At 39.2% G+C, this 144,179-nt stretch overlaps 2 protein-coding genes across 3 annotated transcripts; both read right to left on the bottom strand.

Moving 5' to 3' along the window:
* Positions 1-29,550: 29,550 nt before the first annotated feature.
* inka2 (inka box actin regulator 2) lies at positions 29,551-41,296 on the bottom strand. Its single transcript, XM_054783520.1, has 2 exons — positions 40,887-41,296; positions 29,551-32,121 (listed from the first exon to the last, which is right to left on the bottom strand). Exons 1-2 carry the CDS (start codon positions 40,950-40,952, stop codon positions 30,925-30,927), a joined length of 1,263 nt encoding a protein of 420 aa, XP_054639495.1. The 5' UTR covers positions 40,953-41,296; the 3' UTR covers positions 29,551-30,924.
* Positions 41,297-45,712: 4,416 nt separating this feature from the next.
* Positions 45,713-134,782, bottom strand: LOC129185894 (potassium voltage-gated channel subfamily D member 3-like). Of its 2 annotated transcripts, none has more exons than XM_054783518.1 (7): positions 134,462-134,782; positions 132,635-133,805; positions 64,714-64,876; positions 54,517-54,618; positions 49,194-49,286; positions 48,803-49,071; positions 45,713-46,742 (listed from the first exon to the last, which is right to left on the bottom strand). In XM_054783518.1, exons 2-7 carry the CDS (start codon positions 133,735-133,737, stop codon positions 46,508-46,510), a joined length of 1,965 nt encoding a protein of 654 aa, XP_054639493.1. In that variant the 5' UTR covers positions 133,738-133,805; positions 134,462-134,782; the 3' UTR covers positions 45,713-46,507. The 2 variants fall into 2 exon arrangements, with proteins under 2 accessions (XP_054639493.1, XP_054639494.1); XM_054783519.1 differs by having other exon boundaries at positions 48,803-49,053.
* Positions 134,783-144,179: the final 9,397 nt, after the last annotated feature.

Here is a 144,179-nt window from a genome sequence, read left to right as displayed (position 1 = left end):
CGGGAAGTACTGTAATGCATTGGATGGAGGAGTGTCCCTGCCATTGATTACATACAGTATGCATGCATTCATCCCGCTTACGTATTCCTCCCAGTCAGCGTTATACTGGCTGTCTTTCCACGCTTCCATCCATATTGCCTCCCAGCACACACACACACCAATCATCTAGATGTGGAGGGGCGATCTCTCCTTTGTAAGATGACAATTTGACATTTAATGTGTTTGTGTGTGTGTGTGTATGTGTGCGTCTGTGTGTGAAGCTTCATCCATGACAGGCTGCGGTGTCTCCATAATACAAGTAGTAAGTCATGTGATCCTATGGGCTCCTTTGTCAGCCTTTTAAATCAATGCACTGCTGCTGTAACGTCAGTTCCAAGCCAGTATGAGGACAAGCATTCATTCGTATTTACCCATCCTTCCATCCATCGTCCTGAGGAATCACAGGACACAGGACATACATATACAAACAAGCATTCACGCCACGCCTGTGCACAATTGAAAGTCTCCAATTAACCTACCGTGCATGTTTTTGGAATGTGGGAAAGTGTTGTATTAAAAATTAGGGCTGTCAAAGTTAACGTCTTAATGAGTTTCATCTTTAACGGCGCTATTTTTTCATGCGCGATTAACGTGCGCACGTCCTGTCTGACCCTCAGCCCGCACTGTAGTTTGAGACAACGCAGCGGTGTTGCAGTTGATGTTGAGCCACAAGCGGGAACAAATATTGAGCAAAAATGGACAAAGAAAGGGTGTTTTGAATAGTAAGTTTAGCTTCACAGCCTTGGCAGATGTCTCACTCGACAAGACCAAGGCTATTTGCGTCTACTGTCGCTGTGAGTTTAGTTGTCACGGAGTACATCAATTCCAAATGAAACTTGCTAGACTCAGCTGAAGAAACTGGAGAAGCTAAAGAAGTTGCTGGAGCACTGCAGGTATTTTTTATTGTCATTTATACAGTGGTACCTTGGCATATAGCAAGCTAAAATTTGGGTGAGGAGCTGCGAGTTACCAGCAGGCATAACTGAAGACAGCTATTTGGAGGGCTGTGTCGCCTTAGTATGTGGGGACAAAGGCGGAAGTGAGCAAGCACACGGCGCTCAATGAGATGGCAGTAAAGGCTTGTGAGGGAATTTATTAGCGTTATTATTTATCGTGCTTCAACTGCTGTGTTTGTCAAAAGGACGGAATAAAACTTGCATGTTGCAAGACCCACGGTGTCATACTTCCACATTGTTGAAGTCGCCTGACTAAAAAAAGTGTGATAAAGTGTGTGTAAAAGAGTGTTTGTGTGTGTATGTCTCTGTAAAAGAGTGTTTGGAAGTGAAGTATAAGCTATGGCCTGACTGTTGCCACGTTTTGGGGTTGGCGATGACCCCAAGATACAGAGACGGGAACCAGCGCAGGTAAAAGTCTTTCATTTTACTCAAAAGCAGAGCAGACAAAAGAAAACTGACAAAAGGCTACGTGCCACAAACCATGTAACTAATTTACAGCAAGCGCAAAAAACGTTCAATGCTCCAACAAAGGGAGACACCACCATGTATGTTGGCCAACACAGCACCAGTCTGGAGATCGGGAAGACGTGGGTTTGATTCTCCCTTGGGCATTTCTGTGTGGAGTTTGCATGTTCTCCCCGTGCGTGTGGGGGTTTTCTCTGGGTACTCTGGCTTCCTCTCACATTCCGAAAAACATGCATGTTAGCTTAATTTGTGACTCTAAATTGTCCATAGGTATGAATGTGAGTGTGAATGGTTGGTTGTCTATATGTGCCCTGCGATTGGCTGGCGACCAGTCCAGGGTGTACCCCGCCTGTCGCCCGAAGTCAGCTGGGATAGGCTCCAGCATACCCCGCGACCCTAATGCGGAGAAGCGGTATAAAAAATGGATGGATGGATGGATGGATGGATGGATGGTGTACAGAAGCTAAACTATTTCAATTGATTGACAGCCCTACTAAAAATGCATGATTGCATCTTATGGAGTTCATAAAAAAATACATCAATGTTTTTTGACACTGCACTAATTACCTTATTTGATTTTGTAGACCACACACCCAGCAGCTTTTGGAGACTCTGCCGTTAATTGAATAGAGACGAATTTACAATAAAAGCAATTATAACTAAACCAGACCTAGATGCATATTATGCATAATTTATTTTCTAAAGCCCTATCAATGCACGGCTGTAGAAGTAAAAGAGTGAGTAGTATACTGTATGGGCTGATTGTAGCATGAATCACAACGACATGCAGTGACCTGCTGCCGCTACTTCATCACTCTGAGGGCAAGGACAAGGTTGCATTAGAGGCCTTGGAGGAAATTGATGGTGAAATAGCACCTCTTGCAGTCGTGTCCTCTGCAAGGATGAGACAAGAACATGCGAAAAGAAAGGGGACGAGAATAGATTCCTGTGGAGCACATGCTGCAGCAGCAGCAGACTGCACGTCTGTCGGCGTGTAAACAACGACACGCAGGCTGTGTCAACAAAGACAAAAGCTTCGCCTGTCGTTTCTTCAACAAAGGAGAAGGAAGCTCATGTGCAATGTAATACGCTAATGTACTGTAGTGTGTGTGGGGGGGAGGGTGCTAAATACTGTATTGTGCACATTCTAAAATATGAATATAAATATGTGTAAATTTACTGATCAGAAAGCAAAATATTATATTTTATATATAATATAAATGAAACACAACAGTATGTTTGAAGGAATAATACTGAATAATATATATTTGTACTATTTCATTTTAAAATGACATTTTTATGATCATTATTTTATCATCTATGATGCATTATTTTCACTTTTCCTGAGGCACGCTTCACTTCCATAATAATAATAATAATAATAATAATAATAACACTTTGGTTTGGTTTGGTTTGGTTTAGTTTATTTGAACATGAAGGTTACAATGGAATACATCTCATGAATCATTCTTTGACAGTTCCACATGTCCAAAAGGAGTAGGAAGAAGCAAAGCTTATTTAATCCTACCCCCTTCCAATCTACATCTTGTACAGTACATGTAGTTCACTTCCTGCATTCCATGTCATGTTTTCAGTGATAGTCAGGATAACACATAATAGATAACGGTAAGACAGCCCCCCCCCCCCAAAAAAAATTAAATATATATATACATATACATTAATAATAATAATAATAATAATAATAATAATAATAATAAATAAATAAAGAACTTTTTTTATAAACAAAAAAACAAAAACATAACAAACCTGACAGAACAATCAGGACTCTTCTGCCTTGTATTTAGCAAACATCAACTGCTTGTATTGTTTTTTGAATTTGCTCATCTCTGTACATTGTTTGAGTTCTTTACTCAATCCGTTCCATAATTTAATTCCACACACGGAAATGCTGTGGGTTTTCAGCGTAGTTCTCGCGTATAAATGTTTTAAGTTTAATTTTCCTCTAAGGTCATATTTCTCCTCTCTGATTGAGAAATACTTTATTAGGTTTTTGGGTAACGAGTTGTTATTAACTTTAAACATTATTCTAGCAATTTGAAGGTGTACTAAATCTGCAAATTTTAATATCTGCGATTTTAAAAATAGAGGGTTTGTATGTTCTCTATACTTGGCATTATGAATTATCCTCACAGATCTTTTTTGCAGTACAGTGAGTGAGTGAAGATTGCTTTTGTAATTATTTCCCCATATCTCCACACAATACATTAAATATGGTAATACTAAGGAACAGTACAGAGTGTGGAGTGATTTTTGGTCAAGAACATATTTTGCTTTATTCAATATAGAGATATTTCTCGCCACCTTTTGCTGTATATATTTAATATGAGATTTCCAACTCATTTTTTCATCTATTACAACCCCAAGGAATTTATATTCTTCCACTTTTTCAATACCCGCTCCATTAATTTGTATTTGGTCGTACATATCCTTGCTGCTATTACCAAATAGCATTATTTTAGTTTTACTTAAATTCAGAGATAATCTGTTCCTATCAAACCATGATTTTAATATGACCATTTCATCCTTGACCTTTTTAATGAGTTCTTGTGTGCTTTCCCCAGAACAGAAAGCGGTGGTATCATCCGCGAATAATACCAATTTTAAGTCCTTTGTTACTTTACAAATGTCGTTGATGTACAAATTAAACAGTTTTGGTCATAATGATAATGCTAATAATTTTGTAAAGACAAACATAACATGATAAAATAAAATACCAACACTTTTTTTGTGTTATATTTCTTACAAATATGTGTTATTATTAGAATATAATATATCGTTTTATAAAGAAAACGTATAACATTTATATTTTTTGTGGTTGTTTTATTTGATGTTTTATTTGGTATGTATTAGAAATATGCGTTTTATTATGCGACTGTAGTAAATAATTGGAATACAGTTTTTCTCCATTGGTTGGGCTCATTTCTTGAAACAAAAATGACCTTCTCAAGACGCTAAGATCCTTTGGCCAAACAGTTTTACATTTCACATTTCATTTCACATTTCACAGTGCACAACACTAAAGCTCGCTTGCAAAAGCTTATATCTCTCCCTAAATTGTTCACTCATGCTTCAAAGCTAATTCCTTTCCCATATACTATAAGTAGTCAGTGCCACCAAAATGCAAAGATCCTTCTCAATTTCTTTCTCTCATTTCCTGAAACAGACCAGACTTTCTCAACACGCTTGGCTCTTTTTGCAAAATACATTTGGATGGTTCAGCACCACACCACGGCTCACCTGCAAAAACACATATCTGTCCCAAAACACTTCACTTATCTGTCAAAACTAAATTCCTTTTCCATATAAATTGCCAGTGCCCCTAAAATGCGTCATCCCTTTGGCAATGTGTAAACACTGCAAGTGAAAATGTTTCAGTGTTTTGTCGCTATGAGAGAGGAACATTGAAATATCCCTCATGTCCACCTCTCAGTCATAGCGACTGTATACGCCCAGTTCTTCATTGGCAATGGTTACTCTACTTGTTTTTTTTGTCTAGCTAATATAATACAATTGTGTATAAAACTGGAAAAAAAGCGGATTTTAGAATTTACGGTAACAATAGCATCCGAGGTTTGACATCACACATTGCAATCATACTGCCAAGCAAATTATAACAATTATTCACAAAAATAAAATAACTTCCAAGTCCTAAGAAAATGTGTTAAACATAACATTGTAATATAAACACATTCATCCGTTTTCTGTGCCACTTAATCCTCATTAGGGTTGCAGGTGTATGTTGGAGCCTATCCCAGCTGACACTTTGGGCACCCTGGACTGGTCGCCAGCCAATCGCAGGGCACATATAGACAAACAACCATTCACCCTCACATTCATACCTATGGACAATTTAGAGTCATTAATTAACCTAACATGCATGTTTTTGGAATGTGGGAGGAAACCGAGAAACCGAGTACCCGGAGAAAACCCACCCACGCACGGGGAGAACATGCAAACTCCAAACAAAGATGCCCAACACAGATTCAAACCCAGATCTTCCACCGTGCGGCCAAAATAAACACAAAAATGTAGGAAAATTATTTGTCACCTAAAGTGCTATGGCTATGGGTTGCCCCAAGGCTCTATTTTAGGTCCTGTCTTGTTTTTATTGTACTTGTTGCCACTGGGTTCAATTTTTAAAAAACACAACATTTCCTTTCACTGTTTCGCTGTTTCCAAATATATCTACCCCTGCAATCCAAAACAAATTCTTTATAAAAAAAAAACTGCCTCCACGTTGTAAAAACCTGGCTGTCAACTACTTTTCTGAACTTAAATGAAAATAAAACCGAGGCTGTGGTTTTTGGGCACACAGCCCTCCCCAGTGCCTTAGGCCCCCTTTCGTCCGATTGCCGCCCCTGTGTAAAAAACCTTGGTGTTTTTATTGACGGCTCTTTTAATCTTGACAACCAAATCAGTTCAGTGACTAAAGCAAGTTTCTTTCAGCTTGGGACTCTTGCTAAAGTGAAGCCATATCTTCCCATAAAACAATTTGAAAGGGTCTTCCATGTGCTCATTTCCTCACATCTGGACTATTGTAACTCCCTCTACTCCGGCCTTGCCCAGTCTTCCATGCATAGACTTCAACTTGTCCAGGCCTGCTCACAGGGATTGAACGTTACCAACACATTGCCCCTGTGCCTGCTTCACTCCACTGGCTACCCGTTACTTTTAGCATTCATTTTAAGATTTTATTGCTTGTTTTTAGATGTCTAAATGGCCTAGACAGTTATTGTATTCAATGTTTTAAACACTTCTTTCCTGGTCGCTGTCCTCACCCTCCTGGGCGTCCTCACACTGCTGTCTGTTTGGTCACAGAATCTCATCCACATCACAGCGCAAGTACGAGTTCCACCTGACGGTCAAATAATCCATTTATCCACCGTTCCAAGAGATTCCTATATGGTATGTGTGGTATTACAGTATATCACAGACTAATTTGTACCATTGAACAGACTATTGTGCATGTGATGACTTATAAAATGAAATGGTGCCGACGTGTTTGGAGAGAACCATTAAACCTGAGAATTGACAACCAGTTTAGACCAACAAGAGCTGTTCAACTGGAAATTGTGCTAAATGTAGGCTAACTGTGCTAACTGTAGCTACCTGCAATTAATCATACAGTAGGTTAATTAGGGACTTGTCCATAGGTATGAATGTGAGTGTGAATGGTTGTTTGTCTATATGTGCCCTGCGATTGGCTGGCGAGTAGTCCAGGGTGTACCCCGCCTCTCAGCTGGGATAGGCTCTAAGCATGCCCCCGTGACCCTAGTGAGGACAAGCGGCATAGAAAATGGATGGATGGATGCCCACACACTGAGACATGTACTAAGACATTTGCAATTTGATGAAATGAATAGAAAACTCAATTCTGTTGTAAACAATGGCCGGGTGGTGTGGAGGTTTGTCCGTGTCATTTTGAGAATATCATTTCTGTTCCAAGAAATGAGCCAAACCAATGGAAAAAAAAACTGTAAGAAAATATAAAAACACAACATTAATTATATTTGTTTTAGTTTATTTTTAGCTTCATTTTTACCTATTTACATGTATTGTCTTTTAATATTCATGTATTTTTATAATAGCAAAAAATTATACAAATGAACACAAATACTATTTGGTTGATGTTTTGTCTTTAGCACAAATATATCTGTGTACAATGGATATGAATATTTTCCTTATTTAAATATGTATTATACTTCATACAAACTGAATGTTTATTGCACACATTGTGAAAACAGGAGTGGACAGAAAGTTGAACACAAACAGACAACAACATTCATCACCGTCTCAGTTCCTTAACACAACACACACACACACACACACACACACACACACACACACACTTGATAAGCAGTGATGTCTGAGCAGAGCTGCTTATTGGAGCATGATGTCACACTGTTCAAAACTATGAGCTGTGATGACTTCCTCGCTATAATAGCTCATCTAGCACTCCAGCATGCTTGAACACGTCTTCCATTGTCATTGAGTTATAACAAAGCTATTCCAAAAGTATTACACATCATACAGTACTTGTATGTGTCCTCTTGATTTGTGCTTAAACCTGATGCTGTTCCACTCCAGTCCTGGGGGTGGCGGTAATGAGTGTAACACAAGCTCGGGCTGCTAAAACAATAAAGGAAGAGAAAAGATGCGGACTTTTCTTGTATGTGTAACACATATTAATTCCTTACTCTTTTTGTGTTAAAAAAGTCTTAGTTCGGAGGTAGTTTTACATTTTTTTGACATGTTAGTAGCACATATACCGTAAACCACAAACATGAAGGCCTTTTTTCGATTAACAGCCAAATGTTTTGCTAAAATTTGCTCGTTTAGCGCCCAAAATACTGTCCGGTTTGTTTACGTCGTCATCTTGGTTTGAAATCTTGCGATACTTACATGAGCAACGGTGTTTGTTTTTATCAGATTGGCTGTGCTAGAGAGAGATACACGACGTCATAAAATACATGGACCACACCGAGACAAAGAGTGCAAGATCTCTGAATTTTAAGGCTTAAAGAGAAGACCGTTGTCATTTCATCATCAGCTATGATGCACACATCTCCAGTTCCCGCGTAAACAGTCTATCAACTCGGTGGCGCATCAAGGGTCAGTCTCTGTGTTTCATTGTACATCCATAACACTCATTTCTGGTTCCAACGACAAAACATGAGCATTCGACTTGCATGTTCACAGCAGAGGATCAAACGCAGCACACGTATCCTCGCCGGCGCACGTCCGCCACGTCACTGCAGCGGTTGTTGTTCTTTTTTTCCGTTTTCTACATTAAACGGCAACGTACATGTTTATTTGTTCAAGAACCTTGCTATTTAGCTTTTACATTTTATGTACATTTTATATTTTTTACATTTTTGCAAATTGTGGTTGCAGCAGATGAATGTGCTTATTTCATTAATTGACGGTGACCAGGTAAAAGTGACGTTAAATGTTCAGTTGTCCATTCATTTCTCATTTGTAATTATTTTTGCAGCATTTTCTGCATGTAAAACTACAACTACATTTATAATTACAATTACAATATTATTAATTGGGTTGTTTGGAACGGATGAATTGGATTTACATTATTTTCTATGGGAAAATTTGCTTTGGTAAGAGTCCGTTTTGGTTTGAGTCGGACCTTCTGGAACGGATTAATGACGTTCCCCAAGGCACCACTGTATGCCCATAAAGCGAAACAAGAATCCACAATCCAGGCTTCAGCAGTACTCATCAAAGGTAAGCTTTTTTTTGTTTTTAGGCCCTTTTTTTTAGCACTGACATGACAATGAACTAAGCTATTATGTTTTACAAAACAGTCTTCTAATTACATTAGAGCAGGGGTCCAACCACCAGTCCGTGGCCCAGTACCAACCCGGCTACCAAAAACAATACACACTTTTCCAATTTTATTGGATTATTTTCTGATTTTTGTCAATAAGTATATTAAATGACATGTAAATGTATATCCATTTTGGAAAAGAATGTGGTTTCTTTTATTTATTTGATAATAATATACCATCCATTTATTTTACTCTGACATGAGTGTGTCCCAGAAGAGACAAGCTTTCTCACCGGGGCTTTTCCCAGGCCAAAGATGATAATAGAGAGACAAGACAGCAAAATTTAACCCAAATTATGACAGCAGCTACTTCAAATATGATTTTTTGTCCCTTAAAGCACCAAATCCCTTGCGTGTTGTGTGCAGGGAGAAGTTCGTTGTTCCATCATTTTGGATTAACGTTAAGAGGAACTATCCAGAATTTTCCACAAGGACACTGAATGCAAAAATAGCATTCAGTGTTGATATGCAATGCAGGTGAAAGTAACACTAATCTTCCAGTGTTACATGAAGATCAGCTACAGGCAAGACACGTCACCTCATCTGCTTGCTTGGTGAGTGGACTGGTCGTACATGCAACTGTCCTACAATGACCATGGAACATTATTACAATTATTTTTAAGCCTTTTGTGGCCTAGTTATCTTTCATCTGCTAAAGTCATGACAGCGTGGTTAAAACGCTGTCGGGCCGAGCAGCGCCACAACACACCACGTCTGCATGAATGACCGCTTTTGTTGTTGGCCCATTTGCCTTGTTAGACGGGGAAAACACGGTTAAAGGCAGAAGACAGGCGCCTGGTCATCTTCTCCGCAGGGGCCTTCTTCGCGCTGATGCTTCGGTCTAATTCACGTTTGGGCTACTTTTTTTTTTCTTTTTACTGCAGTTGTGTGTTATTAAGTGTTATTTCCTAGCTACAAAACCCCAACAGTAAGTGAAAATAAATGACAAAATATGGAGTTCTCTCTCATTTTGCAGCTATTTAAGGGCTTTCTTCCATCTGGGAAGACTTTCTACGAGATTTTGTGAGGTCAAAGGTCACTCTTGTGGGACCTGCTGCCTCATCATCTCTGTTGTAGGTGTTTGAAGCTATTCCACACCAAACTTGCCCAAGCATGCCTTTATGCACCTTGCTTTGAGGTTGTTGTTTTTCAAACCTTACAAACAACACACATTTACATTAAAAAAGCTAAATGTATTGTGAATATTAATGATAATAAAAAAAAAAAGTATGATGTTAGCGCCTAAACATGTTTTCCATGCTCTAACTACAAAAATATTTTACTTTTAAATAAAGAGTTCTACTTCACGGAAATTCACTTATCATGGTCACTTATCATCAGTTCTTCCGCAACAAATGTATCCACGCACGCTTTTATAGGACCCTAAAGTTTAGTTCTGCAGGCGAAATTGAACTCAACCATTGAGAAAGAAGAAAGTCTTTGACTGACTCTCGTTATAAGATAGCGCAGACGTACCTAATAACGGGGCTGGAGGCTGACACATTGATTGGTCCCACTTGGAAAGCGGGTGAAAGTGAAGTCAACCACATAATAAATGTGAATCATGTCGTGACTGTACTATCGGGGTCATTGAGTGTCTTCCAGTGCCAACAAAGAGCCACAGTGCGACGCTGCGTCTGCTGCAGACTACTACTGTCTTTTCATGAGGCCCTCAGGAGCAACTGGTCAGTAAAACCTGTTCGACACAGCCCCCCTGGGGGTCCCACTGACTACACACACACCCTCATAGGAATGTGTTTGTAGATGCACAATCATTGGAACACACACAGCCATTAGCCCACACACACACAGACAACGCTATCAATATACCTGCACAGTATCTTACTTATAACCTCTCCGTCACTTATTGTTGCTACTTTTAGCTCACATGGCATCTGGGATTAGTTAAAGTTAGTCAGGTTTGCAATTTTCCCAAACAAAGTCATTTCAGTGAGTAAATTAGCATTATACTTAAATATAAACTTTATTTTATTTTGTACAGTGGAACACCTTAATGTCACATGGCCGTTCCACTTTGAATCGAACCAAAATTTGCATTAAAATATAAAAGATTGATAATTAGCATTAAACAAATAGCATGGCTCATGATTATGGGATTTGAGGGTCACTGTTTGCACTGGGAAGAAAAACAAAGTGATTTAAGTACAGTGGAACCTTGGCTCACATCATGAATTAGTTCTAGAAGGTCTGACTCTAACCGAATCAAACGTTAATAATGCATTTTTCCCATAACAAATAATATACATGCAATTAATCTTCTCCAGAAAGCCAAAAATGTTAACTCAAAACACGTTTTCATTGATAGTGTTATATGCAGAAAACAATTCAAAATGCAAATAAATACATATTAATTATGAATGAAAGGGATAAATGATCATTTAAGGTTACTCGTACCGTCATTGAAATTGTGATTCTTGATGGGACTGCAAACAGGAAGTGTGGTGTGGTTGATCTCGATGCCACATCGTGTCTTTGAACAGTCACGTCTTCACTGAAGGTAAAAGTAACCTTAAATGTTCATTTATCTGTGTCATTCGTCATTTATATGCATTTATAATAGTTTTATGCATGTAAAACTATAATTGTAAAACTATGAAAACGTGTTTTGTCTGAACATTTGTGTTCACATCATGCCATTTTCTTTAGCTAGCTAATATGATGCTAACAAGGAAGGACCATCACTGCGCAATACCTACCCGGAATGCAATCGGTTCAATTGGGTTCTACGCATGTGCAACGTGTCTACATCCGGTCGGGGTATTTTTCGGCAGTCACATGTTAGGCTTAAGTAATCTGCTCCATTTGTCGATCAATTTTACGGCAGCAAGCAATATACGTCCCCCCTCTACTCCCAAAAACGTTATTAAGATAGAAATTTGAGAAATAACATAATCAATCTTTTTTTGTTATATCATATCCATGGTGCAAGTGGACAATTTATACACCCTCTTTTCTTTGTTCAATAAATTATTTTACTGTACATTTTCTTTCGCCACTGAAAAAAATACAAAAACATTTGCGAGGATGTTATGTTTGATGGATGGTATTTCCCCATTTAGAAAAAAACTAGCTCAATCCTCGAGACGAATCCATCATTTTCTCTGCTTAGTTGTTTACGTTGAACTATAACTGAATTTTGTGTGTTTCATTCTATTTATTTATGTATGTCACACATTAACCGGATATGATGTTTACGTCTGCGCTCTGTGCATTTCACAAATTTTTACGCAGCTCAGTCTTGGTGGATGTCATAAGACAATAGAACCATCCCCATGCTAACACCGTCTTTTAACAAGAATCACTCTTAAAATAACCTCCTAATATATTACATGTATTAAGTATGGAAATTGACCATTTATGTTCATACATTAAAAAAATGAAGCGCCGTCTTAAAAAATAGCTAAAGGAGGAAGTGACCTACTCCTTGCGCATGGGCGGGACCGATTGCAGTCCGGGTACGTATTGCGCAGTGACAGTCACTACACAATACGTACCAAAATGCAATTGGTTCTGTGCATGTGCGAGACCTACGTCACCTACGTCACTTCCTTTCACGACAGCACTTCTGCGATGTCACGTGCTGTGGTAGTTGTTATTTTTTAAATGTATGAACATAAATGGTCAATAACCATACTTCATGTACAGTCATGGAAGAAATGATTAGACCAGCCTTGTTTCTTCGTTTTCTTGTTCATTTTAATGCCTGATACAACTAAAGGTACTTTTGTTTGGACAAATATAACAATGACAACAAAAATAGCTCATAAGTTACATTTTTGGGCAGTACAATGCTATAGCTATTCATGTAAGAACTTAAGTGATTTTGGTTACTATTAAGAAAACCATGGATCAATAAACTGAAGAAACAAGAGCGGTCTAATCATTTTTTCCATGACTGTATATAATATATTGGAGGGTTATTTTATTAGTGACTCGTATGAAAGACTTTGTTAGCATGCTGATGTTTCTATCGTCTTATGACATCCACCGAGACGTAAAAACTTACGCATTGCACGTAGCCCAGATGTAAACGTCATATCCGGTTACGTGTAACATACATAAATACATACAATCAAACACATCAAATGCAGTGGTACTTGAGTGTAAACAACCATAAGCAGAGTGCAATGATGGATTAATCAACAGCATTCAGCTGGAGTTTTTTGTTTCGAAATGGAGAAATACCATCCATCCAAACATATCTTCCTAGTAAATGCCTTTGTCTCTATTTTTTCAGTGGCGAAAAAGACTTTAAATAATTTATGGAACCAAGAAAAGACTGCTTATAAATTCCACCATGGATATGTTATAAAAAAAAGGTTGATTATGTCGTATTTTCTCAAATATTAACAATGTTTTTGGGAGTGGGCGGGTGACTTATATTGCTGCCATAAAACAGATCGCCGGATGGCGTAGATTACACATGCCTAACATGTGACTGCGGAAAAATGGGGCGACCGGATGTAGACGCGTTCTGCACATGCTTAGTTTTGCGTAATGACAAGGATGTTTTGTGATACACGCTATTCGGGGAGGACGCTAACCGAGCTTCCACTGTATAATAATATTTTGTTATGCTGTACAGTAGAACACAAATGATTCTGAATCAGACCAAAATGTTAGATAATGTATGCTTTTAAAATCCCGCAAAAGATCACTGCTAGGTGGCTAAAGTTTGCTAAACCGCATTAAACAAAGGACAGTGCTCAGAATTATATGCTAGAATTCACACATTTCTGTTTGAAAGGTTTCTGTTTTGGAATACTGCAAATAGAATGCTGCTGAGGTTGTTCACCTATGAATGCGACCAATATTTAAAAATAAATACGCTAAAGTTGCTAGCATGCTAATGATAGCATTAAACAAAAAGCAGTGCTCAGGATTGTGGGATTAGTTTTTGGCCCTAAATGTAGATGTAGAAAGAATGGATGTAAATATATGAACATCCCAGAAAAGCATAAAAATAAGATTGATAATAGCAATACACATGTTTTCTGATCTCCTCCAAGCACCCTGAGGTGTTCACTTTCAGTTCTTCCTAATTTTAGTGATGTTGGTGCTTTAATCTGAAATGGCGTCTTTCTCTTTTTAACCCGTGGGCTCTTTTTACTCCACTTGCACAAAGCGCATGAGTCAGGAAATGTGTGCCAGCGCTTCCAGGCCAAATAAATTAATGATGTGACTGCCACCAACGATTCCTCCACGTGATTGCAAAGTCAGCACCGACATTCCAGAAGAAACATGAAGCTGCTCCCAATGCAGTTATAAAATACTAGCATGTTTGATTGACACCAAATCCGGTACGCATGTTCATCATGACAGGATGCACGATAATCAACAACAAACCTATGCTGTAAAACGCAAAGGTTGTTGGTCATTTTGGTTTGCAGGTGCAATTTTGGGGGAATTTGGGACATTTCCAGGGGGAGTTCCTCCTAGGGAATTCGCCTCATCTCCACCAAAATGTAAACTCTTGTACTAGACAGATGGGCGACGATAAATTGTAAAGATTTTTAGTTTTAACCACAGGGTGTGGGTGGAGCTTATATTAGTAATAATTAATAATATAATATTTTTGGCGCAGCTTAAATAAAACCACTGAGGTTAAAAAAAAAAAAACTGTCAGTGTAAATTAAACAGTGAAGCATTCAAGCTAGCAAGTTACACGCAGTAATGTTCTCTCCTGGGTACATTGTATCAACTATTGAAGAACATCTAAATGTGTGCAGACATGCAGAATGTTATGCAAGAACTTAACTATCGCCTCAACTTCTCATGGGATTCTATCATAAAACCAAAGAAAATGAGAAAAGATATACCACCCATTTTTTTTTTCACCAGCATCATCAGCGGTGAACCTCCAACGACCCACCTGCCATGACACAGAAGCAGAAGAGATGCTTGCCTAATGGGTTAGTGTGCCACTCGTGCGTGTGTGTGTGTGTGTGCAACATATCATGTGATGTACGAAGTATCACAAATGCCAGCTCTCAACTGGCTCTGCTGCACGGATTCTCATTGCATATTCATGTTCAAGAGGAAAAGGATTTTGTTGCTCCGGGAAACAAGTCAGACATTGAAAGTTTAATGGTTCTTTTAGGAGGAAAGCTGGTGAGATGAAATCAGTGAAGGCTACATGTTGACTCCCTTTCAGTGGATTATAAATCTATACTTCTAATCAAGCTGTACACGGACTACTCAAAACTTATTTTTATACATTATACGTGGTAATAAAAATGCTTGCTGGAAATGTGAAGGGTGTAATCATGTGCACATCGCAGGAAGACTACAGTGTAGGCAACGTCAATCATTCATTTTCTGTGCCGCTTATCCTCATTAGGGTCGTGGGGTTATGCTGGAGCCTATCCCAGCTGACTTTGGGCAAGAGGCGGGGTACACCCTGGACTGGTCGCCAGCCAATCGCAGGGCACATACAGTATAGACAAACAACCATTCACACTCACATTCATACCTATGGACAATTTAGAGTGGGCAGTTAACCCGACATGTGTATTTCTATCATTCACAAATGAAACATTGATGCTTAACAAGATCCACCATTTAAACTTACATATTACTGTGCAACCAACCTAGTCAAATTAGACAGCCATATCTAAGTATCTGGACCTGTGAAATGGAATTTTCCATGTGTAAATGTGCACTCCTAATCGGATCTAGATTAAACCTGCAGCTCCTAACCATGTATACACATAGCACATTTCGTTAAATACAAACGTATTAACAGTGTTTAATTTGGATTAGTGTTGTCCTTTTATGAATTTTTAAAATATGTTTCCTCATTATATGTTTATACATACATATATATATATTTAAAATTATATTTTAATAATTAATTCATCTTGTCTTTAAATAATATTTTTTCAGCATTTAAATTGGGTATCAAAACAAAATAGAATGAGAACAATCCTGGGATAAGTGCCGTCCTTTTATGAATGTTTAAATAATGTTTTACCATTTTAACTGGGCATCAAAACAAAATTCTTCAGATAAGTGCAGTCCTTTTTGAAATATGTTTCCCCATTCCAGTATATATATTTTTAAAATGATGTTCTTATTCTTTTTAAATAATGTTATTTCATCATTTTAATTGGTTTAATATAATGAGAGCAATGCTTGAATGAATACCTCCACACATTAGGAAGAAATGATGAAAGCACATCCTTGGCGGAGGTAAAAATATAATTCATAACTTACCAGATGCTTGATTAGATAGTCGCCAACCGAGAGAAGTGCAGCAATAAATGCGGAACATTTCAGAATGTGGTTTCTAGACAGCGATACAGTGGCTTTCTGTAATCATAAGGTATCCTGCATGACACCCAAATACACACAAGGGTGGGTCACAACAACCACAACTGTGCAGTGATATTTTGGGGGGGGCATGTAGGGATCAAACCGGAGAAGCCTTTCATTGCAAAGCCGCAAACAGCTGCAAATGCAACATGTTTGATTTTGGGACATGATTTGGGAGGGCGAATGGCAGAACAACGACTTTTATCGTGCATGCTTCATTGACCCCAGCTGCCTTTTTTGGAACTACAATATGACTATTTAGCTAATGCAAAGTGTGTTTGCGGAGCCATCGATGGGTTGTTGTGAAATCGCTTTGGAAGACATGCTACTATACATGTAATACTAACAAAGGAATTTTGCTTGATGACGGCCATGTTTTTCCAACCAATTTTGATCAAATTTGACACACCTGCTTGTCATTCTTCTAAAGGTGTGTGCCAAATTTTGTCATTTGGCTAAACGTCTTCAAATTACAGTGGGTGTTTTGTACAGCGCTTTTCCAATTTCACCTCAGTACCACTTACAGGGTTTAATAAGAGCACCAGCATCTGGTGTATTTGTCAGAGAAGTAAAAGCACAGGTAACACAGGTAAGGTTCATGTTTTGACGCATTTTCACCCTTTTGTGTGCAGCGGTTCAAGAGTAGAAGGGTTCATTTACAAACACATAAAGTGGTATGAAAAAGTGTTTGCCCCCTTCCTGATTTCTTACGGTTTTGCATGTTTGTCACACTTAAATGTTTTAGATCATCAAACAAATGTAACAATTAGTCAATGACAACACAACTGAACACAAAATGCAGTTTTTAAATGAAACTTTTTATTATTAAGCCAGAAACCTACATGGTCCTGTGTGAAAAGGTGATTGCCCCCTAAACCTAATAACTGGTTGACCCACCCCTAGCAGCAACAACTGCAATCAAGCATTTGTGATAACTTGCAATGAGTCTCTTACAGTGCTGTGGAGGAATTTTGGCCCACTCATCTTTGCAGAATTGTTGCAATTCAGCCACATTGGAGGGTTTTCTAGCATGAAGCACCTTTTTAAAGTCATGCCACAGCATCTCAATAGGATTCAGGTCAGAACTTTGACTAGGCCACTCGAAAGTCTTCATTTTGTTTTTTTTGAGCCATTCAGAGGTGGACTTGCTGGTGTGTTTTGGATCATTGTCCTGCTGCAAAACACAAGTTGGTCTCAGCTTGAGGTCACCAACAGATGGCCGGACATTCTCCTTCAGGATTTTTTGGTAGACAGCAGAATTCATGGTTCCTTTTATCATAGCAAGTCCTGAAACAGCATAACAGCTCCAGACCATCACACTACCACCACCGTATTTTACTGTTGGTATGATGTTTTTTTCTGCAATTGGCTGGCGACCAGTCCAGGGTGTACCCCACTTCTTGTCCAAAGTCAGCTGGGATAGGCTCCAGCATACGCCCGCGACCCTAATGAGGATAAGTGGCATAGAAAATGGATGGATGGATGATGTTCTTTTTCTGAAATGCGGCGTTACTTTTATGCCATATGTAATGGGACACACACCTTCCAAAAAGTTCAACTTTTGTCTCATCAAACCACAGAGTATTTTCCCGAAGGTCTTTGGGGTCATGAAGATGTTTTCCGGCAAAATTGGGACAAGCCTTAATGTTCTTTTTGTTCAGCAGTGGTTGTCGTCTTGGAACTCTACCATGTAGGTTGTTTTTACCCAGTGTCTTTCTTATGGTGGAGTCATGAACACTGACCTTAACTGAGGCAAGTGGGGCCATTTTTTTATGTTGTTGTGGGGTCTTTTGTGACCTCTTGGAAGAGTCGTTGCTGCGCTCTTTGTTTGGTTGGTCACTCCTGGGAAGGTCCACCACTGTTCCATGTTTTTGCCATTTGTGAATAATGGCTCTCACTGTGGTTCACTGGAGTCCCAAAGCTTTAGAAATGGCTTTATAATCTTTTCCAGACTGATAGATCTCAATCTATCTCAGTTAAGTTATGTTTGGATTTAGGTTTGTAGGTTTGGATTTTTTTTCTGCCTTAATAGTAAAAAGTTTCATTAAAAACTGCATTTTGTGGTCAGTTGTGTTGTCATTGACTAATATATAAATTTGTTTGATGCAAACACTTTGTCACACTACTGTGCATATAGTAGTAATAGTAATTGTGCATTCTTTATTTTTATTTTTTACTTGGGACTGCTGTATGGTATTTGCCCAAAAATCAAAATACGCCATTTTTTAAAATTGTGTATCTTTTGCCAATGTTCTTAAATGCAGTTCTTCTATGACACCACGTATGTATCTCCAGGACCTCATTTAGCTAGGATGACGCACATACACACACACACACACACACACACTGCTGTTCATCCTCAGGGGAAGTGCTGAATGTCTCATCTCATCCCATCACACTCCTCCTCCGCTTCTTCTTCCACTCTTCCCACTGCTGCTTCCTAAAAAGTGGAGCTCTTCCAGCTGTAGAGAAATGCTTTAAGAAAAACAAAGTGGGTCACCTAAACCGAGCACGGCTACATACATACTGTACTGTACTGCATTGAAGTGGAACTCTATTTATTTGTACACGAACAAAGTGGTACAAATCCAAAGGTCAAATCATTTTTACAGGTTCGGAGTCTTCTTACAAATTTTCTTCAAACTTTCAGGGCCTGATTTTATTTTTCAATGTCAAAGTAAAAGCCCTGTTTGTTTTAAATGACATACTGTAGGCTAGAGGGTCAGAGCAGGTGGAATTAATATTCAAGGACAAAAATGGGAGCCCAGTTGATTTTGAAGGTGCCAACAAGGTCACTGATGAAAAATCCGAACCGTCACAAGCCTCAAATGATTTCCTTCAAACCTTGTCATGTAATGTGCCAAAATGTAATAAATATGAAGTAAATTAAAAGGACAATTATATTATTTATGAATGAATTAAAATGTAAAATAATAAATACAAATTCTAAGTTGGTTTACAAAATACCATTAAGTAGATATAAATGTCATAAAATCGTTTAAAAGTCTGTCATCAAATAATTAGTAGTGTCATGAAAATATTGTGCAATGAATTAACAATTGAATACATGACTTGTCATTGTGGTGAAAATGTATTCATATTTTGATGATTTTTTTTATTTAATTGCCTTTGTGTTGTAACTCTATAAAAAAAACACTCCATATTTTATTCTTTAATAATAAACAAATATGAAGTGAATGAAATAGATAATTATAATATTTATAAATGAAAATGTAAAATAAGATATTCATATTATAAGTTAGTTTAAAAAATACTAGGGATGGACGATATATTTTTTCGAAGCCTACACCGATAACGTCCTGCTTCTCATGACCGACACGATAACTTTTTAGTGCTATTATTTTTCAAATTTTGATTTAACTGTAGTTTGTGCACACCCGGAACACAAAAACACCCTCCAAACTAAACAAAGTTATGCTTGAAAACAAAAACAGCGGTGAAGCTCAGCGAAAGTCCGGAGCCTTTTCAAAATGTGCAACTTAATAGAAGATGACGTGTGGAGTTGAAGATGACTTGCGTAGAGTAACATGATGTTAAATAACTCTGTGTGTGGGCGTGTGTGTGTGTGCGTGTGTGTCTGGGTGAGTTAGAAGTGGAGATTTGTTGTGTTAAATCTGGATTAATGATGGCCAGCAGCCCCCTGTTGGCGCACTGTTTAGCATTTAATGAAAACGGGGGAGAGGTTGGCACCCTGCGGTGAGGAGGAGTGTGGAGGAATGACAGGAATAGAAATGATGTATGTACTGTGTGTGTGTGTGTGTGTGTGTGTGTGTGTGTGTGTGTGGCTCTTTCATATACAGTATAAGAACTACAGCGATAACACCAAATCATTTACTGTTTGAAGCTTTAATCGTGGGTTTAAGGGGGCTTCATGACAACTGATGCTTTAAGTGCATGGGGGTTTAATGTTTAAACAACTGCTAACACATGGCGGGGGTGGGGGCATTTCCCATACATGTATATTAATGTGTAGCTAGTAGAAAATGTGTCATCTTGTAGGTGGATTGGTTGTGCAGGTGTACCTAATGAAGTGTCATATTTTTTCAGCAGACAATATTGTAGACAACATTTCTTCAAAGACTTGCACAGGCGGGGGCTTTGGGGGGTGTCTGGGTGGTGGCAGTGGCGTTTGAGGGGTGCATCATTGTGTGGAAACGTTCGTGTGCATTAGGCTCATCTGTCCAAACATCCCAACACATTCATCATGCCGGAAGAGGCTGAGGGTCTGTAGGGAACCTGAATGCTGGTGCTATGAGTCAGGTGGAAATAATCAGCATTTTTTTCTGCAAATCAACATTGTCTCAAGCATGGAGCACTGCTCACTCGCCATGTAGCATGCATAGCAAATAATATCAAGTCATTGAATTTCTTCCAGGCTGCATCATAAAACCTTTAACTGTGCACCATTCTTAACAAGTGCAAAAAGAAGTTAGGCGCTGGCGTCATGTAATCGTCGAGCATGGAAGGCGATAAAAGCAAAGGAAGTCTTTCTGACTGATAAATTGTGATTTAGCGTCACAATTTACAGTAGAAAGGATTGTACAAGCTGACAATTACTGTATACATTAACATTCATAAATGTATCATAAGCCATCATTTCAGCTCACTATCATCCTGCTTGGGATACACCAACATGATGACCTATTTAACATGGCGGGGGACAATCAGAGGCAACATCTGTGCTTCTTTCTAACACATTTTGTGTGGTATCTTTTGTCTCCCATTGCATCTGCTTACCTCCTGCATGAACTTCGCTTTGCATAATTTTGCTGCATGCAGCACGTTCAAATATAGAAACAGAAGAAGCCTGTCCAAGCATCATAAATTTTGCGTGTAGCTCACTGCGGCAACGTTAATAACGTTTCAAGCAGCATTTTCTAACGTGTGTGAAGTTCATCTCTGCACGCATCAGCAGAACAAGAGTGTGAGACTGGAGCGTAAGCGGCCAGATGTTCAATCCCCAATAATTCGCCCTAGTTTTAACTCTTTATCTGTCGGTCAAATCTGTCTTTGCGTTGTGGTTTTAAGGGGTGTACACTTGCAAGTGTGTGTGTTTGTGTGCGCAGGGTGTTTATGTGCAGCCATGCGGCTATTGAAGAGCTCTCATGTTTCCAGTGGGAACGTCTGGCCGAAAAAAAGAGCCACGCTGAGTGATGATTGTCGACTTCTCGGTGCTGACTGGTATAAAAAGTGAAACGTGAGCGCATTCCCTGCGTGAGGGTCAAGGTGGAGCTTGGTGTGGCTGCACAGCTGAAGGCTTACTGAAAGATGAGCACTCTGGTGAGGAAGTTACACCATTGAGAACTTACAAACATGCACTACAACTCTATACAAGGCATGCTTTTACCCCCGGTGACCCTGTACAATTGTAGCAAACAAGCCAAGAGTGTGTGATGGCTATTTACAAGCGAGTGGCTAAGTGCATAAAATACAACAATTACATGTGCATGGCAGGGGTGTCACAAGATCTCGACAAGATTAAAACCTGACAATATTTTATGTTTAGAGAAAATCTGTCTCACGGGAAGAGTGCAGCCAGAAGTCTAGCAGACTGTGAGCCATGGCATCGCTCCTGTGAATGATCATAAACGTAATGTTGCAGTGGCAGTGCACAAGGCAGGATTGGAACCGCACATTAAGTGCTTTATGTAAACCTTGCAATCCTACCTGCACCCGGTGTTTCCCAAATCACCTGCTCACAAAGTGTGACTGTTTTTTTTGTTGGAGTTGAATAGGTTCTGCTGTGTCAATATCCGAGCAGAAACAGTAATAATTTTACATTTGATCAAAGTTGCTTAAGATTGGTCAGATCAAAACACGATTGCTGCATATGACTTCGAAAAAACACGTGGACCTACTTCCTGGTACGGCGCTCTAAGCGTCATGGGAACTGTAGTTCTTTAATCGTAAACATATAACTTATCTATTGCAATCTACAATCTGTTTTACATTACATCACTACATATCAACATAAATGATTGGTCGTAGTGGCTACAACCGGCGTCACTACTTTAACTTTTAGCATTTTTAGTTTTTGGTTAAATTTGTGAAAAGTTCAACAGTTGCAAAGTTATAAAACATTTCAAAATGTACCTGCATTGTTTTGTGATTCAGTTAAATAAAAAAGTCTGTTTGTCCAGTTCTATATTTTGCCATTGTAGTTCTCTTAAAAGTACAGTTGTTCCTCGCTACATCGCGGTTTGAACATTGCACCCTAACTCTATCTTGGTCTTTCAAAAAATAATTAATAAATGACCGCTGTTTCGTGGTTCACTAGGGCCTATTATTAGTCAAAAATATGCATATTAAGCACATTTTATGTATTTGTGGTCTAAATTAAGCCTTTTCAAACATACAAATTTAGTAAATGAACTAAAACACAAATACAGTTTAAGGGATGAAAGGACGTTGATGAACTGTAGTTTACACTGACCACAAGGTGTCACTACTAACATGCACCAGACTTGATAGCCATCAACAACAATTATTGCAGGTTTGAATTATCTCACAACATGCACAATAATAATAACATGATAATCATGGTCATCATCATAATCTTAATCTTAATCATAATCTTAATAACAAAATGGGGTACTATGAAAATATTTGATTTATATATAAAGAAATTGTACTTTGTGGAAATTCATTTATCGCGGTTGGGTCTGGTACCAATTAACTGCGATAAACGGGGAATTACTGTAATGTTAAAATATCGTCTTGTGTCGTTCTCGTGAACCCAACATTGTGTGTTGCGACACCCCTAGTGCATGGTGATAAAATGTTACATTGTGCACGTTATTGTTTGTTTTGTTATGCGCTTTTGGCTAGGAAGAACAAGGCCCATCAATTGGTGTGGATGTGCATAGTGTTATGAAGTGATATCACCAACTAGTGGCCTGGCATGTACATGACAGCACTTGTCAAAAACGCAAAGAAACAGCGTCTCTGCTTTGACTAGATTATAAAGGGAGCTACGCTGTCACACTTGATATCTGTGTCGAAGGAAGGACAATTGAGGTGACTGTGTGAGAGCGACAGCTGACTTGTCGGAGCTGGAGGGGTAGAGGTAAGGGTTGGAGGAGCAGGGGGAAGAGGGGGATGTCCAGACAGTCCGCTGCTGGGATCCCGGGGGAAACTGAATTAGAGGAGACGGCAGTGCTGTTGCAGCTGTTGGTCTCTCCCACACATGCACACATGCTTCATAATAGTATGAACTGTAAGGGACAAGCATGCACACTAATGCTACATGTTGGTTTTTACTTTTATTGTTGTTAGTGAATAGCAACATCATTCTCAATCCAAGCAAAGAAATATCAAGACTGCATTTACACTGGAGGTCTGATTGTACAATTTCCCTTTACTGCGTTGTTTTTAGTTGATACTGTGCATGGCATGGTGCTTGCTGACAGCAATTACACAAAACGTGCAAAAGAAACATGTGAACGTCATGTCATCGTCAAAAGAAGATGAAGGGCCATTTTTGCAGTATTACGGTACATTGGAATTAGTCAGAAGCGAAAGAATAAGAAGATCTCAGCTCATGGTATGCTACTTACTGATTTGAATTAACCAAAATGCGCAAGTCTTTAGACGCTGGCGTCATGTAATCACAGAATACGGAAGGCTGTGAAAGCAAAAGAAGTTCAAGTTGGCTATTTTGTCAGTTTTAGAATGGAATTAGTCATTAAGTGACATGGTATGTTACTGACTGATAGCAAATATAAGGTAAGTTTGTTGGGATTTATTTAGATCCCAAATCTGCTGACAGGTCAGCTGCTGGTGTCAAATATGGAAAACAATGGAGGCGAAAGAATAAAAAAATAGTCACGACAGTGCATTATATGCTGTGTGCTAATTGCAGTTACCCAAAGAATCTGTGGACGCTGGTGTCACATAATCGTCGAGTATGGAAAGCGACAGAAGCAAAAGAAGGCAATTTTTTCAGTATTACATTGGAATTAGTCGAGACATGACATACAATGTTATTTGCTGATAGCAACTGGAAGATAAGAACAGATTGTTGACATTTATTTTTCATCCAATGGACCACTAGGCTGGCATCACGTGGTCATGAAGTGTAAAACACACTGGAAGCAAAAGAATAACAGGTCATTTCTGTAGGATTATGTTGAATTTAGTCTTGACAGTTTAAACCATGCTGCTTGCTGATGGCAATTACCCAAAATGTGACAAAATCTGTGGACAAATAGAAGCGCTATGCTGCTGTGATGTGATTGTCTTGTGTGAAATATGATGGAAGCAGAAGAAGAACTTAAAGAACTTTTCTACAGTATTACATTGGAATTAGTCACAACAAGGCATGGTGTACTGCTCACTGGTAGTAACTGCAACATCAGGATCTATTAACAGGCTTTACCTTGACCAAAAATCTTCCTGAAGACGTACGTTTGCATCTAGTGTGAGGGACGATGGAAGCAAAAGATGAAGATGATTTATTAGTATTACATTGGAGTTAGTCATGACAGTGCATGGTATGTACATACTGATAGCAATTACGGTAAACAGTGCATGGTATGTATTCTCATAGCAATTAAAACATCAGGATATATTGTTGGAATCTATTGTTACCTGAGGACAAATATGAGCGTCATGTGTGGAAAACGACACAAGCAAATTGAGAAAATTTTTTACATTTTTGCTGATTTCTGCAATTCGATGAATTGGTCAGACTTCTTCTGACCCAAAATGTTCCAAAATCTGCAGACATACGGTTGTTTTGCCATTCTAACACTGCAACTGGTTGTGTTTAGTTGTTATTTTTATTCTAAAGTATTGTTTATTCTTTCACGAAAAAGCAGATTCTGACTCCTTCACAAACGTGCAAACAACATGAAAACATGAAAGAACGACTCTGCTGTTGCTTGACTACTTGGTCTTCAACAACCAATGCTTTGTTTCTATTCATCTTGACAATCTGACATCTTCAGACTGGAGCCTAGAGACAAGGCTGACAAAACCACCGGCATGTTCCTCCTGGAGGCACACAAAGTTGGTGTAGTTGGAAACGTGGCGTGCGTTCTTCATGTTTACTTATTGAGGACGCTGATGTGCCCGTGGTCCAGATTTAGAAATCAATTTAGAACGCAGCCTCCCAAGCTCAGCCTCCATGAACTTGTTAGTCAGGCAGCAGCTGCATGCCTTCGACATCACCATTAAGTTACTAGAATTGTATCAACATCTGCCTTTACAAAGATGATAATGCTAATCTATACATTAAACCATCATGTTTATTACTGTGGCTGAAACTAATACTTGGCTTACTGAGCTATATTTGGGGAGAGAAAAACATTAGTATGATATACATGAATATTGACAGATAAACTGCAGTTCTACACCCATTTTCGGGTCTTTGTATTGTGTTCTGGACTCCTATCAAGCAGTTACACACGATAACCCGCACAGAAAGCTTTCTAGATCTTCCAGACTCTGCACCTCTTCCTGCAGTGTTTCCTTGGGTTTCCTGCCTCCCGCCCAAACTGTCTGTGTACTGTACTCCACCCCAAGCCCTCCTCCAGGTACGCTTCTCGCAGAGCCCACTCCGCTGTAATTGGTCACACTCCCAAGCGCTTTCCCCCTTTTGTCCGATTACTTACACAAAATAAACTCAGTTAGGACACTGATAAATTGTTACTCACAGCTTGCTCTTCTGACTCTTCAACACGAGCAAGTAACGTTGGAAAGGTGTCAGACTTCAGCAACAGTTTGGCGGATAGTCCACCTTCGTTTTGGCCCATGTTCACAAAACAGTCCCGTGTGAAGTGCTGTTGACAGATGAGCATATTTTTCTTTTGCTGGCCGGGGATCAGCAACTCCAACCACTTCTGCCTGATGCTTGCCTCTTTAGGCACACCCGAACAAACATTTCCTGGGTGCCATTGCTCGACGTGCTAACACCGTGAACAGAGCGAAGCAGAGCAGGGGTGCTGGGCAGACCAATATAAGGAAGTCCGGGTTGCATTGACGTCAATGGAACTCATTGTTAAAAAAAACTCTGTAAAACACAGTGTGCAGAGCCGTCCAAAACTGCTTTCAGGTCTCCCTTCCAAATGCACAAACCTCATTATCTGACGTGTTGACATTGTTTAACACGAGAATACATCACTGTAAAAACATTTATTGGTCAGAAAAGAGGAAAAGCATAATAAAAATAATTCAGAATTCATAATAATTCATAATAAGCATAATAAATTAAATTCTAGGGCTGTCAAATGATTGAAAATTTTAATCAAGTTAATCACAGTTTTCCACTTTTTCCCACAATTTTTCATGATGAATCACCATTTGCAACTATGTGTGAAATATGCTCATTTTTACTGTACTTTATTAACAAAAACATAAATGATCAAAAAGATAAATGACAGGACACAATTACATATACATATGTAGGTATTAACAGCTCCAATTGAACTAAAAAATTAACTCAAGATAAAATATAGCACATATGTCTGAAAAGACCCCATTAGTCCCTTTAACAGTAGCACAATATTTGAATCACGCTGCAACCCTGTTATTATGATATATAATATATAATATATATATATATATATATATATATATATATATATATATATATATATATATAATGTTATTATTATATATAAAGAGTTGCGTTCAAAGACACCAATTAAGTTCACGTTTTGAGTGTAGATGTATTTTCTGGGATTTTCGAGCATACTTAAATGCATCAGATTGTACTTCCGCAGTAAGAGTTACATTGGTGAGTGATAAGAATAAACACTTATTGTTTTTGATTTAGACCACACGTACGCACATAATTAAGACATCTTTGTGATTTTCGCAGTGTCTATGAATGCATCTTGCGGCCGTCTCATGACAATGAGGAAGTGTCGTTCAGAGGAGTACTAGAGATGTGTTTGTGAGATACATGTATGGTGTTGGAATTGTACTGCTGTTGATATGTTCAGGTCAGAATAAGGTTATAAAAGAGCGTCAGACTGTGTGTGACTTTGTGGAAACACTACACGATGTTTCCGTGTGCCGTCATAACAGAGAGGTTTGGCTTGACATAATGCTCATGCGTTAATTACGCTACAGATTTTAACGTAATAAATGAAATAAATGAGTTAGCACTGTTAATGTGCTATTTTTGACAACCTTACTAAATACATTAAATTAATTTACATTCAATTACATTAGATTTAAAATTTACAGTGGCCGACAGGGGCAAACGTGCAGCAACGTCTAAACCAGGGGTGTCCAAACTTTTTCCACGGACGGCCGCATACTAAAAAATCAAAAGATGCGGGGGCCGCTTTCTTTTTTTTTTTTAAACCAACCCAAACAAAATATTTAATATAATATTTACACATATAAAATATATTTATTAATTTTATCAGTGACAAAGCGTATTATTATTAATATTATTATAAACAGTTTCTCCTTACATTACTTTTTGTCTGTTTTTTTTTTTTTTTTACAAATGTCAACGTTCTACTTGTAATTTTTTTTCCCTCATATTTCCTAATATGACTTATTCTCATAATATTTTGACTTTATCATAAAATTAGAGCATTTACCCAACCTAATTTTCCTAAAATTCCAAGTAAATTCTTTGTTTGGTTTGTTTCTTATATTACAACTTTTTTTCCTATAATATTTCAACTTGACGCTATCTTTTTCTGTTAATACAATGACTTTATTCCCTTAATATTTTGTCTTTATTCTTGTAAAATGACTGCGTTTTTCCACAATTTTTGCTGTTGTTTTTTAAATATTATTGTTTAATTGTATTTTTAGAATGTGCCGAGGCCCAAAAAACAGGCAGTCGCGGGCCATAAATGGCCCCCGGGCTGCACTTTGGACACCACTGGTCTAAATGCTCCAAACACAGAAATGAGCCAAAGCCAAAAACACACAAACGCCATAAAACATTTGCAACAGTAAAATGTGGGAAAGTGAATAATGCTGCAATCACATAAACGCTGCAGGGTCAAAAGCAAAGGCAAAAAAAACCCAAACACAAGCAAACCCCCTAAACAACTGCATGAGATCAATTCTGCAAGTTCATGGAACAAAATGGAAGTTATCAAAGCTACCATGAGGTTAGCTCGGCTACCACGAGAGTTAGACTTGAGAGATACTCTTCTTTACATGAGCGGAATACCCAGAAGAAGCAAAATGAAAGTGTAAGTGTTTTATTGTCTTTTTTAAAAATGGTGTTTTTCTATAATTCTGTTAATATTATGCCTTAATTCTTTAAATGCAGTTATCGCTCAGGTCTGGCATCCCTGGTGGACTGGCTAACTTGTTTTGTTCCATGAATTTGGAGCATTTTTCTCATGCAGTTGTTTTTGGGGTTTGTGTGTGTTTTTAGCATTTGCAGCTTTTCCTTTTGCATTTGTTTTTCATCCTGCAGCATTTGCGGGATTACAGCATGTTTTTGTCATTATTTCTGTGTTTGGAGCGTTTGAATGCTGTTGCGCATTTATTTCAATTTACATTTTATTATGACATACAGTACGTTTTTATTTCCCAATTTATGAATTCTATTTCTATATTTATAATTTTATTTTATAGTATTATTTTAATGATAAGATGATTGCTATTAGTAATTAATACAAATGTCTTAATGCAAATACACAGGGCTCCTTTTGCAACCTGAGAATTGAGTATAAATTATGCATGTGTGGCATTTTCATTAACTGTTGTAATAATTACAATTGCACAACATTCACACTAGCACCTGTTTAATACACTAAACAGCAGCCATGTTTCTGAAAGCAGATTTATTGTATACAAAGAGTTTACAAAACACATGACAGAATCACTGGTAACAATTTGCATAACTCTTATAAATAAAAAACAACACCAATAACCCCACGTGATGATGTAAAAACGAGCAAATCCATGAGACATCACCATTTTTTGTACGGCAAAGTGTGCCTTATGTAGAAAAGTGTATGTGATGGAGTGACCTGGATCCTGAGACTGAGCCACCATATGGATGAAGTGGCCAAGAGGCTGCAAAGAGCTGAGGCCTAATCCTTGATGGCTACTCTGATTGGTCAGTTTGAAAACGTGAATAATAATAACTTAGAATAAATGATAAGTGTGTCAGATTGTCCTTGCGTATACAGTGGTCCAAGTGTTGGCAGTGCTGAGAGAATAATGCTGAATTCTGTAGATTTTATACTGTTCAAAATATATGCTGTTAAGTGTCATGTGGAATAATTGCTGATGACAAATATGTACACAAAGCTTTTTAGGGTGAACTCTGCAGTCATGTTTTTTTACACAATGTCCTGTTAGCAGATGGCAGTCAATGGTCGGCTCTGCCATGTTCACCCCCCGCCTCCTCTGTGCCAACAGCCCATGTGGACAGACAGTTGATTCTGTGTGCGCCACACAGCACAGACATTAAGAATATGTAACACGACAGCAGGCTAACAAAAAAAAAAAACCCACACACACGCATACACAACAAATTTGACGTGCAGCTTCTGTTTGAAGTGATCTAGTCATGCACTCTGTTGCTGTCATGACCTGCTGGGCCAAAAGCAAGCTAGGAGGCAGCCTCCAAAGATATTAGCAATTAGCATTTTGGTCAAAGCAGCAGTTTTATCAGAACTGGACACCACATTCAACATTAACCATTGTTAATCTGGCCAGTCTAGCGTTTGGTAAGATTTTTGTTGACATCCCGTGAAGCTAGATTGCTACATGTAACTGTAGTATTTTTATAGTTTTGCAGTCTGAAGAATTTTAATATATCTTATATTGTATTTATACTGGATTCCACACATCATGAAAACATAGACCTTAGGGGGTCCAATCCGCAACGTACTCCAGGCAAAAGTAAACAAAAACATGGCTGATGATGTCGATAATGGTGTTATCTAACATCTTGAAAGCCACCATAGACCCACAGTAATCTTTGTTTTGGCAGATATGGAGTGGATATAGTGCCAATTTCCTTGCACAACAGGTGTTGATAGTAAATGGTGATATCTGTTATAAATCATTAAATATGGTTAATATAAACTTTTAATTGCCATTTTTGGCCACAGTTGTCGATTTCTACATCTCGATTTGCAAGTTTCCTTGTAGCAACTTTGACCTCGAGTGGTGTTCCTAAGCTCTTTTCACAGTCGGTCAGAAGTGTCAGATTTCCCAGTTTTCTGTATCACAGCATGACATGGAAAAGTAAACTCCCCTCTTTTACCTCGCAAACAATCTCCTGATATGATTACTCGGAAGGGATAGTATCAAAGCTACTTGTCAAGCTAGCACCTCGTGCACTTTAACTTGTTGATCTGATTGGATGGTAGTGGATGCGGTAGATACAACCCTCATCCAATCACCCTTAGGTTTAGCTTTTGAATGTATGCCCTTGTCTAAACAGTTTCTATCTGGTCGAGAACCATTGTTCGTTGCAGGAGCGTACAGTGACAGCATTTATAAAACAAGTCCGTTCAACCCAGGACTGTTTGTTAAGGGTGCAAGTCTTTAAAGTACCATCTGAAATATACCAGTCATAGATGTACATCAAGAAAATTTGGGTGGTACAAAATCTGCAGTGTGTATCATCTAAAATGTCTTTAACACTCACTGGTAAAAGAGGTTTGTGGTTTTAGGATTGTCAGACAAAAACGTTGCCCTGATCATCTGCAGGGACTACACGTTATGGCTGTGAAGTGAATTTTCGGACAGCAGTTCTTCATCTGGCCACCCAGCCCTGGCCCAGGCTGCCACTATCCCAGGTTGTCACACCCACACAGCTGTGTTGTAGTCAAACAATGGCTGCACTTTTCTCAAACTAGTCTCTGGCTGTCTCCGATCTAAATAAATCCCTGCAAATGGTTTCTCATGGACCTGGTGGAAGTGGGTTTGATTTGTTACTGTTTCAATCTGACCCGGTCGGCCTTTACCCTGCTGTCCGTTAGCCCAGAACGGTAAGTAGAAGCTGCCTTTTTGGACGCTTTTGGGAGCCATCTTTTTGGGCCGTTTGAAGAGGTCACCCTCTGGAAGCTCAGGCACCATCCAGCCGGGCCTCTCCTTGAGGAGCTTGTCCCTGTCCGGTCGAACGCTGCGGAGGAACTTCTTGAAGATGTTTGTGGTGAGCGAGAACTTCCTGCAGATCTCTTGAGAGCGGCTGAGGTGGAGCGGGTGAGCCGGGGTGTCCGGTCCGTCGGTGCTTCCATCTGCCATCCTCACCTCCCTCTTCTTCCTTGTCTCCTCTTCCTCCCTCTCATCTGTCTCCACCTCGGGCAAGTCCAGCCAGTTGCCTACGAGGTCGGCGAAGACGTTATCCCCAAGCACTAAGGGTTGGCGGTTGCGGCTGCGGCTCATGAGTGAGGAAGTCCAGTCGCTGGCATCGTCCATGCTGTCCTGTGAGTAATCGTTGTCTAATGATGGACCTTCTCTGGAGAGGCTGTGAAGGATGCCCGGCAGATCCACCACCTGTGAACGCTGGGGAGCCTGCGGCTGGATATAGGGGTCTGGTGGAGGGTTCCCCACTATTGGCCCATAGAAGTCCACCTGTGGCGCCATGTAGCCTGACCACCTCCTTGGTAACGCCTCTAGGTCTTTGCTTTGTGTCACTACTCCCTCGCGTCTCTCCATCTCCAGACTGGATCCAGAAGACAAAGTCTCTTCACTGCTGTATCTACTTTGTGACACGCTAGGTCCATCTCTGATAAATGTGGCCCCGAACTCCATGGAAGTCTCCGGACTCGGGCTGGGATCGTCAGACAACCTGTGATTCCTGTCTGAAGCACTTGTGGACGTTGTGTCAGAAGCCGGGGTGTCTTGGTGATGTGTCCATCCTCTTACGACTGGTCGAGCTGATAGGTTGAGGTTGTCAAGGGCGGTCTGGACCTGAAGGAGCTTGAGTTCCTGGAGGGCTCCCATCATTGAATTCATCTGAGCGTGGAGGCCATCTCCTGCTTCTTTCATGGACACCTAAAGAAAGAGCGATAGGGAAAAGAATCATATCCACTTCTTCTCAAAATCGTGCTTGTTCTCCCTTTTATCAAACCATCAACTGAAACAGCACAACAGTCCACAGGCAGTCTTGGCTCCTTGTTTAATTATGAGTCATGTGACCCAGTTTTGGATGAAAGTCCACACTGTCCCATATGGTTCATGTAAAAGAGAGAGGATCTAACCATGACAGCTGCAAAACAGACTAGCTTTCCCCTTTGCTGTCATATTGGATACAATCCATTATCACTACTGTACTAGCACTATCTCACTATTTTCTCTTTACTTCTAAAACGAACATTAGTAATGTATGATGCCCCCACAAATCACACACGTGCACGTTAAAATACACACATACATTGTTGCATTGCAACAGTTTTATTTGATCATTTAATATTATTTATGTGCTGATTTATCCTTACAATTCAAAAAAATTAAAACCCCAAATAAAACATGAATTAAATAAAATCAAGAAAATAAAGCACAACAAAATCAAAATTTAAATGTATTTTCATTACCTTTTATTAATTGCTATTATGTTTTTTTCTTCCATATTCCAAGTGCAGCAGTTGCTCTCCAATAAAGACTTTGGGATTATTATTATTATTATTATTATTATTATTATTATGTGATATTATTATTATTATGTGATATTTTGTATTATCACCAGTTACTCACTGGGCAATTGAGTGGCAAGTTTACTGCACAAAAGTCATCTATGTGAACTACTACATTACAGAGTTCATTATTACTATTATTATTATGAATGGCAATACTAGTACTTGCAGGCCCGTTGAAAATAAATACTGTTTATGCATATGTTGTTAACATATGCATGCATATGTTGTTGTTAACGTATACAGTGTTCTCTCGTTTATCGCAGGAGGATAGGTTCCCAAATAGGCTGCAATAAGTGAAACCCGCGAAGTAGCCAACTTCATTTTTTTTTTACATTTATTAAATATATGTTTAAAGGCTGTAAAACCCCTCACCCTACACTTTATACACTTTTCTCAGACAGGCAATAACATTTTCTCACATTTCTCTCTTGTTTAAACACTCTCAAAAATGTTCCAACCTTTGTTTGAATTTTAATGATCAAACTTAATGATCAACACAAGAAATCATTAAGTCACTCACGCATATTTCACTCCTGTGATCGTGCCTTTTTCGTCCTGGTGCTGTTTCGCTGTACTGTAGCGTTTTTGTATCATTGTTAAAAGATATTGCTGCAGACGAACTCAAGATTGATTTACAAGCTTTCAAGCAAGCAAGCTAGCGATGACACAGGAGACATGGCAGGATGGCACAAAGGAGATAGATTGACAATGGTCCGCAGCCAATCAGGACGCAGAAAACAATGTGTGGTGCAGATAGACGAGCGACACTCAACTTCCCACATTGCAATTCTTCTTAAAGGGCCAGGCTCAGCCTGTAACAGCGTTATAATAAAAAAAAAAATGAAGCACTAAAAAAATTCTGCGAAGCAGCGAATCTGCAAAAGGTGAACCGTGATAGAGCGAGGGAACACTGTACTGTACTAGAGCCGCACTATTACTATTAGTCAACATCCTCCATGTTTTATTTGTTTTACTTACTTCACTTATTCTAACTTATACAACAATCTATAAATGATCATTTCTCACATTTTATTCATTCCCTTTCCTTAATACTGCACAGTGTTTATAGGCTCATTATTTTAACTCCCGTGTGCTTCCTGATTTTTAAAAAATATCATCCTTTCATACAGGAAGTGGAAAAAAATTTAAATGGCAACATAGGCAAGTGACGGCAAGTAAAATACTGTAAGTGTCAACATGTAAATGTTGTGGTCTGAATGAATTGTCATGGGGAAGGGCTGGGATTAAATATAAGATCTGCTTCTTCCTACTTCTTTTCTTTTTAGCAAATGTAACCCACGTGATGTTCCTTACCGCAGCTTGTTAAGCATGTCCGAAATAAACCATGCTACTATTTTGAAGTTATTGATGTTAAAATCTGCCATTGCCAATTGGGGTAGTGTCCCAAGTATATACTGTATGTACAGTCAAAAGACAAAGAAATGACTTTCAGTATACCGACAATATTTACCTGATTTTACCTATTCTCGATTACCAATTATTGCACAAGTATTCAATTGATACTTCCATTGTTATCAGAGGGTTCCTTCCTGGTAAAAAGTGTATGAAGAGAACATTTATTATGATTTTCTATCAAAATAACACTAAGTTGACAACGTTGGTGAAGCCCTACAGTGCCTGCATGCCTTTTGTGTGCAGCAGCAGCAATGACACAATCATATTTCCCCCTCTTCCTCCTCCTGCTTCTCGCTTTCACCCCTCATCTGCTCAAGAGGCCGGGTCATGTGACCTAACCGTCTTCTCCTGCCTCCAGACGGACAGACTGGGTTGGTTCTGACGTGCAGGCCTGAATCATTTGCACTCCTTGACCCACATTGTGAATCACTTAGATATCAACGTCATTTTATGTCTTCATCTCACAACTATTTCACACGTAAAAACAGCAGCTTGCTTAATAAAAACTGATTGTTAGCCAACTGCTGAAACCAACAGCCTCCATAAGCCTCGTGTAAACGCAAACACATCTTCTTACATTTAACGACAACAGCATACAACTACTCTACTTGCTTACCTTCTATGAAGCCATCCACTGACACCATACAGATACATCCTGATTGACTCTATATATTTATATATGTAGCGCTCTCGCATACGCAGTGGGACAACCAATCAGAGCTGCCAGTTTAGACTAATCCCCTCAAAAAGGGGGGCTCGGGGGTCACTCGGGCGGAAATGAAGTGACAATGAGAAGAGAGACAGTCAGTGAGAGTCAGCCATGACAGGAGGGGCTTCTTGGCCATATGTTTAGATGTGGAGGACAGTTCAATTATAGCGGGACGACACCGGAGGGGGCCAGCATATGGGGGACGGATGGAGGGCCCCCCCCTTTCGCAATCACCACTGGGAATGTAACAGCGGTGTAGTACAAGTGAGTGAGGGGACAGTGTCTTCCTGTAAGCTCCGTGAGAGGGGGACATGTTGCAGCATGGAGGAAAAACTTCAATAAAAGAAAACAATAAATTGTAACCATGAGAAAAAGCCCAATAACCCCCAGATGGATTAAAGTGTGGATTAAAAATAAAATACAAATGATTATTATAACCACAAACCTACTGTATCCATACTAAAGATGTGATCTATTATTATCTCAGTTTTACAAAAATTACACAATAAAACACAAATGTAAAATCTGTAATGTAAATCATTGTTTAAAGAAAATACAAAACAAACTATGACAAATAAAAGAAATAAATGTTGGATTAAAAAATACACATTAAAAAAATTAAGCAAATAATTACAAAAATATAAAGATTTTTTTTTTTTATTCACTTTTATTTTTGTAACTGAAATAAAAAGCACAAACCATGTCTCATCCAGCTAACCGGTAGAAAAAAAGAAAAACAAAGAAAAAACAAAAGTTAGTTATAATCACAACTCTCTAATGCTCTCACACATGAGCACTTAGCCAATATCACGCGTCATTAAACCTTTGGGTTAAAACACTTTTAGCTAATCAGTCCATCCGAGCTCACACAGGGGAACAAACGCCTGCAACCCTGTCCACCTAATTACAACAGTCAGGTAGTGCCTTCCACATATGGACAACATCATTAGCGCTAATTGATGGTCTCCTGGGAAACAAAAAAAAGCATCATTTTGTATCATTGTGCTTTACTTTCCTGACAAATGCTGACTTTTGGTGGGGGGGTTTTCCAACACACTTGTTCCTGGAATCGCTATTCAGAGGCAGCATGAATAATTCATATTGCAGCAGCGGAACAACAGAGAAGCAAAGCCCCATTAGTCCACATGTTAGACTCAAATAAGTGTCCCAAATATGTCAGCCTTTAACCACCTGGTATTTTACTCCGCAGCCTAAAAAAGACTTTCAACTCTAGCAGATGTTAAGGCTCTTTGAAAATGTGCAAACTCACTGGGAAGCGTCTGTCCTGTCCACTTTCAATAAAATGTCAGATGAGACTGCAGGGCTGCAGGGAACGATATTACTGATTTACTGATTTACTTGCATCATTAATGTCTCATAGACTAGACCAGTGGTTCTCTATTATTTTCTGTCATGCCCCCACTGGGGGACACAAATGTTTTCAGCCCCGCCCCAGATTTTTCAAATAGTATTGAGAAATGATTAATTACTTTTGAGAGATAATATCTATTTATTTATCTGTCCTGTACAGATTGAACTAAAACCAGGAAAATGCAACAAAAAGGAGAGCTGTGAAGCATGTAAGCGTATTCAACCAGAACTTTGCCGTTTTGACCTGAAAACGTTTCTGTGTGGATAGCCTCTAACTTCTATCGCCGTAAAATGCTCAAAACAAAATGACGTAGTTAAAAATGTAATACAACAAAAAATAAACCAAAAAACAATACTTATACATGACAAATCTATATGAAAAGTACATCAGACAACAAAAAAAGAAAATAATAAAAATGAAAATTAGAACTTTATATAAGACTATTAATAATACATAAAGTAATATATATATATGGTGTATAGATACATATACATTTATTAATTTTATATTGAAATATTTCTGTACTATTAAAAACATTGTGTCAAGATCAACAGGCTCCATTTACAAAATGAAATTCATAAATTAATCAAAATAAAAAATCATACATAATATACATTTTAAAAAAATGAATGAATGAATGATACAAAATAGAAAAGGAAATTTATATATATACTAAACAAATGAGTAAATATTCCTGTAATTAATTCAGGGTCATTAAAAATTTTTAGGAATCAATTCATCACAAAATCTTAAAATAAAATAAAACCAAGAAATTATATGAATAAATGAAAAAGTAAATACAAAATCTTTTTTTTCAAATAGTACTGTATCAAAAACAAAATGAACATGTATCCTGAAATGATACATTTTCCTGCCCAGATACACGTGTTTCATTGGCTAAAATGACTTTTATCATCTTAAAAGGCGCGTAAAACCAGCTCTGGTGTCATGTTGTTTGTGTTAGCGTTGATGCTATATTAATAAATAACAAAAAGAAAGTCAGTGGCTGATGATTTGGGACACACTCTCACTACAGACATGTCCACACATGCCAGCCATCAATGGAGAGTCAGCTTGTCCTCATAAAGCACACTGCTTGCCGTCTCTCCTCTATAATTAGCTGACACATACAAACACACACTTTGTGAAATGAAAAACAAAGCTCCGCCTCTTCTCTGGCTCAAACATGCAAGGTTTGTTGATGGCTGCAAAGGAGGGGGAGACGCTGAGGCCAAGGTTATCAGCCCCCGAAAGGCCTTCCTGTTTGGAGGCGGCCTCTGGCTCCAGCAAGCCTCTAATTAAAAATGAATGGTGGTCTGTGCGGGTCAAGGACAGCAATGAGTAGTAGTGTAGGAGACACACAGAGAGGCTGTCTATGAGGACAGACTTTGGGGTTAACAGGCTAATAAAAGTGTGAAGCCAATAAATTGCTGCACTAACAGCAACAAGAGACGCTTATTTAAGGGCCACAGTGACGACCACTCGGGAAAAACATGTAAATATTTACTCTTACTATCAAAAACACTCATCCTACTTCAAAACAACTTTGGCGACAGAGGCGAGGAAAAACTCCTCTGCACTGTTATGTACAGCATGTACATAAGAGGGAGGGCTTGGAAGTGTTATGTCTCCTATTTCACTTGTCCGTGTGTTCTAGTTTTGGTGTCAACATTCCAAAGTAATGTTTGCCTCAAGCGTGAGAGGGACGAAAGAGAAAAAGCCAAAAAGACATCTGAAACCACCTTCGCTATGACCACGTCAAAGACACAGGTGTCAAGTCCGACACTGAGATGACTCAAAAGTGCATCATCACATTACAGTCGATGCATCTGTCTGTCTGAGTCATGCTGGCAGGTTAGTTCAGCTCTGTTTGTCATGTTCCTGTGTTGTAGCCAGACACTCTACGATGTATTCGACTGTGAAACCTGTAAAGTCGAAGCTAACGATGGAAGGGCTCGCATTGTGCGTTAGATTGATGCTGTCCTACTTAAACTCAAACTGCCAAAACTGTCATGGTTATTGAAACAGTGGACCCCGGTTAAGTCGACATCCCTCAGATTGCATGACTCACATCAACATGCTGGTATCTTACACTCTTATCTAACGGAGCTGCGGCGGTGATTACATCGTATATCTTGACTACAATGACAATAAAGCTTTCGTACACGCGCAAATCTAACTATCTAAAAAATGCATTTTGTTAGTTGCTGTGGCAGAACCCTGGTTAATACTGCGCTGCTTTTATTTTGAAGCTTATTTTGCACTGAACAGGAAGTCACTGTTTCGTTTCACGCCGCTCAGACATAATGATGTAGTGGAGAATACTACAACACATGTCAACATAAACATTGATAAACAACGTATTTTCAGAGAAATGACCTCTCCGGGTCACGAATTTCATGTCAACATCAACTTTAGCGGGCGCTTTGTTTTTTAGTTAGTCAACATAGACGGGTTGTCCACATTTGCTGTCTTTGTTGCCACCTTTTCAAACTTTGAGCTGGAAATGTATGCAATTTTTGTTTCCACTATCCTGATTTCATTGAGACACAGCAGGACGCAGCATGTCATGCACTGTCGTGACTAAATAAGCTTATTTGCCCGGCGCAGTCAGCATACCACGTAAAGTAAAACCAGCCAGCTTGTGTTTCATCTTCTCTTAATATAGTTTGGTCACTTGATGCTAGCTCAGCACAGCTACTTTACCACAGATTTGGGCACATTGTGGGTCAAAATCAATAAGAATTTGGACAAATAAACCTGTCCCACAAGCTAACTATTAGCAGCTTTAAAAAAAAATCAGTTAGCCTTATTCATAATCCTTTAGTGCAGGGGCGCTCACACTTTTTTAGCCTGCGAGCTACTTTTAAAATGACAAAGTCCCAAAGATCTACCTCCTACTACAAATATATAAATATATATATTTACTACAATTATAAAAAAAATATGAGTCCGTATTTATGTACATTATACATGTATATCAGGGGTGGTTGCACTTTTTCAGCATTCAAGTTATGAGTCAAAATCATCTACCTCTTTCTATAAAACATATAACATATATGAAATCTAAACTTTGAAATACTATTGTAAATATTAATGATTGCTATTTCACATTCACATTTTCAAATATTACCCGTGATCAAAGTAGTTGATATCATAATTAGATTCACTATGGCAATAAAGATAATTCCACATGTGTTGCATCCAGCTAACATTACCAATACACAAGAAATGAAAATGATTATGCAAAAGGCAATGCAGCTGAAGTCAAGGCAACATACTGAAAAGGTTTCACCAGTGGGCACATTTTTAATTTCATTAGGAAATAATAGTTTAAGAAGCGGACGTGTAGAAAACACTGACTTCTGTAGTGGAGTTCATGACACGAAGCAAAGCCATCAAACAATACACTTTTTGTTTCTCCATAACTACCAAAGTAAACAAGTAAACAAGATAACTTTTATCTAAGTTTATCCGTAATCAGAATAATAAAGATGAAAGCTGCATCTCCGTGTGTAGCTTGAAACACTGCGGGGGAGCAAGAGCGAATCACGAGGGGAGCTTAATGTCAGCTGACTGATATGATAAGACGTTTATGCGATGGACCCAAACTACCTTGGCGATCTACCGGTTGCTCACGATCGACGTACTGGCCACCCCTGCTTTGGTGGAATTTAGTGGAACAAGGTAGCAGAGACAACATTCATGCTAACATGGAAGCTAATGTTCACTAACTGTCATGTCACTCTTATGCCGCAGCAAGGTCAGCAGCCCTTAAAGGAATGATGCCCCCCGCCCCCCAAGTGCTTGTCAGTTCATAGGTCAAATGTCAGGAGTGTGACCTGACACTACCCCACAGAGGGAGGAGCAGCACCCCTCACTTCAACCATCCAGCACCTCTCAAACGTTTGACACGGTGTTCACACTTTCATAATACGACACCCTGTCTTTCCTTGTGGCATCCACTTCATGTGGAATCATCTGGTACTGCTTCTTCATTAATTACTCATTTATTCCAAAAATATTAACCGCCAATAAATAATACAAATAATTTTAAACATTCTAAAATAAATAAAATATAAAAAATACATAAAAATGTAATAACAATAATTATAAAAAAAAATACCAGTATGACAGACATAACAGTAAATGAAAATATAGAGAAAATTGAACAAGATAAAATAAAACAATAAAATGGAATGTAATTAACTCACAGGACACATGGCGAAAAATATACTTACATATGTTATGTATATATAATATTTATATGATATATTATTATAGTATGTATTAGATTTATATGATATAACAGTTCATAATATTTTTCTCAAAGGCGCACATGACTTGACAGACTTCACAGAACATCTGTAAATGTACACACACACGCGCACACACAGTGCCCGAAGCTTTAAACCCACGTAGATGTGTAACTGCGTTTCAAAAAATAAAAGTACAACAAAACAGGCGAGTCACAATATAAAATATGTGCGAACATGCGTCACATTTGCACATATTTTAGCTTGACAGTGTGCACATTCACCCCCCCAGAGTGCGTACTTATCACGAATATAATAACGCAAAAGGTAAGTAGAGTACAGTAGAATAGAAACAGAAGAAGAAGACATACCAGCTCCTGCTTGAGTCTGCGCAGGCAAACGTCCATGTTCCTCTTCTTGGATGTCTGCTGCTCCATCGCTTTAAAAAAAAATCAATCACACGCACACACGCCACAGTGTCACGCAATGAGTCGCATCGTGACTGCGGAGGATGTGATTTGTCAGCAAAAATGATTTCTATGTTGTTATGAAAGAATGTCGTGGATGTTCATGCAGCATGCCTTCATGTCTGTCCGAATGCTCGCTTGGTGTGACGCAAATGGAGTAAAAGGTTAACACGCTGTCTGCCTGTGCGTGTGCGTGCCTGCGTGCGCGCGCGCGCGTGCGTGTGCGTTCCCACTTTCGTCCATTCCTCCATTCAAGAAGAGCGCTTATGTTGTCATCCAATCCCGAACACAGATCACCTCCTTCAGCCTCCATCACTCCACGTAAGGTGGGCGTGGACGTCACTAATGTTGTAAATATCGCCATAAATAAACACATCAGTACATATAACACATACATATATCCAATATAATATTAGAAATATCACCTATCACTAAGAATTTGTCCATTTTGCTATTTTTTCCCCATTTAGATAGTGTTAATTAGGAGCACGGATTTTTTGTTGGACCTACAGACACATGGTGACATATTTCTCTTAAACTGGATAATACTGATAAAAGAAATCCTTTTTCACGAGTTCATGTGTTAATTTTCACGTGTTGATTAAAACAAAAAAAAATCATAACTATTAAAAGGTAAATAAATGTAACTTTAAAAGAATACAATGAATTCTGGACTCACCTGAATATAAGCCCCGCCCACCAAATTTAAAGAGAAAAAAAAACGTACATAGAGTGGAGAGAAAAATTGTTTTCCGGATTTATTTTTTTTGCATGCTTGTCACACTTAAATGTTTCAGATCATCAAACACATTTAAAAATTAGTCAATGACAACACAACTGAACACAAAATGCAGTTTTTAAGTGAAACTTTTTATTATTAAGGGAGACAAAAATTCTAAACCTACATGAACCTGTGTGAAAAGGTGATTGCTCCCTAAACCTAATAAGTGGTTGGGCCACCCTTAGCAGCAACAATTGCAATCAAGCGTTTGTGATAACTTGCAATGAGTCTCTTACAGCGCTGTGGAGGAATTTTGGCCCACTCGTCTTTGCAGAATTGTTGTAATTCAGCCACATTGGAGGGTTTTCCAGCATGAAGCACCCTTTTAAGGTCATGCCACAGCATCTCAATAGGATTCAGGTCAGGACTTTGACTAGGCCACTCCAAAGTCTTCATTTTGTTTTTTTTCAGCCATTCAGAGGTGGACTTGCTGGTGTGTTTTGGATCATTGTCCTGCTGCAGAACCCAAGTTGGCTTCAGCTTGAGGTCACAAACAGATGGCCGGACATTCTCCTTCAGGATTTTTTGGTAGACAGCAGAATTCATGGTTCCATTTATCACAGCAAGTCTTCCAGGTCCTGAAGCAGCAAAACAGCCCCAGACCATCACACTACCCCCATCACATTTTACAGTTGCTATGTTCATTTTCTGAAACGTATTGTTACTTTTACACCAGATGTAATGGGACACACACCTTCCAAAAAGTTCAACTTTTGTCTCGTCAGACCACAGAATATTTTACCCACGTTCTTGGGGATCATCAAGATGTTTTCTGGCAAAATTGAGACGAGCCTTAATGTTCTTTTTGTTCAGCAGTGGTTTTTGTCTTGAAACTCTGCCATGCAGGCAGTTTTTGCCCAGTGTCTTTCTTATGGTGGAGTCATGAAAACTGACCTTAACAGAGGAACGTGAGGCCTGCAGTTCTTTGGATGTTGTGGGGTCTCTTGTGACCTCTTGAATGAGTCGTCACTGCGCTCTTGGGGTAATTTTGGTTGGCCGACCATTCCCGAGAAGGTTCACCACTGTTTCATGTTTCCGACATTTGTGGATAATGGCTCTCACTGTAGTTCGCTGTAGTCCCAAAGCTTCAGAAATGTCTTTATAACCTTTTCCAGACTGATAGATCTCAATTAATCTCAATTAAGTTATGTTTTAACAAAAGGCAATCACTTCTTCACACCACTGTATATTGGCCACACTTGTCTATAAGATGGAGGTGTCCATGTTGTAACATGGGATATTTACACAAAAAGACACACAATAAACCTTGCAATCCTATCTACACTAGGCGTTCCCAGCGTCACTTGCTAACTCCGGTGAGTGAGACATGAGACGTTTTTTTTCATTGTAGTTCAACAACTGCCGCGGTCCAAGCAGTCCAAGCAGAAGCTGTAGTAACTCTACATTTAATCAAACTTACTTAAGATTTGTCACATCAAAACACGATCTCTGCATAAGACTTTAAAAATACATGTATGTGATATTCGCTTCTATTGCGGTCATGCACTCCTTTCTGTTTCGGCACTCTCAGCATCATAGCAACTGTAGTTCTTTTCGCTATCATGGTTTAAGCTGCAGGGTTCAAAGCGTGTGAAAAAAGTAGCAGCCTTGAGTCTGGAAATTATATTCATGTTCAAGTGATGTATTCATGTTATTATGTAAAAATAGCTGCTGGACCTGCATAAAACAACAACTGGATCAAAATGTAAACTTAATGGGCAAATCTGGATAAGAATAAATCTTTTTTTTTTTTTTTAAACATGGTTGCATGTGGCCTGCATACACGCAGTGAAATAGTTAATTAAAGTGGATAATAATTTGACAGAAGATATCCTTTTACTTTGTCGGGCTATTTATTTCTGTGTATTGTTTATAGCAAAACACCACTGACATTAGTAATGATTATAGAAAAGTAAACAGTACATTCAACTAAGTAATAAATACTTCATGTTTTTTATCATCTTGCATAAATAACAACCAATAGATTGTAAACTAATGTGATGACATTTGAACATGTTATATGTTATGTTATAACATCCATATTCCATTTACATTGTACAAATGTGGATCATATCCGGATTTACCTTTTTTCTTCTAAGCTTTATAGTTTGTGGACCTATAACATGTTCTATCTATGGTTGGGATAGTTGGGAAAAGTAGAGTACAGCAAATACATGTTACTACACTATCATCTAGTGGTCATAAGACTCCACTGCACCTATTTAAAAAAAGAATTCTGATCTATTTAGAAATTGTAATGTATTATTAATAATGTAAAATTTTTAATTCTTATTTTTGTGATACGTTTTGCACTTTAGTGAACATGCTGCTATGTAGTTCATGTACTTAATGATGAATCATTTCACGTTATTTATATATTGTTCACACATCTGTGTTAGTGGACGTTCATAATTCATCCACCTGACAGGTAGGGCATATTAAGATGCTGATGAGACAGCATGATTATTGCACAAGCGTGACCTGTGACCTGCGCCTTTTTGTCCTGGCGCCGTTCCGCTGTACTGTAGCGTTTTTGTGTCCTTGTCAAAACATATTGCTGCAGTACTCCTGTTGCAGTCCTCCTCCTTAGAGAACCGAACATTCATTTACAAGCTAGCAAGCAAGCAAACTAGATGACACAGGACACAAGGCAGGGTGGCATGAAGGAGTTTGATTGACAATGGTCTACAGCCAATCAGGACGCAGAAAGCAATGGGCGGTGCAGACTGGAGAGACGGAAGAGATAGACACTCAACTTCCCACAATGCAATTCTTCTTAAAGGGCCAGGCTCGGCCTGTATCGGCATTCATAAAAAAAGCACAAAAAAATTCAGCGAATCTGCGGAATTCATTGCCATTTGAGTCCCCATGACAATACATGCTATATTTTCTTTAAAAAAACATTCCACTTTAAATTTGAAAGATTACATTTTAAATTGTAAGTCCTCTTCAACCTTAAACCATTACACATTTTTAAACAAGGATGAATTAACTAAGAATAATTGATCTTACTTTGAGGCCTACTCATGGTCGCTCGGTTCCAGCTACAAATAAAAGTACTAAAAATGAAACAATTTCTGCATTTTTTATTTTTGTTATGTAATGTTATTTGCCAACTTTCTGAACAAATATACAGTAATTTGTTTATATTAATGAGTTTTTAATGCTTTAAAAGTTCTAAATAAGTTGTATCCCTGTGTTGTCTGTTTTAAGTACACCCAGTGATAGTCTCCAGATCTTCAGGAATTAACTCAATATATTTTGAGAGAAATGTTGTACAAGAGCAAATTGCCTAGTGGCCGGGTACTCCGGTTTCCTCCCACATTTCAAAAATATGCATGTCAGTTTAACTGGAGACTTTAAATTGCCCATAGGTATGAATGTGAGTGGTAGTTTGTCCTGCGATTGGCTGGCGATCAGTCCAGGGTGTACCCTGCCTCTTGCTCAGAGTCAGCTGGGTTAGGTTCCAGCCTGCCCCCACGACCCTAGTGAGGACAAGCGGCATAGAAAATGGATGGATGGCTGTTGTACAAGAAACAGAACAACTTTTCAACCTTTGAGAATGTCTCTCTGTTGTGGTAAAGAAGAACTTATCCCACCTGTTACATCATTTTATTGTTAAATTTGAAAATGGGAACAAAAACAAGTATTACATTTATTATTGCTGAGTGTATTTCTGAATTAATATTTTGGGTGTTTTTTGTTACCGTTTTTCTATTTCCCTTTTTAGTTTTCTAAAACCATGTTGATTTACATATATATTTAGTATTTATTTAGTAACATTACTTGATATATTAATATTAGTCGTCATATTATTTAATATCATAATTTATATGATTACTAATTAATTATATGTATTATTCAAACATTTGTATTCATAGTTTTAAGGTAGAGGTTCCATCCTAGGCAGGAGCACAAAATCAAGAATTGATAGTTCATGATTCCAGAATTGATAGGCAGATTTTAATTCTCATTTGACACTTGGATGCTTCCATAACAAACACACTTAAAAAAAAAAGAAGAAAAGAAGAAATAACCACAGAGCAGATGTGCATTCAGATTCAGGTTTGTTTTGTTTTTAAGCAGCAGGAAAAAATGTTTCTTTACAGGAAGATGGACGATTGGTCATCATGGAAACACATCACATTGTTTTATTTTTTTTTTGCGATACATTTATAAAATGTTGCTCAACTGATTATTACATTCATGTGTGCATCTGTCATTGTTAGTCCGAGCATTTGGAATACTTGTGTATAAAAATAGAAAAGCATCACTTTAAATGTTACACAAAGAAATTAGCCGAATAATTGCACAGCTATTGTGTACTTATTTGAATTCATTCATTTATATTCACGAGTTCCACACATGCATGACCTGCATGAGCAGTGTGCAATGAATGTCTTGTGAAATAGTCCAAATGAGGACATAAAGGGACAAAAACAGTTAATGTGCTTCGTAGTTGTTGCTAGGTAGAACTGTGATGGAAAAGGATGCCTTAAAGAAAAGAGGTTTTGAGGTTTTCAACAACGTGACACACAAGCAACACACAACACTTGAAGACAAAAAACCCATTTCACATTAACTGGAAGTGACATTGTCGAAGCGCAACACTGCCCCCTTCTGGACTGATATGCTAATTGCACCATCATGTCTCTCAAATGATCACAAATGTCACTTTTTGTCCAAGACACATTTACAAATGTCTCCATCATCATCATCATCATCATCATAAGTGAGACGGACATCACAGGGCGGACACTTTGACGATGTTGGCTGAGCTGGTTGTAGTTTGGATGCTGGCCCCCTCAGGCTGATCCGAGGAAGGGGGCGGCCTGCGGCTTGGCGGCCCTCTGAGGTTGTCGCCATCGTACGTCAAAGAAGGGGGCGTGGGAAGGCTGACGATGGCCGTAGTGATGCGACCGCTCTTGCAGTTGACCCTGCCCACGTCATCTGTGGCCCTCATGTTGAGGTTTGAACGGCTTGAAGACGAGACACAAAATGGTTTAGACAGAGTGGTTTGGAGTTCAGGTTCAGGGTTTAGGGTTTCAGTTTGGGTTGGGTTTGGGGTTAGGGTAAAGATAAGGGCTCGGATTAAGGTTTCACTTTGAGGTGAAAAAAAAAAGTGAAATGTAGGTTTTAGGTTCGTGATGGGGTTAGGTTTGGGGTTTGGGTTAGCATTAATATTAGAGCTCAAGTTAAGGTATACAGTGTTCCCTCGTTTATCACAGGGGGATGGGTTCCCAAAATAGCCCGCAATAAGTCAAATCCGTGAAGAAGACAACTTTATTTGTTTGCAGTTATTATGTATGTTTTCAGGCTGTAAAACCCCTCACAATACACTTTTCTCAGACAGGCATTAACATTTTCTCACATTTCTCTCTTGTTTAAACACTCTCACAGTTCAAATTTCATTTGAATTTTAATGAGCAATGTTGGGCACAAGAAATTAAGTGACTGACATGCCTCATCCCGGCGCCGTTCAGCTGTAGCATTTTTGTATCCTTGTTAAAACATATTGTTCCTGTTGTTGTATTTTACTCCTCCACGTAGTCCTCCATGAACAAGATTCAATTACAGTATTCCATGGGGCTCTATGATCACTAGCAAATAGGAAACACGGCAGTGCTGCACGAAGGAGATTGATTGACAATGGTCTACAGCCAGTCAGAACCAGAACACAATGGGCCGGTTCTCCCTTAGCCAATCAGGACGGTATTATATTTAACCAGCTGAGACCTGGGGGGAGACATCTAACTCTCACATGAGTATACAACACCCTCTGCTGGTCGCAGTACTAAATACAATAACAGGCACAGATGTTCTCATTAACCCATTGATTGCCAGCCATGTTCAGAGCGTTTTTGGGCATTTTTGCTGAACTTTCAAGACCCACCGAATATTGAGTTTTAGGACTACATAAACATTTTAACTATCTAAAGAAACTGTAGACTCTCTTCTTTCATCAGAAAAAAAAGTTTGTTTCTAGCCTTTTTGGGTGTTTAGGATACTGGTGGTAGAACATAGGGTAGTTTCAGCACAAACACCTGATTTTGACCAAAAATCAGAGAAAACAAGCTTTTTCTGCAGAGAAGCAAATTGAAGCAGAGTGTCGGTGGGGTCTGCTGGATGTGGGGATGAATCCCTGCTGGTGACCGATTCAGACGACAGCCACTCGTCAGAAGAATCAGGGTCGGGTTCTGAGTCACCCGACTCTGAACTGCTTCCGGTGTCAGGCTCCGTGTCGCGCCACATGGCTCAGCAACGCTAACCACGAGCTTATTGCTTCGGCTGCCATTGTCAACTGCATTTGTGTCTACGTCACCTACATCACCCATGTCACCTCTATCTTTCCCGATCACGTCACTACTAAAGGCAGATCCACCACCAGACGAGCTCTGTGACAGTGTTAGCTGCCTGTGTTTTTTGTCTGCATGTGTTTCGCTATTTTCCTCTCTCAACCCACAATCCGTCTTCTTCATAGACAATCTGTCGCTGCCGGTTGGAGGAAAAGAGAACTTTTACCCCCTACTGGGACAGAAGTACATTGCCTACAAGTCAGAAATTCACACACAAGATGAATGAAGACTTTGATATGTAGCTCCGGCGAAAAAAAGCAAAAACTGTTTTAAAAAAAAAACTTAAAAAATCACTGAAACAGCGATTCCACAAAAGGTGAACTGCGATGTAGCGAGGGGACACTGTAGATTAGGTTCACGCTGGGGTTAGGGTTGGGGTTTCTATTAGGGTTACAGTTGGGTTTGGGCCTAGGGCTATGGTTAGGATTAGCATTAGCATTGGGTAAGGGTTTCAATATGTGTTAGGGCTAGTGCTTAAGGTTGGGGTTTCTGTTAGGGTTTAGGACTAGGGTGAGAATTATTGTTATTAGGTGTAAGGTTTCTGTTTGGTTTTTAAGGGTTAGGTTAAGGGTTAGAGATTTAAAGGTTTTAATTTCAGGGTCAGGTTTCAGACTGAGTTACTGTACGTGTTGCTGTTAGCGTCAGGCGTAGCCACTAGGATGTGCGCCTCCTCTGTGTTTCACCTGGCAGCGTGCGCTGTTCGATCCCCACACTGTATGTGGATGGCACTGAGCTCCTGCAAGGGGCTCTGCTGATTGGGTCCTGGGTGCAGAGCAGCGTTGGCCAGTGGAGCGTTCCTCTTGGCCCTGCGTCCGCAGCAGGTGGTCGTGACGCCCTCAGCGCTGCTTCCAGACTGTCTGCGGGCGGGGAAGCTCTGCAGCATGGTTTCTAAACAGGTTTGTTCATACAGCTGCTCGTCTACGAATTCATGAGCCTGAAGGGGGAACAAAGACTGCGTAAAAAGATGAGCAGGCAGGAGAGGAAAAAAAATATAAAGTGCACATATTAATATTGATGATGATGTCTTTAATGCCGTGAAGAAGCATGTTGAGAAAGAAGCGGTGTTGCACCTACAGTGGTTTTCTCCAGACAATGCAGCAGATGGTGGTGTTGACTCTCCAGAAGAGACGACGGCTTTGCCAGCTTCTGCTTGTCAGCCTCTGCACCCTGACACAACAACCTTAGCACATTTAACACGTCTACAACCACAACTTCATGTCTACAAGTATCATAAACACATTTTTAGTTTCAATTAAGATAGTTTTGTGTTTTTGACCTATAGCTACTTTATATTTTTATTCATTGTATTTTATTAATCAACATGCTTTTCATTGCATTTCTTTGCCCAATTTTTTTAAAATCAGAATTAGGCCGGTTTTACACTTTTGGTCCCCAATTTTCACCAAGCTGCTTTGTTTATTGTGAAACATAAAAAAAACCCACTTTCCCCATCTCAATACTGTACTTTCCAACTCCTGTATTTTTAAAAATCTACATTTCATGCTTTCTTATATTAGTATATCAGTATGTTTGATTACACATACTTTTAGCTACTTTCGCTATTTTGTGTTGTTTAAAAAAATCAATCATACATTCAGATCAACGTTCAGAATGTTTACAGACTACAGACTATTTTTTTTAATCTAAAAACTTCAATATTTTTCTTATTACACTGCGTTACTTGAAAATCTTTTTTATTAAATTTGATTTTTCTTTTTAATTACAGTGTAACCTCAGCTTTTAAAAAATGTTGTACAATTATAGTTTTACATGCATAAAAACAATTCTAACTACATATAAATAACACATGAAAGGGATAAATGAACATCACTTTTTCATTGATTGAAGACCGTAGTTGACAAAGACGGCTATGTGGCAGGGACGAGCAGAGCTCCACAAGGACACCGCCTTCGTGTTTTGCTCATTATTTGTTGAATTCAATAGCGTTTCAAACCTTCTTTATCAAAATGCTGCCACTTGCACCTTTCTTTGGCTGGGGGTTATTTTGCAGCCGTGATCAGTAAGAAAAGCAGAGACCTGTGACGTAACTGCTGATGACGTCATAGACGGGTAACTAAGCTGGGAGAGACAATGCTTCTGGTTCCGGTTTCCAGTTCAGAGCAAGCTAATAGGATGCTAACAGGGATGTTTTGTGATAAAAATCGATTAAGAACACAGTCCGAGTCGCACAGTGTACTAACAACAAGACTATTAGATATTACTACGGATATTGTATGGCAGGGGTCACCAATGCGGTCCCCGCAGACACCAGGTAGCCCCCCACGACCACGTGAGGCGCCCGCAAGCCTGCTTCATTCAGGTTTTCAGTTAATAATGGGAGAACGAAAGAAAGAAATGCATTCGAAAATCCAAAATGTGATTTGGGGACACCAGCATTTCGTGAATGATCTGGTACAACAAGCATATTCGGTTTGTTTGGGTTGAAATAAGCTATGAAAATGTTCTAAAAATGAGTAGCTCTTGGTCATTTTTCATTTTTTGTACAAGTAGCTCTCGCAAGAAAAAACATTGGTGACCCCTGTGGTATGGTCACCGGGAAATGTATGCAAACAGAGGTGCATTTTTGCGTACATTTAACCCTAACCCTAACTCATAAATACGCTAACCAGACACTTTTTGGTGAATTTTTAAACAACAATGTTTTTCTCAGCATCTTGTTCATGCTGTGTGTCATTTCGTATGCCCCAGTTTTTGTATCATTCAGCTTTTGTCATATTTCCAGCAAAATGTTGCCTTGGTTTTTGTACATTTGATGAATTAAAAAAAAAAAAAGTTTTTCTGAACATGCTTTTGTTCATGATGTGCCTCGGTTTTTGTACGCCCCAGTCTGTTTGCCATGCACTGTATCGTTCTGTGAAACTGAGGACGCAAACAAAGCATCCTACGTTTTGGTGACTCTCTGGCTACGTGGTTTTTATTGAATGCAACTGTTGAATAACTCGCCATGGGGCCAAAAAAGTTGCAAGTGCTAGAAATTTGATAAAGAAGGTGAGAAACACTATTGAATTCCAACTATCCTATCTGTAATTTTTGTAATTTTTCTCCATTTAAGGAATATCTTGTTAATAGTTTGGGTGTCTGGAATGGATTATTGGATTTACATGTTTTTTATGGGAAATACTGTCTCTGTTTTTGCATTGTAATGATGTACAAGGATAGCACAGAGCATTAGCAGACGCTTGAGGCGAACAAGGATGTTAGTGATGTGTGACGCCTCAGTGAGACGACAACAACGGGGTTGGTAGCAAAACCAAAAAAGATTATGAAACATTTTTTATAGTTTTCCAAAGGGACCTTTGAAAGCGTTTGACGAGAATGCATCTCAGTCTGCAGCGTTGCCAAGCCAAGATTAAAAGCCATTGAATTCTCTCTGCACGTGTACTCAAAGGGTTTGGGTCGGGGGCGATCCAGCCTCAAGGATCCTCATTCACATTCTGCACGCGTGAACAAAACAGTTGGAATGTGGGCTGCCTCGTCGACAAGACTGCATTCAAGGTTCAAAGCTCGGCACTCTTTTCTGGTCAAGATGATTTACTTGCGAAATACAACACTTTCTACATACACACAGATTGGCGTGCTGGAAGTTCTTGCGGAAGACCAGAATGTCCCTCATTTGCCCCTATTTTTCTAGAACATTTCCCTTGTTTTATAATACAAATGTTGGCAGGTAGGCACCTAGGGTAAAAATCCATCAGCATAGCTTCTTGTATTTATTTATTTATTTATCTATGAACAATTTGACAGACAGAAAGGAAAAGAAGCAGCTGTGAGGATTAGTGCCACCCCCATGTTGCTGCTTCATGCTTGAACCTTCTCATAGATTGAAGCCCCCCAGCATACGAGTAAACACAACACCGACATAACATCTCGTCATCTTTTAGCAAGGACAAAGAAATATACAGCATCTCATCAACACGGGTCTCCTCCCTCACTCTCCATGGGGGTTATTTTATTGTTAGTAATAATAATAATGTTATACTGGTAATCTGAAGTTTTTCTTGCAGTATTGTAACTTTCTCTTTTTTCTTATCAATGTTCCACTTTATTGTGGTAATAGTCTGACGTTTTTCTTTTAATATTATGATTTCTTTGTTGTAGAATGAGTACTTTTTTTCTTCATAACACTGCAGTTTTACTCTGGTAATCTTGATGTTTTTCTTGTACTATTGTCACGGAATCTGTGAAAATTCCATTTTTTCCCTCCTTATAATATTGTAACATTTAAAATCTTTTAAAATGAAACAATTTTTCCTCATAATATTGCCCCTCCATTCTGGTAATGTTATGACTTTTTTTTTTCTTGTAATCTTATGATTTTGTTCTTGTCAAATATTTACTTTTTTCTTTACAATATTGCAACTTCATTCCGTAATCTGCCTTTTTTACTTGTAATATTGCAACTTTATCTCTTAAAATGATGATTTTCTGTCTCATAATATTGCTGCTTTATTCTGGTAATAGTCTAACTATTTTTCTCGTAATATTATGACTTGATTCCTGTAAAATTACGACTTTTTTCTTGTAATATTACATCTTTATCTCTTAAAATGATGACTTTCTTTCTCATTATATTGCCACTTTATTCTGGTAACATTCTAACTTTTTCTTGCAATATGATTTTATTCTTGTAAAATAATGACTTTTTTCTTCACAATATTGCAACTTTATTCAGGTAATCTGACTTTTTTACTTGTACATTGCAACGTTATGTCTGAAAGGAAAACTGCACTGTTTTTTTGGAATTTTGCCCATCATCCACAATCCTTATGTGAGACATGAACACACGTCTGTCTCTTTTCTGGGTGTTGTAAACATATAAAAACAGATAAAAAGAGAAAGCTCATTACTGCATGTAATGGGATCCACCTATTCGGCCTACAAAGCCTGCTATTAAAACCTCCAACAAGGTTTTATGGTTTTATATCCTTGCTGTAACCACGGACTAACTGGCACATTCATGATAACATGCAATACTTACAGTATTTTGCCGCATTTTGGTCATTTTTAGCATAGAATAGAAACAAACGCTACACCTAGCATAAACGTTTCCAAACTCAAAAACAAAAAGACAGCAGCAGTGGCGGCAGCCTCAATATTTCGGTAGTGGCCTGAGGCATTGTGAGCGTGGCACTGACGCACTGCAAGCGAGTGTATGGGGAAGCTAGTCACTCGCCGGTATGGTGTGGCAAGGTGTCACTACGCCACTAATGTAGTTCTTCGGCGTAACAATGTTAATAACAGTAATAATATCAATGTCACTGTAGCTCGGTTCATATGCAGGTCACATTATATAAATGGAGCGTTGTTGGCACTTTTTGGAGTTTTTTTCAGAAGGCTTTAAAGGCGAAATAGTTGTATCCCATTACATGCATTCTTAGCTACCTCTTTTTATCTGTCTATATATGTTGAGAACGCACAGAAAAGAGAAACACATGTGTGTTCATGTTTCACAGGGATTGTGGATGATGGGCAAAATTCCAAAAATAGTGCAGTTTTCCTTTAACATGGTAACTTTCTTTCTCGTAATACTGTTGCTTTATTCTGGCAATATTTTAACTATTTTTCTTGTAATATTATGCTTTAATTCTTCTAAAATTATGTATTTTTTCTTGTAATATTATGACATATTCTTGTGAAATTATATTTTTTCTTCTTAATATTGCAACCATATTCTGATAATATTTTCCTCGTAGTTTTGTACCTTTAACCTGCTAATATTCAGGTTTTTTTTCTTGTAATATTGCAACTTTATGCCTTAAAAAGATCATTTTTTTAAAAATAGTCTCCTCCCATGTATTTAAGTATATTTTTTCATTATTACCTGAGGCCAACAAACCAAAGCCAGATAAGTTAAACATTTTTTAAAAATCCCTTTTGGATGGAAAGTGTGTGATTTATGCTTGTAGGATGAGAGCTCCAACTCCTCTCTTATCACCTCTGCTCCCTTCACAGCCAAAGGAAGGACTTTGTGAAACTTCCTGGCTTCATTACGGCGGTAATTGTCATGTTGGGGGCATCTAGATGTGTGTGTGCTATCGGGTTGCGGTGGACTGAGATAATGAATGCACCAGTGTCATTAATCTCTGAAACTCAATTACAGTCTCATTATTTTGTCATTTTGAATGCAGAAGTAGAGATAGTTCCCCACTAGATGTTGCACTTTGTCCCATTCTGTATTTTATATTCAATACAGAGCAATGGTTCAATTGTCAAACTAATTTGTGCAAACAAAGGTCTAATAATGGTTATAGTTCTGTTTTAGGAATCATTCCCACAGTGTTTCTGTGTAGATTATCCTCATTCGGTTATGAAGGACGCGTATAAACTCTGACTATAATCTACAGTGTTGGTGTTTGGGTTCAGAGGTCATCCTCACCGTCAGCTCCAGCAGCTCATTAAGCAGTCCGTTGCGTTTCCTCAGCAGGAAGGCGTTGGCGCTCCCCGACTTGGCCAAGCGTATCCTGGCCAGTCTGGCTTTCTGAGAAGGAAGAAGAAGGTTTTTTTTCCTCATAATATGACAACTTTATTCTCTTAATTTCAGTGGGTTTTTTTGTCATATTTTGATGTATCTATTGAAAAATTCCAACTTTTTTCTTATAATATTGCAACTTTAGATCATAAAATAACTTTTTTTCCAACATTATTTTTATAAAATCATAACCTTTTTCTTCTAATATTAAGACTTTATTCTTGTAAAATACATTTTGTGTGTGTGTGTGTGTGAAATATTACAGCCTTATATTGTAACTTTATTCTGGTAATATTCAGCCATCTTCCCTCATAATATTACAACGTTATACTAATAATATTCAAACTTTTTTTTCCCAATATTGTAACTTTATAACATTTTCTTGTAAAATTACTTTCAATCAGATTAATCACGGTTTGAATTAATCATGATTAATCACCATGTCACACTATGTTACCTTATATTGCGTCATCATATTATCATATTACCTTATCATTTTCCTATGCATTTTACACTAGCAGAGAGTACATTTGGAGTACAGGAAGTGAACAAATTGCAATTGATGTGAAACGGATGGGGGGGTAGGATTAAATAAGCTTTGCTTCTTCCCACTCCTTTTTGGACACGTAGAACTGTGAATTGTACTATGTGATGTATTCCAATGTAACTTGGATGCATGTTCAAAATAAATTACCATCATTATGTCTGAAATATGCCAATTTTTACTGTATTTTATTGAAAGAAAGATAAATAACAGGGCATGATTATACAGTATATATTTGTATGTTTTAACAGCGCCAAATTAACTTAAAATAAAAATGTAACACATGTTTGAAAATGTATTTACCTAACACTGGTTTCTTTACTAGCAGAATATTTGAATCAGTTATTATGAGCAATGAGGAGTGGCGTTCAAAGACACCCCGTCATTTAAGTTGAATTCACGTTTTGAGTGAATTTTCTGGGATTTCCGAGCACACTTAAATGCAGCAAATTGTACTTCCGCATTAAGAGTTACAAAGTGAGTGATAAGAATATCCACTTATTGTTTTTCATTGCATCTCTGTTGATTTAGACCACCCATACACGCATAGTAAAGATGTTGTGATGCTGGGAGTGTCAGTGAACGCATCTCGCGGCCTGTCTCGTGACAATGAGGAAGTGTTGTTGGAATGAATGGATAGGTACGTGTTTGTTTGGAGTAGGAGGACCGTATATGGGGTTGGCATTACACTGTTGCTGATGAGTTCAGGTAAGAATAAAGTGATAAAAGAGCCTCAGACACTGTATGACTCTGTGGGGAGCTACACCGTGCTGCCGTCTGTCATCATAATAGAGGGCCGTGTTGCCATGATGCAAATTTTTTTTAACGTAATTAATGAAATATATCAGTTACCGCCGTTAACGCGTTATTTTTGACAGCTCTAAAAATTATGATTTTATTCTTGTAAAATAATTTTTGGGGGTTTGTAATATAGCTACCTTTATTCTCATAGTATTACATTTTCTCATATTAAATTATTCTGGCAAAATTATAACTTTTTCCTTGTGAAATTATGATTTTATTCCTGTAAAGTTAATAATTAATAATATAACCTTTATTCTAGTAACACCCATCCATCCATCCTGTTCTGCTTGTCTTCCCTAGGGTTGAGGGCACGTTGGAGCCTTTCCCAGCTATCTTCGGGCAAGAGGCAGGGTGCACCCTGGACTGGTAGCGAGCCAATAACAGGCCACATACAGTATAGACAACCATTCACACTCACATTCACACCTATGGACAATTTAGAGTCTCCAATTAACCTAACATGCATGTTTGGAATGTGGGAGGAAGCCGGAGTACCCGGAGAGAATCCATGCACACCCCGGGAGAACGTTCAAACTCCACACAGAAGATGTTCAATGTGGATACGAACCCAGATCTCCTGACTGCGGTGAAAGTCAGCGGTGAAATAGCTTGCGATAGAGTTAAAGAGGGAAGGTGATCTTTGATATGCCTTTAAATTGCCTTGTCTAAGAGGGGGGTGTGCCACTAAAATGAAGGAGTCAGCTGCTGAAAGATGGATTTGGTAAGTCAGCAGAGAGAGAGAAGATATGGTAATGCAACGTCCTAAAACGAAGATATTAGGAAAACTGAAGGATATGAAGCTGCCTGCAGTGCTTGTAAAAAAGTGAAAAAGTGAGCGCGCTCTCCTCAAGCGTGTCCTGCCTCTTTCCTCCAATAAACTGCTAACATTCCCACATATAACTCAAAAGTCATGGGATTAGTTTGGGGAACTTTGTGAAATAGTTGCAGCTGTTGTTGGAGTTGGTTGGTGTGAGGAGGAAGGATGGAGATGTAATTATCATATTTATGGCGCTGCATGTGGATTATAAAGTGTGTCCGTCTGTGGTTGGCAAGCAGAAACGTTCATTTAACGAGAGAACGGCTTTGACAGCGAGAAGGCGGCCTCGTGCTCGTCTCGGCTGATCAAAGGTTGCTCTTGACACCGGGAGGAAGAATGTGGGGGAATAACACACTCTGATCTGATTGGTTGTCCTCATCAGCATCCTTCACTCCTTGATGGTCGATTCTGCCATGATGGAGGTTGACTACAAGTTTACTGACCTTGTTGGAGTCAGTGGTGATGCAGAGGTCATGTTAGGTCATATTAAAAAATGAAACGCTGACTCTTCCATTGCTGCTGTACTAAAGTCTAACTTAACAGCATCCTTAACACTCTTCATTTTAATACAGGCGTGATTGATTTATTTTTGCATTGATGACAACTTTATTCTCCTAAGATCACCACTTATATTCATCAAATTCTGACTTTTCCTTGTACTGTTATGTACATCTCAGGTACAGGAGGTGCAATGTGGTTTTTGTCCTGGTCGTGGAACACTGGACCAGGTCTAGACCCTTGCAAGAGTACTGTAGGGAGCATGGGAATCTGCCCAGCTGGTCCACATTTCGTGGACTTGGAAAAGGCATTTTCCTTGCGGTGTCCTGTGGGTGGGTGCTCTGGGCGTACAGGGTTGGTTGAATGCTACTATGTGTGGCCTAGTGGTTAGCATGTTGGCCATACAATCAGGAGATCGGGAAGATCCGGGTTCGAATCGCCGTTGGGCATCTCTGTGTGGAGTTTATATGTTCTCCCCGTGCGTGCGTGGGTTTTCTCCGAGTGCTCCGGTTTCCTCCCACATTCCAAAAACATGCATGTTAGGTTAATTGGAGACTCTAAATTGTCCATAGGTATGAATGTGAGTGTGAATGCTTGTTTGTTTATATGTGCCCTGCGATTGGCTGGCGACCAGTGCAGAGTGTACCCCGCCTCTCACTCGAAGTCACCTGGGGTAGGCTCCAGCAGTCCCGTGACCCTAGTGAGGATAAGCGGCATAGACGATGGATGGATGGATTTACTGTATATGTGTACACACACGCACGCATACACACAAACATATATATATATATATAAATAAAACTTTACTGTATTTATTTTCTTATTCTCAAAAAAAATACTCATATTACATTTGTTCTGCTGTAATATTTTGACTTTCTTCTTTTAATATTTCTACTACGTTTTTCTCATATCGCAATATTTTCATCATTATTTTATTTATTCTCCAATTCTCCTTCACATTTTTGCTATAGTATTACCTTATTTTTCTCATAAAAATAAACTACTATTTTTCTTGTAATTGCAACTGTGTTCACATTAGATTTTTGCCTTTATCCTAGAAAAAAAAATTCTCCAAAAACTACAAAAATTCAATCATATTCAAGTTAGTCTTGAAGAGTAGTAGTGAATTTTATGCATTCTTGGCCTAAATTAAGCATTTTTTTTTCAAGCATAAAAATAGCAAAATGATCATAAATACAAATGTAAGCTATTCAGAAGAAGCATTCAAAGATGTGATATGTGGTATTCTACACTGGTCACTTGGTGAAAAAATCAACAAAGAACTTTCCCAATGCTAACATGTGAATCTATGTTATGTTTTATTCATGTCTATTTTGTTATTATGTCAACTATATTGGGTAATACAAATGCAAAGGGGTGCTATTTCAGAGGGCACTAATAATGTCAAAGACCGTATTTAGAAGGTTGTAAACAGGCTCTTTATGCTCTAACTACGAAAATATTCCATTTATAAGGAAGGAATCCTACTTTGCGGAAATTCACTTATCACGGTCGAGTCTGGAACCAATTAACCACGATAAATGAGGGATTACTGTTACTGTTACTGATTACCCATAGTAATCCACACTTCTACTTAGATTTGAATGACACTGGTTTAATGACCTGTGTTTCTGTTCCACTTAGCCAGTGTCAACTGTAGTTGTTCACTAATGATACGCCTCTCATTAAGCTAGCTGCCAGGGAACGTCAGTATTTGTAAATTCCTTGCTAAAAATAAGTACCTGCTGTATTATTTTTGCCATTCTGATTTTTTCCCCACTGTGGATGTCCTCAGCACAAATGAATGGAATAAACAGTTGGTGGAAAAAAGGCGAGATTTGAAAGAGTAATGATATTTAATACGTGGCAAGCAACACCATCCAAATGATTGTGGTGATTTGTTTATATCATACATATTATGACTTATTCCTCACATACTAGCAGTATGTTTGCCCATCTTTACTCAATGATGTCTCTTTCAAGTCAAGTGTTCCATCTTCGCCGTGTTTGTCTTGTTTACTGTCTGAGTTAAGGCGCCTCTCAACTGGTTTATGCAGGAATAAACATCTTTTTCTTCAGGGAATTGCAAAAGCACATTTATATCAGGCACTATAAGGTGGAAAGAATATGCACACCAAGTAGGTCCAGCATAGAGGAGAAAGACTTAGACTGTGTAATCGACTTTACATGATCTACTTTTTATTTACTAACTGTGACGGAGAAGAAGACCTTTTTTGCAAAACCTTCCCAGGTGACTTTGTAATTGTAGAGGGAGTCTCCAGCAGCCTGTTGTTGCTGGAGACAAATGAGCGGTTGTGGAGGACAACAAACGAGAACACACACTTTGTCCTCCAGAATGGGAAACGTCCTTTTGCTTTAGAGCTTCCACTCTTCTAGGAAGTCTTTCTACAAGATTGTACAGTGTGTCTGTGGTAATTATTGTCCATTTGCCAGGTCAGTTTGCATCACTATGGAAACAGCAACTAATGGAATTCTATTGCTTTGTTGTTGACTTTAGAATAAAACCTGACAGGACTTTATTTAGCAGAGTTTTATTGTTGTGCTGAGGTGCAGTGCGGCTGCGGATGTGTTTTAATGTTTTAAAAGCACTGCAATAAATGAGAATAGCAAATCCTTCAGGGTGGAAGTTAATTAAGATTGTTCAAAGTACAAGTATCTCACAGCGACCATTGTTATGACAGTGTGAGGGGTTTCGCGAAATCCCGTCACACGAGATCTTGCAAGATTAAAATGTGACGAGAATTCTCGTTTAGAGAAAAACTGTATCGCGACAACAGGACAGCCAGATGCCAATCAGACTGTAAACTATGGCATCGCTACTATCACTGATAATACAGTAATATGGAAGTGGCAGCCTGCAAGGCATTATTAGAAGCGTGCATTAAGTGCTTTCGGCACACTTTAAACCCTGCAATCTAACCTACTTTGGTGTTCCCAGCGTCAGCATCAGCGAGTGACGTGTGGCTGTATTTTCCATCAGAGTTAAACAGCTGCTTGGTGTTTTATTGATGTCCAATCAGAAGTTGTAGTAATTCTACATTTGATCAACTTTACTTAAAGATTTGTCAGACCAACTCACATAAATGTGCAGGCTTGTCTGCACCTTTAATCACAGAGCGGTTCTGTTGACGCTCATTGCTGAGAGCCAACTTTTCAAGCACCCACAATCTCCGGGTCTGTTTCATAACACACCTCATACATACAAGAGATCCGTGTTGACAATTTCGCGACATGGTCGATATATTTAGTGAGTAAGGGTGCGCATTTAAGTGTTTCCTACGTCATGCATCTATACGGTAATTAAATACAAGCCATCAACAAAGGTGACTGTATCGCAGGAGTGAGCTCCACCTCCGTGCAATGTACGTCTGAAAGCTGTAAAAATCCCTCCACAATGCAACCCAGCCCTTGACCAACAGAACTGAGAAGGCAGAGTTTGGACACACTTTTCCATCGCCTCGCAGCACCTCGCCTTCCTGGCAAAACACGCATGGGTGTTCAAAGTGTGGCGCAGGGGCCATCTGTCGGAATGCGGCTCATTGGAGAAATAAAAGATACAAAAACCCAGCAAAAGTGGGAAAAAAAAGTTTAAAAAGTTGTAACTACAGAAAGCTAGACTGTTGATACTAATAACTAATAAAAACACAAAGATTTGTCTTTAAATATAAGTATATGTATATGTATGTTGTTTTGTCATTGTATGTCATTTTTTTTCTTTGTACTTTTCTTAAAATTAATGTTATCTCTACCAATCTCGTGTATCGTCTCATCTCGTGAGTTGGGTGTCTCGTGACACCCCTAGACAGTATATCTTCACAAGGGACAATCCTATAGAAGTGTGTGGCTCGTGACCTAACAATTACCTTTAATAGTATTTGGCCCATAGTATTTGGCCCATATTTGGCCCTGCATGATTTGGCCATGATGACATCATTTTGAGAGCATCATTTGCCGACGTTGTGGAAAACACTGTATTCCCACGCACAATTAATTCATTGCCATCTCCCACTCTGTCACTATTTTCAGACACCCTCGCACACGCATATGCACATACATGAAACACGTCGGTCATGAATGTGTATCCCTGACACACACGCATACACAGGCACACACAGTGCTGGCAGAACAAATGTGGAGTGATGAGATTAAGAATGTTGACATCACTTTGTACCAGCAAAGATGTGACTGAGTGTGACTGGGTGATTGAGTAAGTATAATATAAGTATAAGTTATGACATGTTCATTGGCCCGTGCAGGTGACCAAGTTTCAACACCTAATTGAAGATAGCGTACCACATTCATTTGCTGAGGAATCTGCATAATGTCCCTCACCTATGGGTGCAAAGTGCAGGTTTCGAGTGCACTATTTAAAATAAATAATTAAGCCAAGCTATACCACCCTCTGTTCATTCTGATTTTGTATTGCATTTTTAACTCATTATTTGTACTCATTGATCATTTATTCTTAAGTATGTCAGCATTATTAATAATTTGCACCAGATTCCCTTCCACAAAACAACGGGACACTAGGAAACTTTACCTGCACTGTCCAGTATCCAGGTATTTATTTCACAGTCACATTGGTTGAATTTTTGGCTAAAATGTTACTGAATCGATTTAAAGTCACTGAATCGTATCATATCGTTCTAAATGAACCAGCAAAACATGATGTTCCTTAAAACACATGGGGAACAGCAACAGGTCTGATGTTAATTTTCCCTCCACTTTTTCAATTCTAATTTTACATAAAACAATTCTAAACACATATACTGTAAATACATATAAATGATGAATGAAAAAGATAAATGAACATTTAAGGTTATTTTTACCTTCACTGAAGATGTGATTCTTGACATGACTGTCCCCAAAGACACAATGTGGGAGCGAGATCAACACGGACACCACCTTCCTGTTTTGCCATGAGCTTATTTGTTGAATTCAATTGTGTTTCTCACCTCAATAATCCAAAATGGAGCCAAAGAAAGTCACAAGTGCAAGCATTTGATAAAAAAAGGGGAAAAACACTATTGAATTCAAGAAACAATTCACGGCAAAACGGGAAGATTGTGAGGTGTCTCGCTGCCACATTTTGTCCTTCGGAACAATCACATCTTCAATTTTTATATTTACAATTGTTTTATGCATGTAAAACTAGAATTGTAAAGCTATAGATAAAAACACCCTTTATGTTAACATTTTTGAGAGTCAACCTCTTATGACATTGTAGACGGGCAACATGACTTCTGGTTCCTGTTTCCATGTAGTGGCAAGCTAATAAGATGCTAACAAGGATGTTTGGTGATAAGCATATATTAAGAACACAGTTGGACTCAACGCAGTGTATTAATAACATCACAAAATGCACAGCACAGTGTATGCTTGTGGCATAAATTTTCAACGTTAGCCAAAAAACACACTACCCAAGGTTCCACCGTAATTTCTATAGTATTGTCCCTTCACAAAATACAATAAAAATGCTAGTTTTGTGAGTAACCGTACATGAATACCTCTCTAACAATCCAAAGTGAGCCTTATTAAGATGTCATTAGATTGTGCAGCCTTCTTACAGTGCTAAACCCATTCAATCCCAGCCATTTTTCAAATTTCAACCCCTTCAATACTGGCCATTTTAGATGATTTTGAGTGATTTTTCCAGGCACACAGAATATTGTGTTCTATGGCTATATAAACATGGAACCCACCAAAAGAAAGATTAGACTCTCGTCTTTCATCAGAAAAAAAAAGTTACTTTCTACCTTTTTCCGTTCTTTAGTAATCAGCAATAGAAGATTAAGTTAGAGAGTTAAGTTTCAGGAAAATCTCAGTTCCCAGCAAAAAAAGGATGAAAAACAGCTTTTTGTGAAAAGATTTCAAGCATAACTTCCACTTTGACACAAATTGTAAACTTATTTACAAACATAACACTATGAAATATTTGTAATTTTCACATTTGGAAATGAACTGATGTATGTGCACGTGTGTGCACGTGTGTGCGCATGTGCATGCGTTAAAATTTCCCTACAATGCGTAAACCTCTGTATGCTACAATCCTCCACACTCTCTCACTTCCTTCTTGCTGTCGAGTGCGCTAATACATGGAAAAGATCCATGCTGAGCTCCTATCAAATGCACTTCTGCCACCTATCGGCCGTTTTAAAGGCTTAAAGCTCATCACCTCTTTTTGCCTCTTGCGCAAAAAAACGTATAAATATGTCTTTGGTATTGAATGAGTTAAAGACTCATCATCAATTTGTTATCAACAAAAGCCTTTCCGACATAATGGGTCTGTGATGTGGCCGCATGGAAAGGTCAGGCCCACTTGAGTGGAAGGTTAACATTTAACACTTGGATTTGGAGTGTGTACAAGAATGTCAAACGGAAAGGGCAACACATTTCTAGTTGTGGTGAGTGTTTGGAGCGCTGATGTCTGATTGGAGTTCAACCATTTTTATGAATTTGTCCTTGATAAAAACTTCTATCATCAAGCTGTTGTCCTTTAATGAGATCCCTAAATGATCATAGATTATATTCTTTATGTATTATCCTATTTAATATATTTGTATATTATACAAGATGACTATTAATAGTAGGGCTGTCAAACGTAACCAGTTAATGAAATTGAATTAATTACGTTGAACTTTTTTAGCGTAATTAACGCATGAACATCATGTCAAGCCAAAACTCTGTCATGACGGCAGACGGACGCACAGTCTAGCGTCCCCACGGGGTGACACAGGGTCTGACGCTCTTGTATAACTTTATTCTGACCTGACATCAACAGAAGTCTCTAGTCCTCTCTGCATTGAAACAACATTTCCTTATTGTCACCAGAGGACTGCGAGATGCATTCAGGGACACTCTGAGCATCACAACAACGTCTTTTTTAGGCACGTATTTGTGGTCTAAATCAACAGAAACGACAAAGAGAAACAGTAATTTGATAGTCTCATCACTCACTAACGTAACCCTTAATGCGTAAGTACAATTTGCTGCATTTAATTATGCTTGGAAATCCCAGAAAATACTTGAATAGTACACTCAAAACATGTCAATTCATCTTAAATGACATGGTGTCGTTGAATGCAACCCCTCATTGCTCATAATAACGTGGTTAAAGTATGATTCAAATGTTCTGCTGTGTGATCTTTTTACTTTATGTAAATGTTCTGTTCATTTGGAGCTCTTAATACGTACATATATGCACACACACACACACACACGCACACACACACACACACACACACACACACATGTAAATGTAAATTGTGTCGTGTCATTTATCTTTCTGTTCATAAAAATTGGCATATTTCACACATGGTGAATAATCATGATTAATTAATTTGAAAACTGTGATTGATGTGATTAACTTTTTTAATCATTAAAAAAAAAATCACCACAGTCCTAATTATTGGTTACATACCTTCTGTGCGCGGCGTTTATCCGCCCTCTGGTTCTGGTGGTAGATGCGGCTGAAGTTGGACACGATGACGGGCACTGGCAGCGCAATCACCAGCACGCCGCTCAGCGAGCAAATGGATCCGAAGATCTTCCCAGCGATGGTCTTTGGCACCATGTCTCCATATCTGCACATGAGGTTATTACAGTTATTTAGGGTAGGATTACAAGAAAAAAAAATACTTCCATGAAACTTTTTCCAAGGATGGTACATAGCTCTTACATGTTGGTGCAGATGTGGATAAAGGTGAAGATTAGGGATGTCTCGATCCGATCATCAGGATTGGGATCGGGTGCCGATCCGTTGTATTTTGAAGATCGGATAATATAGGGTTATTCTGTTGTCGTATAATGTTTCCAACATGGTAGGTGCAGTAATGCGCCTCAAAGCTGGTTGCCACTCGACTCCCGCCACCCGCAAGAAGAAGAAAACGCAACACCACCATGCAGACATGTCCGCGGTGTACCGTGGTGAAGTTAGTTTCACGTTGGATGCTGGCTACAGTGGTAGTTACCCCTCACTGTGCCCGGACTGCTGTCATTGCTCGCAAGGGAAGCTCTGCTCTAACCGCTGGTTGTTTATACTAGGGACCGTCAATAAAATTACTATTGTTATTATTACTATTATTATTATTATTATTATCAATTCCACAAATTAATGTTTTTAACAAAAGCTTATTATTAAAAAAAAACAAAAAAACATCGGTACCGGATCAGACCATAAAAAAAAGACTATAAAAAATGTGGATCGGAACAGCCCTAGTGGAGCTCAAAGAATTTAGCTGCACTTTGTGCCATCTTATTGGTGGCAATGAAAGAGTCTGTCCAATAAAATACCTCAAAAAGGAACATATAAAACCAGAATGGCATTTCTATAGAGTAGAAGAAATAAAAGAAAGTTTCCGCTTGCACGGTTTTTATGCAGCGAACAAAATCTACTTAAGTAAAAGTAAAATGACTTTAAAAAGCAGAAGCACACAAAAAACTACAGCAACCCAAGTATATTTTCTTTATTATTTTCCACTTCTGCTGCTAGCTACCAAACAGAGAGACACATAAGCAAATATGCTCTTCACTTTTTTCCCCACTTTTGTGGCTTTGCGGAAGGTCTATTCTAATTTACTTTGGAGATTTTTAATAGATATATTTTTTACGATAATGAAATAACATTCTGTTTCATTGCATTCCATTTTTTTGTATTATTACCTACATCTATCTACCTTTTGAACTTTTCTATGGTTTTGCTGAGCCTCAAAACTCAGAGCTTCGAAGTTGAAAAGTATTCTGAGGAAGTGGATTATTGGATCAGAGTCCTCCTGCTTCCACTTTACAGCCTGCTGCTTCCTCCACAGACAGAGGGGCTGCAGGATTGAGAGCAGCTCTACAATAACAGAAATAGTGGTAGTAAAAGTCCATTTCTAGTGTACCCAATGGGACTCATGATTAAATGCGTACTGAGCTGGATGTCCTTCATTCGAACACAACCATAGGACCTTAATCCATGAAAATCTGATAAGAATTGAGACCCAGAGGTGATAAAAGACAGATATGACCTTCAACAGTTACCTCGATATTGTGTCTGATAGTGTCTCTCATGGACTATTTAGCTAGTTAGCGTACTTCGTCATGAGGGAACAATAGTAATTAAAGAGAAAAGGGGAGTGTTATCACAGCTGGAACTAATTGATGCGTTATGATCATGCGTGATGATCGGAAATCTGAGTCGAAGGTGTTTGCAAAGTCGGAATATACACCCTTTGAACAAGTCCTACACACACAGCAATTAACCAATCGCAGATGTTATGGTCCACTTCCAAGGTTACTTGTTTTTTGGAGGTTCACACCACACTACGCAAGAAGGTTTGGAGGGGGAGGAGTGAGCTGGCATAGCGTATGCTGATACCTCAACACAGGAGCATAATCCAAGCTTCAGACGGAATTTTAAATAGAAACCAGCCAAATGCAACAAAAAGCGTACCTGGAGAACAGTGACGCGTACAATTTTCAGGGTCAAAATGAGGGCCGAGTGTGAAAAATGCCTACATGTTGGCAAAGTGTATTTGCAACAGTTTATAGCAACACCCAAAATCCTAAACCTAGTACTTTAAGGATTAAACATTCACCTATCGCCAGGCATCATTACAAATGTGTATTTTATATACCATGTATTTTAAGTATAATTTATTCTTTTTATTTATGGCACTTTAGTTTTAAAAAAATTATATTTATTCAATCAGTCTGTGACGAACTTGGTTTTACATGCAGATTTAAATTGTGAAACCAGCTATTAAAACGTTTTTTTAACAGGGTCAGCACACATTATTGTAAGAAAACAACAATTTCATTAAAAATGAAAAAAATAATCTTAAGGATACAACAGGGTCAAATATAGCAGCATCTGTCTATCTCTCTCTCTCTCTCTCTCTCTCTTTCTTTATATATATACGCATATATGTACAGTACATATACGTAAATACATATAGCAATCCCTGGTTTATCGCAGTTAATTGGTGTCAGACCTGACTGTGATAAGTGAATGATAAGTGAATGAATGATGAGTGACTTTCCGCGAAGTAGGATTCCTTATTTATAAATCAAATATTTTCATAGATAATACAAAAACTGTTTACAACCTTCTACATTTTTCAACATCATTAGAGCCCTCTAGACATGAAATAACACCCCTATAGTCACCTTTATGCTCGTTTTACCCAATAAGGTAGACATGATGAGAGAAAATAAGCCATTTAAGACATAAATAAGGCTTGTGTGTGTTGCAATGTGGAAGTGACGTTGGGGTTCAGAGTTGAGTTTTAGCTGGATGTGCCTGTTGTGAGATAATTCAAACCTGCAATAAAAGCCTGTTGTTGCGGCAATCAAGTCTGGTGCGTGTGTGCCTCACCGCACATTCTAGTAACATTAATCACACCTAGGGGCCAGTGTAGAATACTACGTACATTTCAACATCTTTCAATACTTTATATTTGTATTTTAGTTCATTTAGCCATTTTTATGCTTGGAAATGGTTGGACTTAGGCTGTAGTCAACCACGAAACTGATCATTTATTAATTAATTTTTTAAAAAACGCAACAGGATGAGGTTGCGATGATCAAACCACGAAGTGGCGAGGGACGACTGCATATAAGATATTGTCGGAAACGTGTTTAAATGTGGTTCATGTTCATCCTTTTCTGGTCTTTCTGCTTTGTTAAAACCTTCCTGCTCACGGAGGGAACAGCATGCTCCCAACAGATCTGCCATGCGAGTCAAATCAAATAGAAAATGAAAAAAGAGGAGCCGCGAAACTAAAGAACTCCATCTGTATGATCCCAATCTTCTACCCAGGAGACGCTAAGAGAGCGGCAGCGGCAGTGGGACAAACACTGTCACACTTTGTTAAAGCAGTGATGAAGAAGAACATTAACTCTTGCTACCACAAGGGCAACAAGAGGACAATGTTTGTGTTGTTGCGTTATTGTTGTAGGTGTAAAGAGCTCACGCTACAATTTGTCATCTTTATTTATTTCAGAAAGATTGATGATTTGAAGGAAAAAAAATCCTTTGTAAACACAGAAATGACCAGTTCCTGGACCTGCAAGTCATCAATCACCGCACACACATACACACACACAAACCAACGACGACATCTATTAATTTGACTTGAGAATAGCTTTAGCTTTAAAATCAGTTGGTGATGTGTCACCAGTGTTTCCCATTCATTCATTTATTTGTGGAAGCCCGATATCTGTTTGCGCTCGCTCATAAACACGTTATAATGGGACGGTCTGTTTATCTTTGTGTTACAACACCGTACAGTTGGGGGCATCGTAACTCTGCTCCTTAACACAACTGGCTTGGTAAAGCAATAATACATAGTATACATACTAGGCCTGGGCGATAAACCGGAAATTTACTGTTACCGAAATTTACTACAATAACCGACGTCATTTTGCCATTGTTGATAAATTCGGTGTTTTAATAAAAAAGAAAATGGAAGTATTTTTTTGTCTGTTTTGACTACGTGTACTGGTATGCTATGTTCATTCCCCTTTAAGACGAGGTACAGCGTGTGTGGTCACGTGACTCCACCCATCCAGCCTGAACAAGAAGGGACTGAGAGAACGGCTGGTGGTTCAAATGAAGAAGTGCCAGCATTTCACACGCGTATGCGCCAAGAAATAGACTGTGCAAATAACAAAATAACAAAAATAACAAAGGAGCACACGTGCGATTACATTTTTCAACCCTTTCAATCGCATTTTGCTCCTGAAATAAGTCCATACAAAGAGAAAAAGTAGAGTAACATTTTGGCACATCTGTATATAAATCTGCAAGTCTCCCACAACTTTTCTTGGCTCACATCAGCAACTTGCGGTGACGCGCCATGATATCTCACCCGTACAAGCTGCACTGGCTGACGTAGCTAACTAGCCATGTAATCGGTTGGATCCTGGAGCGCTGCTGGAAAGATGAATGCTCTCTGTGACGTACTATAGTGCTTTCCCAATCATGCGCTAAAAATACTTTTTTTTCCTGTTTGCATTCATCGTAACGCCGCTCCGAATGATACAAATGCTTGACTTGAAATATATGGATTTTTAAAGCCTTAAAAAAACAAACATTTACATTATGACCAACTATTCAAAATTGACAATTCACAAATAAAGAACAAGATAATAAAAACATTATAAAAGTGCCTCTATATTGAAACCATGATTAGTTTGCTGTTGGTAGCAGTTTTTAAGGATTCCATGCTTTATTTGATGTCACTAATAGATGGTCACATGGCTACAAGAACATGTGAAATTCTCTTTTCATTGTGTAAATGATCATTTTGATGATAGTTATCCATCCAGTTTCTAAAGCCAACATGGCACACACATATAGGCCAATAACATGACAATGGAATGTCTGGAATTGAACAGAATTGTTCGAAAAATGAGAAATATTTATTAATTGTATTTTTATTATTGGAATATATTACCTGACCTGTGATGTAATTGCATGAGAGGTGATGCCAGTCATGTCATGTGTATGTGTAGCTTAGTACATGTGTGTACAGGATGTAGTATGCCAGGGCATGTACCATATATTCATATTTGTGGACCGCAGTCGCAGGGAGATTTATTTTGGGTTCCACAAAGATGATGTTGAGCAAAAGAACACGAAATGCAAAGTGAGTATGAAAACTGTCGTAACCACCAAAAGCACATTATGGAAACGGAGCGTTGTTGGCGCTTTTTGGAGTTTTTTTCAGAAGGCTTTATAGGCGGAATAGGAATACGTCCCATACGTGCATTACATTTCATTGAAAGTAATGTGTGCCAGTTGGTCAATAAATCAACGAAAAGCAGTTATTTTGCATTTCCTGCAATTATTTTCAGATGGCAAAGATATATAGTGGTCAGGGATTTATCATGCATTTATCGTTATCGAGGTAAAACTGCCCAATTTATTGTGATATTGATTTGAGGTCATATCGCCCAGCCCTAATACATACATAATAATACAATAATACATACACACTATACATCTGTTCATCAATATAGTGAAATATTTGATGAGGTTTACTAAACAAGGTTTAAAAACATGAGATAATATCGAACATTTGTTATGAAACGAACCAAAAAGCTCTGTTTTACCCATCTACACACAAACACTGAGTCTGAATTTTTTCAAAAGATCCACTCTGGATGGAATTTTGCATCATGACCAAATATGCAAATTACACGATGGCATCATCGACACCAACACAACACCACAGATAGATTGTAGTCCTGTCGGAATGACTGTACATTGTCTTGTAATAAGCAGAATCACATCTTTGTCGTTGCCATGGATACCCCGAATCAACTACAATGTCACCATAAGGTTGATTCTTCTGGGAGGCTGTTCTGCTTTCCAAACAATTTTCCCCAAAATAATGGGAACACAAATAATCTGTTCCACGGTCAAGCGGTGGCCATCATAAAACCTTTCTAAACTGTACCTGTCAGGTTTTACCAAACATTTTAACATTCTTAACAGTCAAGTGTAAAAAGAAGTTAACCACTGTTCACTGCCAGTCAGTCTTTTAATGCACATAGAGATGACCAAGTGGAGTTTCGAAACCTTAGACCCCTGACTGTGCCGACATTGGAATCACTGGGCCCATATTATACGCTATATATATTCTGTATTATTCTATATATTCTAATTAATGTCTCTATTCAATTGACAAAGTCTCCTGTGGTTGGCGGATGTGTGGTCTTCAAAAAGGAAATAACTGCCGGGCTCTCTAATTGGCACCTGGTGAAAAAATATTGGCATTAACAGTTGTGGCTGTAGGCAACCTCCTGATGTACTGCACTTGCTCCACAAGATGGTAGTAGCCGTATTTGAAGTATCGTGAACGGTCGGCATCTATCCATTCCCTCTCGGAACCCACCACAGCCGAAGATTGCAAATACTGTACCACAACAGCAATAATACCTCACAACAGCTCCTGCTTGTGGATTCATAAGACAGTGACTAAAAAGACTATTCCACTTCACAACTTTAGGGGGAGCACTGGAGCAAAACAAACACATTTCAAACAGACTTTTCCTTATTTTTGCGTAAAAAAAAAAAAACGAAAAGAAATATCAAACATCTTCTGTGGTCCTGAGCTGAAAATAGTACATAAGAGGAGTTTTATAAGCGGTGGATAATGAGGTATTGCAATTAAAAAAAAAAACCCTTGTGAATGATGAGCTAATTAAAGTGTAATACAATCTTCACTGCTGTTTTCCAAATGCTTCTGATGCCCATCTGGTGGATCAAGTCGTTTGAAGCTCCCAAACCAAATGATTTGATGTGGAAAGGAAAGTCATTTTAATGATGATTGCAACATCCGTATGACAATTCAGTGTGGTTTTAATTGGCCCATCAAAGTAAAAACATGAAAGTAAAGACTCAGTCAGGTAACGGATGTGCTTTGCTTGAAAATGTAAAAAATAAAGTTTTGTCTTTCTTCTTCTTTTTGAAGGTTTTACCTAGTGTGAATCCTTTGTTCACTTAACATGCAAGCAGGACACACATTGTTTTTTAGTCGTGTGACATTCCACGTTGACAGCAAATGAAGGTCCAATCCAACATCCTGCTGGATGCCATGTTGGATAACGCCACCTTAGCCAACATGAGTGTACTTCGGAGAATATCAGCACATTTATGATCATTACAAACAGTGCCAGCATAGGAAGAACAATAGATTAATAGCCAATTATCCCACTAACCACAATTACTACTGCTTCCAACACAGTCCACAGCAATGTTTCTAGATTGAAGCAAACACATGGTTCAGGTGCCTTAGCGCTGTTGTTGCCATGATTAAAGGACAAACTGTTGTGTTGTAGTTTTTATTATTAACAGCAGCTTCAAATAAACATGCTGTGGGATTCATTTAGGTCAGGGGTGTCAAACTCTAGCCATGGAGGGCTGAGACACTGCAGGTTTTCAAAAAGTAATTAATGATTTGCTGTATGCTGTTTTGTGGTTGAATACGGCCTATTATTAGTAAAAATATATGCATTTTAAGCAAATTCTAGTTATTCTTGGCCTAAATTAAGCATTTTCAAGCATAAAAATGACTAAATGAACTAAAAGACAAATACAAGGCAGAGAAGAAGCATTCTAATTGTGAATGTAGTACTGTAATGTAGTACACAGGCCACTAGGTGTTCGGTGAGACAAGGACCAGACATGATCGCTAATCGCTAGAAAAGGCCTTTATGGCAAATTCTCACAACAGGCAAAGATAATAATAATCATAATACACATGCTACTGTTGAAGCTACTGTAACCCATGACAAGCTAAATCTCATCTGAACCTCCGACGTCACTTCCTGCCTTGTCCGCCATTACGGTTCGCTTGGCTTCCATCCATCTTCTATGCTGCTTGTCCTCACGAGGGTCGCGGGGGTATGCTGGAGCCTATCCTAGCTGACTTTGGACGAGAGGCGGGGTACAAGCTGGACTGGTCGCCAGCCAATCGCAGGGCACATATAGACAAACAACCATTCACTTCACATTCATACCTATGGACAATTTGAGTCTTTATGTGTAAAGTGCCATGAGCTAACTGCTGTTGTGTTGTGATTTGGCGCTATATAAATAAACTGAATTGAACTGAATAGAGTCTCCAGTTAAACTAACATGCATATTTTTGGAATGTGGGAGTAAACCTAAGTACCTAGAGCAGGGGTGGCCATTACGTCGATCGCAAGCTACTGGTAGATCGCCAAAGTAGTTTGGGTCGATCGCGTAAACGTCACTTTGTAGTTGTCATATGACATCAGATTAGTGATTATGGATGAACTAACTCTGCGGTAGGATGTCTATATCTATAACAAAAGTTATCTGTTCACTTGTAGTGGCGAGTTACGTAGAAAAAAAGTGTATTGTTTCGTGTCATGAACTCTACTACAGAAATCAGTGTTTTCTACACGTTCGCTTCTTAAACTGTTATTTCATGATGAAATTCAAAATGTGCCCATTGGTGAAACCTTTTCAATATGTTGCCTTGACTTCGGCTGCATTGTCTTTTGCATCATCATTTTAAATTCTTGTATATGGCTAATGTTTGATAGCAAATGCTAACTGGATGTAATACATGAACTGTGCACCCTAATGAACGTTACATAGCTAATTTGACTGACATATTACCAGTACTCAGGTTATGTACACAACTATTGTAATACAAATATTATAATTTATAATTATCCTTATTTCCATATTGAAGTGAATTATGATAGCAACTACTTTGATTACCTGCAAACTTTGAAAATGTGAATGTGAAATACTAATTATTAATATTTACAATAGAATTTCAGAGTTTACTGGTTACATTTTGTATATGTTATATGTTTTATAGAAAGAGGTAGATCATTTTGACTTGTACTTGCATGCTGACAAAGTGCGTGCACTCCAGATACAGCCTACATGTATAACGTACATAAATACCTAGTCATATTTTAGTAAAATAAATATAGTAAATATATATGCTTTCTATATTTATAGTAGTAGGTACTGTAGATCTTTGGGACTTGGTCATTTTAAAAGTAGCTCACAGGCTAAGAAAGTGTGAGCACCCCTGACCTAGAGAAAACCCACGCACGCATGGTGAGAACATGCAAACTCCACACAGAGATGCCCAAGCAGAGATTCAAACCCAGGTCTTCCCGATCTACTGACTGTGTGGCCAACATGCTAACCACTAGGCCACGGTGGTATTTTTCTATATAGCTGAATTATTTTTATTGTATTATAATATGCAATCGGGCTCCTGCTTAAGATATTTTTTTAGTCTTAGTTTATTATTCTGTTTTATTTATACCTGTTGTACACAGCGTGTTGTGGTGTTGTTGCTACTACTGTCTTATATACTGCATACAGTGTTGCTGCTACTGTAACCTTAATTCCCCTGAGGGCACACACCCGGGGGACCAATAGAGTTCTATTTAATCTAATCTAATCTAATCTAATCTAATCTAATCTAATCTAATCTAATCTAATCTATTCATCCTTCATTCCTGAAGTGTTGTATTGTGTTGCACTTTGAACAAATTAAACTTCAGCTTTACAGTTGCCACTGCCATGTTTTTATTTTGAAGTTTATTTTGCACTTAAGAGGACATCAGTGTGCACGTTTTCATGCTGTTTAGCTAGAGTACTTATGTTGTGGAATGCTGCGATAAGGAAGTTGACAATATTACAACACATGTCGACATGCATGGAACAATTTTCATAGAAAAAGCCCCTTTGGGTCTCGAATTTTATGTCAAGAACGGGCACTTTTTATTAGTAATAATAATAATAACAATGACACAGTGCACCAGGACTTGATGAGTTGTTCGACTGACTTAAACAGGTTCCACCTTCTTGTAAAACTGCCTGAGTATTGTTTGTTGCTCTCACCTGCACTAAAATACGCCACAGATAACACTGAAATATAAGTACACGTCAACAAAAGTGACTATGAGTAATGGCTAGCTTGACCATCGATCAAAGAGGTGGTGGGGAAAGGCTGCTGTATTGGCGGTTTTGCACTGAGAGGAAGCAAAGTAGGGAGTGGGATGGGATTAAACGGGGAGGAAAAGAAAGAAAGTGATGTCTGTTCTTGCACGAGGGATATTAGAGCGTGTGAGCTGCTGCCACCGCAGAGAGAGCGCCATCCATCATGACTTGTGTGAGTTCATGTTTAGATTAGAAGCTGAGTGTTTTAACATCAGGGCCAAAGCGAGCTGCCACCTTCTACACCTGAGTTTTATTTTAAAGATTCAATGGAGCCGCTCGACAGGCTAAGGGATGACGAATGAGGGAACGCAACAACTCAACAATAGCCCGGCCGGGAATTAAGACATTTGTCTTAGTCTTCTCGCATTATTCTAAGCCAGACAAAGTTTCCCAAAGCACACATTGTGCTCTTCAAGTCCACTGTTTAATATTCATTCTTCTACAGGCTGCCAAGGACAGCAAGTCCGTTTATCACCTCTCCTCTCACGTGGCTCTTGTGTGTGCACATTTTGTTTTGGTCACTTTTGTCCAATAATTTGATAACGCATCATGTCCATCAACCCAGGAAGATGTGTCCTAATAAATTTAGTGTACCTCACCAGACGGACGACAGATTTATAGATTTTTTTTTTTAAGAGGCTTTGCTACACATCTAAAAATAAAGCCTGGAGCTCTGCCAACTATCTGTCAGTCAGCTACAGACATGTTTTTGTTTTTCTTCAGCGTATAGGCTAACCTTGCATGATGTTGCTGTTAAAATGTGAGGGCAATGTTAGCACTGTAGCTCACATAGTTATGCTAGTGTTGCTAACATTTGTGTCCTCTTGTCCCACTCCTGAATGTTACGTTGTTGTATGTAACAACATTTGTCGAATTTGGCCTATTTGAGGATACACTGAATGGACTTAAGGCAGCCTGCACTTGAAAAAGCTGAGAAGATCGTAGAGGACACGTTATCAACTCAACTCCAGTAGATTGTCTTAAATTTTATTTCACACATCAACTATTTACAGGTTAGGTTGACAACCTTTGTATCAAAGAGGAATAGCATCAAATTGTCCGCTAAATTTGCTCTGTACACTGTACAACCACCTAGCATCATATAATGCATGTCATAGGTATGTCACATTGATGTCAAACAACTCCATTTTGCATCATATTTGCATCACAAATTTGAAAGACATGCATTTTTTAAGCATCATGATTACCATACGAATTGTCATAATCTTTGATGAACACACGTACACTTGTGTACAGTCATGTGATGTTTATTTTTAACAATATATTCTCCAATAAGCCAAATTCTCAGAACAAACACAACATTGTGTAAACACACTCATACAGCCTGCGTTGCACACACACAGCCGTGCTAGCATGCTCTGCTAAACTATGCTAAATGCGCTAGCTTCCATTTACGCTCCGTAAGAGTGGAGTTCCAAAGTTTTTTTTGCCAACTTTTGCCGGTCTTTCAGGTCGCCGTTTCAACACGTTAAGTTTGGGAGGAGGAGGGCTAGTGTTGAGATTCCGCCACGATTGAGCGGTCCGCCGGGGAAATACTTCCCCACATAAACGTTCCTTCTCTTCATGATGATAGCATTTCATTCACATTATGTCAATTTCCGCAAGGGGGGTGGTACATTATAGTGATCTAATTTATATTATTTATTATGTACTGTGTAAAACTAAGACATGAATAACATCAAATTAAAAGCACAAAATGAATGCCGACCCACCATCCACCAGTTCAAGTTCCAGCTAAGTTTTTCCAGAGAGATTATTACATCGCTTTTTGACGTGTGTGGTAAAAGGCAGTGCGCTAGCATGAATTAACTTGAGACAAATGTGCACATTAGCACTCAATAAGTCATCAAAACTTACCTTTATGCATTCCCACATAGTATCAGCATTTGACACCAAATATGAGGTGAAAGAAAAATGGTAAAAATACAGTAGTAGTCTATCAGTGTGGCATGAGGTAAAGTTAGCACACGCACAATGGACATGCGTCAAGTCAGATGGATGTAACACAGAGAATCCGGCCACTTTTCAAAATAAAACATAAAAAAATGAAATAATGGATATTATTTTTCCTTTCTGTGCGGCCCGGTACGAAATGACCCACGGCCCGGTCCGTGGCCCGGGGGTTGAGGACCACTGGTCTACAGGCTTTTGGGGTTTTCCGACAGTTTTACCAACTGTCTGTCAGAGACAGACGTGGACAAACACAGCTCATTAGCATTAAAGCTGCAGACACACAAAGCAGCGTGTTCCCAGCAGGGCTAACTAAAAGCACTTTTAAACTGTCCAAATTCCAGCATTAAGGCTAGATTTTAAACAGCACACTTCCAATACACTACTGTGGGACACCTGAGACCTATTTAAAATTGGTGAAAATGAGCATAAACGGGACCTTTAGAGATGTGCTAGAAATAAATTGGCGCTGAGAGTATTGCGTTTGTGCCTCAGTCTGTATTTCTTTCTGTTCTGTGACCATTTTTTTATGAGCTCTGTATTTGTGTGCTGTCTAAAACTTTTACTGACAACTTCATCAGCGCTAATGATGCAGCCTGTCCTCAGGAGGTCATGGCAAATGCCTGTTAAATTAATTTATCTTTTGTGCTCTTTGTGTGTGTTACTGCAAAAAAATAAAAAATAAAAATTGGAAGCACAGAGAAGTGCTGGGGCTACAGGATCAATAGTACACAAGGCGGCTTTTTATAGTTTTTAAATCACAAAGACACAACATTAAACCTTATAATCTTTGTACTTCCAAAGTATGACAAATCCATTTTCACCAGCAAAAAAAAAAAATAGACCATTCTATTCATTCAGTTTCATCATTTTTCCATTAGTGTTGCTGAATAGCATACGGATTTATAAAGCCCAGTGGTTGATATTTTTCAATATGTGCCGAATGCCTCTAAGATGATGAAACATTTGGTCAATACTGAGCAATTCTTTGCAAGGTCGAAGTAAGCCTTTGCGTCTGAAACCGCTGTATTAAAATGGAATGCTCTTTACTCGCTTTGCTTGTTAGTGCCCTCATCTAAAAGAGTGCGCAGAAAATAAAAGCTGGCTGTTACTTAAGTAGCACTGTAACACCTTTAACTGTCCTTACAAATAAGTTAGATAATACAACTTTAAAAGACATTTGATGTCATTCTGTAGATCAGGGGTCGGGAACCTTTTTGGCAAAGAGAGCCATGAAAGCCACATATTTTAAAATGTATTTCCGTGAGAGCCATATATTTTTTAACACCGAATGCAACCAAAGTCTCTGAATTTATTCTTTTTAATAATGTTTTTATATTGAAGCTAATCAATAACAAATAAATTACTTTTTACCATTAATGCGACTTCTGGTGCTGCATGGTTTTGCGCCCTACTCCGTATCTTTCTTTCTTTTCCTTTTTCGTCAAAAGGGTTGTCTCTGCACAATTAGCTAGCTGACTATTTGATGAAAGGAGGGACGACCCCAATAATAATTTTGGTGTCTGACACGGAAATCATGGGAAGGACAGCTGGCATTGGGCTAGAAAATCAAATGGATGGATTAAAATGCATTAGAATGCATATTTTTAATGTTACTTTTAACACTGTGACTTCTGTAATATTTTACTTTAAAATGTCAGGAAAACAAATTAAAATAAACACATTTTATGGTGTTAAGAAATGTCTGAGAGCCAGATGCAGTCATCAAACGAGCCACATCTGGCTCCCCAGCCATAGGTTCCCTACCCCTGCTGTAGATTATTGCATATGTGTAACACCCAGTATGTGGCCAGTAATGTTACATTGATGAGACATGATGTTATATTACATTGATGTTACATTTATTACATTTTCACATCGCATGAAGTCACCCGTGACAGGTCCGACATGATAGAGTGAAAAAAGTTCTCCTCCCATTCCATGTGGAAGTGGTAAGTTTTTGGCTTCTTACTTTCTCCTTCTTCCCCACTCCATTTGAAACACTTTCTTAAGTTTAAACCAGGGGTCACCTACGTTTTTCCTTGTGAGAGCTACTTTTACAAAATGAAAATGGCCAAGAGCTACTCATTTTTGTAACATTGTAACATGTAACAGAGCTTATTTTAAACCCAAACAAAGCGGATATGCTTGTTTTACCAGAACATTAACAAAAGGCTGGTGTCCACAACTCACATTTTGTATTTCAGAATGCATTTCTTTCTACTGTTCTTTCATTATTAACTGAAAACCTGAATGAAAAGCAGGCTTGCGGGCACCTCATGTGGTCGTGGGGGGCACCACGTTGGTGACCCCTGGTTTAGAATAAGTAAATTGGAGAGGCTAACTAGTTAGCTCAGTAGCTTTCTATGCTAGCGGCCGTATTTAGAAAGCCTTAAACAGGTTTTCTATACTCTAACTACAAAAATACAAATATTATATATAATAAAATTATAAATTATATATATTATTCAAAACATATCATATTTTTAATCATATTGAATCCTACTTCCAGTTAACCACAATAAACGAGGGACGACTGTAGATAGAAGTTAGTAGTTAGTAAGATTCAATGATTAACAAGAGCTGTGTGGGGGTGCCTGTTTAATTTACAATTCTGCATGTAGCATTTCCAACCTCCTACGCATGCACATGGCAATATATGGAGGCCGACAAAATTATCTAGCTCATTTTCATTCATGGTTAATTCATTCATTCATTTATTATGGCGAGACATTTTTTTTTCTGAATGAGAAATCTCATCACCCACCACCACCACAAATACATCGCAGTCCTGTGGGAAGCACTGGCGTGCTGTTGCATCTTAAAAACAGAAAAGAACTTCTGAATTGTAGCTGATAAAGGCTACTTTTAAGAGTGAAAATAAGTTGGTATGATGGATGGGTGCTTTTAAAATGTCAGGTCACCTTTAAAGTTTGGCTTGCCTTAGGGCCAATACACTGACACCTCTTGAGCGAAGACAGTAGCTGGCTCATTAACCACAAACCTTCCTGAAAACAACAAGCTAAAGCTCTCCAGAGACAGGTGAAAATCATATTTTATGTCAGTCAGATGTTTGTGCCACTCCCACATAGCAAGAGCCTCACTGAAGAGAATTTTTCTCCACGGGAGAGAATTTTTGTTGTGAAAATAAAAATAAAAAGAGAGTCTTTTTTTGTTCTCCGCAGATGTTTTGGAAGAAGAGGATGTAGGAATGTGCTGAGTGGTCTATTGCTTTAAAGTTATGCCTGTGGACAATTTAACTCTCCAAGCAGCTGCTGTGAAGCCACCTCATCTTCAAACTTGAATCGGATGCTGAATGCAAATCTGAGTACCCAAATGGCAAAAAAAAAAAAAGAAAGTACCTAATTACACATTTAGATGATGCAGATGCACAAAATGGTAAGAGATTAACTGCTGATGAAAGCTACTGACTTTAATGTAGTGTAAAATGAAAACATTTGTACACACTTGTACTGAAATCTGACATATTATGACATTTTTTAGCTTTAAGACATTGGATGATAGGATGCTCTGTCTCGCTGAACTCCGGAAGAGGAAAAATTAAGACACAGAATGTTCCCATATCTGTGGACAAACAGAGGCTTCCGCCATTCGAATGGACTATACAAGGTTGGAGAAGATGTACCGTAAATTCTATTTTTTTCTCAAACTTTGAACCCTGCGGCTTATACACCGGTGCAGCTATGTGGCTAAAAACTACATTTCCTATGGTGCTTGGTTTGGTCATGTTCTAATCTCGTGACATCTCCTATACTTCAGAACTACTAGTAATCGTTTAAATATGTAATTCCAAAAACACTATTACTTAGATAGTCCATCATAAGGGTAAAAAAAGTTCAGGAAACAACCCAAACTCGCTGAGAAGCCACCATTGTCTGCGTTTGCTAACCCTGTCACTGTTGTTGCACGCACTTGAGTGAGCGACATCAATCACAGTTTATACTGTAACCAAATGTAACACATTGTTGGATTTGGAATTATTCAAAAAACACCATAAATACGTATACAACCAACATTGCAAAGCCTGTTATGATGAATGAAAACAAAAAGGAAATGTAACATAAAAGCGGAGACGTAACTGGATCCAGGAGAATCAACGCAGGGATCCACGCGCTATGATGACTCAAAGATGCCACTGTACTGTGGTTCTTATGAAGTCCAGAGGATAAATCCAGCAGAAACAATGGGTAATATCCAGCACTTTCACAAGTGACCCCACGTTAACGTTACGTACGGTAACGTACGTAGCGACACATGCGTACACATCATATCCGACACAAATGACCCCACAACAACATCCAAAGAACTGCAGGCCTCACTTGCCTCAGTTAAGGTCAGTGTTCATGACTCCACCATAAGAAAGACACTGGGCAAAATTGGCCTGCGTGGCAGAGTTCCAAGACCAAAACCACTGCTGAACAAAAAGAACATTAAAGGCTCATCTCAATTTTGCCAGAAAACATCTTGATGATCCCCAAGACCTTTGGGAAAATACTCTGTGGTCTGACCACCCAAAAGTTGAACATTTTGGAAGGTGTGTGTCTGGCGTAAAAGTAACATTTCAGAAAAAGAACATCATACCAAAGGATCATACCAACAGTAAAATATGGTGGTGGTAGTGTGATGGTCTGGGGCTGTTTTCCTGCTTCATGACCTGGAAGACTTGCTGTGATAAATGGAACCATAATTTTCTGCTGTCCACCAAAAAATCCTAAAGGAGCATGTCGGGCCATCTGTTTGTGACCTCAAGCTGAAACCAACTTGGGTTCTGCAGCAGGACAATGATCCAAAACACACCAGCAAGTCCATCTCTGAATGGCTGAAGAACAACAAAATGAAGACTTAGGAGTGGCCTAGTCAAACTTCTATTCCTATTGAGATGCTGTGGCATGACCTTAAGAAGGTCCAAGCTCCGTCACTGTGTGTCTGACATGGTACTCTGCAGCACAGGTGCCCCTCAGGGTACGGTGCTCTCCCCTTTCCTCTTCACCCTCTACACCTCGGACTTCACACACAACTCCACACAGTGTCACATCCAGAAGTTCTCCGATGACACAGCCATTGTTGGTTGTGTTTCAGAGGGGAATGATCTGGAATACAGGACGGTCATCAGGGACTTTGTCAGCTGGAGTGAGCTTAACCAGCTGCAGCTCAACACCAGCAAGACAAAGGAGATGATCATTAACTTCCAGAGGAAAACACCTCACTTCACACCGGTGAACATCCAGGGAGCGGACATAGAGTTGGTGGACAGCTACAAATTCCTGGATGTTCACCTTAACAACAAGCTGGACTGGTCCGTCAACACCCACGCCCTCTACAAGAAGGGCCAGAGTCGCCTCCACCTGCTGAGGAGACTGAGGTCCTTTGGTGTGTGCAGGACTCTTTTACGGACCTTTTATGACTGTGGTGGCCTCAGCCATCTTCTATTCTGTGGGCTGCTGGAGAGGGGGCAGCACGGACAGGGACAGGAGCAGGATCAATAGGCTGATCAGGAGAGCGAGCTCTGTCCTGGACGGTCCTTTGGACTCCGTGGAGGAAGTGGGGGAGAGAAGGATGTTGGCTAAGCTGACATCCATCATGGACAACACCTCTCACCCGCTACATGACACTGTTGTTTCCCTGGGCAGCTCCTTCAGCAGCAGACTGTTACACCCACGGTGTAAGAAGGAGAGGTTCCGCAGGTCCTTCATACCGACCGCTGTCAGGCTCTACAACACCTGCACCACCTGAACCATGTTGTAGTCAATATGCATTTCTTTACACTGTACTCTTTACTTGCGTATCTTGCTTGGTGCTGTAACAAGTGAATATCCCCTCTGTGGGATGAATAAAGTACAAATAAATAAATAAAGAAGGCGGTCTATGCTGGAAAACCCTCTGATGTGGCTGAATTACAACAATTTTACAAAGATGAATGGGCCAAAATTCCTCCACAGCGCTGTAAGAGACTCATTGCAAGTTATCACAAATGCTTGATTGCAGTTGTTGCTGCTAAGGGTGGCCCAACCAGTTATTAGTTTTTTTTCACACAGGGCCATGTTGCTTTGGATTTTTAATAATAAAAGGTTTCATTTACAAACTGCATTTTGTGTTAAGTTGTGCTGTCATTGACTAATATTTACATTTGTTTGATCTGAAACATTTAAATGTAACAAGCATGCTGAAAAATAAGAAATCAGGAAGGGGCAAACACTTTTTCACACCACTGTAGGTATTGCTGTTCCACGAACTGGCTATCACCCCTATCCCCCGCCCGCATGTCTCCCCTTACTGATGGTGTATCCCTGCTTACGTTCAACCTCCAATCAGCTGTCTGCGCCGGAGCACCCGAGATGAGACCACAAATGAAGAAAAGCCTTCTTTGGGAATCTTTAAAAAAGCTTCCTAAGTAGGTTACAGGAGAAAGTAGGCTGCCAGGGAGGCTCAGGAGGCCCAAAGGAGCTATACTGTCGTATCACTCGAGAAGAGTGGCGTAACACTTCACAAGAGCACATGAGGAGAGAGAGGACGGCCAAGCATTGGGATGCATAATTGGCGTCAAACGGTTCCTAGAAGACAGCATTGGTTCAGCAGGAGGTGACGGTGTTTTTGTTTAATAAACACCAGAACACAACTTGCTGTATTTGTGGGTGCAGTTTGGGTGTATTTTCTCTATTACACTCCCTTTGAGTTTTTTTGTTAAATTGCAGGGCCATTGGAAATTAAGAAAATGTTCTTAGCATTATAGCTGGTGCATTTATTCACATAAAGTGCAAAGAGGATGTGGCATTAATTGGAAGCAGACGGAAAGAGGAGAGAGGCTGATTTTGTAATGTGAACACTCATTAAATATATGTATAACAACTTAATTGATTAACTTTCATAATGAATTTGAGTGCATGTGCGAGTGCAAAGAAAACATAGCTCTCTTCGACCACATGGTCATATAACAGTATACTGCACTGATACCAAACAGTAGCAACACAATCAGTGTTGTAATAGCAAAATGCTCAGCTAGTATTTACTGTACAGTCGTCCCTCAAACATCAAACATGGAAATTAATTAATAAATGGCCGCTGTTTCCTGATTGACTATGGACCGTTATTAGTCCAAAAATATTGAAAAAACAAGTTATATGTAGTATTTTGGCCACGGGGCATCAGTGATGTTACATGACATTAGATTAGATTATCGTCACACTGCATGTTGTTAGCCATAGCATGTCCGACACGATATACAGTAGTTCTCCTCCCAGTTCTCCTCCTGTGGAAACGGTAAGCTTTTGGCTTCTTACTTTGTCATTCTGTCCCACTCCATTTAAAACACTTTCTTAAGTTTAGCATAAGTAAATTGGAGAGTTCAACTAGTTAGGTCGGTAGCTTGCTATGCTGTCAGCAGCCGTCGCTTCTGTCCCTGCAGTGATCCCATAGCCCGCGAATTACAGTTGAGCAATGCGTAAATAAAGAATAAAAGGGTAGGGGTGACTATAGGGGTGTTATTTTTTGCTCACAGGGTTCTTATAATGGTAAAAAAAACATATTTAGAAAGTCATAAACAGGTTTTCTATGCTGTAACTACGAAATTATTCCATTTACTAATATTGAATCCTACTTAACGCGGTCGGGTCTGTAACCAATTAACTGCGATAAATGGACGACTGAACTAGTATTAATACTGCTGATGAGCTCATTATAAAACAGTATGGCGAGTGTAAAATGCATGCATTTCACATAAACAGCTGAGTAGTGCAAGCAACATGTTTAGGGTGGATTACGGATAAACTGATAAATGAAATGCAGCTACTGCCATTTTGTGGCATTAATAAATACATTTTAAAAAACAACATCAGGTTGACTACAGCCACAGTTGTTAATGCCAATGTGTTTACCCTCGGTGGAAATTACAGACCCCTGCAGTTATTTGCTTTCAAGTGTTTCCCACACGACTGTAATCTGTTTGTGACGATGGACGGTGGGTGGTGGTAAAAAAGCTGGCATCATGGTGTCCAAAATCAAATAGCGCCTGTGTTTGTTGCAGCCAAGTAGTGCACTCCACTTTGCCTCAATTGGTTCAAGAAAACGATTAATCAACAATCAATCCCACACAATCAGACAACTTAATCCGTTATTATGTCCATCCCTACGGTGCAGTCACAGGGATGATCAACTACTCAAATCTTTTCCTCTTGCCTCGAGGTGTTACTCAGCCGGAATGAGACAGACGGCTACAACATAATGTTTCCGAATGTTGCTACCACGGAGCCATAAAAGTCCTAATTATTGTTTTTGCTTACGTGCACTTTATTGCGCCATAAAAAAAAGCCATATGAATGGAAAATGTGCTGCAAGATAGTAGTCATTATTTCCTACTCAGTGCTAATTAAAGTGGTGAAACAGTAAACCTCCTTCTGATTTAAAATTGTTCTTTTATATATATATTTTTACTAGTAAAACAGAGACATTGCCAGCCGTGCTTCATCATTTAGCGTCTACAGACCCACGACGCCAAAGAAGACACAAGTGCTACCAACACAGACTTGATATTACTTTAAAAAGACGGCCGAACAACAAACACCAGCAAAACAAAAAGATAATGCGATATCTTAATTAAAGTCTTGAGACAAACATGGAAGCTAATTAAATGATAACAGTTGTTGTTTTCACGAGGCTAGCGCACTAATGAGAGAATTACATATATACACGAAGGAACCAGAACCTCATATTTATTACAGGGAACTAACTAGTTCCACAATGATCGTATGATAATAAAAGAAAAAGACAGCCTTTTGCTCTTGTTGCTGCATTAAAAAAACAAGTCAAAAGAGCACACGCCTCAGAGTAATCAAATATAAAATATACTGTAAGTAAATATCATTTTATTTCACTGCCGCAAAAAATCCAATAAAATGTTGCAGCGAATTTCATCAACAAGTCAAGGTTCTGCAGAGTGTGCAGTTTCGTAACAAACTTGTTTCGTAAACAAGTCGCATAAACATGACACGCGGTCATGGATGGCGTAATGTGAAACCTCAATGTACCCCGCTAGACCTCAGATCAGCAAACAACAAAGTATTTTGCTTTTCTTTGTTTTTTGTGCTTTTTTCTTAGGACATAAGAAGGACCCTATAAGAGAATATACTGTAGTATTATTGTGTTTTACTGTGGTTTTCAGTGGTTACATTTTTTAACAGAAATGAGACATCCGACTCATCCACATTCAACTTAGTTATTCTTGTTTAAAGTTATTGTCATGGGTTTTGTATTAGAGATGCTCCATATTGGTTTTCTTGCTGATATCGGATATTGTCCAGCACTTTATTACCAATACCGATATCAGCCGATAACAGGGCTGATTTCCACTTTAACGGAATCACGGATGGAATCGCGGAACTGGCCAATAACTGTTAAACAAGAATCTCGCGGAAATGTACATAATGTGAATGAAATGCTGTCATCGTGAGAAGGAACGTTTGTGTGGGGAACTGACGGCTCAATTGTGGCGGAATCTCATCACAAACACTAAACCTCTCCCGAACTAAACATGTTGAACTGGCGACCTATAACACACGTGAAAGCTGGCGGAATCTCCTCTTACGGAGCGTGAATGGAAGCTAGCGGGGTTAGCTTAGTTTAGCATGCTAGTGTGGTTGTGTGTGTGTGCAATTCGGGCAGCATGAGTATATTTTCATTTACCGCTTTAAGGTAAGGAGAGTTTTACAATGCCCGATGACAACGTGCAGGTTCTGAGTGAAAAAAGACGAGATTTATTCTGGCACCGTAACCATAAACAGACTGTCAACACACACAGAACACACTAAATAAATTAAAACGGAAAAAGCGGAATTTGGAAAAAAATAAAATGGATTCCATAGAGCAGCAGCTCTTCCCCCTCACTGTTGTGGTGTAATGAACACATCATGCGTCTTTCACTGTGATGCCACGGGATGCCATCCACAAATAAACAATATTTGTTGTTTCAAGAATAAAAATGGCTAAATGAACTAAAATACAAAAATAAGGCATTCAGAATAGGCTTTCAAAAACGCTGTGAATGATATGTGGGCACTAGGTGTCAGAAATGTTACTGCAATGTTCGGTGAGATACGCAAGCAGTAGACTTGATCACCGCAACAACAGGCTTTTATTGCAGGTCTGAATTATCTCACAAAATGCACAATAATCTCTAATAAATATTTGTAATAAAAAAAAAAAAAACACCAGTTACTGTTGCAGTGTTAACCCATGCCCTGCTAAAACTCAATTCTGAACTTCTGTCGTCACTTCCTGTCCACCCACTACCCTGCTCGCCTAGCACCGGAACACATTTATAGCAACACACGAGCACGGGTCTTATTTATGTTTTAATGGCTTATTTTCTGTTATTATGTCTACTATACTCTAGGTCCCCAATTTACGAACACAATTGGTTCCAGACGACCGTTCTTATGTCGAATTGTTCTTAAGTCGGGGAAAAGGTAATATTACCAATGATATAAGTACTACATGTACGTGTATACATATATAGTATATGTGTATGTATGTAAATATGAGTTTGGATGTAGTAGTAATATTAAACGAGAATAATTAATGAAAAAAACAATAATAAAAATGATATAATAATACGTAATGATAAATGTTATTTACCTTTGAAGAGGAGTGGTCGAGCATACGTCGTTGTGGAGGAGTTGGAGGAGGAGATAGTGAAAAAAAGGACAAATGATCGTTGTCGTTAGACTCTTCTAAAAAAAAGTGTTCTATGGGTGGTGTAGAATTAAGCAGGCCTATTAACTCTTCATAAACTTTAATCACACGCTCTGTCCGGGTTGTACAATTTAGCTTTCCATTTAGCTTTACACTGTATCTCCCCAGCGTCTAACTCTTCCTCTGTTGGTCTCATTAGCTCTAAGGCTGCATTAGCAGTGTCACAGTGCCCTCTACTGGTCAAGCATGTACGGTAGCAGTATAAATACTGATTGAGCAACTGACTACAAGGCAAAATAAAATAAAATATAGACCAGTCGGCTTGTGTTCGTATCTGCGAATGTTCGCTGGTTGGGTGTTCGTAAGTTGGGGACCTAGTGTATTGGGTAATACGAGTGTAAAGGTGACTATAGGGGTGTTATTTCATGTCTAGAGGGCTCTAATGTTAAAGCTGTATTAAGGTCATAAACAGGTTTTCTATGCTCTAACTACAAAAATGCGGAAATTCAATTATCAGGGTCGGGTCTGGAACCAATTAACCGCGATCATCATGGGATTACCGTACTGCAATATGCAATACATGTTATAGGAAAAAGTCCTAAAATGCTGCGTGTGATTCAGAGTGATTCTTCCTGAGGGGTGATTAAATTAGATTAGAACAGGGGTCACCAACCTGGTGCCCACGGGCACCAGTTTCTTAGTCTTTGTTTCCTGTTTTGTGATCTTATTTTGTTTTTCTGTTTCCTGTTTGGTGTCATGTGCAGTTGCTTTGTGGTCACTGGAAAATGTCTGCAGCCAGGTACCTGTTTCTCATTCGTAATCAGCGCTAGTATCAGCTGCACTACGCACAAGGAGCAAAATGGCACACTTTACAGGCATTGCAAATTGCAAGGCGACATACTGAGCTAGCTGCTTTGTGGACCACATCACCACTCAAGCGGCGATATAATTTTCGACAGAAAAAAACGATATGACCCGATTCATTTTTATGCCAATATCAGCTGACGAAATATTGTTGGCCGATATTATCGGACATCCCTATTATACATTTGAATTAGCGCTGTCAAATTAAAAAAAAAGATAATCCGATTAATCACAGTTTTCAAATTAATTTGTCATGATTAATCACCATTTTCAACTTGGTATGCCCTTTTTTACTGTATTTTATTTAAATAAAGATAAAAGACAGGACAGGATTATAATATATTTGTATGTATTAACAGCTCCAAATTAACTGGAAATTTAAATCAAGCTAAATATAGCACACATGTCTGAAAATCTATCTACTTAACACTAGTTGCAGAATTGTTATTATGAGCAATGAGGGGTTGCATTCAAAGCCACCACGTTGAATTCACACGTTTTGAGTTTATTTTCTGGTTGTAGTGTCGTAGTATAGTGATTCAAACTGTTTCTCTTTTCCGTTGTAGTGTCATTTTTAAAATGATATGTAATTAACTCTAATATGGACAGAGTCTTGCCTGCTTGTTTTTTTTTTGCTTCATTAGCTTAATAACGCTATCCGAGAGCATAGCGCTTATTCACAAGAGCAACATCTTTTTCACCCTCTGATCTTCCCAATTAGGGAATCTCCGCTACAAGCACTTTGTTTTCCTGTGCTGCTTCAGTAAATCTCACCCCTGAGCTCACAGGACGATGAGAAAACAACATGGTTGTTATTGCTCTTGATAGTGTACCTGTGGTAAACAATTTGATATAATACAATTAGGGCTGTTAAAAATAGCGTGTTAACGACGGTAAATAATTTATTTAATTAATTACATTACATTTTGTTAGCCAGCAGTGCCATGCCTCTCTGTTATGACGACAGACGGCACCACAGTGTAGCTCACCACAGAATCACCACAGAGTTTGATGCTGTTTTACAAGTTCATTCTGACCTGAACACATCAACAGCAGTGCAATTCCAACACCAATGTATGTCTCTCCAACTCACAAACACGTCTCTCGTCGGTTCATACTCGGAGCGACACTTCCTCATTGTCACTAGACAACCCACGAGATGCCTTAAGGGACACACGGAACATCAGAGCAACCTCTTTATTATGCGTGTAGGCGTGGTTTCAATAAACAAAAAGACAAAGAAAAACAATAATTAGATATTCTTATCACTCACTTTGTAACTCTTAATGCGGAAGTACAGTGTGCTGCATTGGAAATCCAAAGAAATAAACACAAAATGAGAATTAAACTTAAAGGGCATGGTGTCTTTGAACGCAACCCCTCATTGCTCATAATAACACCTGATTCAAATGTTCTGCTACTATTAAAGAAACTAGTGTTAGGTAAATAGACTTTCAGATATATGTGCTATGTTTGAGCATACAAATACATACAAATATTTAGAATCTTGTCCTGTCATTTATTTTTCAATGAAATACAATAAAAACGGGCATATTTCAAACATACAGTAGTTGCAAATGGCGATTAATCATGATCAATTAATCGGAAAAACGATGAATCTGGTTAAAATTTTAAATCATTTCACAGCCATAAATACAAGAGCCGTATCAAAAATGTATTTTTTTCTGCAGTGCTGCTTGCCTTTGACAGCTCTTTCTTAAATTTTGCACGTCGTGTTGCTACTTGGCTTTGTCCAAGTTTTGCTGTTCCAAGCCAACTCACACACATTCTTGCCAACCTAAACGAACAACTACTGATTCGTTCATATTAATGTACGTGTGGATGCACTTGTAGATGAAAATTGCCTCTGCCACCAAGGTTATGTTTTCCCCCTGTGTTTGTGAATGAGATACTCTACTCACAAAAGCACTATCACCTTCTCAGGTAAACTTCATTTGACCTTTTCTAAACTGTTGAATGCACATGTTCAATGTTTCGGCACTTTTTGCACAACTTACTGTAGCCATCAAGGAGCTGAATGGCAAAAATCTGGTGATTAAAAAAAAAACAATCACATAAAGGCTTCCAGTATCTTTGTATCTTTGTTGCAACCTGCTCATGAAACTCTGTGAAACTCTAAGCTCAATGGCCACTTCCATTTGAGAACATCCTGTTTGAAGCCTGGCAATGTGCAGGTATTGGAGGGGTGTGTGAGAGGCAGGGGGCGTGTGGTCACCAACCTTTTCGAGCCAATAATCCCTGGTCTCACGAACCTAGCACTGTTTCTGCAGTGTGCCTCAGGCCATTTACAAAATAAGCCACAGGCCCCGACCCCGGTCCCCCAAAGGTCAGAATTTTTGCTAAATTTGAAGTCTGTTTTGAGCTCATACATAGATAGAAGATACAACGACTTTTACTTGTCTCTCTCTGTGTATCCATCTCACATTTCTCTCTTCTTTTCCCATATTTCCCACTCGTTCTTCTCTTTTGCTTGCTTCACTTCTCTACTCTTTTGCCTCTGTTGTAAGTTAGCGTCGTGATGTTTAGCACCAACACACTGATTTGATTGGCGGGCAGGCCTGTGCAAAATTCAGAATTTCATAATTCAATTCAATTCAATGGATGAATTTGAATTTGAATTGACTCCACCCCGCAGGATGTTGAATTGAATTCAACGCAATTCAGAGAAATTCATTCTCAGCACATTTGATACTTTTTGATACATTTTTCTTCCAAATACTCCTTTAATGTTGGAAAGTTTAGCAATTTATGAGAAGTCAAAGTATGAACTAGCTTTGGCCTTCAATTATTTGTAATTATCAATTTATTTCACTAGTTTGGACAGCCATTTTAAAGACTTGGATAAAGCAATTATCATCCCTGGCTATTTCTCACTGTCAGGTTTTAATCTCTCTTGTGACATCCCTACTTAATTGTGTAAAAAGTGTAAAAATAAATTAAATCAGGGGTGTCCAAACTTTCATCCACAGAGGGCCGCATACTGAGAAAGCAAAGGATGTGGAGGTCCACTTTGATATTTTTATATATACATTTTACATTTTTTAAAAAGGTTCAAATAAATCATTACATGTAAATTGACAAAGACATTTGCAAAGCATTGTGTTGTTATTAGCTGTTAGCATCAGAATTTCACATTCATTTAATTACATTGTGAATTTTTGCTCTATTTTCCCCATTATTATTATTTTTTTTTTTCAATGTGCCGCAAGTCAATAAAAATGGGCTGCAAATGGCTCCCAGGCCACACTTTGGGCCCCCCTGATTTAAATATTTTTAATATGAAAACCTAAAAAAATCGAGTTTCCCTCCAAAAGCTTCTAGTTTGTGACAATAAATGTAACATAATATTTAAAAATGCGTAATATTATGAGAAACCAACAAAACTAAATAAAGTTGTAATTTTTATAAAATTAGGTTGGGAAAAAAGTTAGAATATTATGCTAATAAAGTCATAATATTATGAGAAGAAAATTTACAAAGATTATTTCAGAAGAAAGTTGAAATATTAACATTTAAATAAACAGCAAAAATGGGGGAAACAAAGCAAAGACTAAAATTCATACTAATAATACACTTTTTCACGTATATCACAAGGCAGTTCTTCCTTGAAATATACATAACTTCTTAGCCTATCAACATGTGTTGGGTTAGAAAATATCGAATTGGCCCATGCATCATTCTTTCATTCTTCATTCTTCGGCCCTCGGTGGAAAAAGTTCGGACACCCCTGTGCATTCAAAAGTTTAGAGGTCAGATTAAGTTTGCATGTAAAGGTTATAGTGCATTTTAGGTTCATCTTGAAATTTCACCCACAAGCCGAATAGCCCTAACTTTTTGTAAGTATCGTGTATCTCAAAAAGGTACGAATGGAATTAAGTGCATTTTAGATGAGAAGTCTTCTTCGCACTGCGAGACAGGGCAAAGTAACTGCATTTTGAGTGGGGTGGTTTGGAGCAGCTTGAGAAAAATCAGGAAAAATATTTCTTAAACCCGCTAATCTAATTACTGTTATGTTCGAATGGGAAATGAATCGATTTTTAGCTCCTACGGTGAGAGAGAAAATGCTAAAAACAATTATATGCTCAACAGAATCAGTTTTTTGTGTGTAATGGAGGCCCCCAACCGTATTATGTTCTCTGACGGGAGGCTCACTGTGCCACACTTACAAAGAGCCATAGTCAAGACATTTCAAAAATTCCATTCTCATGCCACCTGTGCTTTCAACTAACTTGGTGAAATTGAAATTTTGCCCAAACTGCCAACTTCAGCTACTGCAGTATTTCATGTGCAGGCATAATTCATATGCATACACATGCTTTTGTACCATCCATACACTCACATGTACTCATACAGTATACTGTATATCTACATACTCACATGCAGGCAGACTATCCTTCTGGTCTCATTAGTGGAGGAACACATCAGTGGTGTAAACATGTTTACGTCCATGCATGTTTACATGGCGTGTCAGAGCAGATAATTATTTCTGATGGATGGATGAAAAACCCATCCACGTGTAAAACGCATGTCTGAAATATGTAATGGTTCAGCAGACGGAAGAAAGTTTCTAATAGCAGAGATGATCAAATTCCGCTGACCCCACACTATCAGAGGAGGTCAAGCTTAGCAGTGACGCTAGCAAACGTTTCAGATCTGCATGGCCGACATGAACTGGCTGAATGTGAGGTATGCATGAATAGTTCACGTCTAATGTACGCTCAGGTCTTCCCCATCTGTTTGAGGCTGTCTCCTCATGCGCCAGACCTTTGAACCAACAACAATCATCCCGCTGTTTCCTTCAGCAAACATCTGCTCGGCTGTGATAGCTTTTGAAATATTAGGCAGTCAAGCCTCCCCGAGCTACCTGCCACTCGCAGAATAAATTACATTTGACTTTTCCCATGGGAGCAATTGTGTCGCTCAGGAAAACTCTTTATTTCTCTGTGTTATAAACACACGCGTTGATTACCAGCACCCCTTTCATTTGTTCACATAGTGACTGTGATCTCTCAAAGCAATTGTGAATGAACTGTCGCAATAAAAACACACTTTTGGTGAATGCGACTGAGCTCCCTGTGATTTTAACCATATATTGACTTTTAACTTCATTAACTCATTCAATACCAAAGACGTAGTTATACGTTTTTATAAACAACGTATTGATACGTCTTTTTTGTGTTTTTGCACGAGAGGCTAAAAGAGGTGATGAGGCAACTCCTTTCCAGCGGATTAGGCTTGAAAGTAATTTTAATGCCATAAAAACGGCCACTAGGGGGCAGGTGGCATTTGATAATGAGAGAAAGGAGAGACAGGAAGAGAAAGCCCTTGCATAAAAGCAGCTCTTACATTGCATACCACACAAAAAATGATGCATTTGTAGCAGACTTGTAATGGCATCAGGTTTGAAGAATACGCACCAAGTCAGGGTACATTTATTTCTGTGGAGCAATGGGAGGAGGGGACACTATTAGCAGGCACACACAGCAGCATTCCCTGACCTCTGCTGCTCAAATGTCCACATTATGTCAGGCTGTCACTGTGCGATACGTACCCGGAACGCAATCGGTTCAACTGGGTTCTACGCATGTGCAGAACGCGCCTACATCCGGTCGGCCTATTTTTCGGCAGTCACATGTTAGGCATGTGTAATCTACGCCATCCGTCGATCTATTTTACGGCAGCAAGCGTTCCCCCTCCACTCCCAAAAACATTATTAAGATAGATAGAAATGTGAGGAATAACAACATAATCAATCATTTTTTTTTCTTATATCATATCCATGGTGCAAGTGGACAATTTATAAGCCCTCTTTTCTTTTTTTTTGCCACTGAAAAAATAACACAAAAAAGCATTTGCAAGGAAGATATGTTTGGATGTTTAGAAAAAAACCCTGAAAAAGCTGAATCCTCTAGATTAATCCATCATTGCACTCTACTTATGGTTGTTTACATTGAAATATAGCTGCATTTGATGCGTTTTATTCGATTTATTTTTGTATGCATGTTAATTGGCGACTCTAAATTGTCCATAGGTATGAATGTGAGTGTGAATGGTTGTTTGTCTATATGTGCCCTGCGATTGGCTGGCGACCAGTCCAGGGTGTACCCCGCCTCTCGCCCGAATTCAGCTGGGATAGGCTCCAGCATTATAATGAGGATAAGCAGCATAGAAAATGGATAGATGGATGGATGTTAAACGTAACCGGATATGACGTTTACGTCTGCGCTACGTGCATTGTGTAAGTTTTTACGTAGCTCAGTCTTGGTGGATGTCATAACGAAGTATTTTAACAAGAGTCACTTATAAAATAACTCCCCAACATATTACATGTATGAAGTATGGTTATTGACCATTTATGCTCATACATGTAAAAAATAGTAACTACCACAGCACGTGACGTCGCAGAAGCGCTGTCGTCAAAATCAGCTAAAGGAGGAAAGTGACACATTCCTTACGCATGCGCAGGACCGATCGCGTTCCGGGTACGTCGTGCACGGTGACGCATTGTGTGCTTCGCTATAAGGAGTCCCCCTTGCAACAGCACCCGGAACAAAGTTAATGTTCCACCAAAAATGTAAACGCACATTTTGAGAATGTTCACAATAAAAACCACAGTATTGTAAACCAACAATTTCACACAGCTGCACATTGCAGGGAAATGTCAGCGCACACACGCATGCACACACATACAGTAGTTCAGTTCTAAATGTAAAAATTCTAAATAGTTCATGGTGTTATATTTGTAAATAAATAGTTATTTTGATGTACAAAAAAAAGCATTTTTGTGTTGTTTATGTTGTGGTATAGTTGTTTAGATATTTGAGCTGTTAAAAAAGCAAAAAGCTTGAAATGTATCTTTTCACAAAAAAGCTTGTTTTGTCCCTCTTCTAGTCAGCAACTGTTATTTTCCTGAACGTACCTATGTTTTACTGCTGATTACTAAAGAACGGAAAAAGATAGTAACAAATCTTTCTTTTGGTAGGTTCCATGTTTATATAGCCATAGAACACAATATTCTGAAAGATCTGTCAAAATCGTCTCAAATGGTTGGTACTGAAGGGGTTGTCTTTTAAAAAATGGCTGGGACTGAATGCCCGCATGGGTATGCATTGTCACCACGACGTCCCGCATCTGTGGTGCAGTCCTGGCATTATTTGGCCCTGCTGCGTCCCGCTGTGTCCGCATGACACCACATAACAGCAGGCATCACCCCATAGCTTCAGTAATTTGTGTTCCTGGAAAGGAATACCCAATGTTCATTATTTATTGAAGTGCAATTTTGTTTACAGAGACTTGATACTCCATTTTATTTATTGTTTATTGTGTTGTGTGCAGTTTTTATTGGAATGTTTTTTTTTCTTCACAGAGGTCTATTTTTTCTTGTTTTTGGTTTTGATTGTGATTTCTATTTGAGTGCAATTTTGCTAAAAAAAAGATTGAGAGTCTATTTTATTTTCATTTTGGGTTATTTTGGTCCTTTTTTGTTTGTTTAATTTCTTATGTTGTTTGTTTAATTTATTTGATTTAAAAGCTCTTGACATTCCAATTACCATATTAATACTCTTGAGAAATTAAAGTTTATTGCTTTTGATGCGGTGTACTCCAATTATTATGCCATACATTATCATTACATTAATGAAAAAATGGTCTCAAAATAATGTTGACAATAATATCGTTTATCAGCAATAATTAGTAGGACAATTATCGTCCAGCAAAATTTGCTATTGGCCATGGGTGTCGTATAACGGGAAAGAGTTATAACAATTCCAAGGTCCCCTGACTGCCCCCAAAAAAGGTAATTATTAAAAAATAATAAAGGGGTGGGTTAGCTGACTGATGATCACACCGTGAGCCTCGAAAACTCACTATACACAAATGCCATATTAAATTAAAGCTTTTTAACAGATAGAGATATTTTTCGTGGCATGTTTTCGTGGCATGTTTTGCAGGGTACAAAAATGTATATCACTCTCACGAACAGCAGGTATCGTCCACTCAGCAGACATGTTTGTTGGGTTTGGCATGCCTGCGCAGTGTGAAGGAAAGTGGGTGGAGGACGATCGCTACAGGCTGCAATAGTAAGAGCCGGAGGTGATCGGCGTTGAAAGGCATTTATTGGCATATGTTGATCACGTGCTTTTTCACCTGAATTGGCCAATACTGATTGGTGGCCAATCAATCAGAGCATTCCTAACCAATATCACCTTAAAAGCCTCTGAAATTACCAGGATTACTGGTTGTTTTTCAACCAAAATTACAAGGACAAAAAGCCTATGAAAGTTGGTTGTCACCTGTTTAGTGAATGTTAAGTGAAAGAACCAACAGAAATTGAAGTATAGGAGGCAAAACGGAGCACACTACTGAGCTGCAACCAGCAGAGGCGCTGTTGACTGGGTCTTAGCTAATTGGCTGTCTACAGGACGACAACGAAATGTCATCAGCTACGGGCAGTTACAACCAAACTGTGGCATAACTGCTCCAGGCAGCATTAGTCTGCTCAATGTGACACTGGTATAAAAATAAGAGTTCAGAACTTTCAGTTGCCAAAACACTTCTTTTTCAGTGAAGTTCAATATTTTACAATTTTACACAGTTTACTTAAGTACTGTGTATAATATCATGTTGACCTGAATATAAAACGGTATGTTCCCCTTAGACTTAGGGTCGGCAACCCTCACAAGTCACAAAAGACCCCACAACAAAACAAAAGATCCGCAAGACCTTTGGGAAAATACTCTGTGGTCTGACGAGACAAAAGTAGAACTTTTTTGGAAGGTGTGTATCGCATTACATCTGGTATAAAAGTAACGCCGCATTTCAGAAAAAGAACATCATACCAACAGTAAAATATGGTGGTAGTAGTGTGATGCTGCTTTAGACTTGCTGTGATAAATGGAACCATGAATTCTGCTGTCTACCCAAAAATCCTGAAGGAGAATGTTCGGTTGGTGACCTCAAGCTGAAACCAACTTGTGTTCTGCAGCAGGACAATGATCCCAAACACACCAGCAAGTCCACCTCTGAATGGCTGAAAAAAAACCTAAATGAAGACTTTGGAGTGTCCTAGTCAAAGTCCTGACCTGAATCCTATTGAGATGCTGTGGCATGACCTTAAAAAGGTGCTTCATGCTGGAAAACCCTCCAATGTGGCTGAATTACAACAATTCTGCAAAGATGAGTGGGCCAAAATTCCTCCACAGTGCTGTAAGAGACTCATTGCAAGTTATAGTAAATGCTTGATTGCAGTTGTTGCTGCTAAGGGTGGCCCAACCACTTATTAGGTTTAGGGGCAATCACTTGTTCACACAGGTTCATGTAGGTTTAGAATTTTTGTCTCCCTTAATAACATAGTTTCATTTAAAAACTGCATTTTGTGTTCAGTTCTGTTGTTATTGACTAGTATTTCCTTTGTGACAAAATGCAAAAAAAAAAAAAGAAAATCAGGAAGGGCGCAAACACTTTCGGGGCCCGTGACACGCTAATCGCCGAGGTGGTGACGCCGGGAGAGGCAGATAGTGTGCCGTGGTAGCTGAATGCATTGACCGCTTGCCACTGCTGTGAAGCGGGGCGGACCTTTCGACAGCAATCGCCGAAAAATATGTTTTTACTTTTACGTCTGTAAATACCATAAAAATCACCTAATGACGTCAGGAAAAGTCCTTACATTTGTCGCTAGTCACTTTTGAGAAAATAAGTCTCCAAGAGGGTTTGGAAAGTCGCCAGATTTAGCGAGAAAGTTGGTAACACTGGGCTGCACGTGAGATCGGAAGGAGGCGGGGGCCGTTCACAGATGGAGAATACATGAAAGAATCATTCATAAAAATATCAAAGCTTCTATTCTCCGAATTAGAAATCATTAGAAATCAATCATAAACAGGAAATCATTCAGAAAATGAAAGAATGCCCCTCTCTACAAAGACAGTCAAGGATAGGACCAATAGAATGGTCATTGATGACAATTCATCCCGGTTGTAAACACTATTGCACAAACAACACTGATATGCAGACATGTGAACTCTGATGGACGTTTTTATGTTAACGTTGGCTACATTTCGTTTTAATTTTACCCATATATAGGAAAACACTCAAAAAGGCTTACAGAGTTAAGTGTTTAAATGATTTCAGAGTAGGCATACACACCTACGTTTGTTGTTGAATATTGTTGTTGTAACAGGCAACATTTAAAAAAACATTACAATTTTTACAAGTTTATAAGCTGTGTAATGTTTTGTGGCTCCAGGCTATTTTTTTTTTACTGTGAAAGTAGTTTTGTGAAAACCGGCTTAGTGCCTAATCCTGCTCACAAGTATGCAAACAATCTTTGGCAGAGATCATTTGTGATAATATCTGTCTTTAGACATATTTCATACTTCCAACCTCTAATTCTACCATTTTTACAGAAACGTTGTGAAACACTGGAGTTGATGTTGGCTGTCGGCTCATCCTCTTAATCCGGCGCACTTGAAACAAAGCATATGTAAATATTTGTGCTAAGCTGCAACAGCAGGAGGATAACAAGCAAGTGCACAAATGGTTCCTAACTAATGCATCGCCACATGTTGCTCTGTCTTTCACTCCAAAAAGCAACAAATAAATGGAGACGACAAAACACGTTCAAGCAAACTTTGGTTTTGTTCTCCCGTGAGAAATTCAGCTACAGAAGAGTGGCCCTGCAATTTACACATCACCTTTGTTTTGTAGTCTGTGGGCGTCATCGAGTGTCCAACCGCTGGACTGAAAGAGACTTTTTCGTTTGTTTGTTTACTGCAATCATCGTACTGAGTCCACAAATTACTTTCAGCCACTTTGCAGCGCCTCGTTTTTACCGGGCTGTTGTAAAATAATAAATAAATAAAGTGGATACAGAGGACATAACTTCAATAACCTATTCTTTGCAGTTGACACGCTAGCAACAGCCACAGCTGAAAAAAAAATCAATGTGGGGACACAGTGTGCAGAGACGTCATTGTGGAATTCTGTGGTCACTTTTTCTTTACTTTGCGTCTGCTTCAACCTTCCTTGTAATTCAAAAGAATTGTATTTTTTTCTGTATATTGTGCAGGCCTCAGCAACTCATCAATACAAACTTTTGGATGAGGGGAAAAGGACACTGATTTTACAACTTCAAAGTGCTGATGACACCAAAACACATGTAATCTTGTTATTTCCACCGTGAAAAATAACATTGAAAGGCATATTTCCTGTGTTAGATGTGTGCCTGAATACTGAAATATTGACCAATATAAACATTTTTGTCATTTCCCCCAGGACTGCAGGAGGAGCAAGTGATGTCTAAACCAGACGACCCCACCTGGAACTTCATGCATTCCCTGTTATTAGGCTCCGGTTCTCGTTGTTTTTTTGTTGTTTGTCGTTCATTGCGTTAACGTTACTTCTCCAACTGTGTACTTGAATAAACAGATGCGTTCTGTTCTTCAACTTAATTTTCAGGAAAATTACATGTTACATAAACTTCGCAAATGTAACTTTATTTGAAAACGAGACAAGGTAGCTTGCTAATGTTAGATATTATTATTATTATTATTATTAATATAATTATTATTACATTTTTAGATTCTTCAAACGTTTTTATATTGCTTCTCATAGAAGCCTTCACATACGACTACATACGACTGATGGAAAAATACTCGGAGACACACAATAGATGAATGGTTCTCACTGACACAAGCTTAACTATCGCTTCGGCACAAGCTTAACTTTCTCTTTTCACTCTCTAGAGGGGCGCAGCAACTGCTATATAGATAGACTCTGTGTACTTACCGCTTGTTGTCGCCTGTCACTAAGTTAAAAAAGTTAAATGTTTATTTTATTTACAGTTCATGTTGGATTTTATTTTGTGTGCTGCATAAATTTTCTGTCTGCTGAGAACGCTGGAGCAGTGTGCAATTGCACAGGCGCGCAGCTTAGGTGGAACATTGGTCCTAACATTTTTGTGGCAGCCCGCATATAAATTTGGATCATCACAGATAAATTTGGCACCCTTTTTTATTTTTATTCATTATAATGCATGTGTTCATCTATATAGTCGGATATTAGATGTTCAATGACGTGTACATTATCTTTGAAATCAGTGCACACTTACATGGAGCCCAAGAAACGTCATGAATATTTTCTTAAATACCGTTGCACGAAATGAAACCAAGTCGATATTTTCATGTTCTGTTGTTAAAGATTAATGTCGCTCATTTCTTATGACACAAACCAAAAAGCTCCATTTTACCCATCCACACACCAAAACCTCCACTCTGGCCGTAACACAGTAATTACTGTATATACTAGTATGGTCAACATTATTGTTCATATTCTTTGTGTTTGCTTGTAATAAGATCAAATCAATGGCCATTCCTTCTCAGCAACATTTCCAGGATTACTGGACAGTGTCAAAAAAACCCCCACTGATTTCAAGGGCCAGCTCCCAAGATGGCTGAGGTTAAAGGAAACAAATCAATGTATGTTACTTTTCAGCTACATTTTAAGGATCAGTGGTCAATGTTAAAGCAAGGACACTATTGATTTCAGCAAATATCTGACCCAAGATGGCCGGGGTCAAATGTCAGATTGTTTTGTACATGTCAGCACTCTTGCTGGCACAATTTTCAATTAATCTTCTTCAAACTTTTATGCTTTAAATCTCAAAGTCAGTGCAAGAACCACAGTGAGTTTTATAGATACTGAAAATAGTACGGCTGAAGTAGCTCGTGACATAATACCTGCAATTTTTTGAGCGTGCTATCAACTAAAAAAATCAACTAATATTTGACACCATAATTTAAATTATTACAATTGAAACAATCATAAATTTAAAGCCAAAAAGGTGTGTTTTTCCACCTTTTTTCCATGTTGCTGTCCTGTATGAACAACACTGACATGGAATGGGACGACCAAGTGTAGCAGCAGCAGTAGTATGTAAAAAGAAATGCGGCATAGGTGGGACAGGTGCCTTGAGTGTCACACTCGACACACACTTTCCCCAGCCTGTTGAGTTGGGAGTGACTGCCGCTGTCCAACAAGTATTTTCTTTGGAAGAACAATTTACTGTCCCGACGAACCCACTTATCTCAATGCTCCTCAGGCGGGCTGCCTGGTGTCGACTTATAGCCAAAATTGAAACCAACAGCAACCATTGCTTTTACATTTACTTTACTCTGACTTTGGCCAGAAGAATAAGGAGAATGGGCAATAACAAGGGATTATGTAGCCTGTAGCAGTTTGTTAACATTGTTTTCCTCCATTTTAACATATTTTTACTTGGATTCTTCTGTTTTCATATGATATTGTAGTGACAGGAGTATCGTGTATGGTTCTGAGCTGCGATAAGAAGATAGATAAGACCCAGACCAAGAGAGAAGAAGAGCTTCCGAGTCCTGTTGGCTGCATTGAAAAGTGGAGTGCATCTTGCTGTAAAGTATGCAGTGCTGTTTTGGAGATGCCAATAAAAGGCTGATATGTGCCCTCATCCTACCTCACGGTAATTCCGCCGACATTATTATTAGTATTTTATACTCTTATCTAACAGAGCTGCCACAGTAATTTAATTGTACGTCTTGACAATAGTGATAATAAAGCTTAAAACAGGGGTCACCAACGTTTTTCCTTGTGAGAGCTACTTTTACAAAATGAAAATGGCCAAGAGCTACTCATTTTTGTAACATTTATTTTCAGAGCTTATTTTAAACTCAAACAAAGCGAATATGCTTGTTTTACCAGAACATTAACAAAATGCTGGTTCCACAACTCACATCGTGGGGGGCTACCTGGTGCCCACGGGCACCACGTTGTTGACCCCTGGCTTTAACCTTTCCTTTCAGTGGCAAACAATCTAAAAAATAATAGAAATGATGAAGAGCCCATGTTATGCTGCCATTATTTTACTTTGAAGCTTATTTTGCACTGAACAGGAAGTCTCTGTGCGCACGTTTTAATGCTGTGTACCTAGACAATAGTTGTCGTTTCATACTGCTGAGCGATAATTGTGAAGTCGACAAAACTACAACACTAATCAGACCATGAATTTAATCAGACCACCTCTAATAGATTTGGCGCTACTTGTTCGCCCTCGCTCATAAGCACATTCTCATGGGACCGTCGCTAGTTGTTCTTAGTCTCGAGTCAAGTCTCAAGTAAAGGCGTGCAGGTCCAAATTGAGTCTCAAGTCAAGACAAGACAGTTCAAGTCCAGTTCGAAGTCATAGGCTTGAAATTTTCGAGTCCTTTTCAGTCATAAGCAATGTCTAGTGTTTACCAAATGAAATGCCATTTTTAATTTTGCTGTTTCACTCTCCCGGTTTTTCAAAAATACAACAATAAATAATGCGGTTTCGTGGTTGAACACGGCTTACTATTAGTCAAAATACATGCATATTTACGCAAATGTTATGCATTTTCTTGCCTAAATTAAGCATTTTCAAGCGTGAAAAATGATTAAATTAAGGAAAATACAAATACAAGGCATATTAGCCCAATATTAATGTAGTTTGTCATTTAACATACATGTTTTACATTACATCCTATTAAACAATGATATTTGCAATGTACAGTATGATGCTATTCGTGTGGCCATGTCAAAAATCATAACTTTAAAGAAATGTAGCTTTTTTCAGCTTAAGATGACATTTACGCTGGCACTATGACATCAGAGCACCAATAAATCATCTACGTATTATGGTTTCATTATTTTATTTTGTTTTTTAGGTTTCAAACACCATTTTCACATATTTTATATGATTTGGTCCTCTGTTTGTTTTTTTCGATTGTTGTTTATTAGCTTGTACACATTATAAATAACGTGGCTATACCTAAAGTGAATAAATGTATTGCTCTGATGTATTGTATTTTTATGCTACTACTTTAAAAAATTTACCAGACACATTAGGCATATTTATACAAAGTATCGGATCGGATCGGATCGGATCGGATCACCAATATAAGCCACAATTTTAATCACGATCAGATTGGAAAGGAAATCAGTGGTATCGCACATCGTTAGTCAAAACAGGTCTTTTTGCACATGCGTGTGCAGCAGTGGTAGGCAGTACAAACTACACTACACCGGAACAACAGGCTTTTATTGCAAATTTGAATGATCTCACAACAGGCACAATAACCCCTAATAAATAATAATGCAAAAATAAAAACACAGGCAACTTGCGGCCATTACCAACTACACTCAACTTTGAACCCCCAACGTCACTTCCCGTCTGTTCCTCTTTCAGGAACATAACATTATTTATAGTCCATCCATCCATCTTCTTTCGCTTATCCATTTCAGGTTAATTTCAGCATCACAATTTGTATCCACAGCTGTTTTACAAGGGAACATGTACTGGTGCATAAAATGGATGCTAAGCTAAAGTTACCCAAAGCATTACCTCACATCGGGTATCAGTCTAAATTACTGTTCTTTGTGCAACGTCAGTTGTTCCAAGTTGGCGCTTCTCCATTTGTATTTCTCGTACTGCAGGTTTTTTGTTGTTTTTCAATTTGTTTTTTGTTTATGATCTCGTAATTTGAGAATGCAAATGGAATTATCCTCGGTAGCATGTTGACACATCCCGGTGTTGATCGCTGTCACTCTGCATCAGTCTGGTGCTGACTGAATTGAAATCCACGCCCTCGCTATTTGTTCTTAAACCTGACCAGACGTTAACAGATGCGATACGTTCAATGAGGCAGAATCTGTGGGAAAATGTGTTTTGTCTTGCTGGAAATGACATAATAACGGTCATGTGAGTTGAATACTTTCAAAGGGGGCCCATTTTACTCAACACACTCACTGAAAATCTCAAGTATTTTCAAGACTAAAGTCTGAGTCAGGTCCTGACTAAGTGATGCCCAAGTAATATTGGCAAGTCATTTCTGATGTCATCAAAAATGTGACTCAAGTCCAAGTCACACGACTCGAGTCCACACCTCTGGTAAATGGCATCATAAGTCTGCTTCTTAAAACACCTCATATGCACCTGGTCTGCCGGAGAATAACACGATCTAGCTGGAGGGATCAGTATTGCTAATAAAGTGTACAGTATATTTCGCAAATATTCAGACCCCTTAAGACTCTTAACATAAAAGCACTCACAGTCGACCCTCGTTTATCGCGGTTAGTTGGTTCCAGACCTGATCACGATAAGTGAAAGTCTGATTCTATATTAATAAATGGAATATTTTTTGTTAGAGTTAGAGCATTAGGCCATGTAAAACCTTCTAAATATGCTATACCATTATTATTACCCCGTAGACAAGATATAACACCCCGTAGCCACCTTTACACTTGTATTACCTGATATAGTGGACATAATAATAGAAAATAAGCCATCTAAGACATAAAAAAGATAAGATAGACTCACACGTTAGCATTGACAGTTCTCGTGTTGGCTGTTGCCTCATCAATAAAACATTACTGACACCTAGAGACCAGTGTAGAATACTGCCGCACTGTCGATGTTTGTGGGTAAGAAGAGACTCACAATGCGCTTCAATCGCTTTATTAAAAAGCAGACAGCACATGCAGTGAACATTCACACAGGAGCTGTTGTTGGCCACTCTCTACACTGCTAACCGGTTGCTAGCAGTCGGCTAACAGTCGACCCTCGCCAGCTGACGTCCCATACGTCACGTCCCATACGTCACGTCCCAGGCCCCGCTTGTTAAAGGCACAAGTCACAGATACTGTATTACACTTCATATCATGTCTTTTGAGTTTTCTATATTTGTATTTTCTTTCATTTTGCCATTTTATGCTTGAAAATGCTTAATTTAGGCTAAGAAGACGTACAATTTGCTTAAATGTGTATTTTTTTTCCCTAATTATAGGCCGTATTCAACCACAAAACAGCGATCATTTATTAATATATTTTTTTTTTAAATGCAATAGAGTGAAGGCACGATGTTTGAACCGCAATGTAGCTAGAGACGACTGTACACTATTGCGCTTCTCAATGAGCATCCAGTCTTGGTGTCCCTCTCCTCACCTCCCCCCATCTAAAAGCACTCCATTGGATCACTGGTTTGTGTTTGCTTGGGGACACAAGCAGGACCATCTTCAGCAGGTTCCACTGTATTACTAGCAGTTTCAATAGTGACAGCAGTTTAGCTCATAAGTTGTGACTAAAGGAGTGATTAAATGTCACCGTGTGTCTCAGAAAGGCTTGAATACTAAACTTATTGTCGGTATTGTGTCTGCTGCTGGTCCATCGTGTGTCATCATGAAGCAGCTTTGAGAGTAAATGAGGACTAACTGTAGTGGTGGTACTACAAAAAAATGTGGAGGAGAGCTGATGGGCTTCATCTGAACCGCTGAAAACATCGCCCGGCTCTCGATTGCTCATCTAAAGCGAAGCCGAGACACTCCATGTTTAACAAAACAGCAACCGCCTGTGGTTGCCTCACTCATCGCTGACACTCGGCACATGTGAAAAGATGGGCTGTAAACAACACTCCAGGCTTTGTTTTGTACTTAGATGTGCTAAGAAACGGTTGTCTAGTGGCTCGTGCATTAAAACAAGCACAAGTGACAAGCTCTATTGTCAGTCAAGTGGCACGCAATCCAGGGACACTGCATGTTAATGAGTCAACTACAAACCATCACTGGTAAAGTTGAACCTTGAATGTTTGGTCAGATTTTTGACCAATTTTCTGCATAAAAAGTAATGGAAATACAATTATCTGTTGTAGTCTCAAACTGTCACCACGATGAAACCTTTATTAACTTTACAGGCAATGTTTTAAGTAACATTTTAACATTCTTAACTGTCATACAAGTGTAAAGAAAAGTTACAGTAAATTCCGGACTATAAGTCACACATGCCCATGTCATAAAATGGCATATTGTGGCGAGTCCGTGAGGACCAGGCAGCTATTTATTTGACAGGAGCCAATCATGAGCTATGAAAAAACTCACAACAAGCTTGTCAACCCATTGGAAATTGCAGGTCATTACTCAGTGTAACAGTCTGACTCACAGTGTCATCTTACAAAGAACACTAAACTCATCACACAGCGACTTAACATTCAAAAGGTATACCTAATACATAAACAAACATACCAATACCAGTTTAAAATGAAAAAAATATATATTTAAAGTTTTCCCATAATGCATTTCATCTGAGCAAATACATTGAGTAAAAATAATTTTTCCCAAATTTTTTACTTTTAAACTGATATATAAAATAATAATAAATACTAACACAGTGAATCCCCATTCACGGCCCTGCAAATGTTTGGATTTTCGGAAAAAACACATCTCATTCATACTAAGTGGGTAATAATTTATAAATACGTTGTAATACAGGTAAAATGTACAGCATACATGTACCGCCCACAATTTTTACATGTTTACATTTCATCCTTCACCGTGACATGCATTCCGGGGAGGCAGATGAGGCTTTGAAAAAAAAAAATTGAATAATGATGATATAAAATAAATAGTCATATTTGTCTATTGAATTGTATTACAAATGTATTTTCTGTATGATTCCAATACTTGATTCCAAAAACATTTTCTTAAAGAAAAATTGCTGAATTTGCACAATTCCTGATCAAATGCAGGACAGAAAACCTAAGATGAGGCAGCCGCGAGCATCTCTTCTTGGCTTAGTGCGCAAACCGCACTCTGTGAGTGCACTGACTCGGATCACGGCAGCGCCTGCCAATTTGTCAGCATGTTGCAAATATTATGTTATGTTACATAAAACATTTATTTTACACCGTGACTTTCTATACCCTGTGTAAAGTCTTTAATGTAAGTGTGAGATCATTCTTGCTAATCAGACAATAAAATACATAGAAATGTGATACAGGAGGCGCTTTCAGTACTCGCTTCATCCTGAAGGGGGGAGCATGCGTAAGCTGGAAGGTGCTTGTCACTGCCATCCTTCCAGAGAGAGGAAAAGCCAGCCTTTTTTTAACAGCAGTAGCACCAGCAGCAAAGTTAAATGCAAGGCATACACTCCTGATCAATATTTTAAATCCCGTTGAAAGATTACAAGAATTAACTTTTTGCATTGTTGGATCTTAAGGAGGTTTTAAATTGACGGTTCTAAAACCACACTTGTTCTGCACTGCTTTTAACAGATAACTCTTCAAAACATACATCGTTAGGAATACATGACATTGCAGTATCTTAATGTTATCTTTTGTATACACTTTTAACTATTTGTTCTGAAATGAGCTTTTTGGATTTGACTTTCTACTGTTGTTTTGCTATTTTATAGACTTGTGCTTGTTTGCTTTTATCAGGTAAAGCGGCTTTTAATTTTTGAAAAGCACTTTATAAACAAAATGCATTATTATTATAATAAAGAAGAGCTTCAAAATGCAAAACGTAGAAATGGGAGTAAGACAAAAAAAATCCGAGTATGCAGTTTGTTGCAAACACCGACTAAACTGAAATAGGCTGTTCATCAGCTGATCAAAAGTTAAAGACCGGAGCTAAAAAAAACCAACCATGTGAACTTTCTCAAAATCGATACTAAACTTTTTTAGAGGATATGAGTTTGCCTGAAAAACGGCGATGCTATGTGTGAATGGGCCATAAAACCACAAGGTTTCAATGCGGACGATTGTGTTGGCGAAGGAACACATCGCACACAGCTCTGGGGACCGCCGCTTCTTCTAAAACAGACAATGACAGAAGAGAAAGAAGCTATAGGAGACACGGTGGGTCCGTCTCCATGGTGATTCCTCAAGCGTTAGTGGTTTAAAACACCTCACAGTGTTTGGTTTGCACAACGGTTAATATGAGTTATGGAGCCATAAATTGGTAATGTTGAACAATTAGCTCCATTGCCTCAGACTGGGCAACTGAGGTACAGCACTTATTTTGATGAAGAAGATGTCCTCTCTGTGTATTGTGTTTCATACTGTGTGAAATCTCAATTACTATTAAATTACTTGCCATCCCATCTCTCGCTGTTTACCTCACTAGCATCTTTCATTTGACCAAATTGTTAAATACATCCTCAAGGCAGATGTATGTACAACATACTGTATATCACTAACACCAAAGAATGACTGCGTTTTTCTTTTTCTTTGGCATTGTGCTATACTTATTCAAAAAGAAGGAGCAACCTCAAGAAGGGGTCTTAAGACAAGAAGAACATGCAAAGAGAAGAAGAAAATTCACTGAAATGTACTTGGTTGCACTCGATATACTGTATGTACAAAAGAGCAAAATAATAGTAGAAAATAAAAACCAAAAAGCACGGAATTCAGAGCAAACGCAGTTAAAAAGTGCATAAAAAAGCTAAGATTAAAGGACTGTAATGTGACATAATACCAAGTATGTTAGTTTTAAAGAGTTCTAAGTTAAAAGCAGTGCAGAACAGGTGTGTTTTTAAGTTAGCCTTGAAGGTGGTAAGATCAGCAGTGTCACGGATGTGTGGCGGAAGTGAGTTACCTCGGTTTTGTGTACGTTTCCTGATTAACGTACAATATGGCACACATCCGTGTTGTGTTCCAATTGCGTTTGTAATGCATTTTTAATCACAAAACGTCTGGAACCAGAAGGCATTGTCCCATACCTCCATTGCTCATCTATGACCTGATCAGTGGTTGACTTTGTAGTTCTTGGCTAACTAACACAGCTACGCCACAAGTTTCTGTTTTTCTTACTGATGACGGCTGCAAAATACAGTCAGCTCTATGTTTATTGCGGTTAATTGGTTCCAGACTCGACCGTGACAAGAATTTCCACGAAGTAGGATTCCTTATTTAGAAATGGAATATTTTCGTAATAAGAGCATAGAACCTGTTTACAACCTATTAGAGCCCTCTGGAAATGAAATAACACCCCTACAGTAAAGTCACCTTTACACTCATATTGCCCAATATAGTAGCTATAATCAGAGAAAATAAGCCGTTTAGGACATAAATAAAACTCGTGCTTGTGTATATTGCAATAAATGTGTTCCAGACGTGTGGGCAGGTAGTGACGTGGGGGGATTCAGATTTGACGTTTAGCTGGATGACAGCCGCAACAGGTAGCCTGTGTTCTAAAAGAAAGTCTACAGTCTAGTGCTTGTATGCTTCACCCAGTGACACCTAGTGACCAGTCTACAGTATTGCATATCACAATTTAAATGCGTCCTCTTATTGTCTTACACTTGTATTTAAGCCATTTCTATGCTTGAAAATGCTTCATTTAGGCAAAAAAGATGTAAAATTTGCTGAAATATGGATACTTTTTTTTTTTACTACTAGGCTGTATTAAAAAATGATGATTTATTAATTCATATAACTTTCTTTTTTTAACCCATTTTTTGCTAGAGGCTAAAATAGGTGATGACCCAACTCCCCACTCATGCATTTGGCTTCAGAATTTTAAGCCCTAAAAACAGCCACTAGGTGGCAGAAGTGCATTCGATAAGAGCTCGGCAGAGATCATGTGGACAGAAAAAACACACATGACAGGAAGCACGCATGCACACACACATGCACACACACAGTTCAGTTCCAAATGTGATCATTGTAAATAGTTCATGGTATTATATTTGTAAATAAATTGTAATTCTGATGTTGTTTATGTTGCTGTAGTTGTTTTCATATTGGAGCTGTCACAAAAGCAAAAACTATTTGTGTCAAACTCCAAGTTATGCTTGAAACGTATCGTTCCACATAAAGATGTTTTTCTCCCTTTTCTAGTCGGGAACTGATATTTTCCCGAAACTTATCTATGTTCTACTGCTGATTACTAAAGAATGGAAAAAGGTAGAAACAAACATTTTTTTCCTTATAAAAGATGAGAGTCTAATCTCTGAGTCTAATCGGTAGGTCTCGTGTTTATATAGCCATAGAACATAAGATTCTGTGTGCCTTGAACGATCAGTCAAAATTGTCTAAAATGGGCGGTACTGAAGGGGTTGTCTGTTGAAAAATGGCTGGGATTGAATGAGTTAATGCCTTATTCCTCACTGATAATGCTGTTTTGTGTTTGTTGTTTGTTCGGTGGTCCTTGGATGCACCATAGTTGTGTGCTGTGACTGGCTACTCTTATGAGCATATCGATTTCTCTCAGTTTTTTCCCATTCACTGGTGGTCCGAAAACGTACCCCCACGAAAAGCAGGGATCCACTGTATATCAATATTAGCATAAATCTATATTGTATATGAACCATTCCATTTTTTGAGCTCTCCTGGGATGTCCAATAGATGTAGCAGCATGAACAACACATCTATTCATTCTCCGGAGGAGCTCCACAACTGTTATTCCAAAAGTAATTTGGATTTTGTAAAATTAATGGAAGTAAAACAAGGCCTGACAAAACATGACGAGCCTGCCGCAGAGGCCGGCTGCTGAGTGCACTCATTGACCATTCGCTGCCACGAAAGGCATATTGTATTTATTCAAAAAGAAGATGCAAGGGACATTGGTGCCTCATTATGGGCCTATTGGGAATATTCCGAAACCACAGCGGTATCCAAATAAGCACATCAAAAACACTACATAGCATACAGAGACCGGTAATAAGTTTAATGGTCCTGAAAGCAAAAGCCTCACAGTAATATGGGATTTTTTATGATCCCATTGCTGAATCATTCGGCTGCATCTGCTATGAGATGCATCTTTAAAAAGAAATATAGAATTGTGGTGTAAATTATTACAATAGCTTCAGGCACTTCATAGAACACAACAGATTTAATCGTTTATTGTTTTAAACACTAATAGTTGTTCTGTCAAATTTGGCTTATTTGAGAATATATTCTTAAAAATAAGCATCACATGACTGTACATGACTGAATGTGTGTTTTTCGAAGAGTATGACAATTCTTATGACAGTTTTGATGTTAAAAATATATTGTATCAAATCCTTGATACAATTTATGATGCAAAATTGACTGGTTTGATGCCTATGTGACATACTGTACGTACGACGTGCATTATATGACAGGGTTTCCCCTAGGATTTTCTGAAGCTGTGGTGGTGGGCTCCAAGGGACTGCCGCTGCTGTGTCTGCTGTGCCGCTGCTGTGTTTTTTATTATGACAAATTTAAATTTGTATGACTTATTTATTTATTAACTTATTTATTTAATGTTTTTCAGCAACCAGCAGAATATGAACCGAGAACATTGCAAAACTGTTAGACTTCCGTTTATTAAACTATTATTTCACAATGAATTGGAAAATGTTCCCATTACTGAAGCCTGATTAATATGTTGCCTTGACTACAGCTGCACTGTCTTTTGCATCATTCTTTTCATTTGTTGTATATCTGTAATGTTTGATAGCAAATGCTAACTAGACGTAATACATGAACAGTGATTCTAATGAAAACTACGTAGCTATTTTGACTGACATACTACTGAGGTTAGGTACACAACTATTAAGGAATTATCTGTAATTATCTTTATTGACAGATTGAATTGAATTGTGAATTATTGAATGATATCTATTTTGATTACCTGTAAATTCTGAAACTGTGAATGTGAAATACTAATCGTTAGTATTTACAATAGTAGTTGCAATGTTTACCAGTTAGATTTAATATATATGTTATGTTTTTAAGTAAGAGATAGATCATGGCGACTTGTAACTTGCATGCTGAAAAAGTGTGTGCACCCCTTATATGTACAACATACATAAATACTTATATTCATAACGACAGTAAATATAAATATATTTTCTATGTTTATGAGTTCTGTCATGATAACAAATTTTGCTGGACAATACATATTATTGCAGATAAACGATATAATTGTCAACGTTATTTTGACACCATTTTTTTCATTAATGATTAATGAGAATATATGGCATAATAATGCGAGTACATCGTATCAAAAGCAATAAACTTTCATTTCTCGGGAGCATTTTACATTGTAATTGGAATGTCAAGAGCTTTTAAATAAGTTAAATGCAAAAACGAACAAGCAACATAATAAATTCAAATAACAAAAAACTCCAATGAAAATAAATTGGACTGTCAATCTCTTTTAGCAAAAATTGAAATTGAATAAAAATTACAGTCAATCACAGTATTTCTGATTTTCAACCTGTCACTTTTGTTATCTTCATATTGACAAAAAATACAGAGAAATAAGCCGGAAATACTCTGAAGTTTACATTATGTGTCAATGCACACGTCAGCTCATTTGCATGTACACTTCCTTCATTCACTTTTAGCAACACTGAGTGTGGAATACACTGTTTACGTTTAATGAGGTTTAACGTTTTGTCAGAGTTTGGTCAAAGTACATGTTTTGGATGCAGCAAAATGCGTTTGGTGCAGAATGAGGTGTCTCGGGAATCACGGCAGTGAAACGTAAATTCCACTTTTTTATATTATTCATTTCATTGTTTTTGTCACAAACTTTTTCATGTCACAAAATTACAACGCGCAAACGGGCTGAAATTGACATCAGATTGTGTTTTATACACGAAGAAAGTATTCAACATTGTTTCCCCTGTTTATTCAGTACATTTTTAGTATATTTTCACATAGCTATGGCTTAAAATCACTGTAGTCTGTGTGTAATGACCCTCAAAGTAACTGCACTGTTGCTGGTACTCCTTTCAGGAGAATCACCCATTTGCTCTTTCTTATTTGTTACTCCTCACGACGCACACTTACTTGTCCCACTGGTACAAAGAGACTGAATGTCTGACAGGAGGGTTCACTCACTCCGTTCATTCGGTTATAGAACCAACTCACTCAGCTTTTGAGACAGATGCAGTAGCAAACAGTTGTATTTCATTTGGTATCCAATATTGTGACGGATGTACTGTACCGCCGTGACACATTATCGTTCTGTTGCTCGTTAGAGAACCGATCTGCCAGTCCATGCGTGAGAATGTTAAAATGAATCACGAATTGCTAATATAAAACTGTTGTTCAAATACACACAAAGTGAACTTTATGTTCCACTTTATGTTGAATCTCTGGCGAGGGCTTTTGGCATTCCAAAACAGTGGGCATTGAGCAGAATAGAGCAAATGGCTCACAACGAAGCATAAATCACACTTTCCTGACATGCACAGTTGTAAACAGCTTGCTGCTGCAATGAAGAAGCCATGGAATTTATCTGCGGTCCATGCTGGGCCAGAACTTTTATCTGACGGAGATTTCTTGTACATCTTGGGAAAAAAAATGTTCCTGAATTTCAGACATTTTAAACTCTCTACAAAAGAGCTAAGAGCCAGTGAGGTGAAGTCCACACATGAGGTTTCTTATTCGTCCAAAATGAATATTTCAGAGAGTTTTGAATGATGTGCCAGATGCTGACAAATAAAATGGATTGTATCTGCCAATAAAATAAGTGTCCAATCTTAACCACGACGGTTGTTTGTCAAAATGGAATTGTTCCTCTTTTCCTACTAAAAAAGTAATCAGACTTTAACAACTGCATAATTTTGTTTAATTGTATTTTCTATACAGCGCCAGAGCACAACAGATATGATATAATAATACAGTGTCACGAGACACGAGAGAAGAGACGATACATGAGATTGATTTCTTATTTTTTTGCAAGTTCGTCATACTTAAATGTTTCACATCATCAAACAAATTTAAATATTACCGTAGTCAATGACAACACAACTGAACACAAAATGCAGTTTTTAAATGAAACTTTTTATTTCTAAGGGAGAAAAAAATCCAAACCTACATGGCCTTGGGTGAAAATGTGATTGCCCCCTAAACCTGGTTGGACCACCCTTAGCAGCAACAACTGCAATCAAGCGTTTGTGATAACTTGCGATGAGTCTTTTACGGTGCTGGGGAGAAATTCTGGCCCTCTCATCTTTACAGAATTGTTGTAATTCAGCCACATTGGAGGGTTTTCCAGCATGAATCGTCTTTTTAAGGTCATGCCACAGCATCTCAATAGGATTCAGGTCAGGACTTTGACCAGGCCTACAGAGTCAAACAATTATATCAGTTATCAATTATTATCATTAAGTCTGTAGTTTCCTTACAGTAAGTATAAACCTTGACTATCATTGCACTATATTGTTATACAGCCTTAACACTTTCCTAGGTATTCACAAAAGGCACAAAGAACATTTGGAAAAGAAGAGGTGAATAAATGTATTGCAGCTGATGTGAAACTGATGAGGGGTAGTATTAAATAAGCTTTGCTTCTTCCTACTCCTTTTTGGACATGCGAAACTGTGAATTGTGCTATGTGATGTGCTCGAGCTCCTTTTTGAGCCACCACCTTATAGTGGTGAAGGAGTTTGTGTGTCCCAATGATCCTAGGAGCAAAGTTGCCGGGTGCTTTTACGCCCCTGGTAGGGTCACCCATGACAAAAGAGGTCCTAGGAGAGGGACCAGACAAAAAGTGGCTCAACAGACCCCAATGAAGAGACAACTTTGTACCAAGATTTCTCTTGCCCGGACACGGGTCACCAGGGCCTCACTCTGGAGCCAGGCCTGGAGGTGGGGCATGATGGCGAGCATCTGGTGGCTGGGCCTGTACCCATGGGGACCCGCACAGCCCAAAGAGGTAACATGGGTCCCCCCTCCCATGAGCTCATCACTCGTGGGACGGCGCAAAGAGGTTGGGTGCAGAGTGAGCTGCGTAAAAGCTAGGTCTTGTAAAAGCTAGGTCTTGGCACGTGGAATGTCACCTCTCTGGTGGGGAAGGAGCCTGAGCTGGTGCGTGAGGTGAAGTTCCGGCTAGATATAGTCAGACTCACCTCAACGCACAGCAAGGGCTCTGAAACCAGTCCTCTTGAGAGGGGTTGATCTTTATTCCACTCTGGCATTGCCAACAGTGAGAGGCAACGGGCAGGGGTGGCAATTCTTGCTGACCCCGGGATCAGGGTCTGTACGTTGGACTTTAACATGGTAGTTTCCCTTCCCGTCCCGACTGCGCATAAGCACTGTTTGTGTTCAAACAGCAGTGCCAAACAGTAGTTCAGAATACTCGCTCTTTTTGGAGTCATTAGAGGGAGTACTGGAGAGTGCCCTCTGATCTGAACCCGAGTGGTGCTTTGTTACTGTACTTCTGTGCTCGTCACAGATTGTCCATAACAAACACCCTGTATGACCTGTGTCAGAGTTTGGTTTGCATTGCCGGCAATAAGTCGGACCCGTTTACAGTGAGGGTTGGACTCCGCCATGAGTGCCCTTTGCACAGATTCTGTCCATCACTTTTATGGACAGAATTTCTAGGCGCAGCCAGGGCGTTGAGGGGTTCCGGTTTGGTGGCTGCAGGATTGGGTCTCTACTTTTAGCAGATAATGTGGTCCTGCTGGCTTCATCGAGCCGTGACCTTCAGCGTCATGTAATGGGACGCACACCTTCCAAAAAGTTCAACTTTTGTCTCGTCAAACCACAGAGTATTTTCCCAAAGGTCTTGGGGATCATCAAGATGTTTTCTGGCAAAATTGAGACAAGCCTTAATGTTCTTTGTTGTCAGCAGTGGTTTTTGTCTTGGAACGTTGCCATGCAGGCCGTTTTTGCACAGTGTCTTTCTTATGGTGGAGTCATGAACACTGACCTTAACTGAGGCTAATGAGGCCTGCAGTTCTTTGGATGTTGTTGTGGGGTCTTTTGTGATCTCTTGGATGAGTCGTCGAGACGTTCTTGGTGTAATTTTGGTTGGCTGGCCACTCATGGGAAGGTTCACCACTGTTCCATGTTTTCATCATGTGTGGATAATTGCTCTCACTGTGGTTTGCTGGAATGCTTTAGAAATGACGTTATAACCTTTTCCAGACTGATAGAATTAAATTCATCTCAGTTAAGTTATGTTTTAACAGTGGGGCAATCACTTTTTCACACAGGGCCATGTAGGTTTGGATTTTTTTTCTCTCTTAATAATCAAAAGTTTCATTTAACAACTGCATTTTGTGCTCAGTTGTGTTGTCATTGACTAATATTTAAATTTGTTTGATGATCTGAAATATCTAAGTGTGACAAACATGCAAAAAAAAAGAAATCAGGAAGGGGGCAAACACTTTTTCACACCACTGTACATTGCAATCTACTAATTTGATTTCTATGTTACACTGTTCTGCACTCTGTGTACAGTGTATGCTACCAGCCCCCCTCCACCCACAGAGACAAAGCGACTGTATGACTTACAAAAGGGCTCATTCTGTTGTTCTATGGAACAAATGCGCCAAGGTGCTGAAACCATTGCACAGAGTGCCTGTTTGGAGGCCAGCGACAAGAAAACATACACGCATGTCCACGGCAATATATTGAGGCCGGCATAATTATCGCGTTCAATTGAATTTATTGTGTGATTAATTAATTTATTATCGTCCCACGCCTAGTGCCAGCAAGACAATGTTTTTCTTTTTTTCCGTCCTGCCCAGCCACTGGGGCAGATAGTATTGTTGATCTAGATGCCCTTACATGCTAAACAGATTTTCTGTGCCAGGGAAAAGTCTAAGATACTCTTTTACTATTCCATACATTTGATTTGACTGTATTTGATGTTTATTGTTATGCAAATTTGGAGCAGCCGGACCGGGGATAGAGAAGAAGGGAAAAGAAGACAAGGGGGTAGTGCGAGGACAAGACAGGGGACAATACAAAGGGAGACAACAGCACCAACAACAACAATAATTGCAACAACAATAACAAAGCAACAGAAACAATAAGACTATATCTGCAAATGTGACTACATCACCATAATTTAAATAACAAAATAATATCAATAGCCACAGTGACAAAGACAATTTTTTTCTTTTCGATTTTGCGGGATCTTGTGACACAGGATCTTGTGACCCCCTAGTCATTATGCTTAACTGGCGAGGAGCGATCATGTTACAGTCAGTGTGGCCTTTATACACGTTTTATACACATTTTCCATTGTCGGCCAAGAAAATCAAATGCCATGCTAATTATGACTAGTTAAAAATTTAACTGATAAATGTAACAACTTAACTTTGACCTCAGCTACCACGGTTGCCTTGTGTCAGATATCAAAAATGTATAGGGTTCATGGTTTCAAATCTGAGATACAGATTGATAATTACTTAAAGACTAGCTGGGTTCTAACAAGGAACGCAAGGTACTGCTATGAATTTTTCATCTCGAGTCCACTCACAATATTTTTTAACATTTTATTTTCTCCTCTTGCCTTAGGTTATACAGCCAAAACAATATCCTTCAGTAAAAAATGCAACAGCCTTATTAGGCAGCAGCATGTATCTATTAGGTTTATGTTCAAAGCAGTGCTTGCATAAAAGCTGCTAAAAGGCTTGTCAATGAATGTGTTTTGAGTATCACTAGATGGGCACGTAACAACCTACAAATGTGCACCCTCTCTCGATTACAACAAACGCTTTCCTCCTGATCTGGCAATCTGACTGCCAACTCTCACTGCTCCAAAACCAACAGAAACAGCCAAGCAGCAGCAAGCTATGCTCTCCCTTCCTACCTTGGTACCAAGATCTTGGAAAATCTATTGTGAATGCATTGGGGCCAGTCTTCGCCCTTGACTCCCTGTAAATGTATGAGGGCTTGTCTGAGTCCTCCATCACAGCACATTCAAAGAGTTATCAGTATGTTTTCTATACCTCGTTCTCAGTCAAACCCTTTGCCGCCTGTGTCGTGCGATAAGGGCCAAGCCACTAAAAATAACTCTGAAAACAGACCTCGTTGTGTCATTGAAGGTTCTTCTTTGTGCCCTGACACCAACATCTTCAAATAGGAAACTTTGCCAGGCGGCATTAAAAGCCCCTGTCTTCCTCGCAGCCTACCTCTTACTGTCACGTGTAACGAGGGTCCCCTTCATGTACTCGCCTTTCAAAAAAACTTCTCCCATCTATTACTATACATTGTCTTCAACCAGCAATTATCAAGTTTTAGTTTTAGCCCCAATTCAGTTGGTTCAGACCAGGGGTAGGGAACCGATGGCTCTCGAGCCAGATGTGGCTCTTTTGATGACTGCATGTGGCTCTCAGACATTCCTTAACATGATAAAATTTTAACATTTTACATTTTAAAGTAAAACATTACGAAATCACAGTGTTAAAAATAATGCCTTTTAATCCATCCATCCATTTCCAATGGAAATGCAGGTGGCCACAACAGATATTTCCAGGTCAGACACCAAACTCAATTATTATTGGAGAATGCGGTATCCCACCTGGGTCATTGAGAGTTCAGGAAGTAAACTTCCCCCCTTGAATCAAATAGTCAGCCAGCTAACTATTAACTACACTTTTTTACACTGACCCAAAATCAACTGGAAAAGATGCTTGTGGCATCATGTTGTTTGATATCACATCTACAGGTATATGCAGTTGATATACGCCAGAAAAGTACTTCCTCTGTGTTAGCTCCTGCAATAACATTGCCGCTATAGCTCGGTTAATATGCAGGTCTTGGCATGTAAATGGAGCATTGTTGGCGGTTTTTGGAAAATTTTTAGGCAAAATAGGGGAATCCCATTATGTGCATTATTAGCTGATTCATGCTATCAGTTTAGAGCACACAGAAAACTGGGGGGAAGATGATGGGTAAAAAAACGTAAAGTCTTCCTTTAACGCTGAAAACATGAAACAGCACCAGTGTATAAGTCGCACATATCCACGTCATAAATTGGCATATTGTGATGCACATGAGTCCGTGAGGACCAGAGCTTGCTAACCCACTGGAAATTGCAGGAGGTCATTACTCAGTATCTCAGTCTGACTCACCGTGTCATCTTACAAACAACATTAAACTTATCACACAGCAACTACACTCAAATGTTACACATCAGAAATATAGAAAAATGTAAAATGAGATATTTAGTGTACAGAAAGAAGTTACACAGAAAGATTTTTTAAACTTTTCATACGACAGAACACATCACCACTAGGGTGAAACTAACGTGTCTCACGACGGCCTAATCCCAGCTCACGTCCCCTATCGGTGGTTGAACAATCCAACGCTTGGTGAATCCGTGTCAAATTGAACAGCATCCTAATTCTGTTAAAACGTTGGCTCTCTCTCTTTCAGTGAGCTGTGTCCTTCAATGGCAGTAGTCCTACGCGAAGCACCCATGTTTCCTTGTCTTGACAGCCAAATCCATTGCCATCCATCCATCCATTTGCTATGCCACTTATCCTCAAATCCATTGCCTTAACTTGAAAGCGCATCATATCCATTTCTTCGTGTGTTTTGTATGATGGAAGCTTGTCACTACCGGGTTCACTTCGAATGTGCACGTGTCTATATTCCGGTACGGTGGGTGGATTGACTAGAATTTTGTGAAACGGGTATCGTAGACCGAGGAGAGACCCTGGTTAGAAGAACCCTGACTTGGTCCAAGACCTCAACCACAAAGGACTCAAACCCTCAAACTTCTGATGCAAAGTCAGGCGCCTTATCCATTAGGCCACACAGTCATATAGTCGCAATGTTTTTCAACATTACTGCTATGCAACATCTTGTTGGCATACTGAGGACACGTTTTTTTAATATCCCAAGTCATGACATGGACCAATATCCCAAATAGAACTACACACACAAAACAAAGGCCGAAAACATCAGAAAATATGACTGGCAAAACATATGCTTGTGTTTCCTTGAATTAATCTTGTGTACATTTAAAACATTTGAGATCCTCAACCACATGGCGGGGCACAATTGACTAGTGTTTTGTGTGGTATCGTGGGCCAAAGAGAGATCACAGTTATAACAACCCTAGGTTGGCTCAAAATCTCAACCACAAAGGGACTCAAACCTTAATCTTCTGATCCGAAGTCAAACGTCTTATCCATTAGGCCACACAGCCATATATTTGCAATGTTTTTTAACATTACAGCTACATGACTTACTTACATACTGATGATTTGTGAATGGGGTATCATGGACCGAGAAGGACAGCTTGGTAGACAAACCCTAAATGAGCCCAAGACCTCAAATACAAAGGGACGCAAACCCTCAATCTTCTGACACTCCAAACCTGAGGTGTTACCGTAAAGGTACAGTACAAGCATTATTCACTACATCTTGCCAAAGGATGCTTAAATCATAAATGTTTGGGGTGATTGGTTTCTATGATTTATTGTCCTGGTAGTGCACACATGGTGATAACTCCCCTACATACCAAACAACATGACGAAATAGTAAGGTAAGAAGGCTTGCACACATCCATGCAGCATTTTTATGTCACTTAGTATTCCAGTACCTGCAATTCTTCACAAAGTGAAATCATTTCAAATAAGATTAGGTGTGGAATGAAAGAAGACTGGAGCTACATTAAGTTACACTACTATTCTTAGAAAGCCTCGTACTGACAAATTGGCTCCAAGAGCATCTTGGCCCAATAAAGGCAGGAATATTTCCAATTTCCTACAAGCAGCACTGGTTTTGACCCCAGGGCTTCAACAAGGCGACGAAATAGCCCAATTATTCTTTTAACAGCAGACTGCCACTGAAACCACCACAGAAACTAGGCTGTTGTTACTGCTCGGCACATGCGTTGCCAGAACAATGTCTATTAATGAATAAAGCATATGACTTCTTCAAATATGAGGTCAGGTCAGACTGGAGAGAAGGCACAAACTTTAGCAATATCAGTCAATCTGTCTCATCCAGGTGTTCAGTGGATACCCTCTCTTTACCACCTGTTCTTGCAGAGGCACCTTCGAATCGGATCATTCTGCCGAAAGCGTACCATGTGGGGAAAGTGCCTTTGTTGGTATTCCAGAATGATGTGAAGTCACATGCCACATTTGAGTCTCTCGAGGACTTCCCTTCAGGGTGCCAAAGTAGTCCCGTCTACATCTAAGATCATTGCTTAATGTCCAGGTCTCACAGCTATAAAGCAGGGCTCTAAAGACTTGGGCCTTTGTCCTTGAATGTAAATAACTGAAAAGCAAAATACTCTAGTAACTTCATTACTCCTCTTGCTCAGCCCATACGTTAACTTCATGAGCTCAGTCACAGAAGTATGGATGTCGCCGCAAAGGGTAGTTGACTTGTCTATTCTACGCTCGCACAACCCACAGATACAGTGCTCGGGAGCAGTATTAAGAAAGTCTGGATTTTGGACTTCAACCACACATTCAGTTTAAGGGTGTATTCACAAAAGGGCAATAGTTTGTGCCTGGGCTCATTTAACACCTAAAGCACGGAATGTTTGACGAGCGAACTCAATCGCACCCAGGCATCGCCCCAGTATTCTTTCATGATAAACAACACAATTCACAAATACAAAATGATCCAAAAGTGCAACCCACAACACACTCGCTCACCTGCGACTAGATTTAAGACACGTCATTTCATGAATTAATGAGTTCCTCTCGTGAAAACTAATGACAGTGGCAACCTTGTACGAAATAAATCATCAGAATGACTCCAAATAAGGTGAACATATTCCACATATTAAGAGGAACTGCAGTAATACAGAAGAATAGGTCATTTAATTATTGCGGTTGCCCTTCTTGCAAGTAATTAAAGACAGAGGTAACCTTGTACAAAATAAATAATCACAATGACTCCAAATAAGTATTGAAATATTTCACAAGGTCAGAAATTGCAGTAAAAGTGTAGAATAGAAGAGATGGGACAGGCAAACGGGCCTTGGCATGAATGCAGAGTGTGAGCGCAGGCCAATGGGGGCCAGGAGGGGGTGGGGGGATCACACCCAAGTCCAGCACCGTACGCATGGCGTAGTGTAAGCACGCCCTACGGCACTATGATTCCTGAAACAGGTTTTCCTGTGCAACAAGGACATTCATAGACTCCAGACTCCTGAATCAAGGTCAGTAAGGCTGAAACCTAATTCCACCTCTTACCCCTTATCTTAGCTCTTACTCCTAAGTTCCGCGCGTTTACGAGAATCAAGTGGTGTCCCAATTCTCCTTAAATCAAAGGGTAAGGGCTAAGTGCTAAGGGGTGTACAGCCCTAGAAACAAAGTGTGATCAGAGACTAGACTTAAAATGTAGGGTTAGGAGTTTCCACAAATACATCACTCCCGCTAACAAGACAAGCAAAGCGGAGACCAAAAGAAGCATACAAATGTAAGTAATTAAGCATAATTATTTTCACAGTAATGTCACTCATGTTTTATTAGAGATTAAATCCTTTGCTACTCCACGTAAATACTTGGTTGTCGGTAGTTATAACTAGCCGACTAACAACGACATGGAACTCCACTGCAATCTACTGCATTTCATAAATGATTATACAATAATTAGATAGCTACTAGATTAGCCGGTTAGTTGTAAGTTGTATTTTAAAATCGCTCACTAGTGAGGGGAATCGACATTACTGAACTGTACTGTGACGTTGGCATTTTATATTTGCTATCTAATCACTCATGTAACGCAGCACATGGTAGTAAAGTCTGTTTGCTGTCAATTATAGCAACTCTAGTCCGCCAACAATTGTCATGGTGAGATATGTTCCTTGTATTCAGCACACAGTATCGATGGTCAGGAAGTGAGCTAAATAAAAGATGTGAACAATATGGCCATGTGTGGACATCACACCAGATTATCAACGATTATTAAACTTTTGGAATCTAACGTTGTCCTATCTATTTTTTTTAACCATTATTCTTTATTTGTTTTCAGCACACTATCACTATACTCCTGTTACTGTGATTATTGTATTTACAATGAGTTAATAGTTGTGCCCCATCAATCGCGCATATGTGTCATTCCTGCAGAAGATGCTAAGCCAAATGAAGTCAGCACACCAGAAAGTCACATTGCTACAAGCCTCTGCTACACCAAACAGCACTCCAGGATGATTCAAAAGCTTCAATCCCAGTATGGAAAAGTAAAATTCAACAAAATGCCATTCTGGACTTTCTTACAAAATAATCTGAGAGAGAACATCAACGACAGGAGGGTACCGAGGGCAAAACAGGGAGGTTTTTAAACCTTGAAATAATGCTTGATAAGCTGTATACATTTGTTGATGTTGATAAAGTTTGTTATATTGTTATTTCTATTTTATATATTTATTTGATACGTTGTTAGAGTGTTATTTATTACAGTTGTTTGTTGTTTGGCAATAAATATCTGTTCTGAGGTAGGCTATATAAGAATAAAATAATGTAGAAATGTATGCCCCTTACTTTATGGTAGGAAATATTTATTATGAACAATTTCATTGTTCTGCCTATGTCACAGCCAGCAAGCGATGAAGAGTGATGATGTAATGACAATCAAGTGTCGTCCCATTTCTTAGTGGCTTCTTCCCCTTGGCCCTCAGCTTTAAGAGGAAGGGAAAGGGGTAAGACAAAGGGGAAGGGCTAAGGGGTGGAATTGGTATTCAGCCTAAATCTGTCCTCAACAAAAGTAGCCCCCACTACAGTAATAGACTTCTCCATTACCACCCGAGACCCAATCCATACAGTACTGAACAGTGGTGGAGCAAAAACGGATCCCTAATGGACAGCCAATGCCAGCTTGTGCGGGGATTGGCATCCTTCTGTCTCGATAGACAATGGTAGCGCTGACAAACCCAACTACGAGGGTCCAGTGTCTTCAAGATTCAAGAGTTTTATTGTCATATGCACAGTAAAACAGGTAGTTCTGCTATGCAATGAAATTCTTGTTCTGTTCATTCTCCCAGAAAAAGAAAGAAAGAAAAACACAAGAAAATGAATCAGAACATCAGAAACATAAATACCAATAAATTAAGCAACAACAACAGAAGAGACATTAATCCAAATAAATAAATCAATAAATAAATAATAAAGTGCTATGAGTGTGTGTGTGTGTGTGTGTGTGTTGCATGCGGCGTGTGTGAGTGCTTCGTTGAGAAGCCTGATGGCCTGTGGGTAAAAGCTGTTTGCCAGCCTTGTGGTCCTGGACTTCAAACTCCTGTAGCGTCTCCCTGACGGTAGGTCCTATCACGTGTTGTACAGTTACCGTACCAAACAGTGATGGAGGCAGTAAGGACACTTTCGATAGTGCATCTATAGAAGCAACTAAGGTGGACATGCCAAATTTCCTCAGTCTTCTCAGGAAGTACAGTCTCCTTTGGGACTTCTTGATAATTTGTTGGGTGTTGTGAGACCAGGTGAGGTCCTCGCTGATGTGTTTGCCAAGGAACTTAAAGGTTTTCACCCTCTCCACCTCAGTCTCATCAATAAACAGGGGTTTATGCGGCTCCTTTTCCCTTGTTCTTGGGTCGATGATCATCTCTTTAGTCTTATCTGTATTGAGAAGGAGATTGTTATCATGACACCAAGCTATGAGGTCCGCCACTTCTCTTCTGTATGACGTTTCAACACCACCAGTGATCAGTCCGATGACTGTAGTGTCATCCGCAAATTTAATGATGCTGGTGTTGTTGTGGGAGGACACGCAATCATAGGTGAAGAGCGTGTTTGTTAGGATGTCTAAAATGATTCTGGTTTTGGAAGTTGCTCAGAATGTTACAAAGAAAGTCAGTAAATCCCTGTACAAAAACATTGATGGAGCCATAGAAATGCAGTTCAATATATAGTTCTCCAGGTAACCAGGTTTGTTTGAGACTCACAACTTTTCGATTTGAGATTTCCTTATTACATTTTTCACAGCACAATAGTTTGGCCATAAAACTAGATTACAACTTATAATATTTTAAAGGACGAAAACCAATGAAAACCATATTAGGTGTTGAACAATTCAATTTCCTGAAATACTAGCATAAAGTCGCTGTTGAGTGCCTCTCTGGAGTAGTATGGTTGTTTGCTTCCACATTTGTTTAGGAATACACAGTATATATAATAAAAACGTATCACAAAGAAGCTACAATTAAGTACAATAAGCAGTGCGCTCCCTTTCTCAGCTTCCTTCTTTTTACTTTTGACTAAGGAAGTCCAATAAACGTCTGACCTCTCCCTTTTTCTGACTGTGGCCCCTGGGCCCGGTCCACTTAGTCTAATAGAGACGTCGAAAGGGAGTACACAGAGGGAGGCCATCTTAAAAGTCTCTCTGAAGAAAGCAGATTATATATAGCCACTGATTAAGGCAGCGATGGGAACATGACCTACATGCATGGCAATATTTTCTCTCACTTCTCGCTACAGAACAAACCTCCGTCCAGGACCAGGACTCCACAACTGGGAGACTCACTCTAATTATACCAACCAAGTCACATTTCAATGCACAGCTCATTAATATTCCTCTCATTATTGAGCTTAATAATGTTTTGGGAGACTTGGGAGAACGTCGATGTACCTGTCATGTCGGGATAGTCTGTATCATATATCAAATTATCAAAAAATGGATTGGTGCCTTTCACACTGGGTGAGCACTGTAAATTTTGCGGTTTTCCTTCCTCATCAGTCTTTTAGAACCTGTTACATTGATGCAACTGTCCTGCCAGCAGCACCAGCAGGCAGCCGCAGGGAGTGGACCTTGCTTTTGTTCGGTCCAAAGCTTTTTATCAGCTTGCTGAGGTTGATTTAACACCCTGGACAGACTTAACCAGCCCCACTTTGCCCCTATCTCCCACAGCACCCACAGCCCATTACCCACGACCGCTTTCCTGTGCTGACGGGAGGCGGGGTAGAGAACTCATAAAAACAAACAAGATGAAATTCACTATAAGTTAATCAGCAGAAAATGTGTATGTTACCATTTTACTCTGCTGGGTTCAATGGACCTGGTATAGATCCAGTGACTGAACTGCAAATGATGTTGGGTATGTCTGGTTTGGCAAACCACAACTTAAACTTTGTTAGACTTAGTAAAGCCAAGAATGGTTTGTTAGCATATTAGTTATTTTGGTGGTCTCCAAAATGCAGGCATGCACGTACAGTGGAACCTTGGTTTTCGTTATGAATCCATTCCAAAAGATCAGACGAAAGCATAAACATACAAAAACCGAAGCATTTTTTCTCATAAGAAATAATGTATATCCAATTCATCTGTTCCAGACACCCACGAATGTTAACACAAAACCCACTTTAGTGGTTAGCATGTTGGCCATACAGTCACAGTCTGGAGATCGGGAAGACCTGGGTTCGATTCTCCGTTGGGCATCTCTGTGTGGAGTTCGCATGTTCTCCCCGTGAGACCCGGGGACTCCGGGTTCTTCCCACATTCCAAAAACATGCATGTTAGGTTAATTGGCGACTCTAAATTGTCCGTAGGTATGAATGTGAGTGTGAACGGTTGTTTGTCTATATGTGCCCTGCCATTGGCTGGCGACCAGTCCAGGGTGTACCCCGCCTGGCGCCCGAAGTCAGCTGGGATAATGAGGAGAAGCGGCATAGAAAATGGATGGATGGATAGAATAATAGACTATAACACATTCATAGAGAATAGAGAATAATGATAGTTTTACATGCAGAAAACAAAGTGAAATACATATAAATAAGAAATGACGTTTATTATTTACTTCATTTACCTTTGTTGAAAACTTGCTGGTGAACACAGAGTTGAGTGGAGGCAAGAGGGGAGGGGACTGAAGAGCCACACAGACGCTGTTAAATTTGAGTCTGTTACAAACAACTTTAAAGAGTGGACAGTTAGAGCTGTACACTTGCTCACTTTAACTTTTTTGTAATCTTCAGCAGCAGCTACAATCATCATTTTACACACTGACCCGGCTCACCTTCAGTAACGCGCCTCTCTTAAACCGTACCCTTCGCAACCTGTGTTAACGCTAGAAACCTTCACATTACAACCCCATTGTAACAGACTCTACCTTCGTACTTCTTCTACGACTTCTTTCTTGAAATCAATAATGTTTCTCACTTTCTTTATAAGTGCTGGCACTTGCAACTTTCTTTGGCCCAATAGTGGGGTATTTTGCAGCTGTAACAAAAAAAAAAAACCCCACACACAAAACGCTCAGAAATATGCAGTGCGCTTGAACGCCTCATCAGCGCAAGGCGCACAATGCTTAAAAAGGAGGAAGAAAGGAGAGAGATACGGAGCTGCGTTGAAAAAAAGTGATGAAATAGCATTAGGATTTAGTCAATGCACAGAAATGTAATCCACACATTTGTTGTTTGTTCTTAAACCTGATTGGACATTAATAGATGCATTCAATGAGGCAGACTCAAAGGGAAAATCTGCTGTCTTGCAGGAAATTACATAATAACCCTCACATTAGTTGAATGGTTTGAATGGGGAAACTTACTTAACACATTCACTGAAAATTTCCAAATCAAGTCCCGAGTTATTGATGTCCATGTCGAATTGGAAGTCTTTGGTGATATCGTTGAGTCCAAAATCCTCGCAATTGTGACTCTAGTCTGGCTCAAGTCTAAGTCACGTGACTCAAGTCCACACCTTTCCCGCCATCATTTCAATAGTAGTGATTACTGAGTACCGGATTCGAAAAATATGTAAACGAGAAACAACCTACTTTTTAGAGCAATATGACAACTGAAAGAGTTCTCGTGTCTCATATTCATATTTTTCTTTTCAAAATCACCATTACATCTCATGCAAATGCGGTGTCTTCTTTCACGTTAGGATGCGGCATCTTTAAATCAAATGCTTATCTGCATCAGAGTTAATCTGCTTCAGAAAGATGAGTTGCTGTTTTATAGTCATTTGTTATCATGTGAAGTGAACCGTTCCAATCAAAGCGCCTATCAGTAGATATGATGAAATTATGCAAAAATAGACATTAACTGACATTTTGTCTACGGTGAAACGAAACCACAATATATCTGATGAGGATTTTGCACACGTGAATGGAATAGCTCTATATGGAAACAAACCAATGCAAGCCTACGAAAAGTGAAAATTGCAAATTATTAATGTCAGTTTGCATGTATGACTGTTTGCAGCAAAAAAACGATATCGACATGCATTATGAAGCAGTACGCAGTGTTTCTGAACCGTGACACAGCCTTGGGGAAGGATTTAGTTTGGATTTATCAGCTTCTGCTGCATCTGCTTCTCTTCAGCCCTCCAACTTTATCAAAATGCAACAGTATTTTGCTGAAGTATCACTTTAAATCTATGATCACATGACTTGCACAGTATGTCTCTCTGAATTTTGGCGCATCCGCCTAAATGTGTACTTTCTAATGAATTCTAAACAAGACCAGCATACGTGAAGGGATCAGGGAAGCCGGGGGTGGGGGGCTGTTAATTCCAAGAATCAGCCGTGATGAATATTTTTTATTTACACCTACTGCTGTTTTTGTTTGGACAGCTTGGCTTGGTGCTTGCGCTCTTTTTTTTTTTTAAACCAAACTTAGCAGACACCAAAATATTGCAGTTAAAGACAGTTGGAGTGCAATGCAAGTGGAATAGTGAGAGGATATTGTTATTATTATTACTTTATGAGGGGGCAGTGCAGGGAACACATTTAAAATGAGGCATGCTAATTCCAAACAAAATTAAGTCAAATCTGCCTTTTTTTTTTGCTCTCGGATCAGGCAAACGTGTTCTTTTGCCTGAGCTTTGAACATGCATCCAATACCAACAGTATTTTTGTTGAGCATGTCCTTGGCTAACAATGAGGATGATTTTTCTGTTAGATAGACTCCATTGTGTGTCGGATATAATGCTGTCTCTCTCAAACACATTGTGCAAGGGATCACAATTAGCATAATGCATTCACCTTGGCATTTCTGTCTATTCTGTACATACAGGTATGATACAAAAGACCCTCGCAGGACATTTTAAAATGCACATATACTGTGGAACAAGCAAGGTCAGGCAGCCTTTTAGGACCTTCAACAAGGGAGTCTATCTCCATTTCGCAACTATTCCGCTCTGGTGATCATTAGTGACTTTTTTATGTTTAATTTGGTCTCCAGAAAAGATAACCGTGGACAGACACAGCGAGAGTTCCAGGTTTGTAAAAAAGTTACAAGGTTATATCATGCATCTCATTATGGCCCAAATGAGGCGCAACGTGACAGATTGCTCCGTCTGGTGGGCTAGATTACACAGAAATAATGACTTGGACCTCCACCTAGTTTTGCTCTCTGGCTTTGGAACAATACGCTGAAAGATACAAAAGGATGCAGTAACTGTGCGGTGGCTGAACTCCAGTAGGCTACTCCTTTTGCAAAGGTGAATGTTAAACAAGGATGTATCATTTGCATCATTTTAAAGAATACAGTGGAACCTCTAACTTTGGTAGAATTTGTAGTTCAAAGAGTTTTGGGAAAATCGGCCATGACGCACGCGCATGTAATTGTAATGGATGCTGTGGGAGAGAGGATAATATTGTGGGAGAGACAAAAATTTAGTAAAAAAAAACATGAAAAACAAAACAACTACAGTACAGTCAAACCTGTCTATAGCGGCCACCAAAGGGAAACGGCAAAAGTGGCCGCTATAGGCAGGTGGCCGTTATAGACAGGTTGGTGGCCATTTTGAATTTGTGCGCGCACATATTAACATGTCTGTGATTAGAAGCTTGTTGTATTCCAAATAAAATAAATATATTTTATATTCAAAAGAGTATTGACCAGTGCACATTGTCTCACACCAGGAAATAAACGGTGTCACTGTCTGCAACAAGCTCCAAAGAAGACGGCTTTTTTTTTTTTTATGTCGAACAACTGACAGTTTGTGTGGATCTTGTGAATGATTGTGACTGAGCTACGGCTATATGCGGTCAGATATTGACAAAGGGATACAAAATGGGTGGCCGCTGGCCGCATTAGACAGGCGACCGCAATTTTCCGTGGGGGATTTTTCAGTGGCCGCTATAGGCAGGTGGCCGTTATATACAGGTGGCTGCTAAGACAGGTTTGACTGTATATTAGAACTACAAATGAACTTTCTTCTGTTGCTTCTTTCTGTCATTTTTTTAAATGTCACAAACAAGGCGGAGCCACATGTGAGTGCTTTTAGAAGGGGGAGAGGCCTGCAGCAGCACGATACGGCATGCTTTTATGTCAGAGTCTCCTAAAGTCTCCAATAACACCAGAAAATGTTGCTAAGTGTGTCGCTTTAAAAAAAAAAAGCCTCTAGAGGGCTCTAAATACAAAGTCACTAGGTTATTACCTGGCAGGCCAGGTGTGTTAAGAAACTGAGTTACGGTGCATACCGCCACCTTTTGTAAGGAGTTGTAACGACAAGCTCCTTTCACAGACAGCCCCATTAGCGTGTTAACAGCAAAGGCGAACAGGTAGCACCAACTCTATTTGTGGTGGGACACCACAATTAAACCACTGATATTTAATGCACACAAAAAAATGCAGAGATTGATATTCCTTTTCTACGACAGCCAAACTTCAGCGACACTTTCTCGATCAAGCCGCAGGTCACGGCCGCCAAGCTCGCTCAGCGCATGAGCTTGTGAAATATTAAGTGTGTTGAATCACAATAAATGTGACAGAGGGAGCCTCTTGGGAATCTTTGCCTCCAGGCTCTAAACACAGTGCTTGGACTTTATGATGCCTTTAAATCAATTCCTCACAAAGCAATTGGTTGTTTTTCCTTTTCGAGACTGAACACCGCTGTGGCCATAAATAGTAAACTAAATGCTTGTGGTGTAGGTCAGAAATTACAAAAATAAATAAATAAAAATTACCACAATAAAAAAAGGAACCACTCTTAATTCAATAAACTGCGACAGTATTAAAAAGTCAACGCTAATAAATCAGTTCAGAACTTTGGAAAAAACGACTGTATAAAGTCAGGGGTGTATATATACACTGCCCAAAAAAAAGGGGGAACACTCAATTCACACTCAGTCAAAAATGCTGCGCCATTATTCAAACTGTCCAACTGTCTGTGAAGCAACACAGATTGACAATCATTTTCACAATCTCTTGAGCAAATGGAATAGACAACAGGTGGTGTGTTTTTCCACTTCAATTTTGAGCGTGACTCCAAACCCAGACCACCATGGGTTAATAAATTTGACTTCCTTTGATAATTTTTGTGTGATTTTGTTGCCAGCACATTCAACTACGTAAAGACAAAAGTATTTAATAAGAATATTTCATAAATTCAGATCTAGGATGTGTTATTTTAGTGTTCCCTTTATTTTTTTGAGCAGTGTATATATGTATATACTCTAAGTCCCCAACTTACGAACATCTGACATGTGAACTTTCGGAGGTACGAACGCAAGCCGACTGGTCTATTTTTTCATGTATTTTGCCTTGTAGTACTGTACTGTAACTCCATATTTATACTGCTACATGCTTGACCAGTAGACGGCACTGTGACACTGCTAATGGGACCAACAGAGGGAGAAGAAGAAGAGGAGAGGGGAAGGCTAAGTTGTAGTTATATGATACAACCCGGACAGAGCGTGTGATTAAAGTTTATGAAGAGTCAATAGGCCTGCTTAATTCTACACCACCCACAGAACACTACCTCTTTTAGAAGAGTCTAACGACGACTACGTTTTGTCCTTTTTTTCAATAACTCCTCCTCCTCCACCACCACCAACGTATGCTCGACCACTCCTCTTCAAAGGTAAATAACATTTATCATTACATATTATTATATCATTTTTATTATTGTTTTTTTCAATAATTATCCTCGTTTAATATTACTACTGCATCCAAACTCATATTTACATATATACACATATACTGTATATGTATACACGTACATGTAGTACCTATATCATTGGTAATATTACCTTTTGTTGGACTTACGAACAAATCGACTTGCGAACGGTCGTCTGGTACCAATTGTGTTCGTTGGTTGGGGACTTAGTGTATACGATATTGATATCGGCCCGATATCAGCAAAAAATCGGATTATAGCCGCCTGCATCTCAAACCTCCAATATTGGCACTCCGATACAAGCAGTTGATTCCAGACTCCGCATGAGCAGTGACTTTTAGTAAGCCCTATTGGGAACACCCCACTTAGTTCAGTTCAGTTCAATGTATTTATACAGCACCAAATGACAACAGCAGTTATCTCTGTGGACTTAGCACATGAAGGTCACAGCGTGCATAGCTTTAATGCTAATGAGCGGTGTTTGTCCACTCCAACAGAGTGAATGTCTCCAAGAAGCGCTTTTGTGCACTTTATCTACTTTTTACAAGCACACTGTAACGCTGCGTTAGCAATATTAGCAACACTAGCATAGCTAGCACATTCGCTGAAGAAAAACAAAATGATCAAACTTACAACTCCCACTTCTGTAGCTCACTGACACATAATTGGCAAAGCTCCAGACTTTATTTTAACATGTGTAGCGAAGCCTTTGTTCTCAAAGGTGTCCTTTGTGAAGTTGTGGGTGTAAACATGGGGTGGGCTCATCTAATGGGGAGTGGGTCAAAGGCGATCACATGTCCATGAGGAAGGATTTTTTTCCTTCATTATGTCATGAAAAGCCGCTACTTCAAAAGCGAGCACTGGAGCGCCTCTTCTCAAGGAAAAAAATAAGACACTGTGTGTACTCTTATTTGACAAGAAAGTGTGTATGATGTATGTTATGGAAAGGTTGCAGCAATAATGAGTTAGTGCGTGTGTGATTGTCTATGACTTACCCCAGCGTCGTCATGGTAACAATAGTGTACCAGAAGGAAGCCGGGATGCTGGTGAATTTGCTGGAACTGGAACCCTTTTCGGCGTAGAACATAACCGTAGCAAAGATGATGATGGCCATGGTGAGTGAGAAGAGGAGGAAGCCCAGCTCTGAAGCACAGCTCTTGAGGGTATAACCCAGGATGCGCAGGCCCTGCGAGTGCCGCGAGAACTTAAAGATGCGGAACACACGGAACACTCGCAGCGTGACGAAAGCACCGCTAACGTCCTCATTGTTGGTCATCACCAGGCCGATGTAGTACGGCAAGATGGCCACCACGTCGATGATGCTCATCACGGAGCGCATGAAGCGGTAGCGGCTAGGTGCGGCAAACAGGCGCAGCAGGTACTCCACTGTGAAGATCATGACACAGGCGGTGTCCATGCAGAAGAAAGCCACCGTGTAGCGCTCGCCGCATGGCATGTCTTTCCGGGTGGCGGTGGAGCCGCACGGCACAGTCTCCACCACGTTGGTGATGACCGAGATGGCGATGAAGAACCCGGTGACATAGTAGAAGACCAGGGCCATGGTGGAGGTGTGAGGGTTCTCAAAGGCCCTCCACATGGTCTCCCTGAAGTTCATGTTGGGAAGCTTGAGGTCTTTGTTTTCCTCCTGATCATCCTGCAGCCGCTCCAGGTTCTCCCGCTTCCTGTCCTTGTACTCTTCATAGCAGCAGTCCCCAATAATCTCGGGGATGATGCCGAAGAAGGTCAGCTCCTCGTCGTAGGCCGAGATACACTCGTGGCGAGGGTAATGAAGCTTCCCCGTCCTGTAGAAGTTAAGGATGCTCCTGAAGGCATCAGGGTCCCGATCGAAGAAGTACTCCTTGGTTTCGTCATTGTAGAAGAAGTCCTTCTCAGAGCTGCCGAGCAGGGTGTCGGGGTAACGGTCCAGAGTGGTCCTCCAGGTTTGAAAGCGACGCCCGCTGACGTTCAGGATGATGAGCTCGTCTTGTCTGCGACGATTGTCTGCAGGTGCCACAGGCATGGGGCAGCTGGCCACGGGCATCCAGCCAATGGCGGCTGCCCGGGCGAACGGGAGCCATGCTGCGACTCCTGTGGCCATGCTGAAGTAGTCTGCAGAAGAAGTGCTGCTCACCTTCAGGCTCGACGTGGCTCAAAATCAGCGGACATCTAAAGGATTTACGGGAAGAAGGGATACAAATAAAGATGAGCAACAACTACGCCCTGCAGCTTTTAGTTCAAATCAACAGAAAACATCCAATTATTCTCACTTTTTATTTGTGCTCTGAATCAGTTTTGATTGACACTGCACGACAGGTATCAATATGTTTATTATTGTGGCTGTAATTTGTGTCATACTGAGGTGTTTATGCTTATTTAGAGACAAACATATTAAGTAGTAATTCCAATGGAGGTTTACAACAATGCCACCACACACTAAAATAAATTGATACCTGCGACCTTTGTAAAAACAGAATTTTTAAATTTTTTGTGCAAGAGTAAATACAATACAAATAAACGTATCGACATTTAAATATGCTAGAAAGTGCTTGTTATGAGTCATTTCAGTTAAGAGGTTTAAAACCTGTTGAATGAATCTGATGTAAATGACGTTATCATTGAAATAAAAATCATCAAATGTGTGGTTTGTTTTTCACATGTCCTCCAAAAAACAAGTCTAGGATTCTTTTTAATACAGCTAAGTCGGAAAAGTGCAAGTTTGCGAGGTCTAAATGAATAACCTGACAATGCTGAGAAGCGTTCATCTTTCAACAGCATTCTGAGACACATTTCTTGACATCAATAAAGAGAAAAAAAAAACTCACCTGGAGAAAGTGGAAGGTCGTCAAAGCCTAGCTAGGACTGAAGACTAGGAGGAGAAGCGGTCCATCCAGCAGGAAAGAAGCGGCTCGCAGCACCTCCCCTCTGCCGGCGCGTCTTCAGCCTCCTGCGCCGAGGAGCGGAGCGCATCAGGCGGCTGATGGAGAGAGAGAGATCAGCCTCTAGCAGAGACCACAGGCTGTCCGGAGAGGAGGAGAAGGAGGAGGAGGAAGGGGGGGCACGGTTTGTGGACGTCCCCTGACGCCTTCTACATCCTGACTTCTTTTATTTCAGCGTCGATGTATGCAAAGTGAGGAGAAAGGAAGAAAGCTCTCCGCCTAAAAGTCAAAATGTTCTACTGAAGGTGTCATCAAGCCTCCTCCTCTTTTTCCTCACTCTACGCTGCAACACAATTATCCTGTCATTTTGCATACATTCTACAAGTTACTCATTGCCGTTCTCTTGCGCAGTGCTGCAGTAACACGCAGAAATGTCTACTTTTCGACGATATTTAATATTTTTCACTAATCGTCGTGTGTAGTGTGTTAAATGACTAATATTTGCAGTTCGTTTCCGCTTTAAAGGGTTTTTGTGGTATTTTGACAACGCGATACGTATCTCGTTGTTAAGAGGTAGTTAGAATTGATTATGTTTGTTTGTATGTTTATTTTATATGTACAGTTCTGTACTATATTATTATTGAAATTATTTTTTTAAAAAATTAAACAATAAAAAAACCAAGGTAGAATTGATCTGTAAACAAGAAACACGCATTAGTTTAAATTATTGGTCTTCTGTAGTCTAAAATATATGAAATAAATGTCAACACAATAATGTCAGTTTTGCCATGCAACTTACAATAGAAGTGTCCAAACTTCCCTCCACCGAGGGCCACATACTGAAAAATCTAAAGATGTGGAAGTCGTTTTGATATATTTCTTATGTAAAAAAGGCTCAATTTAAAAACAAAGCTTTGTAAAGTTCTTATTTACCAACATGACAGCTTTTTCTCTTTACATTCTGCGTTTATGCTCTAGTTTTTGCTATTTTTTTGTGGTTTAATTAGAATATGCTGCCATGCCATGTTGCTAAATTGTCAACATGGATCTGTTCAACATATGAGGTGTGTTATGAAGTGGAACCGGTGATTGCTGGTGCTTGTTAAGTGCACTCAGCCAAACATAACGAGAGTAAGTACAACAGCTTGATGATTAAGTGTGATGTGTTAAGTGTGATTAAGTGTGATGATTAAGTCCGTGTCACACAAAATCTATGTGTTTTGATCTGACAAATCTTAAGTATCAAAAGTGATCAAATGTAGAATTACTAGAGCTTCTGCCTGGCGACGGCTGTTCAACTCCCACATAAAAAAAATTCCCTCGTTGACGCTGACAACACCGAGGTAGGTTGGATTGCAAGGTCTGTAGTGTGTGTTAAGCACTTCATGTGTTCCAGTAATGCCTTGCACACCGCCACTTCCATATTACGTACATCATCATCCATATCATTTACCAATCTGATTGGTTTCTGGCTGCCCTGTTCTCGCGAGTTTTTTTTTCTCAGTTTTTGTCCAAAAGGAGAAATCTTGTCACGTTTCAATCTCGCGAGATCTCGTGACACAAGCTTTCCTGACACCCCACTAATTACTTTGAATAATTGGTTTAAAATAATCTACAATATAAAAATAAATTTGTGTTCCTTTTACCATTCCATTTAAAGTGTGTTGTTGTGATGAAGTGAATATTCTCTCTCGACCAATCAACGGACTGCATTGTGGTAATTACCATTTAAATTCCATTTATCTACTGGAAAATTTCCAAGCTCCAACAAGAAAAATCCCACTCACTTGTTAAAATGTATGAAACAATACATAAGCTACTAGATTTTTTTGCTGACAGTCAGTGGGGGTTTGCCATATTTTTTGTTAGAACACTCTATATGCTTCGAATTGGGATCTTTTCAACTTCTTTGGAGTCTTGAACGCAACATACAACAGTTTTTAAAAATAGCACCTTAAATTCCGGTTTATAAGCCGCGAATCAGTAATTCAATCGAAGCAACGCAGCCCATCAAGGCTTACGTGTTTTTTGGGCTCCCCCTTTGTGCAACACCACTGCTCATACTCAAACACCATGCTCCAGAAAACACATTAGTCTGCTATTTTCTGTAACCTTTTTGTTTTTGTTGCAATATTGAACTGCTGTCCCCCTGCTGAGGGCTGGCTGAAGCTTTCATCATCAAGTTAATAGGAGGTGACCCCTGAACTCTCTCACTTCATCCCAGGCAGGTCGTGAGGACTATCCAGCTGCCTCATGGGACTGCTGTGTCGGGATGAGGCCCGCCTTTGAACGGATGGCCTCGTGTGTGTGAGAGAGCAAATAAAAGCCAGGGAGGCAGCATCATAGGACAGAAGGGCTATTGATGCACATCCCATTGAGATATCGAGATGAGCTTCTGGCACATCATGCAAGACATCCGGGAATTGAGATGTGAGCACAAGCATGGAAGCTGGTGCTCATTTCCTGCTTATTTATTGTATGAGGACTGAGTCTGATGGGATGTTTCCTATGGTACAAAGGAAAATAATACACAAATAAAGGCTCATGTCTTCAGTGTTTTCTTTACTATTGCTACTTGCCTCATCAACCTCTTATTTTAAGTGGTCCTGTATACACTTGTGTAAACACAATCTTGTGAGATCTGCATCAAAATAGTAGCGAATAATAGTGACATGTTTCCAATGCTGTGGCTCCAGAGCAACAGCTGAGACGTTTGAGGTGTTGTTCATTCGGCTCTCCTGCACCTGGGGCTGCCGATGGGATGAAAGTCTGATTTAATGAATTGTAGCATCTTGACAAAAAAATCAACAAAACCCACCCCATGAGGGCACACAATCTGACAGAGTCCTCATCTGTAGCAATTTGTCTGAGTGGTTTTTCATTTTCAATTAGACCAACTGTCAGTGGATGATCATTCCTGTGGATTCTCCTCTGGGTATTTCTCTGTTCTGCCGCCAGAATGTTCAGGATTTTTGAAGGACTTGTGTGCAGAAAGTCTGCTTCAGATGTGGCACTCCATGAGGAAAACGTTGGCTCTTCAAAGCCTTCTGTGAGAGAGCCTCTTCTGCAGTTTGCCATTATTGCTTTTCACATAGTGTGACCAGCCTTTACCCATTTCACACAGAGATCCAGCAACACGCCATAATATGACAAAATAAATGGTATCTATCAAAAATACCCTCCTATAGTCTACGAATCACCACCAGGGTCTCTCATTACTGCTAGGTCAGAAAACATTTACATTAACAGCTGTGGCTGTAGGCAACCTCCTGACGTAGTTGTTTTATTCGCTAAATGTTGGTTGCGCTACATACTGTAGCTGGTGGTGTGAAGCGGCTGTAGGCAGTTAATGCGGCATCCCACAATCAGACAATCACCTGCGTGACAACGTCTACAGCACTTGCAATTGCTTCCAACACAACAGGTTGGGTGTGGTCACCAAAGCGTCTGGTCTTAAAACTTCACATCGTGTCCCAACAGCACGGAATAGCTTTTGCAACAGATACCAGCTGGTTTAGCCGTGTGAAAGTATGTCGGTAAACCTCTTTTCCTGACGCCTTAAAACTCGCTCTGGACATCAAGTTGACAGGGTGGGCTTTTAGCTCAATGTCTAGCACTCTCGGCTCGTTCAGTGGACAGTTGGATGAGTGTGAGGTTTAGGGGGGGTGAGCGTAACGAATGCTCGTTTGTGCAGCTGTGAGAAAGTACGTGGGCAAACCTCACTTCCTGACGCCTTAAGACTCGCTCTGGACATTAAGTTGATGGCTCAGACTTTTAGCTCAATGCCTAGTGCTCTCGAGTCTCTTTCGTGGACCCTGATTTAAGCCTTGGGCGTACGCAGGGGCAGACCAAACAGATTACATTGGTGCCGTGACCTGGGTGAGAGTGAGGTTTAGGGGGGTGAGTGTAATGGATGCCAGTTGGTGCATCTGTGTCAAAGCATGCTGGTAAACCTCACTCCCTGATACCTTAAGAGTCACGCTGGACATATACTGTAGTTGACAAGCTAGTTGACTAGCTTGGGCTAGTAGCTCGATGCCTAGGCTCTCTCGCCTCTCATTCAGTGGACCCTGCATGGTTCAAGCCCTAGTGTTTGCTCAGGTGCAGAAGAGTTGGGTTAGACTTACACATATGCATCGTCCCGCCTCTGTTACAGATCTGATATGACCTCAGAAGGTGGAAAAATGCCAGGACGACTTCATCCCCATCTCCAAAAAAAGGCAGAAAATCTAGGCTTCTGTCTCCACCGCCTGAGATGATGAGTATCTCTAATCAGATATGGTGTTGGCATCACTGAGAGCAAAGTCAAAACAAATCCATACAATGAATTACTCACTAACCACCTCCCCGACATGAAAACAGGTGAACAAAATACGCTTTTCATCCCTGCGACTAGCGGGCCGACTGCTATATTTACAACACGTCCAAACAAGATCAATCTGATAACAATACATCAGCAAACACTGAGCTGCACGGCGTGGTCTGGGTTGGGTGCCAGTAAAAAAGATCAGCAAGAAAAAGGCAGCAGGGAATGTTTTTAAATTGGCGCCATCTGTCTCCAGAGTTTCACCAACCGCCGCCAGCAAGTCAATATGCAGGGAATGGACTAAATGTTTGCAAAAATCAATTAGTAGATCATTTCTGATGAAAGTACAGCAACTTAACATTTCCTCCATCAGTAGTCATGAGGTAAATGGTCTTGCACTGCAGTTTGTTTGTGCTGGACTCAGTTAGATAAAAATCCATTATTAGTGTGCAGATCCCAGCATTTGCAGCCTTTGCACCCCCACAATTTATTTTTCATAATACATTTTTTTTAATGGTAATGTGAATAGAAAGTGGTGTGCTTGGGAAAAGCAGTGTTGAAGCTAAGACTCGTCGGAACAACAAGCTTTTATTGCAAGTTTGAATTAACTTGCAACAGGCGCAATAATTATAAGAATATATTAATAATCATGATAATAACACGGGTTACTCTTACGACAGTAATCCAGCTAAAACTAAAATCTGAATTCCCGAGGTCGCTTCCTCCGCATGTCCAGAACGCATTTATGGCAACACAGGCAAGCACACGTTTTATTTATGTCTTAAAATGTCTTATTTTGTCCCATTATATCTACTATACAGAGCCTTCAGTTTCCCTCTGGAGCTTCCTCCCCACACACACCCGTAACTATACTACTTATCCACCCTCAAGACACCAAAATCCATCTCTTTAAACTAGCTTGTAATGTTTAATACTTCCATTTCAAGTTGTTGTTTTTAGCTCACTGGTTGATTTTCTGTCTTTATTGCTTTACTGTATATTTTTTGTATTTTATTTCTTTATTGTGAAGTGTCTCTGAATTTCTTGAAAAGTGCTTTTAAATTAAATGTATTATTATTACTATTATTATTATTATTATTAGTAGTAGTAGTAGTAGTAGTATTTTGGGTAATACAAATGTAAAGGTGACTGTAGGTGTGTTATTTCATCTCTAAATTAATAATAATAAAATAATAATGTCAAAAAGTGTATTTAGAAGATCGTAAACAGGTTTTCCCTATTATAACTATAAAAATATTACATTTATAAATAATGAATCAGACTTTGCACAAATTCACTTGTCATGTTTGGGTCAGTAACCATTTAATCGCGATAAATGAGACATTACTGGGTACCTGTATGTGTAAAACTGAGCTTAAAATATGTGTAATAATTGTGAGAGGGAGTATGAAAAAAAGCATAATTAGGGCTTTTTATGTTTTTTTGCCATTTGTGGGGGGTCTTGGAATATAGCCCCTGCAAATAGCAGAGATGGACTGTATTTTATATTCCATCAGCATCTTCGACACCCACTCACCCATTCAGCCATTCAAACCAATGATGACAAAACAGCAGTTGAAAACTTAAGCCCATGCAACTTAACTTTTTTTTTTTTCACACTGAGCTCACTGGTTTAAAGTCTAAAAAAAAGAAAAGAAAACCAAAATCATGGCACGATGCTCATAACTCATCATTCAACATCTTGCGTCGAATAATTTAGAAAAAATAATACAACACCCCAAGCTGTGTGATCCATGATGATTGCACATGATCTAGTATCCCGTAGTCTTGCTGCCAAAACGCAGCCTCGTGAATATTTATCACCAGCGGGAGCAGCGCCGTAAATATCTTTCTTTATCTGGTAAGAAGGCCGGGCCTACAGTACGCCCATTCGTCAGCCAAACATAATCTACGAATCTGCGAATGAAAGATGTCGTATTTGGATGAAATCATGCATCCCATTTTAACATCTCTATAAAAAGAAGGATAGACAAAACTAGATAAGCCTAAATTAGGTTAGGTGACTGGTGGACATCTGCATCTGCCGCCTCCCTACCGTTTTAAGAGTACCTGTCTGTCATGTTTTTTTCTGTCTCTATTTTTGTCTAAATCGATAGAAGCTTACACGTATTGTTTTGACTCACTTTTTCTTTGAAGTACAGCTGGTCTTTAGGGCCAAAAAGGGTGAATACTGGCTTGATAGAGGTCCAATTAGTTTATCTACAGCAGTGGTGTGCTGTCAAAGCCAGCAAAGTCTTCTCTGATGGCCTAAATACTATCAGAAGCATTGACTTAAATTGTAGTATTTGTTTTGTTTTGTTTTGAAATTGACTTGGTGTCTGACATTCTTAAAATCCATTTTCAGGACGGACTTTTCCAGGAAAGTTAGACATCATAAGGAGAGGTTGGCCAACCCTGAAGCAAGCTAGCTTGTCTCAGCACGGGAAAGGGTTTGTTCACCACTTCCGTACCAGTGCTTACGAGCGGTGTAGCTGCGGCTTTTCCTCTCCATGGAAGGACGGCAGTGGCAAGCACCTTTCCCGCCCTACGTCCCCACACCTTCAGAATGAGGTGAGTACTGCAGCGTATGACATTTATTTGGATTTTATTGTCCGATTAGCAAGAATAATGATGTACCACCTACGTTAAAGACATTACACACGTTGTAGAAACAGAGCAGACAAACAGAAACTGGGAGGCGCCATGATCCAACTCAGTGCACTCAGACGGTAGGCAGGGCTTGCTCATTAAGACACAAAGAGACGCTCGCGGCATCCTCATCTTAGGTTTTTGCGGCGTGTATTGATCAGGAAATGTGCAAATTCAGGGATTTTTACTTACGAAAATGTTAAAAATGATTGTGAGGCACTGCCTCATCTGCCTGCCCTGACTGCACACCACTGCCACAATGCATTGGACGTCTCATATTCGGAGATGTTAGTCAATACAAAAAGTATCTCTGATATTTATATTAAAATGATCCAGAATGAAGCTTTTGGGAGTTCTCTGTAGTAAAAAAGTGTTTGCGCACATATTACTGGATTACGTTCCCGATGAAGGAAAAACAAATTAAAAACCTGCAAAATACCAGGCAAGTTCTTAAGTGGCAATCTTGGAAGGTTGATGGCTAATTGAAAATGAGATCAGTACAACTCAAAAAGGCTGCAGTATATGAGCTCACCGGTGCCTGCTGCGTCATCAGAGTATGAATGTGTGCTGATGAGATGCTTGGTTACCTTCTATGGTCCCTTCTGCCATCATCATTGTGTGACTCTCGATGTCGCTGGGCAACTTACGCAGCATTGTAGTAGCACCGTGAAGGCCGAAAGTTCACACTTGCAATTTGTTCATCAGGCACAGGTCAGCAATGTGAGTGGGGTCACTGCTGACATTTCAGTGATATTTTATTGGTCATTTTAGCTGGAACGTTGCACGCTGGCTCTGAGCCTGACAACATACTTACTTTAATGAGTGTTGTAGGATGTTGTTCACTTCGACAATGACTGCAAATTGTTCTGTCCATGCAATTAAGAAGGTAATATTAAGTATTATCTTCTCACCCTCCATTCTGGCAAGGACTTCATAAATCATTGGAGAATGTTGTTCCAGGGGACAAGTAGGGTATACTGTATTATTTTACAATTAATTGACAATGTATACATTGATATCAGTTAGTGGTACAACTGGTAGTATTTTATTTGCCATCCTAGGTATCATTCTTGACTTGATGATATCATTATATCCAGTTTTCTTTGCCTATTATTATAGATCATTTGTTAAAGTCACTATCTTTATTCTGGGGCTTTAATTTCCAGACCAATTACAACAGAGTGAAGCATGACGGAGTACAAATTTGGGCCAGCAGGACTGTGACATTTTTGGCTTTGTCCAATTTCCTGCCCAGTAGGACATACCAAATTACAATCTGAGGTTCTGCTTTTCCCGTGTTTTTGTGTTGGTCTGTTTGAGGTTGTTTTTCCTTTCAAAGTGGTTCCTCCTGTTCAGTTGTTTTGTCTTCAACCTGCACTATGTGTAAATTGCCTTTTGTCGTGAATCGGCGCTGCACAAATACGTTGTACTTGACGTGATTGCTCCTGATACTGCAGTCTACAATTTGTCAGCTTGCAGCGCTTATTCTGGGAATTCTTGCCATAGTGACAAAATGGTGGGCTTTGTTCACAACTGAAAGGGGATGTGATGAATGCCTGGAACTCCAATGAGAGATACAAACTTACTCTTAATTCAACGTGTCTGATTGGGCCTTTGAATCAATGTGTCTGATGCAGCATAATAGCAAAGCAGGAGTAAACACTTGGACTGTATGAGCAGTCACATCCGAAAGGAAATCACTTTATACGTCCCAAAGCCCTTCCCTGCAAACAAAATTTGATTGCCTGGTAATGTCTTGCAAAGAATTTGCCATAAAACTTGTGTGAATTGTCACTGTCACAAACATATTTGTCATTATCCTACAAACCTGGAATATATTAAAATACTTGGTTATTTTAGAAGAAATATACCAGTACAACTCAGAAACATTAGCTATAGATCAAAGTAAAAGTCTTTTTAACGTAATTAAAAAAAAAATCTGAATCTTAGCTTATTTTGTACCAAAAACTAAATCAAAGTTTTTATAAGAAAAATATTAGATTGTCTGATATCACTGAGGTGCACACTCGAGTCACGTGACTTATTCTTGAGTCAGAGTCGAGTCACAATTTTGATGACTCTGCACTCAACTTGGCAATATCACCAATGACTGGCAACTCGACTAGGACTTTGACATCAGTGACTCGGGACATGACTCGGACTTTGGTCTGATGACTTGAAAATACTTGAGATTTTCAGTGAATGTGTTGAGTAAAATGTGTCCTCATTCAAATTGTTTTACCAACATGATCGTTATTCTGTCATTTCCAACAAGACAAGATATTTTCCCTTTGAATCTGCCTCACTGAATGCATCTATTAACTAATCAGGTTCAAGAACAAATCATGAATGTGTGGTTTACATTTCTGTGCACTGATTAAATCCTGAATGCTATGTCAGCACTCTTTTTCTGTGATTAAGTTTTGTCACGCTGGTCTTATTTTATTTAAAAAATAAAGCAATTCAAAATGCATTTATTGCATTTGTCAAATGTAATAGATTGTTACATTGTTAGAATAGTATTTTATTTGGGAGACACTAAACAGTGCTTATGACTTGGAGGACCTCAAAAATTTCAAGCCTATGACTTCGACCATGATTCGACCTATATTGTCTTTATCTGAGACTTGACTTGGATTTCTTGCACATCTTTACTTGAGGTGAAAGACTTGTGCCTTAGTTGAGACTTCCAATATACTGGCTTGCTCC

Source organism: Dunckerocampus dactyliophorus, chromosome 8 (assembly GCF_027744805.1).
Source record: "Dunckerocampus dactyliophorus isolate RoL2022-P2 chromosome 8, RoL_Ddac_1.1, whole genome shotgun sequence".
In the NCBI taxonomy this organism is placed as follows: Eukaryota; Metazoa; Chordata; class Actinopteri; order Syngnathiformes; family Syngnathidae; genus Dunckerocampus; species Dunckerocampus dactyliophorus.
Note: the sequence above shows the minus strand (reverse complement) of the source record. Positions and strands in the feature narration are given on the sequence as shown.

What these genes read in the sequence shown, in the direction of transcription:
- inka2 (XM_054783520.1), bottom strand. Translation starts at nt 40,952, where the DNA reads ATGGAGCAGCAGACATCCAAGAAGAGGAACATGGACGTTTGCCTGCGC. An exon ending in GCAGACTCAAGCAGGAGCTG is followed by an intron (nt 32,122 to 40,886) that starts GTATGTCTTCTT and finishes CTCTTTCTTTAG; the next exon opens with GTGTCCATGAAAGAAGCAGG.
- LOC129185894 (XM_054783518.1), bottom strand. Translation starts at nt 133,737, where the DNA reads ATGGCCACAGGAGTCGCAGCATGGCTCCCGTTCGCCCGGGCAGCCGCC. An exon ending in ATAAACGCCGCGCACAGAAG is followed by an intron (nt 54,619 to 64,713) that starts GTATGTAACCAA and finishes CTTCCTTCTCAG; the next exon opens with AAAGCCAGACTGGCCAGGAT. An exon ending in ATTGTCTGGAGAAAACCACT is followed by an intron (nt 49,072 to 49,193) that starts GTAGGTGCAACA and finishes CTTTTTACGCAG; the next exon opens with TCTTTGTTCCCCCTTCAGGC.